Source organism: Plectropomus leopardus, chromosome 3 (genome assembly GCF_008729295.1).
Source record: "Plectropomus leopardus isolate mb chromosome 3, YSFRI_Pleo_2.0, whole genome shotgun sequence".
NCBI classification, from domain to species: domain Eukaryota; kingdom Metazoa; phylum Chordata; class Actinopteri; order Perciformes; family Serranidae; genus Plectropomus; species Plectropomus leopardus.
In genome coordinates, this window is record NC_056465.1 from 11,033,956 (window position 1) to 11,143,358 (window position 109,403).

Sequence of the window (109,403 nt, forward strand, 5' to 3'; positions counted from 1 at the left end):
CACCGGGAGGCACCAGCATGTAATTCACATCCCGCTGTTAGTGTTTGCTATTTCACAGGTGGCAGTAATGTGCCAACAAAGGCAGTAAAGAAGATGATACAAAGACTGCTAGAAGGCAAACACTTATCTGAAGATTGACAAATCAATACCCGGCTCCTTTAGTCCGCATGGAAAAGTTTGCATGTCAAGGTATCTTTGAACAAAATACCGAACCTGAAACTGGTCCCAATGGCTGTGGCATCGGTGTGAGTGGTTAAGTGAGTAGCAGGTGACGCCTTGTATGAATGTGAATGAATGTGTGTGTGAAAAGTGTCGTGTAACAAGCACTTTTAGGGGTCAAAAGACTAGAAAACTGCTATAATGCAAGTCCATTTACCATCAACATTTGCAATGTACATAACAAGCAAAGTTATGTTATGTTTGTGCGGTATTAGCTAACACGTTGAAACCTGGAGCGACATCACTTTTCTTGTGCTGCTTTCAGACGCCTATCACAAATAATTAAACCACTGAATTCTGATGGTGCGATTTCTTGCAAAAAAATGGTGGAAAAGCCAATAAGCAAGCACATTTTAAGAAATTAGTTGATTTAAAAATGTGTGTTTTTAAAGAAAAAGTACATTTATAAATATTGCAGTTACACATTTAGAATTGTGTTACAAAATTATTTTAATTTTTCAAGCACTTTCCCCAGGCCATCTCCTTGTATTTTTAAACAAATTTTCAAGTAGTTTTCTTGTACTTCATACTTATTTCCATACCTGGTTTGGGGGCACCATTCTGACTTCAAAAACACAAACCTGTGGCAATTAAAGTTGCTGAAAATCACCACGGTGTCACACCATCCACTATCCCCTCCACCTCTCGGTGACAAAGTCACCTCATTTACTGCGCCCCTTCAGAAATACTGATATGGCAGGTAATGACACGTGCAATTGTAACATATTCATGGTTTACTCAAACCTACAATGCCACTTTTTTCTTCTGGACACTGGTCTGGTTATGCAGATGATGTATTTTCACAAATTTAAGGGTCGGTTTTCAGGATTGCCCGATTTTGCCAAATTCAACACCCAACCATTATTCATCAGCAGTGAAGCATCCTGCTGATCATCAGGCCACATAGATTATTTAGCACAATAAACACTGAATGGAGCAGACAGCAGATGGTATTGTGAAAGATCACTGGGAAGTAGAGAGTAGATGGACTGCCAGAGCAGGCTGGTTTCCTCTCTTTTACCTCGTGTCCTTCCTCTAATCATCTTTGTCCTCCTCCTGTTTTTCCCTCTCTTCCCTTCACTCCAAGTTTTGTTTAACAGAACTCCATGGAGTGACATCACTTGAGGACATTTATCAAACTTTGAGCAGCTCCCTCTGGAGCATCAAAAGGCTTTTTACACTTTGCATATGCAGTCCCAAAGATGTGTAAATAGACTTTGATGTGTAAAATATGCAGTGTTGGGCAAGTTACTTTCAAAACAAAATATACAACATATTACTAGTTATCTTAATTTGAAAAGTCATGAGCTACATTACAGTATTACTCTCTGTGTAATGTCTTACACTACTTTTGCATTACTTTCACCAAAATGACGTTAGAAGTGTGACTATAGGCACAACAAAAAGTAGGTCTGTCATTGTGTGGCAAGTCAAAACTTCATGTGATCAGATGGATTATGGGTCTCTTTAATGCACAGTGCCTGAAAACACAGTATGATAGTGGGATGACCATGGGAGTCAGCACTGGTCTCGGGGTAAGTCACAGTGCTTTCCTCAGCGCTCTGTGTATTTTTTATTAAAAAAAACATGAATTTTTGTAGAAAAAAAACCTACAGAAAGCATTAACATGCATACGTTACGTTAACATACAACAACATATTTGGACCGTATTGTGTATATTATTCATCTATTACAATGCTTTGGGCTGCATATTCGCATTTGCATTACACTGGCAAAAAAATAAAATAAAATAAAATAAAATAAAAATAACATAGTCGCCATTTAACCTTTTGAAACCTATGCAAATGGGTTTGAATTCTCTCAAAAACATTTGAGAAGGCAACGAGCAACTTAAAAACACATGGCCCAGAAAATAACAAAAAATAGTAAAAAAAAAAAAAAAAAATTACCTGAAATAAAGCATAAGGAACAAGAAACTGACTCGAAAAAGTGCAGAAAACTGAAACATATACTGTATGTGTAATTTCTTCCTCTAACATAACACATTTGAATAGGCTAAACAATTATAATGATTATGAATATAGCTTTCTTGACATTTTCCCTAGTTTTGAATAATACACCCCCAAACACACTCTCCTCCTCCTCCTCCTCCTCCTCCTCTCCATTTACTAATTTCTTGCAATTTGTGGGGCATATTTTACCAATTTGGTCGATGTTTTTTTTTCTCAGTTTTTTTCCGAAAGAAAGCAAACCAATTTGCTCAAGTTTACGGGGTTAAATAGCTTGAGAGAGATGCCTGAACGCAGCACAAAAGCTGATGTCAAACTATGTTTTAAAGAGTTAAAATGGCGCACAAACACATCATGTGGCCAATTAGCATACCGCTACTCTCAGCTACGAGCTAGCCAAAACCATCGCAACTTCTCAACAGCACCTCAATAAACAGGATAAGATTATGCATCAACACGCCATAAAAGCAAACACAGAAATGCTTCAAATATTACCTGTAAACACAGTATGACAGCGGGGTGACGATGGGAATCAGCATTGGTCTCGGGTTACGTCTGGATAACATATAAAGCACGTCAATAATTACGCTAGTTTTCAACGAAAGTGAACTTTTTAGTTACTTAAAGAATAATTGTAGAATGACATACATCCCAACTTGGCTGAAAACAGTTAGCTAAAGTTGTTATGAGTAAATTATACTGAGTAATACAAAGTTTTAACTTTTTAAGTCTTATAAAATCAACAAGAGAACACAACCTACCGCAGTGCACTCCTCAGCGCTCTGTGTAGCTCCCACACCAGCCCGCAGACTATACTGCTTAGCCAGTAGACGGCGCTGTTGCACCACTTTGCTATAAATTAACCATGTATATTCTACACTGTTACAACTGCAGATAATCAAAGCAAAGGAAATCAAGGTTTGTTTGTTTGTTTTTGTTTTTTGGCAGTTCATTAACATATAAATCCAGTAGTGGACGATATTGTAGAGACCAAAGACTTTTTATACATTCTGTAGTACAAACTAATGAAGCCTTTCCTCCAAAACGGAGGTCAGAAACATTTATACATTCACATGCAGCCATGACCACTTTGTCTTAAAATCACCCTATTACATTAACAACAGTGTGATGATATTGAACAGTTAACTAGCTTTGACAAATAGCCTTGGACACAGGGATAGGGAGACACGGAGGATAGAAGTCTGATAAATTATGAGATGGGGATCAGTGGGTTACCTTTGTAATGTGTTATCCCCACCACTGAAAATATGTGGAATTCTCCTTTAATATGGAGGCTGTTGTGCAAGTTGTAAAGCTCTCTGGGGCACATTTAAGAATCTGGGCTATGAAAATTGACTCATCCACATACTCACATGGGCACCATATAGTCGTCCACGTAAACTGGCCATAACACTCATTAACCACAGGCTGTCTTTCACTTGAAACCCCAAACCGCCCCATCTAATTGGCTAATGGTTGGCTCTAAGATGACTCATTCTCTCTTTCTCTCTCCCTCTCTTTCAAATACACACAAACCTTAAACAATGATGCACACAAGTTTGCAATGAATGTTAGCATTTACACAAACACTTTGCTCGCAAGAAAAAAAAAATAGACGGAAAAACAAAGAAAACAAAAGACGTCACAAACGTTAGTGATCTAGCTTGCAATTGTCAACAACTTTGGAGAGTCTGGAGGGCCCAGTCCGAGCCCACTCTCTCCTGTGGATCTGTGTGAGTGTGTCCATGGGCATCCTGTGTGTGTGGGCGGACAGTGAAGCTGAGTTGTCATGTTGGGCAGAACATATCTGCATATTCATAACCGAGCATCTATGCATATAAGCCTGCACGTACACACACTCAGGTGAGCACAGTCGTACAAAATCCCTGCGAGATGTAAACAATATTAAAAAACAGTTATGGCGTCGTGCTGAGGAGAACAGCAGGAGGCAGAACGGACAGCAAGAGAGAGAAAGAGAGAGACAGGTGAGGTAGACAGAGAGAGAGAGAGCAAGAGGAAAGACACAATGGCAGACTAGAATGAGAGAGAGGAAGAGAATGAGTGGTAGGCAGGAGACTCTGTGTGGGTTGACTTTTTCTCTCCCGGGTGCTATGGTAACCTACAGTGCCGCAGCTAATCATAGAGGAGAGGAGAGGAGAGGAGAGGAGAGGAGAGGAGAGGAGAAGAGAAGAGAAGAGAGGAGAGGGGAGGAGAGGAGAGGAGAGGAGAGGAGAGGAGAGGAGAGGAGAGGAGAGGAGAGAATGAGAGGAGGAGAGGAGGAGAGGAGAGGAGAGGAGGAGAGAGGAGAGGAGAGGAGAGGAGAGGAGAGGAGAGGAGAGGAGAGGAGAAGAGAGGAGAGAAGAGGAGAGGAGAGGAGAGGAGGAGAGGAGGAGAGGAGAGGAGAGGAGAGGAGAGGAGAATGAGAATGAGAGGAGGAGAGGAGAGGAGAGGAGAGGAGAGGGAGGAGAGGAGGAGAGGAGAGGAGAGGAGAGAAGGAGAGGAGGAGAGGAGGAGAGGAGAGGAGGAGAGGAGGAGAGGAGAGGAGAGGAGGAGAGGAGAGAAGGAGAGGAGGAGAGGAGAGGAGAGGAGAGGAGGAGAGGAGAGGAGGAGGGAGAGAGAGGAGAGGAGAGGAGGAGGAGGAGGAGAGAAGGAGAGGAGGAGAGGAGAGAGGAGAGGAGAGGAGGAGAGGAGGAGAGGAGAGGAGAGGAGAGGAGAGAAGGAGAGGAGGAGAGGAGAGGAGTGGAAGAAGAGGAAACAAGAGAAGTGAGGAGAAAGAGGAGGGGAAAATGAAGAAGGAGAGAAGGAAACAAGACAGAGGAGGGTAGAGGAGCAAAGAAGAAAGGGAAGGAGAGGAGAAAGGAAGGACAAAAAGAATGAAATGAAACAAAAGGAAATGAAAGAAAAAGGGAGAAAAATCAATGAGAGGAGACGAGGAGGAGAGGAGAGAAGGAGAGGAGGAGAGGAGAGGAGAGGAGAATGAAGCCTGCATGAACAGAAAAAAAGGAGAGAGGAGGAGGAAATGAGAAATGAGAAGAGGAGAAAGAAAATGAAAAGGAGAGTAAAAAGGAGATGTGAGAGAAGGAGGAGGAAGGATGGAAAGGGGAGGAAAAGGAAAGAAATGACAGAGGAGGAGAGGGCTAAGTCAGAGTTTCTGCAGGTGTCATAAATCGTATCTGAAATTAATATGAGGATGATAGATTTTAGATTCAGATTTAGGTTTTAAAAGCCTTAAATATTAAGACATTCATTTTATGACTTGTATAGGGCTCCTGAGATCATTACGAATTCTTTTTTTTTCTGACACTTCAACCGTCCACCACTAAAGGACAAACGCGGCATTTGCTGTGCTTGCTGTGTTAAGGATGGTAATGTCAGCCTGTCAGTCAGCCCAGACTGAAATATCAAGCCAACTTATGGACAAATTGTCATGAAAATTGGTGCAGGGTGTCTGCATCTCTAAATTTGAGCTATTATAAGTGGGTTTTGTGCTTTTGTTGGCAGATATTAGATGCAGAGGCACGCAAACGTCAGGTGGATTTCCGCCCATGCAGCTTTATTTTTAGATTTTCAGTAAAGTGTTTTGATGGCTTGTCCTGGTGTATCTGTATTGATTCTGAACAGACAGTGTTTGATTGTTTTTTACAACAGGAGGAATGAGCATTTAACTAATCATCAATCACAATAAGGAATTTATGTTCAACAACATAAAGTAAGTCTTTTTGTTCCTTTTAATAACAGTCTCCTACTCTTAAATTTCTACTCACTCAGATGTGATCAGACGTTACACACACATTTTAGTAGGTCTGGTGCTTTATGTTTTTTTTTCCGTAAAGCAAACACACAAAAACGTGTTTGTGGGTGGACTTCTGTTTTGTTTGCTGTTGCGACAGCTGATGATATAAACAAAAGAAACTGCCAGGCTGTAAACAGAAGAGGCTTTTGTTCCATGGCCTGTTGTATTATGTACGCCCTGGAGCACAATTTAGCGCAAAATTAATCACAACGTGAGTCAGCCTCGTGGAATAAGGTGAGCACTTTGTCGGCCATCTGCAAACGGCAAAACTGACGTAGATGGAGAGGCGCTTATTATATTATATCCATCCCTTTTTCCAATGTATAATCTAAATCCTACACACTGGACCTTTATCCAATTTGTGGTACCTTCACTCCACTAAGTTTTAAGGGCAAATTCTTACTCCAGTTATCTGACAGCTGTAGTTACTTTTAAAAAATAGTTATAATTTTATAAACAACTCCATATATTTGTCCCCTTTTGTTCCCCCTAGTTTCCCTCTACATCTCTCTGTTTCAACTGTTTGAGGCACAAAGAAAACATTTAAAAAAAAAAACAAAAAAAAACAAAGGCTCAAAATGAAAAAGGTCTGATTTGAGAAAGGTAAATATTATAAATATTAATATTTTTCTTCTTTTATACCACATTAATTATCTCACAACCCTCTCAGATTTATCTTTAGATCAAATTAATGTAACAAAAGTAAAATGTTGGTTACAAATTGATGTATTAACAACTTAATCATTTTTAATACATCATTTTAGGCAGATTTTAGAGGAAATTAGTAACTTTACTTTTGATACTTTCAGTCACCCTTTGAAACACAGAGCAACAAGTAACAGCAACAGTATTTAAACCTTTGAAACCTGAGCAAACTGCCTTTTTTCCCATGTTTTTGAAAGAAGTCAGATCAATGAGCAGCGATGTCCAGCAAACAGCAAGAAATGAATAGATTTAGAAATCATTTTTTATAAAGCTCGGGGAAAATGTCAAACTACAATTATAACTATCTTAATTACATGTTACAAAACGATCATCATTTTTAAAACACTTTTTTAAAGTCTGTTTCCTTTTTTAAGTTTTCTTTTTTCTTTTCTTTCTTTTAAAAAATATAATTTTCAGGTAATTTCCTTGCACATTTTACCAATTTCGTGCTAACGTTTTGCTTATTTCTTCTTTCATTGCTCATTTCCACATTTTTGACAAAATCAAGCTAATTTGGTTGAGTTTCAAAGGGTTAATTTGGCTGATAATACTAGACTGCAGGGCTTTTACTTCAATTTAAGCATTTTTTATGACTATTAGTACTTTTAATTAAGCAAAGGATCTGAATACTTTTTCCACCACAGGAGATACAGTGGCACTTGGTCCTAAATTGGTCTTAGTGGAGGACAACCAAGAGGGAATTTGCTCGAAGAACTGTAGGCCATAATAATTTCTCATATGTGACATTAGAGGATTTTTCTTTAAAACTGTTATCTCTGAAATGTCAGAGCCACACATAAAAAATAAAATAAAATAAAAACCACATTGATTCTCAGTCCTATGAATAAAGTGATCCCTTATCTGGACAACAACACTGATTGTTGTGCAGCTTCAGATAACCAGTGTCTATCAGATTCAGAGACATTGATTATTGGCTGTGAGCTGATCACAAATTAAAAAGCTTTCATCATATTCAAGAGTGGAAAGAGTTCAAAGTTATCTGACTGAGTCACTCTCTCTTAGTCTCTTTACTGTAGTCGTGTCATCATCCCTTTATGCCGTTTTCTTGATTTGTGACTGATAAAGTAAATATCTTTCAGTGCCAGCATCAATATGTCACAAAATCAGTGGAAATGTGGTGAGCTTTGTTTCTCTACTCCATCTTTACCAGTCTTTGTCTCCCCCTCTCTCTCCCTCTTTTTCCTCTCTCTGCCCGTTTCTCACTGTTTCAAAATCCTACTGAGAATGATGCAACCGTACAGTAACTATACAGACAAGCAAACACACACACACATACAGTGACACACACACACAAAGAGTCTTTGAGAAACCAGACCACTTAGGAAATATTTCTTCTACACTTTGTCTGAGTTCATTCACAAACCGAAAACCTGATCTTTCTAACCATTTTTCTCTCTGTATGTCTGTTTTTGAACCTCTCTGTCTGTCTGTAAATGTAGGTCAGGATGCCCCAGTTGTTACCGGACCTACTTTGATTTAATTGGTTTACAGATGTTTTCTGTTATTCTGGCATTAGAGCTCTCTTCGGGGTATACCTTCGCTGGCAGTTTGCCTATGCAACCAATCTCCATAAATGTAAAACGACCATAAATGTTTGTATTGTCCCGCCCTAACAGGTGCAGCAGCAGAGTCAGAGAGATGTGAGTGAAGCTCGAGGCTCAGCTTATGCCTCTAATGTCATTACATCATCTTTACACTAAAATCGTTCAGCATCTGTTTTTTAAAGCACACAAAGCTGCACATCAACACTTACAGCTGTTGGAGGATAATTCTAGAATAAAAATAATTTAACCTGTTTCTCAAGCTGTAACTCTCTCACATAATGAAAACAAAGATGGTAACAGTGGAGACATCTCCTCCCTAAAATTAATGCCCTATGACCAATTGGGCAACTGCCGTGGGGTCCCTGACCACGAGGGCCCCCAAAAATTGTTGCCTTGTTGGTAATGACAACAGTTTTAAGAATATTTCAAGAATCCTTTAAAGTCGTTTGCCCATCTAAATAAGTTCCAAATATATTTCCTAATTCAAACAAAAGGCGCGGTCGTAAATCTAACTTTAAAATGCGAGCACTGTGTTAACGGTTATCACACATTCACTGTGTTCGGCGCTCTGCTGCTCTGTCTACCCAGATTGAGTGTCCAGAGTACACTCACAGTGCAGTGGTCTGGATAACAGAACTGTACATTCCTACAGCGCTCCATATACGGTGCGCTCAGAGTGAGGGTTTCTAAACACACACAAAGATGGCAGCTGGGAGAAATATCTCCTTCTCCAAACTGAGCTTTTTCACAGCAAACATTTTTGACTTGTCATAGCAGGAAAAGCACAAAAGGCAGCAATAACATTAATGAACGCTCAGTTTAAGTTGCCTATTAAGCCATAATAGAAACAGAAAGAGACTCTGAAACTAAAGCAGCTAAGAAGGTTTTCCTACAGAAACATGTCAAAATGTTTTTTATGAAAAAGACCTAACGTGCAGCTGTGGCTCAGGGGTTGAAGTGTGACGTCCACTAATCAAAAAATCAATGGTTTCATCCCTAGCTCCTTTTAGTCTGAACTTGGAAGTATCCGTGGGAAAGTATGATCCTCAGTTGCATGTGAGGTGTGTGAATATCTAAATCGAGTAGCAGGTAGCACCTTTACGGTAGCCTCAGCCACCAGTGTGTGAATAAGTAAACGTGGGTCTGTAGTGTTAAAAGCGCTACAGAAGACTAGGAAGGTGTAAGTACATTTATTAGAAATATTAATTTACATTAATATTACTTTAGGTCATTTGCCATAATACATTGCTTACCTTCCATCTAAAGTGAATAACTTTGTTGGTTTTTGAAAGATCACCAGTATATCTCACACATGAGAAGCACAAACTGTGCCAACACTATTCAGCCAAAAGTGAAAACAGCCGTGTATCATGGGAGTGTGGACACTTCAATTAAAGAAGTATTTCACTGCTGGAAAGATGGCCTTTCAATAAAACTAGGATGTCTAGGAGTGCAAATGCAAATGCTTTTAAAATACAATGACAGGACAAAACAGAGAAAAAGAAGGCTTTTGCTCAAGAGGTAGAAAGCATACAACTACCAGAATGCACTGTGCCTCATCAAACCAATAAACGCTCCCACTGGTGGATGACATAGTGCGTCCCGATTCGTTTGAAAGAAACAATCTCTTCCAAAAACATTTGAGGGAGGAAATATGCAACGTAGTAACACTATCTCGGTTTATATTTTAATCAGCACTGCTTAGTTTTACTGTTTCATGTCAATTTTTTCAGCTGCTGTTTCACCGTGCAGGAAGCAGTATGGCACCCACTTCCTGTTACAGTTAAACAGGACACTAAAATGTGCTTCTCAAAACATTTTGGGCAAGAAATAGGTGGTGCAGTGACCCATTTCTATAATCTTTGCATCTGAGTTGGCAGCTTGGGTGGCAGGCAATATAAAAATGTGGAAGTATAGCTTGTAGTTTGAGCAACAGCCCTGAAAGTCAGTAAAACTACACTAGAGTATCTAGACACTGGTTAGTTTGAGGGAAGTTTACCACAGTTCACCTACATATATAACCCACAGTTTTGATACAAAGCAAGTTGAAAATCAGCAAAGTATCCCCCTAAGTTGTCTTCAGTTCCAGACTCAAATTTCTCCAACTCAAGTAACCTTTCCTTTCTTTCATTTAAATCTAAATCTTCATACTGACAGTTTTCCAAGAGAGAAGGAAACAACAGTATGATTTACACACTGTAATTACTCGGGATTTTGGACATGCTGCACGGTATGATTAATGATTTTTAGTTGCTGGAGAGATGATTCTCATTTGTCGATCTGTGGGATAACATCAGCTGTCAGCTGCAGTCAAAAACATCAACACACTTCTTCCTCAGGCAGATAGACCAAATTAAACTCCCATCGACTAAGTCGTTTAAATATTACAAACTGCTTCAGACTTATAGGAGGATGTTTGGACACAGTTTGGCGTGTCACTATTCCCCACTAGAAATTAACTGAAACTCAATCAGGACATTCAATGAGCAAAATGTTGCCAGGCAACAAATACAGTTGCAGCCTCCATGCTGACTCTTGGATGATATTGCTTAGCAACTACATGTGTTTGTAGGATGTTAAAACTGAACCTCACAGTGCTGCATGAGTGTGTTACAGTTTGGGGCCATCGTGGCCAAATCGCCTTCACAAAGACTGTGTAACCTTGAAAGCAGACAGGATAATCTTCTGGGTATAAATATATATACACACAGACAGTAACAGCAGCCTGACACACAATGAAAACATCCTCCAGACAGGAATCTGCTGAGAGGGAATGCTTATATCTATACCACACTATGGGACAGGTCCCCGACTGGACATCAGTTCAGAACACTATATAGACTATTTTTTCATAGCTGCTTCTTCCAACATTTAGGCTTTTTTGGCTATAACAAATTCAATAAAATCTAAACTTTCTAGATGTCTTGCGCATCGTTTTATACATATGTGGGTGTTTAGTGATGCATCAGCAACTCCCAATGATCCACCTCTCCTGAGCATGGACCAAAAACTGTGTCAGCATCACCCAATACCACTATCACCCTCCTATGATTCAGTCAGCTCCACACTGTCATACGTTTAAAGACACATTATCACATTTTAACTCTTCAATTTGAAAGTCACTTTTCTGCAAGTAGTGTTTAATTCCCCCTTTTACATTCTGGCTAGTTGTTTCCCCTGGCTTCCAGTCTTTATGCTAAGCTATGCTAATTGTCTCCTGGCTGTAGCATCATATTTAGCATGCTGATGGGAAAATTGTATCTTCTTATCTGTTTATTGGAAAGAAGGGATTAGGCTGAACTGCAGGATTAGGAATGCATTATGTCAGTGCAGGCCCTCAAATGTGCGTGTGGTTGTATTTATGTGTGCGATGTGAAAAGTGTGGTTGTATTTATGTGTGCGATGTGAAAAAGGTGGCCTCCCAAATAGTCCTGCTATGAGTGCACTATTAAAACATTATTGATTCAATTTTACAATATCTACATTTAGTTTAAAAAGGACAGATTTCTCCAAACACATTTCCCCCCCTCCCCTGTACACCTGTACTGCTATTAAGATCTTGTTGGAGCAGCAGTTTCACGTAGGAACTATTTTCTTTTTACCGAACTACACCATCAACCGTATCACACAGAAGAAAGCGTGCATCTATTGCTAGCTCACCGAGCACCACTAAGCTAGCTAATGTTACAGCTCAGCTGATTAGGATGTCATTAATCTTGCGTTGTCATGAGCACGCCTCTTGTCTGTGAGTGGACCTATGCTTCCTTCTTCACAGTAATGCTGTTGGTTGTTGTAGAAAGAAAATAGTTCCTATATGAAACCGCTCGCAACAAGGTCTTTGGATTATCTTGAGTAACCGCATCATGATTTCTGGAAATCTGGAGACATTGATGTTTTTTTTTTCATTTTGAGCAACACACACTGAGTGCCATCTAGATTAATAAATAATGGTAAAGGTAAGAGAGAGAGAGAAAATTTATATACGCATATATATTTATATATATATATATATATATATATACGAGGTGAACTGCACATTTCAAACAAGTGTGTCGCTCTACTTTTACAACTGAATTTGGCATCAGTTACAGTTTTGCACCTCCTATTGACAAATTACCGCTGATACACCATCATCCCGTGATCTTACAGGCCGTGCTGAAACACGATTGATTTCAACTAAACCTTTAGCAGTCGGCTCCAGTCAGGATAGATTTGAGGCTTACCAGGACTCAGGGATTTAATCATGTTACTGTACACTTGGTTAGAAGAATCTCTCAGCTGTGGGGCATCCCAGCGAATCCGTAGGCTAAGGTGAATACCATGTACTTGTGAAGTTGTGGGCTCAAATCTGGCTGCTGGTCTGTCTCACCCCCCCTTACCCTCCCTCTTTCTCTCTGTCATCTTCCCTGCCACTGCTTTGCATGCAGTCTAATGAAGCGGCAACGAATCCCAAAGCTTTCTATCTGCAGTAGACAGAGCTGTGAAGATGAGATGTTTCCTCCTACGCAGGCAGGCAGACAGGCAGTAGCTTGAAAGACCCGAACACCTCCAACTGCAGCTACTGTAATGCTATGGAATACCTGATTAACTCTCTCTGATAGCAAACAGGAAGCCTGCAGCCTCCATCGCAGCTGTTAGCTGAGCTGATCTGCAGATTTATACCTGCAGCGAGGTTCTGAATTCATTGTGAGGACTGATATGAGACCTGTAGTCACTGCACAACTTCAAAAACTACTAACTGTAGGAATCCATAGGTTACCTATAGGACATATTCAAAAGGCTGCCATGTTAGTCAGTCTTCTTCCAGTTGACAAGATGGAGCAGAGTTTTATGAGCAGAGTGAGTCAGTTATATCAAGATGGTCAGAAGGAAAATGTCTCCTCTCAGGAGGAGTGTGCGATCATAGGCAGAGGAAGCACACCATCCTCTTCAAAAACCAGTCGAAAACAGATCATTTGAGTTTCTATAAGATGCAATTTTAAAGATTTTTAAGGACTTAGATGACTAAAACAAGGAGCCAGGTTTCATTTCAACACTGAGGAGACACATATGAAATGAGGAGTCCTCGGAAAGAACTTTTCGAGCATCAGACACATAATTTCCCCCATTCTGCTTAATTTTTCTGCACATGAACTAAATATTAATGGGGCCGTGTCCACCACATCCCCCCTAAAATCTACACCTATGGATAAAAACTTTTTTTTTGAAAGCATGCATTTCTGTTTTCATCTGTCTTAAAGCAGCCTTGACTGTACTCAATTATTAAGTACTGTAAGTTTTTTAGAACTAGCCAGGGCCGTATCTAGGAATTTTGAATTCTACGAAGACATAAAAGACATTTTTGATGAGCCAAAAACCAGTCTGTTTGAAAAACCCAACATTTTTATTTTTTATTCTTATTCAACTGGTTTTTCCCCTGTAAATTTTATTCCCCACATTACAGTCAACATGTTGTTTCTAAGCCATTTAAAAATTGCCTTGTAACTTTATACTAAATTCCGTTTTTGTCATTTGTTAAGCTTCCAAATTAAAATCTGTAAAATGTATCAGAAGTATCTGTTAGTGCTTAGCTTTACAGTATCATATTTTAAGAGAAATCATTAGTTTTCTCTAACATGGTAAATGGGCTTCTTAAAGCAGCTCTTTGTTTTTAATGAACTCTGCTTATAATATGCATTAAAACTGTGAGCAGAAGCAATTAAGTTGATAAACTTCACGCTTCACTCATTAAAACGACTTGACTTATTAAGATTGTTTTTGTTTTTAATAGATTATACATGATTCTGTATTTAGAGAGACTGGTAACATTAATATAAAACACCCAAATGTGTCTGCCAGAATGCAATTAACAATTATGGTCTTTATCAATTGACATCAATGAATCAATAGTTTCATCTATAAAATGACAAAAAACAAAGTCAAAAAATGCTCATTAGAATATTCTAGAGCTCAGTGAGACAGATATAACTTGCTTGTTTTATCCGACCGATTGTCATATTTGATAGATAGAAAACGTACTATATTTTGGATTAAATGTCAGTGCCTTCCAAAATATATAAATATTTAATTATTTATTTATTTTTTGCTGCATTTTTGCATTAAAAAAAAGTAAAAAAAACACATCTGCAAGTTTGCATTTTTATTTCCTATCAGTCAGAAAAGAGTATAAGAGAATGTGCTCCCTTGAGGATACTTATAATCAAAGTGTTTTTATTGATTTTCACTCTTGAGGATACTTATCAGCAGAAATATCTATCACTGAATCAAATTTTTAGATGTTGAGTCTTAATAAATTGCCTATTGCAGGTCAGCTTTGCTTTCTGCAGTCAAACTCCAATCTCCCAAACCCAACAGGAGGCCAACATCGGGACAAAAAAAGGACTTCCTTCAGATGGAACTTTTCACACCTGATTAAAAACAGCCTAAAAGTGTTTGAGGCGTCCTCAGGTGGTCGGCAGGAGAGCAGCCGAGCAGAAATCCAAGTCCCCTGATTGTGCACAGCTGTGTCCTGAGGGCACGGAGAAGCCGGCTGTCACCTGACCCCTGAGGTGACTAATGGAGGTTTTAGGGAAACCTGGTGGCACAGAGATCTGGGCGAAGATGCCACTTCACTTACAGCGAACTAAACCGAACTCGTGACCCACCTGCCCACTTTTTAACTCACATATCTGTCACACCAATAAAGCACTGTAAATCAGCGACATATACATACAGACAGATGTATTCCTCCAGACTAGCCTCTATGTGTTTCTGGATTACAGTAGAGAACAGAGACTCCGAATGACTGTAGCAGTGAAGCTTTTCTGGACTAGTGGGACAGCGTGATGCTGCACAGTGCTGATAGAGGAGTATAGATGGAGCGTTATGTAATTAATACTCCTCCTCCTATGCAGATACAGTAAGCAAGCCTAAAAAATCCTGGCCTCAGCTGTAACTGTAGCCCCAAAAATGACTGACACAGCTCATATACAGGGTGTCATTTCAATCACTCTGGCTCCTATATTCCCATATAGACCAGCCGCTCTTGACTCAGCTAAAGCCTTTACTGTAAAACAGGCAGCCAATGTAATATACAGTAAGCCCCTCTACAGCCACGCAGCATGCAGAGAATCTGTCTCACGCACACACACATATGTAACACACAGCCCGAAGAAAACCCCTTTTAACCTGCTGTCCCATAATTCACAGTGCTGGCAAGGACAGGTGACTGGTGAAGCCAAGACAGACAGAAAAGTGGCAAGGGTCTTCTCTTACCAACAAATCCCCTCTTCTTCAGGAATCCTTCCCTCTCCTCTCCCTTCAGCCGGCTTCTTCCAGCGCTCCAGCTTGCATCTTTCCAGTAAATAGAGCAGGAGGAAGACGGCGACAGGACTTTATATAATTAGCATTCCTCTTGCTCTTGTTGGTCTCTCTCTGTCTCTTCCTCTCTTCCAGATTTCTCCACAGTCTCCGGGGGGAAGCGGGAGCATCAGTGATACACTGCCGCGCGCTCCGCTGCAGGAGGCTGAACGTCAATCACACAGGTAACCTAGGGAACCGCTGGTACCGCCCCCCCCCCACCCCCCACCCCCAAGCCGACTCTGATTGGCCGGGTGCTGACGGAGAACCAGAAGTCCTCGCAGATCCACAGATGGTATACCGAGAGCTGTGGTGGGATCATGTACAGAGCCAAACAAACAGTAGTGGATTGCGGTACTTGTGAACTCTCTTTCTCTCCTCTCGGTGCCTCTCTCTCTCTCTCTCTCTGACTTCTACCGCTTTATTTTACAGTTGCTTAGCAACAGACCGGCATGACTGTGTGTTGCAGAGCAGGCGGAGAGATGTGGGAGAGAGAAAGGAGTTCAAGTCCTCAACTCTCTCTGTTTCTCTCTCTCTCTGTCAGAGGTGTGGATGGATGTTGAATATTTCAGCTCTCAGCAGCAGCAGCAGTCTGTCTCAGTATTATGGAGGCTGTTGTTGCTTCAGATCAGCCTGATACAGGCAGTTAAATGAAACACTGAGAGTTAGTTATTGGGGGAAAGTCTTGGAGTAAAAGAGGTGATTAAGAGAAAAGTTAAATGATGAGTGTTATTTGAGATAGAAAGGGAAAATAGTCCCCATTTAATCATTTAAAGTGGTGCTAAAAATCATTCCATCCTGAAAGAGTTTTTAGTGCAAAGTCTGAGAGACTGAATACTCCTTTAAGTCTACAGTCAAAGTCATAGTCCAACCAAAAATCCCTCTGAAACAGCAGGATGGCAAGTGTTTGCAGCTGCTTAAAAGCATCAAAATGTCCATAAGACTTCTCAACCACTACTGCAACTACATCAACTTCTCTGCTTCCCATTTATCAGCTCCCCATGAACAAAACAGTCCTGTTTCTATATATTAAAAGGATATGCCGAAATATTTTCCTTTCAACCCCTATTCACCATCCTGCCAAGCTCTTGTGTAGAGAAATTAATTGGTTGGCACAGATTTTTTTTTTTTTTTTTTTTTTACATCTCTAAACTTTCATCTGAGATGCAAGTAAGAAGTATGAAGTTGCCACAAGCTTCTCTGTAACAATGAAGCTGATTGTACACACTTTTGTCAGCAGGTGGGGCCATTTCCACTGACTATAGTAAGTGAGAGAATTTCAAAAAGTTCAAGAAAGTAAAGCTCTGAAGGTGCAAATTGATGGTTTAATAGCTTTAAAAAAGTTAAACTCACCACATGACTTTCACAGATCTATTCAAAGAAGCTGTATGAAGTGTGTATAGTTTGTTCAACTTCAAACAGATTGATTTTAAGGAGTGTTTGGTTCTGAATATGGACAGTACTACATTTAACATTGAGTTGAGTGTGCCTGCAACAGACCCACATTTTATTCACATAGTATTGCTGCATATCTTCACTTTGCTTACTATTGGAATCAGTGTCACATTGAAATGGTGCAATTTTGGCGAGCTGATTTTGCAGTTTTGTGATGTGTGTGGCTTGAGGGAGTTTGCCTGAGAGATCTGAAAACATTTATAAAGTGTCTCTATGAAGCACTTAGATGTGAGAGAATACTCTCAAAGAAGCTGTCCTCGTAGAGTCCTGTACTGAAAACCTAAACAGCCAGATTTTACACGAGTTTCATCACTGAGGATTTGATGTTTTTGTCATTGGGTCAGATTATGGTCCATGTATTGCACTGAGTGGTGAGAGTAAATGTACCCACTGAGGTCGAGGCCTTTTTACTGTTGATGCTTTGGAGCCAGACTTCTTCTGCACAGCTGCACTCAGTCTCTCAGAGTGCTCACTCGTGGGCGAGAAAACATCAGGCAGTCTGAGAATTTTTTTAAAAAAAAGGTACGTTATGAATATTCAAATGGGTAGATGAAAACATATGGGAAGTGTTAGCTTAATGTGACTGGAGTAGCAAGTGCAGAAACTGAGAGCTTTTTTCTGTTTGCTTCAGAAAAAGGCTCACAGCACGTCACCACCAGTTTTTTGGTGGAAAAACATGATAAAGTAACAGCACTTTCGACACACTTATATACAAAATAAAACTGCAGCACTTAAAAGGAGCTGTATGTGACTTTCAGAGCATATCTGTGATTCAGAGTCTGAAAGGAGATTGTCTGCACACGGTTCGTAACACGGCGGTGGCTGAGCCAGGGGGCAAGCAGCTAACACTGCTAACAGCATGAACAGCTCTAACAAAGGCAGCAGAGCTTATATTGTTAACCTGAGAGGAACCACAGAGTGCTACACTTTTGTGAAAACGCCGTTATGAGTGGTAAATGCTGCATAAGCCCAGTGCAGAGCAACCATGATCAGCTGGTCAGTAAGATACCCACACATGCACTAACACACTAACATGCACTAAAATTCACACATGGCTGGACTAGTGCCGACAACAAACCACAGAGAAGCTCAAATTAGGCTACAACACACACAGAGTTAGCAGTACGTCATTCTCAGCTCAGGACAGCATTACTCCACTACATTATAATAGTAATATAAATGTAGAAATGCTCTTGATGTCATAAACAGAACCTTTAAAATGTGCACGCAGTAACGTCTGTTATGTTTAGAGGAGTTCACCACACTCTTACAAGAGTGACTGGCATGGTGATAGTTACCAATAAACACACATAGTGACGCTGTAGTTAAGGAACAAAACAAACACGTTTTACAAGCTTTACCTGAGCTGACCGTTGAATTTAATTTAGAGTAAGATTTCATGCTTTTTGTCTAGAGGATCCTCTTTGCAGCATTTGTTTTTGTGTACTTCTTTCAAGTGTGTATTTCAGTTCCCACAGTATTTCAGTGTAGGCTTAGGCTATTAATCTAACATTCAACCGAACTCTATTTCACCTATATCAACAATTTTTCACTTTCGATGAACAGCGGCTCTGATACCAGATGGACAGGGAATTGATCTGCGGAGACTGTAACATGGTGTTTTGCTCCACTGGGCTGTTTGAGAAACACAAAGCACTGTTCTGCATTGGGAGCGAGGTAGGACACCTTCAGGTGCAGAAACACAGATGTGGACTCCTCACGAGAGACAAACCTGGATTTGTAAACCCGAAACAGACAAAGACTCCTGATCTTGTGCAGGTGAGTGCCTCACACTGATCTAGTAAGCAAGCTCCAGGCAAGTGGTGAGAAACCAAAAAGAACCACATTTTGCAATCAAATTGGAGGAATTAATTTTCCCTAAAAAAAAAAAGAAAATAAAATCAAAATGCAAATTTAAAAAAGTACATATAAGGTCCTTTTGCCACAGTGCTTGGCCAAAAAAAGCAGTGAAAATTAACATAAAAAATAAGGGGGGAAATGCACATGAGTACTAAGATTATGTACTAGAGTTAACAAGATAAATAGGTGTATTTGCTACACAAAGCCAGATTTTGGTACATTTTTTGCTGTTGCTGCTGCTGGATTGCATATATTGTACAGGTTTAAGTAATAAACTAATTTAAGGAGCATCTCTGTCATTGAGATTAAGAAATGGAAATGGAAATCATGGCAAGTCTGTGTGTGCAGCTGAGAGGTCAACAATCGAACACAACCAGGTGGAGGAGTGTTGATGCCAAACCTAAACCAGCGAGAGCGGAGGAGAAACCAGCAACCAGTCAGACAGAGAGGGCCGCTCTGCAAGACCTCACACATGAGGTAAAACTGAACCTTTTCACCAGCCAACCAGAATTCATCTCTCCTGCAAAACAGCAATGTCATTATCTGAAAACACCAAAACTAAAAACAATTTACACACTGTCAGTTCCCAGTGAGCCATTCTTATTTTACCTCAAATTCACCAGAACCCTGCAGGGATGAAGGGAAACATTTTGTGTTCGCGCGTTCATTTTAATTGTCACTTTACTAAGGACTCCAGTTGCTTTCATGATGTCTTTGATTAAAAATTCATTTTTGAATATCATCATGTCAGTCAAGACAGCATGGAAGAGCAACTTCAAAAGGGGACTAAGTAGGGTATTAATATATTTTAAAGACAAATATACATAAACTCATTCTTATCACTGATGCATTTTAAGCGTTAATACATTATTGTAAAATACAAAACATTTTCTCTCTTCTGACTTTCAGTTTCAAAAGTTGAGGAGGTCCTTTGAAGAAAATCTGCCAAAGTGGACAAAAAGGAGCACAGACACCACTGAGGTAGTCTGTGTTTCTCCTGTCAGTCTATCGAGTCTTTCAGTCTATGGTACTTTGTGAGCACAAGTATATCACGGTGCAGTAAGTTTGTGTATTTCTTCTATATTGCAAAATATCTTAAAGGGACAAGTCAAAAATACATACCTTTCTTCTCACCTGTAGTGCCATTTATCAGTTTATATTAAATATACACATATCTTGTTGTGAGCAGTCTCATGTAGGAACTATTTTCTTTCTAAATTCAACCAACTGTATCACCGTGCAGGAGGATGCATCTATACTCATGGATGAGAGGTTCATGCTCATGACAGTAGGTGGGTTTCCATTACAGATTTGCACAAAAATTAAGTGATGTGTTCGACATGTCGATAAAACACAATTGCGAGATGACTTGTGTTTCCACTAAGTGATGTTAAGCGACTTTTCCTCTCATGATAACATTCCAAGAAGCATGGCGATTGATGTTCAACATTAGCAGGTTTATTTCTATTGTAGCCACTGCACTCGCCGTCATTATTTCCAATCAAATGCGACTTAGGCGTGTTATGCAAGTGGAAATGGAAAGGCAAGCGCCTTATATGTGGGAACTGGATTTCTGGGAAGTGATAGTCCACAATTTCACAGAAGAATTGTGGATTCAAAACTTCAAAATGATCAACTTCTGAAGAGTTATGCGATGCAATAACACCTCGCGAAGCGCCTGCTGCATCACGAGGGAGCCAGTTCCTACCGACAAACCATAACCATAGCATCATGTGACCTATAAAAGCAAAAAAATGTTTCCATTGCAATTTTGCGAAATTCTGCTTTTTCGAATCACCTGAAATACCACCTAAATGAGAGCAAAAAAACTTTTTTGCAATAAATGGGAGTTTTTCAAATTAATAAGGTGTATTTCATATTCGCAGTTTCAATTTGCAAAATGTGAGGGTTAATGGAAACCCGCCTAGTGTGAGATATAAACAATAATGGCGTTCTCCTTGGCTGAGCTGTAACATTAGTTGCCTCAGTGCACACTTCCTTCTGCACAGTGATATGGTCTACCATCTGTGGTGTATCACGAGTAACCAGGTCATGATTTATGAAAAGAGTTACTGCTGTTTAGTTTCTCAAACATTTTTTTTACGCTTGAAGCTGAATGCCATCTAATTCCATTATATTAAAGAGAAGAGATCTCTACAACCGATATCTCCAACACTCAGAAACTCACACCAAAACAATCTTAACTGATAAATAGCACTACAGGTAAGAGGGAAAATAAGCCTTTTTGATTTGGAGGGGAAGTATCCCTTTAAATATTTTTCAATCAGCCAGTGTTGTCAGAATGAGTCACAGGTCGCTCAGTAAAGATCGGTGAAAGACTACAAAAAGAAATGAGTAATCCTGCTATTGGGTATAACATGTTCAAGAACTTATAAAGGTGGACTTTTAGGCAAGTGGGCGTCAGCTGGGTCACAGTGAGAGACTGGAGGAGATGAGGGAAATGGCGACGCTTCATGAGCGCCAGCTGGCCCTGATACGTGCTCACAACCAGCAGCTGGAGCAGCAGAGAGACGGTGAGGAAACAAAGAGAAATTTACACTCACTGTTGATGTCAGAGATTGCTCTCTAAGACAGTGAGTGTGTGTGTGTGTGTGTGTGTGTGTGTGTGTGTGTGTGTATGTGTCAGAGCTGTCCCATCAGGTGAGTGTCCTGTCTGAGCAGAGCAACGTAACTCACCTGGAGAGTCTGCTGTTGGAGCTCAGAGAGCAGGAGGAGAGGAACGAGGAGACGCTGCAACAACTTGCTGAACATCTCCGTGCATTACAGTAAGTGCACACGTGTACTAATGTCAGTGTTTTAAATGTCAAGCATTAACATGTTCTTTTTATTGTCCAATAAAATGTGTAAAATGTTCAGCAGATTGTCCAATTTGTAATCAAACTTGCAACATTTAAGTCTGTAAGCACTGACTGCTGCCAGAGCAGGCACTGATACCACAAAGAGTTTATTCAATGTGCATTTGTCAGGGTAAATTATGTAGCATTCAAAAATAAATTACTGCTTCTGTAGTGTTCTGCCTCTAAGATGAATATTTAGTGAAATATGTTTTTTCCCCAGCTGCTGGATGACTCAGAGCATCAATTATGTATTTCATTATGCCTGGGTAGTTCCTCATTGCAGCATTTGTGGAAGCAGAAATTTAATTTCCTATTGTACGGCGGCTCGTGGCTGTGAAATGTTCCATAGACGCCACAATATGATCTAATTTAAATGATGCACTGTGTTTTTGTTTTCTTCTTAGTGTACAAGAGGTCCCTGTACCTGCTGATGAGCCCGATCCACGGAAAAATAAAAAGATGTATCATGACAATTATGAGCTTATTTCTTCTGCAGACGGCCCTCTCTCTACCCAGATAAAGTACGTACCTACATCCTTAAAGAGACATTTCTTTTTAAAAACAAGCTGAACGCAGATTTGTTAACCCATTTCTCTGGTTGCGTCTTGGAAAAATGTTGTTTACGTGTGAATAGAAATGACTTCTGGTTATGAGGATAAATCAGGTCTCTTTGTTGCAGAGCCCTGTGGCAGGCGTACGTGCAGTCAGGCGGGTCAGATCCAGCCATCGTGGCACAAATGATGGACCTGCAGGCAGAAGCCCAAAGTCTGGAGAAGAAGCAACCAGCGACAGCCGGCAAGGCCAAAAAGAAGAGTGAGCGTCAGAGTGATGAAGAGGAGAAAATATGTAGCGCCTGTCACTGTGTAACTGTCAACACAGCTGTGCTCAGTGGAGCCTTTATAAAGTTTACTCTGCTTCTTTTTTCCACTCTAAAAACTCATTTCCCCCACAAAGTCCATGGTTATTAGATTCTGGTCCAACATTTCTTTTCATGTGATCAGTTAAGGTATGCTGACTGCTAAACACATATTCTGAATTGGAGTTCCTTGCCAATGAGCAACAAAGATTATTCACATTTTTGGTACTCACTTCAGATTTAGGGCATAAAACTGTTGGTAAATTACCTTTCAGTCTTGAGCTGCATCACTTCTTCTTGTGTCCAGAAGTGAAGCCTCCTCCGCGGGTTCCGAGCTGGGAGCTGCTGGCTGTGGAGCAGGAGAACCAGAGACTGGAGGAGGAGATCCTCAGGATCCAGCTGGCCAGGGAGCCATACCATAACTATGACGGTTGGAGAGTCCTCATAAATAAAAGCTCTTTTTCTTCCCTGTGAAAAAAAATACTGTTGTTATCTATATGTAATTTGGTCAAAATAGCTCATACAGTCAAAATTGGATGCCAGGTTAACATAAAAATTATAACCGACCCCCTGACAGTTTAGGTCTGCAGGTACATTTGAGAAATTAGAAATGAAACATCCTCCTCTAGCTTTATACAGCCTCTTAAAGGAATAATTCACCCACAAAACGATCCTTTGTATATCAGTTACTCACCCATTGTTACAAGGTACAAGGTAGATTTACTAGTAAAATTTGTCCTTGCTCCTTCTACATCTTTGGAGTTGAAGGATAAGTTGATTTCATCGAATTTGTAAAGACACCTTTGTTTTTTTGCAAGCCTCCATGACGAACAAGGAATCCAGAAACTCTCAATGTATTTAAGTGAAAGGGGTCAGCGTCTAACTTCAGTAAAACTATCTCGTGCAGTATAATCAGAGTTTTATTCCCCAAACATGCATTTTTGTTAAAACCTAACTGTTTTAAACTCTGTTGATGCATTCCATTGAAATTTCACCTTCAAGCTCGTGCAGCGTTAAAATTAATTTGCTTGCCCAGGTATGCTCTTTGTCCACGTGTGACTGTTTATGAAGAAATGTTTTAAATATGGTTTAAGCAAAAATGCATGTGTTTGGGAAGTAGTGAGCATACGATTGGATAAATGAGACTTATTATATTGAATGAGTTGGGTGACAGTTTTGTCAACTGATTTTTGGATTTAGTTTTGCTTTTGTTTAATGTGGCCCCCATCAATAATTTTCACCATTTTTGGATCCTTCTTTTATTGTGGAGGCATGTGAGAAAAAAAAAACTCCATGAATTAAACTTTACCAAGGGTGAAAAACAGACATACAAATGATCATTTTGGGGTTGAAGTATTACTTTTATATTTAATCCACCTTGTGATACAGCTCTAGGAATTGAATTTGTTGTCCAGGAATAGTGTGATTATTATTGATTATGTAACATGTTGTGCTGCTGACACTGTGTACTGAAACCAAAATTAGGTTGTTTGTGTGTTCTCCAGCAGCAGTGAGGACTGAGCTTGAGCTGATTCAGAGGGAGAACCTCCTGCAGATCGCCAGTTTACAGGCAGAGATGGAGAGAAGCAAAGAAGCTCCGGGGCCCAGGAGACAGCCTCCTCCGCCTCCCCCACTCCCACTCCCACTCCAGCCCAATGCACCTCTTTCACTGGTACATTATTCACAGTTGTAGTCAAAAAATGATATACATGCCTCTCCAAATTAACACAACAGTCGAGGGCAATTCTTACAAATTCTGGTTTTTAGCTCGGAGTAATTTGACAGTGTGTTTGTGACACTGATTCAGATGTTGTACCTGTGTGTGTCCCTCAGCTCCAGGCCAGATCCTTCTCCTCTCCAATGGGAGGACGCATGTTGGACTCTCTTGATTCTCTGGGTCCGGCCCCCTACAACCCTGCGTCAGTTAAATTTTCCACAGTGCATCAAATCTAATTTTAGCTACACACTGAGCTCACATCATGCAGATATTTGTTTGTTCTAATCCTCCAAAATAGCACATACCTTAAAACCTCAATTAAAAGCCTGGCTATTATTTGCCTAAATCACTGAGCTCAACTGGCTTATATTTGGCACAGGCATCTATATGGGCCAGACTTTTAATTCCTTTCACACAAAACTGTTGCTCAGCAGAGATGGGAAATTAAATCAAATTATGTATTCAACCCTTCTGAAATCTAGGCAAATTGGCTTTCTTCCCCCTAAAAAAAACATGGGAAGAAGTTGATGAGCAATAAAAGAAGAAATGAACCGGAAGTTAGCAAGAAATCTGTGAATAGTACAAAAAATTACCTGGAAATTTACAAACCAAACCAAAGAAAAAGAGGAAAAAACATCTACAAAATGAGAAATAATTTTAAAAAATTAGAATTACTCATATTAAATAAATAATTATGAAAAAAGTACACTGGACTTTTTTCCTTCGCTCTTTAAAAAATAGTCTGCTACATCTACTAATCTCTTTTTTTTGTGTTTCTCTTTTTTACTGTGCTGGTAATACTGTCATATTTGGTGCTCAAGGTTTCAGTAAAATTGTCTGAATAAATGAATTGTGGAGAATCTTACCAAGTTAACATTGTGTGTAGCATATCCACATTGATAAAAGCTAATCATCTCCAGCATGTAGCCAACAACCTAGTTTTATACACCCAAAAAATTCTATAAAAATGAACTGCATGGCAACTAAACCGGGCCTATTATTGAGACAGGCCTTCATTTGTCAAAATGTGTCGCCACACCACGCTACTAAGAAGGGACTGGAGGTCTGATTGGGACTAGGTTTTTATTTGAAACTTTACGGTAGTTACATTTAGGTAATAACAAAATGTTTGCAAATCAAATTAAATCATCTACTGATCTTTCAATATTTTAGTCCACTTACCTTTCTCGAAATTATTTCCTCTGGTGCTTCAGAGCTGGTTTCATGGTCTTCTACGACCTGATGCTGGGAGTTGATGTCTCTCAGAGGGCGCTGCGCCTGGTGACGGCTCTCTTCGCAGATGGTCAGGAGGTGGGACCGCCAACTCCGCTGCCCCCAGTTCAGCACCTGCCGGGACTCTCCCCGCCTTACAGCCTTACTCCTAGGAACTATGTCCTCCTGTCGTTCAAACAGCCTGTACCCAGGTAGGAGCAGCACCTAGAGGAGAAGAAGAGTTTGTTTGTTACTGGACATAGTAGTGGAGTGACTTTCTAATAACAAGAGTTCAGAAATGGGCAAAGTAAATAATGGGGAAAGCAGTGTGGCTCAAAATTTCAACTTTGGATAGAACGGAAACGCCCTCTGAAAAGGTTAAAAAATATATATTTAACAGCAAGCCTTTTGTATGCCTCCACACACCAGTCAAGTTGCACTTACAGTTTACATCCATGTCTGTGAAAACAGTCAGTACACTATAATTTTTCCTAAGAAGTGGGAATCAGGCCACCCTTATTTTCACAAAAAAGAAGAAAAAGACAGCATAAACCTTTTCCTCTGTAGGATCCAGCCGTCGCCCTCCCTCTCTCTGGTGGTGGAGGTGCAGGCTGCCAGAGATCAGGATGTTCACGGCCAGGAGGTTTTGAAACCGGCTTCCTGCGGCTGGACACAAATGGAACTCTTTGACCAATACAACCAGGTAGAAAAATACAGTGTATACTGCTGTTTTTATCTTTTCATCATACAGTTATACGGTAAAGGGAGATGACACCAATTTACAGGATGATGCAGCTCAGTTAATGTAATGCAAAAAAAAAAAAAAAAACAACAGCAGTGGGGTCTGAACACTAACTTTACCAAATTTTTACCCATTTCAAGAAGTGATAGCACCGCTAAGCAGAGATTATCATGCAAATCTAAAATCTTCATCTGCTACTTTGCACAGTTTAACCATTATGTCTCACTGACGCATTACTGAATACTCTGGTTTACAGTAAATGTCATAACATTTTAATATTTTCTCTCCACCAACAGCTCCACAGTGGCCACTGGAGGGTGCCAGTGCGCAGTCTGCCCATTAGACCCTCCTTAAGCTTTGCCCAGCTCAACTCTGTACCCCAGGTATGAAGACGCTGAGTGTTATGTACGATAAACACCTGCAAGCAGCAGTTGCTAAACAGTACTGTCCATTTTGAGTCATCCATCAGATGCTCTATTTTATTTTTATATATTTTAGGAAATCTAAGTGGGTGTTTCAGGCTGATGCAGATTTTTAGCAGAGAGTGAGACAAGGCGGTAAATTAAACAGACTCTGCGTGTGTGTGTGTGTGTGTAAACTTAAGGTGGGCGACATGGAGCTGTGTGTACGTTTGGTCAATGGACGAGATGGAGATGTTCAGACTCAGGCAAAGCTCAATCCAACCAGCACCAGCCACTATAAATATCCCACTGTGGTAGGATGTTAAACATGGCCGCAAGAAAAAAAATACAGAAATAAATCACATTTTTGACAGTAATCACTGCAATGGAATTATGTTGTTATAGACAAGGTCATAAGCATAACATGCCCTGTTTTTACCTGATTGTTTTTTGGGGTTTTTTTTTCATAAACGTGCTTGTATGTGCTGCTGTTTGTTTACCTAATGTCTCGATACAGGCGTCCACACATCCTGCAGCCGTCCACAGAAATACAGCTCTGCCAGTTTCAGCTCCACAGCCCACTGGAGTGGATGAACTCTCCTCACTTTTGTCTTTCCCTGATCACCAGGACCCTCCACCCACAGAGACCAAGCAGAGTTTAAAAGGACAGAAAAAGCAGTGCAGAAAACATCTTGCGAATCAGAAAGACATGAACTGTTGTGGAAGTTTAAGTGAGGGTTCCTCGCTCCCCTCATCTTCTAAAGACAATGAATGTATTTGACTTTGCTTTTGTTGCTTTTGAATGTGCAGGTTTACAGGAGACACCTGGTTATGCAAGACACATTTTAAGCATCATTTCCACTGCACAAAAAACCAGCTGACATCTGGCTTTTTAATGCTATGGAAAACAGCACAGTGGGCATTCACATCCGGATCAAATGACTAATGCACCTGCAGCAGCACATTGTTGGTAAAGAGAATAAAGATAATCTTTAAATGTTTTCTGCTCAAACTGTACATTGACAAAAAAAGCTTTAGGTTTGTTACATTTATTTTCTTAGCTGATCAAATCATGATTACTTTCCAACTGTAAATGTTTAGGCTTTAAAAATGTTGAGGAATACAGAAAAATGCTCATCACAAGTTCTCAAAGTCAATGGTGTTTACAAATGTCTTGTCAAGTTAGTCAAAAGTCTAAAACCTTGTCTAGGATAATAGGAAAAATAAAGACCATACAATATGGATCCACTAATCATTGCAGGTCTATACATGCATCTGTGACAGCTAATCCTGTGTTGGAGCATTCATAACACAAACACTTGTAAAAATGAACCAGATAACATAATATTTGTGGCAATATGTCCTAACTCAAATATCTTATGCATTGCAAAAGTATTTAAGCATGTTTCATCCTTCTAAACGGAAATCTGCAGTCAGCATCTCGCTCTTATCCTAGTCAAGATTATGTGATGTTTCAATAAATCGGTGATACAAAGTTACAGCTGCAAATTTTTTTTATTATTATTATTTTTTACTACAAGTTTACAAAAACTGGACAACAAATCTATGAAAATGGATCTTATTTACAGAAACAAAAAAAAGGTGTTGAGGGGCTGGACAGGCATGCTGTGCTGGTTTTGAAGATCAGGAAGGAGACGATGGAGGTCACGCTGAAGACCCGACGGAGGCCGACTGGTTGGCAGGCTGTAAACCAAGAAAAAAAACACAAAAAAAAAAAACACTTCATCACACAAAACTGGAAGAGTTGAAGCACTCTGTCTCAAGAGAAAATCTTTGCGTGGAGAGCCCTCGCCACTGCAGTTTTATCTTTAAATCTAACTTTCACTTACAAAATTGTTACTTTCGTTCCAATTTGCAAACTGCAGAAAGGATAAACATTTATCCAGAGATGTGAACTTTTCAAGTGGAAAAGAAAGTTTTGAAGCTTTACAACAGTATAAATTTCAACCACAGCAACAGCCGATGCTGCAGGTGCTCTGTGAATGAACAATATTTGCTTCTTTACAGATGAAAATGAAAGCCCCTTGAGGTTCAGAGGAAAAACAAATGTGTTAAGGTCTGGTGAACTTATTGTCTGGTCAGCTTGGTGTCTTGTGCCTAAACCTGCAATCAGCCAGACACATTTTAACCCGTGCATCAGGTATATTTCCTCCACGCACGCAGACTGCAACATATCAGCATTTTCAGATTACTTAAGAGTTACCGAAAAAAACAACCAGAACCCAAATTAAGACAGGACTGGAGTTACACCAGACACCATATCCAAGCAGTAACTGCTGTATGTCAGGCTCACCCCGCCATCTAAGCAAGGTGGCGTCATCAAAGCACTCTTTTTCAGGAAACTAATCAGTTCATAAAGACATGAGCCTATCACTCGCCTCCTGTGATTTTCCCTCCTGGACTCCATTGCCGTTGCTGGCACTAGAGTCAGCGCTGCCATTAACTGAGGCTTCCTGTTTCGCTTGTTTAGCATCAGTGTCCTTTACTGGGCTCTCCTCCTCTGGTTTCCTCTGTGTAGAAACATAAAACCGGTCAAAAGGGAAGAGCAAGAGAAGACTAAATCGCCTCTACACACCACTGTAATCAATGCAAACAGCTGTCAAAGTCACACATGAAATTGGTTGCATCATGCACAGCCAATATCAACTCACAGCATGCTGCAGTACCACAACGCAGCCACCTACACACGCCACAACCACAGTAACTGCACGGAAATCACTTCACACAAAAGCCACCACACGCAAGCTTAAGATTGACAGTCACATGAGGCTATGACATCCCAACAACCACAGCAGGCAAGCACAAGGACCTTGCAACATAAAGTGAGCGATACATGGCCAGTTTCAATATACATGTTAGACTCTCAGTGTGGAGTCAGCTGTCAAGTAGGGTTAGGCGGTATCCATTTATACCATCCTGAAATATCACTTCAGTTTAGGTGTGCAGTGCTGTTATATCATTATATACCACACAGGCCAAGTCAAGGTTTTTATTCCATGAATTAAATGGTTGCTTTTTTTTAGAGGGTAGAATAAACAGCGACATCTCACACTGACTGGCCTTTGATCTGTCGCAAGTATGAAATTTTGGCAGCAATTTAGATGAGAAAAAAAGAAAAAAAAAAACAATTGGTGGAAATGGACAAGAGGAGATTACTGGGCCTCACCTTTTTCCTGACGAGGTGGGAAATGTTGGAGACTGCTTTGGAAGACGAGGCGCCGTCCGATGATTTAACTGAGATCTGAAATAAGTTTGATTTGGTTTCCTTAGAGAGGTTTTGGCAGACATTCAGTTGTGTTACTTTTTAAGCAGAGCGTTTAAGATGCTGACACAAAGTCTTTACCTGGCTGGCTGAGTCAAATGCTGAAGACGACGATGGGCCGCCATTTTCACATAGGAATGCTGATGAAGTTGAGGCTCCGCCCTGCAAGACATTAGTCTGTTACGCAAGAGCTGAAGCAACATGATGGAGCGAAGTCTAGATGCACAAAAGCTAAGAAAGCTCGTGGTTTTTTACACTGGAAATTTGACCCGGCCTCGTGAGCCAATGACATACAAAAATGCACTGTACTTAAACAGTGTTCCCACACATTTTCATCCTACATGAAGAAAGACAGAACACTGGGGAGAATTTTTTTTAAAAAACGCACACTGATAAAATAACAAAAACAACCAAATTGTTGTCACACATTGACACATATTAGAGCTACAGGAAAATAAGTTCACGGTTATGTTACACTACTGTATTTTAATTAAATTTAATCACACACACACATACACACACACACACACACACACACACACACACACACACACACACACACACACACACACACACACACACACACACACACACACACACACACACACACACACACACACACACACACACACACACACACACACACACAAAAAATGTCCGTGATTTTTCCAGGCCTGGTAAATGTGACTTTTCCAGGTATTCCATGACCCTGGGAACCATGTTTAAAAAATAGTTCCAGCCCGCCCACTAACTGTATGGTTGTTGTGGTTGTTTTTGTCCTGTGCACTCACTAGTGTCTGCTGGATGGCCTGGGAAGCAGCGCTGGCTGTTCTCTGGCTCTCCTTGGCATCTTCAACCTTTTCCCTGATGTCAGGCAGAAGCTGCTTCAGCTCCTCCATCTCATTCTTCTCTTCTGCTGCGCCGTCTGCCGCGTCTATCACCTCCTGCAACATGGCTATACACAAGACAGTAACCGATTAGAACGGATAACGTGATAAACGGAATCAGTGCAGTTCCTCAGCTGCCATAATTTCAAGTTCAACTTTTGCAGAGAGCGCAGCATTACTATTTTTAGAGTGACTGCACTCAGTCACCTCGTTTAAAAACAAGACGCCACTCATGACAGAAAAGGGCTAAGAGCACAATAACTCTAAAAATGCTCATCTCCAAAGGGGGGAAAAAAACAAAACAGTGCAGTGCACTCTTACCCAGACGTGTCTCGATGACTTTTATGGAGCTGTTGTAGTGCTGGATGGCCTGACTGTACTGATCCATGTAGCACAGTGTAGTGGCCACGTGGTAGTGGGTCTCAGCCAGCAGACGACTGTGGGGAGGCAGGTGCTTCAGCTGCAGGGAAAGACACTCCTGGAAGTCTTCTAGTGCCTGGGGATAGTTACCTGTGGAAGGGAACATGTGACTCAGACTTTGGACAACGGGGTCATGTTTAGTAGTGTCGGGTTTAGTAATGTCGTGTTAGTTATTGTCACTTTAGTGTTACTGACAGCCAGTTTTAAATATGGTCATAACTGAAACTATGCTTGAGCGTCACTGGTCTGTTGAGTTTTTAAACTGGATGTCACCATGTTCTGCTCACACACTACGTGTATCCTACTGACACTGTTTAAGAAAACCAAAAGAAGTGGCAAAACATAAGTACCAACTATTAGAGGGGGGTGACAAAGGCCAATCCATGGTAGAATAATGTCCGTTTTATTCAAAACATTGATAGGGGAGGGGAAACGTGGGTCATCAGGTGAAAGTGACATCCTTTGAATGCTACATGACACACACCTGATTCAGCACCGACTTCTCCGAGTTTCAGATGTGCCTGGGCTGCCATCAGCTGATCATCTTTGCCTTCCTTTCTGTGAGGATGAAAAAGAAATCAGCTGCAGGAAACTTTTACTGCATTTTGCCTCGCATCATCAAGCAGGGCCCTCAATAACATACAATCTGACTTTGTATGAAGTGACCTGATTGACTTGCATGTTTATGAATCCTTTAATCGTCTTAATTTCTTTTAATGCCCTTATTCAATGATTAGCATCATCTTGCATGTTGCTTTACCTTTTGTAGATGACTTTGGCTACCTCCAGCATCTCCCACGCCAACTGCAAATTCCCAACTTCATCCTCTTCCTGAAAAGATGAACACATACATCAAAAATCTAAAAACTCACATTCCTGCCAAAGAGTCTGCCATGTATGGGAACTCACCTTATCTTGTCCATTTTTCTCTCCATCCTCATCGTCGTCATCATCATCATCATCATCTTCCTCGTCTTCATCATCTGTTAAAGCAACAGAAACATGATTACAGAGATGTTTTTTTTGTGGTGTGCTTAAAGAAGAAACTGAAGGCAAACATATTCAATCACCCCTTAGGTGCAGTAAACACTTTACTCCAGTGAGTTTCCCTTCACCTTTTGTAACACCTCTTAATGTGGCCTGTTTTATAGCAAAAATACCAAGATTGTGCTCCACCCTTGAACGCAAAAAAAAAAAAAAAAAAAAAAAAAAAAAGTGCTCTGTATCTTAAGATGTACTGCCCTCTGGTTCCTCCTTGTCCTCTGGCTTTGCCTCAGCCTTCTCACCATTCTGCTCTTTTGAATCTTTTTTCTTCTCTGTTGCATTTTCTTTTTCGGGAGATGCAATAGGACTTCCTGCTGTGCCGTTTACCGGAGCACCCGGGCTCGGGCTCTTCTCAACTCCGTTCACTTTAACTTTGTGGACAGGGGAACTTGTGGGTTTCTCTGATCCATTCGCTTCATGTTTGCCTGGGGACTTGACCACGGCAGTTTCCTCTTTCACCTCACTGTTGCCTTTTCCATCCTCAGAATCCAACTTCGTGCCATTTACCTCCGTCTTTTCCTTCTCTGCCATTGCATCATACACCTGCTTTCGGAGCTCATCTCTAGTTTCTTCTGCACCAGAGTGGCGTGCGAAAAAGTAGGTTTACTTTACATACAGTTTATCTGACAAACACTTGGCAGGAAGCTCACAGCTCATTGAGAGGAACACAGGAACAATTCTATTATCATGCTGCATTTGTAAATTGTTGTTTGGCTTCTTACCACAAACTTGAACATGTTTAACTTTGGTTTCTGTATTTATATAATCAATAAGTTCCATGATAAAAATCAAAGTCTGGTATTTAACAAGAACTGCAATAAACACACAGAAACATGAGATGACCTACCAAACTATAACTTAATGGACTGTTTATATTTTTGGCCTTTTATGGAATAAGAAAGGCACAATTAACAGAAGGGTTATTTTAGACAAACCCATATCCAACCCCACCCCCCACCCCTAAATACTTACCATCAAGATTGTTGGCACTCTCAATATTTGAGCCATTAGGCTGCTCCTCTTCCTCAGATTCTTCTGGGACTCCCTCCAGGGCATTACCAAGGACACCGTTCTCCATCCTAACCAAAACACAGAGAAAAAAAAAAAAAAGGTCAGAAGATTGTCAATCTGAACTCTTTATCAGTTGTCCATCTTGCTTTTGACAGTCAGAGATAGAATTGCACTGAATTCTGGGCTGGCATCATACAATCAAAGTGATGTATTATTAATCAATAGGGATGCACTAAATTGATTTTTTGCAGATTTGCTATATAAAACTCCTCATTTGGCCTATCACCAAAACATCCACTATTACTCACTTAGTTTTTGTGATAAAATCTATTTTGTGGTGTGATTAATATTAGATTATGCATACCCTTATCACAATGTCCCACCAGCAGATAGAGATCAGCATGTTTGCTCAGTCAGATATGTCTTTTTAAAGCCAATACTGATGATTAATATATACTGTATTATCATGCATTCCTATAATCACTTTTAAATTAATTGTGCAGTAGCAACTTCTAGCAACAACATTTACCAACCTGGCAAGCTCCAGTAGGGATTTCCCACACAGGAAAAAGGCTTCACCACATTCTTCTGCAGTATCGCCATACCTTGCAGCCCTGGCAGACAGACAGCAATAGTGTTGAGTGGAGTGAGTTTGGTTGGGAGGGGTGGTGATCAAGGTACAGCTTGCCATTACATAATCAAAATCAACCTACAGCAGTTAGAAGTTGAGGTATGACTGAGGACATTACACATATCAGACTCCATACGAGTTTGAAACAAAGAAGCTGAAACCGTCAGTCTCTATTTCTCACACACATATACAGACTGATGCATCCTCCGTATACAGACAACATGGGTGAATATTACAAATTGCCGACAAAACGATATTGAGCAGCGCTAGCATTTAACCAAGTCCATTTACTCAAGTACTTAGTATGAAATTGAGGTACTTGTACACTGAGTTATTTATTTTTGTGATACTTTTCTCTCCAGATGATTGCATAACAAAAATGTAAGGGTATATAAAAATGTTTTGTTGCAAATTACATTACCAGTTTATACAAGTACTGCTGCAGCAATTAGCTGATTAAGCAGTCAATTCACAGAAAATAATTGTAACCTTGACATCTCTTTTTTCTTTACTAAAAGCCTGACTAGGGACAGGAATTGGAAACTAGCAATAGCTATATTCTCTATATGTGAAACATCGGGTACTACGGCTTGTTTGTAAAAGGCGGAAGTTGTAGTACATTAATTCACACTGTCCCTATGAAATCATATAAAAACTATGTAAAATAAAACAAACTATTTTTTAAAATTGTTTTTCAGTGTTTTGTTTTATTATTTTGAAATTTGGGGTGTTTTTATCCCCACTTTTTATTATAATTTTGATTTTTTTTTTCAATTTCTTCTACTTTGAATAATTGACTGTTTTTTTCTTTTATAATTTTACAGTTTTGGGTGGCAGTTTTATTATAACTTTGAGTACTTCTGGATGGGTTCTTTTTTGTTTTTATTAAGATTTTTCTGCATTAGGAACTTTGCTTCTTTTTTTTTACTTTTAAGTACAATTTCTTTTCTACTTTTACTCTAAGTATCATTTTCAATGCAGGAACTTTACTTGTATCAGTATTTTCAGAGTGGTATTAGTACTTTTACTTTTAGTATTGGATCTGAATACTTCGCTCCTGGTGTGGAGTTGGTCACAGTGTGTTAGCTCTACTCACAGCATGCTACAGGCGTCCTGGAAGACATTGACAGCAGAAACAACATCTCCCATCACTAGATGCCTGTTCCCAGTGCCAATCAGCTTCTTTGCCTCCTCTGCTACGTCAACAGAGCTACGGGGAAAAAACACATGTATCTGAGGTCAATGTTGAATAATAATGTGAACAGATGCGGTGTAGTTTTCTGTGTGGATACTGACCTGTCTGCAGCAGCTGCTGCTGATGAGGAGCACGGCTTCTCCTCCACACTGCAAGAGTCAACAGAGTTCAAACTTAAGTTTAGCCAACACAAGCTACCCGACCGGATTCAGAAGTAAAACCACAATCGACACACCTAACTTTTCTTTAGACTGAGACAGTTTAAACTACGGGTGCAAAGGTTAGCTGCGCATTATTGTTATTAGCACCGTATGGTTGTTAGCAAACTAGCTACCATTAGGGGGTTGTAGTGATGTTTGTTAGCAGCGCTTGCAACCACCCCCAGGTGCAAATCCCCATCTCACTGGATTTAAAGTCACTGTCATTGACTGCAAGTATGTAAAAAAATAGATGTCTAACAACCAGTGACGTTACTAACCTCAAAACGTCGTCTACGTTAGCCGCGTTGCTATCTAACTTAGCTAAAGGCTAGCTAGCTGTGTTTCCCCACCATACAGAGAAATCGAAAGCGCGTCTTACCTTCCAGAGCTTGACGCGGTGGACGTTTCCTCCGGCATTTTCGGGACGGTAAGACACGGTGGAGAGAGACAAAACGGGCGGTCTGGTGTCCAGTGAACAAAGTACAGATATGCCTCCTGTGATAGTCTTTGTTGGCGCGCTTAAATAGAGAAAAAAGGGTTTCTATTTCCGCTTAACTTGGAACGCGGGAGATTGGACTTAAAGGGGCCGCAGCAACTATTACGATGCATTCAGGGCCCGTGGAAAAAATAACATCCCAATAAATTTAAGACATCACATGAAACCACATACTTTAAAGATGCAGTTGTACGAAACACAACAGTATGGTGTCATAAAAAAACAAGTCATTGTGCCGGTGCTATCTGTGTATTAATGATTACACACAAGTCCTAAATACAGAGTGAGAGTTTTGTCTGATTCTCAGTAAATGCAACACCTCACAGCCAGGGGATGGTGAGTTCGAGCCCAGCAGCCGACTGAAGAATCTCCGCGTGGAGTTTACATGTTTTTGCAAACTCCACACAGAGAGGAAAAACACACTTAAAACTGAAAATAAATAAAAATAGAGAGAAAAGACTCAGCAATACTCAGCAATATAAAGCGCGTCTTACCTTCCAGAGCTTGACGCGGTGGACGTTTCCTCCGGCATTTTCGGGACGGTAAGACACGGTGGAGAGAGACAAAACGGGCGGTCTGGTGTCCAGTGAACAAAGTACAGATATGCCTCCTGTGATAGTCTTTGTTGGCGCGCTTAAATAGAGAAAAAAGGGTTTCTATTTCCGCTTAACTTGGAACGCGGGAGATTGGACTTAAAGGGGCCGCAGCAACTATTACGATGCATTCAGGGCCCGTGGAAAAAATAACATCCCAATAAATTTAAGACATCACATGAAACCACATACTTTAAAGATGCAGTTGTACGAAACACAACAGTATGGTGTCATAAAAAAACAAGTCATTGTGCCGGTGCTATCTGTGTATTAATGATTACACACAAGTCCTAAATACAGAGTGAGAGTTTTGTCTGATTCTCAGTAATTGCAACACCTCACAGCCAGGGGATGGTGAGTTCGAGCCCAGCAGCCGACTGAAGAATCTCCGCGTGGAGTTTACATGTTTTTGCAAACTCCACACAGAGAGGAAAAACACACTTAAAACTGAAAATAAATAAAAATAGAGAGAAAAGACTCGCAATACTCAGCAATATATATATATATATATATATATATAGTCTTGATAAAACAAGTCTTGTCGTAATATGGAAATAATATTACCCAAAGCTAAAAAGCTGTAAAGCTGTAAAAAATCACGTGTAAAGTAACTCACGCTGTCAAATAAATGCTGTGAAATAAAATGTACAATATTCCTTCTGAAATGTTGTTGAGAATACGTACAAAGTGGCATGAAAAGAAAACACTCAAGTAAAGCACAAGCACTTAAAATTTGTACTTTGGTACTTGAGTAAATCTGGGCTAATTAGCTACATGCTACAACTGATAATGACTAACTGAATGAACATTTTTCAATATGTATTTGAAAATTAAAACACAAATTTTACCTCAAATTCATCAGAAATGGCGAAGTCGTCCAGAGTTAACCCTCGCTCAGTGGTGCCGCCAAGAAAATCCTGATATTGTCCAGCTATCCTTGCTTTTATTTTTTACTGTTTAAAATTATATATAGTATAAAATTAACAAAACAATAGAAAGACAATGAATGCACTAGAACACAGTAGAAGATGTTGGTCATTTGCGGCCCTCAAAAGACTTTGATGTTCATGATAGACATTGGCTGTCACATGACGGATTTGCTCGATTTACAGGTGACAGGGAGCTGGGAGGCAAGGTTTTTTCTTTGGAATTTCTTATTTCTAGCGACATTAAAACACCAATATGTAACGCTTATTTAGTCTGTGATCAGAATCTGTCGGAGTTTATGATGACTTAGCTTGTTGTCGAGAGAAATGCGTAAGAGGTCGCCTTTGACTTGAGCCCTCACGCGAGGCCAGAACAGTCAGTGAACGCACCACAGATTGTCTACAAAGAGAAAGCGGTGTGTAGCGCCACTTGCTGGTCATTTCCGGACATGTTTTGCCATCCTCAGCCAGAGTAAGACGCCTGAAAAGCAAAAATATAAAAGCTGTATCACGAAATCACAGAATCATCTTGTTTTATATTGAAACTTGATCTGTTCTCATGTTCTTCCCGAAGCCTCGTTGGCGCAGTAGGCAGCGCGTCAGTCTCATAATCTGAAGGTCGTGAGTTCGAGCCTCACACGGGGCACATGTTTTGCATCTTTTACCAATTATGTGCCATTTTGACTGCAAGGTCGCGTTGGGGTGTCGTTGTAGTTTTTATACAAGACGAAAACAGGGAAGCGAAGCACTATGTCCACGGAAATAGCGTTAGCTACAGAAAGAAAATATTTTTTTTTGTCAATTACGCCTCTTGATAGAAATAACGTCGAAGACAAACGCCCTTCTGTCAAAATGTTCACATAAGAAAGGGTAAGCTCCTGAAAATGGCAATAGCATTGATGTTCTGCCTCAGCTAACAGACAAGTTGTAGCAAGTTAGTCAAGCTAGTTTGAGATGAGTGTTGTCGGTTCGAGGCAGCAATACTCTTCCTATAGTACCGTTAATAAGGTAGTAGGAAGCGTGTAACAAAGTACAATATCTCCTCAGGTTCATATAATTATGCGTCAGAACGTTACACACAGAAAATTACATGAATATTGCGGTTATTTTAATCAGTAGCTGTTAAATTGGACTCTGCTGTAGCCCAAAGTGACCAGCTAGTGGCGCCCATGTCCCACTATCAAACAGCATTTCCTTCTGATTCCTCTTCACTCACAGCTATCAGTCAAGCGTAGTGGACCATATCTGCACAAGCAGCTGCTGTTAACTGTTTGTGTGTGAGAGCTATAACGTCAGTAAAAAGATCAATAAATGAATAAACAGATGGCTTATGACAACATAACTTAGTAAAACAGGAGTAAATCGCCCTTAATCCGAATGATTGTTGTGACAGTTCATGCTCTTATTGTGTTATCATTTTCTTAACTGTAATAAGTTATTGTTAACATCACGATAGTTGCTGTCTAGCATACGCACGTTTTTTAAACGACACATTATTCACAAGTATTTTGAGTGCACATGTCAATTAAGTAATTGAGCTGAAGTGAGTGAGAGAGTCAGAGAGGGAGGAGGGCGCTGAGGCTGACACTGAGCTCCAGACAGACTTACTGGCTGCAGATGAAGTTTTCAGTCACACTGCACCGTGGGACTTTTTGTAGGAATTCATATTAACCACCCAGACTCCTCTATCTCCTGACTGACATGTTGCGATGTTCCGTGCAGCCTTACAAAACGTGGACTTGCTTTGGGTGATTTTGTTTTATTTGGTTTTTCTACCGAGGACTGGCTGTAGATCAGCCGATGCAGACAGCTGTCATGAGGTGAAGACAGCCTACATGATGCGCCAAATAGGCCCAGTGGAGCTCGTGCCAGACAGGCCGGGAACAGGTCAGTCAGCCCCTTTGGAAATATCATGGTAGTACTACTGTAGGAGGAACATGAAATATAAAAGAGGTGGAAAGTAACTGAGTACTTTTACTGAAGCTCTGTAATTGAGTATACATTTGTAGCAGTCCTACTCTACTTGAGTATTTCCATTTTGTGCTACTTTATACCTCTACTCCATTACATTTTAAAGGCAAATATTATACTTTTTACTCTACTACAGTTATCTAAAAAAAACTATTTTTTTATTTAAAAAAGTAGAGATTTTAAATGCAAAACACATGATGTGTTCATAATTACAATGCAGTTTTATTAATTTAACTAATTAAGATTAGCTCAACAAGATGTAAATGTTTGCTTATTAATGATGCATCTGTATCAATAATGAAATAAAGTAATATATAATAATAAAACACTGATAGGGCCATTTTGCCACATAATGACTGCTTTTAATTCCCTAATGAATTCATTGCTTAATTACTATAAGAACATTTGACTGATAATACTTGTGTACAATTTTGATTAAAGAACTTGTAGCTCAAGTACTTGTAGCTTAGTATTTTAACAAGATTTCCACTCAAAAATGATATAAATATGCCCTTCTCAACTGGAAATATGTAAGATCCATGCTAAAAAGTATCCTTAAGATCTCAATAGATAAAATATATAATTGAATGTAAACTCAATGTTAAGTACACACTTGCAGATTCACCTAAAAAAGCCGGTCTGAGCTTGGCAACATTCCTGTGCTGAAAATAATTTCAAAGCATCACTTTATTCTTTATATATTCTCCTTTTAATGACTACAATGAAAGTGAACAAACGAATGGTATTGTTAAATCGAACTTTAGTGTAATATTTCTTCTGCTGTGAGATTTTTAATAATCTAAACATTGCTGTGTCTTGCAGCCGACACATGGTTGAAACGCATATCTTTAGAAATGCATGGCTAAATTCTGAATATAAGGGATTATCACTGTGCAGCATAGGCCAACACATCACATAGAGGGAAGCTATTTCCATCAACTTGTCACTGTAATAGTCTGCAGCATGTATACAGAACTCTTGAAAGCATGCTTGGCTATAAGTGGTGGTGTTAAAGAAGCTGTTTTCTAAATGTAAACGCCCATGTGAGCTCATGAGAGTGTCTTTGCATAATATTACAGTCCTGAATACTAAGTTGTTGAATAGGACATCAACATTTTTTTGTAGCTGCACCAAAAAAAGTGGTATTGACAAGTGGTGGACTATAAAGATCTCCTTGTCTTAATTATGCAGCGAGAGAGTGCATGAAAATCAGATGTTAATTGTCTCGCTATAATCAGCAGACATAAGGAAATCTGTGGCAGACATCAGCAGATAACACTCATACAGCTGCAACAGAATGAACGCTGTATACGTTTCCTTCAGGGACTAACAGTCTGCCTGTGGTCGACGACACTTAGGTTGCAGTATCTTATCAGACAAATTAGACGTAAGACAGAGTAGTGTTCCTACAATAGTACTGCTGATGCTGGAAGTGAACTGAACTGAGTGTGCTATGAGCTTGTGACTGTTACCAGCTAGTTAATGATACATGGTGGTCACCCTTGAATTTTCAGGCACAGATGTCTGCTTGTAAAAGATGTTTACACCACTAGAATCTAAAGAAAACATCCCTGTGATCAGATGCATGAATTGACTTGTGAGAGGTGTAATTTAGGTTGTATAATGAGTTGAATGGCAGTACTCTCCTTGAGAGCGGTATCCACACTAGGTGTCGACAGATATTGTTTTTTCAGGGCCGATACTGATTATTTTGAGACCGATAGCTGGTATTTGGAGTGGATGTGCATTTATAATAAAAAAGAAAATCTTTCTGTCAATATTTAGAATTTAGAATATAACAAACTCCAACACAAAACTTTGTTTAAATGCCAAATGTTTAATAAAAACTGAAATGTTCAGCATCATGTGCAGCAAGTTCCTAGCAACTTTTTTTTAAGTCAAAATTAAAAAAAAAAAAAGAAGAAGAAACAAAAATAGCTCCATGCAGTTTTACAAAGTAAAGGTTCCTCCCACGCTGACACTTTCTTTGCACTTTTGAATTGATTGATTTTATCTGTGATCATTAAAATAAAATGCCGATGCAGATAATTGGCAAAATGCCAAATATCGGCCCATATAATTAGACAGGCCGATAATATGTTGATCCCTAATCCACACGAACACTTACTTGTCTTGATTGGATGAATGTACCAGCCTCTGACTATTCAAGCTGAGAAAACAAGGCAAGGATGAGGTCACTCTAACTTACAGAGCTTTCACGACAAAAAAAATCTTAACAAAAGGTCCATTTAGCAGAAATTTCAGAGACAAGAACTGACATTCTTTCGCCCTCATTTACTGTACGACCACCTGTTTTCATGTGGCTGAAAACATGTATCATGTGATAACAACGGACCGAACTCTGTAACACTGAGCAAACTTCATCAGCAGGTGAAGGCCATGTGATGCAGCTGAAAGCTCTGGAAAAAGTGTAATAAGTAGTGTGTTCAGATATTATTTAGTTTACTAAATAGTTTTGAGACAAGAACAGAGGTAATGCAGGTTTTGGAATCATGCTCACTGAGTTACTTTTGGAGTGGTTGTTTCCAGTCAGCCAGTGCTAATATGAATAACTAAAGTTTGACGCAGGTCTGTTGTGTGTGTGTGTGTGTGTGTGTACGTGTGTGTGTGTGTGTGTGTGTGTGTGTGTGTGTGTGTGGGTGTGGGTGTGTGTGGGTCAGACATAGGTGAACGGTCCATTCTTCGCATTTCTCTCTCTTTCCCTTCTTTGATCTCAGTCAGCTACTTTACAGCTTGGCTTACAGCAGTCTACCAGAGTCAGACTGCTTCGCGCCACACACACACACACACACACACACACACACACACACACACACACACACACACACACACGCAGAGTGTTGAAGAGTTGCCCAAGCTGTGCATGTCATCATATCAGGTCCCGACGGCCTCATTGTGGAATTATTTTTGTGGAGTCATAAAGTCTTGTGCTCTGAATGCTTTTAGATTAGCGCTCCCTGCTGGATAAACTCATTTAACAGATTAGCAAGATGGATTCTTCTGGACTAGTGGTAGCAATTGGGATTTTCATGAATCTCAAAACAACCTGTGAGGACAAATCTCCAGCTCTAAATAAGCCCAAAGTGTATTGGTGGAAATCATTTTGAGAACAAATATCAAACATTTATCAGAAATGTCATTTTTTCTATTAATAATGAGAAACTTGATGAGTACGCTTGCAAATATTTAACAAAGGTTAGTGTAAAGGTTGACAGAAACCTATGCATACTTCATGAAATAATTTCCTCCACCCACTAGTCTGTGTTGGATGAGATGTACCCTCTCTGTGACAGTGAGTCCTGAAGCTATTTCTGCTGCCACTGTCTTTCAGATGAGTCTCTGCGAGTGTGCGTCCACCCTGGGCCCAGCTGCTGTACCAGCAAAATGGAGGACAGCTACATGGCGGCTGTTCGCAGCGAGACGCAGCAGAAGATGCGATCTTACAGTTTTGAGCTTAAATACCTGATCGCTGGACACACCAAGGCCTACCAAGGTGAGGGAGGGGAAGGGGTGTTGATGAGAGAATACAATACGCAGATTAATTTATTTCATTTATTATTAAAGAGAAAAAAAGCACATTCTCACTCTCAACTCGTCAAATACTGAGACTTGGTCAGTGACCCTTCATGTGAAATTATGGCACTTTATCCCTCCACCATCAGTTTTGGACGTTGAGGAATGGCTGGCAATTCACACTAGTTACATACATGTCTTTTCAAAATACAGCTCAGTTTGCAATCCTTCCCGCTCTTTATATCACAGCACATGGCGTCAAAAAAAGGCCACACATCAAGGCTGATTTAGTCATTATTTTTTATTTCTGTAAAAATATTTTGTATTTTATTGTATTTGAACAAAAACTCAAATAATTGTCTCTTTTTTTAAAAGAAAAATGATTGATTTGGTTTCAGTTTCTCAGACATCACAATTTGCTTTTTGTTTTAGCAAATTTATCTAACTATGTTTTGGCTTTTGGACTGTTGTAATATTTAGACATCATAGTGGGCTCTGGGAAATTGCAATGGGGACTGTCACTATTTTTTGACATATTTGGGACTAGAAAAACAGAAAAATGATCGGAAAAATATTTAAAGATGAATAAAAAATGGAAATAATCATTAGTTGTATTCCAATAATAAAATTTTGTTTCTGTTTCCAGCTATGCTGCATTATCAGTTTTCCTTATGGATTCGTAAGGATTGACGAGCACTGATGATGTCTGTGGTGCGATTCAAGAGCGTGAATCAAAGTGACTTTAATAGCAGTGGTGATTTTGGTGTTTTAATGTTTCTGTCAAGTGCCTGTAGCCCCCCTGCCATTCTCTTTTTGTGTGTTCATCATGAAATAGCTAGTTTGTGTCAGGGTGGTGGTGTGAGGCCAGTTTATTTTGTGAGGCGCCACAGTGGCTAGCCAAACAAACAACTGATGTGCGATTGAGTCTTTCAGAGAGCAAACTCTCGGAGGGAGCAGCGGAAAACTTTGTTACAACTCTCCGCTCTCTTTCTCTGTCCGTCTGTCTCTGTCGCTGCGATAATCATGTTTTGTTCTTGACCAATGAGAGAGCGAGGGACGGAGAATGTTTACATTCAGTACGTATCCGCAGCAAAGTGTTGTTGCCGTGGGCAACAGCCGGTCCCTAACGGGCTGCTCTGAATAGGAGGAAGAATACTCTGCTTGTCCACTTGTCTCTCAACACTATTCACCAGTCGGTGTGTGTGTGTGTGTGTATGTGTGTGTGTGTGTGTGTGTGTGTGTATGTGTGTGTGTGTGTGTTTGCGTGCATGAATGTGTGTGCATGTCGTGCAGGGATTATGAGACGGGTAGAGCTGATGAAACCCAGCAGACAGACATGGCAAACATGTACCTCTCTGTTTTTTTTCTGTCTCTCTATCTCTCACTCTCTCCTCCCCTGCTACATCTGAATGCACTCAGGCTTCGTTTCAGCTGCTATTTATGCCCAGCGGATGGCTTAACCATCCATGGGTAAAATTAATGCAAAACACCCATACACAAAGACGGGCTGAGCAAGAACTCCAGCAAGTGAGAGAAGACAAGTTGAGAATTTGCTGCTTTTAATTTAAATGTAAAGAGTTTTATTTTAAGTCAGTTCACCCAAATACCATCAAAACATATTTTCTCGTTTACCCCAAGAGTTATCATCCCATGCAGATAGTTTGGTTAACTACAGTTTTTCTCATGCCGTTTTCAGAAGCTGAAAACAGTTCATGTCCCCCACCCCAAAATTTTTTAAATCAATATTATCAATAATAAGTGAAGCAAATGATTTAAAAAAAGATCAGTTTTGAATTTTAGTGAAACAAAAGGTCAAGGTCAATTCCACTTCATTTTACTCCAAATTTTTCCCCTGGTTATCCACACTCAACCTGCAGTGGCTCTGTGCCCTCTCAGGGTGGGTGGGGGTGGGGTGTTGGGGCCCCCCACAGTGTGAGAACCACTAGCTTTGAGGTTCAGTGTATAGAATTTACAGGGGCCCCACGGTCATGAAAAACCTGGAAAAGTCATAGAATTTCACAATCACAATTTCCAGGCAAAGTCAACGCAACGTCGCTGTTTGTGATGTTTTATTTACCATCACTTACGTTTCTTGAGTTTCTCCCTGCATTCCATCTGTCTCTTCATCTTTGCCAACTTACTGAGATTTTGTTGAATAGAGTGAATCTGTGAAAAGCTTTGAAATTTTGCCAATGAAAATGTGTGGGAACCCTGCATTTAAGGAGGATATAGTGTCAGAAATTGAATATAATATTAATAGCTATGTTTTAATTAGTCTATAATCACCTGAAACAAAGACCACAAAGTACACCATGTTGTTTCTACAGTAGCCTGGAACAGACAAACCAAACACTGGTTTTAGATAGGGCTCATTCGCCTTTTTACGGTGGCAGCTGTAGTTTTCCTTCATGCTTGGCACTCGGGAAAAGTTTCAGTTGATTGCAATCGGCAACGCCACCACTAGATGCCCCTGAATCCTTCACACTAGACTTTTAGATATTGTGATAGATACCATTCTCTGAAAATACTGCAGCTACCCAGTACAATGGCAGTATATGGAATTTATAATTCTAAATTAAAAATTGCAGAACAGGAAACACTTTATGCAGAGCCATGAGATTAAAAATGTTAAAAGCATTTATTCAGTCAAGCATCATGCTTTTGACATCACAGGGTGGAAAACATCAATACATGTTTATGGGTTATTTCAGCTGTTCCTTTTATTAAGGTGGAAGATAAAAGTGAAAACCTTTCATAAACAAAGCGCTGGATTCTCAGGAGACCCCACTATTGACAATTTTCACACAAGATATTTCTTTGCAAGAAAGTAGTATCATATAAAACAGGATGTGTACAAGTAAAACAAAAATTCAGCGGCAAGTGAGAAAATGATTTTTTTTGTTTTGGGTGAACCAGCCCTTTAATGAATTATATTAATTTTGCACAGCAGCGTTCTACAACAGCTGAGCCGAATCCCCAAAGCACAGTGATTAAAACCCGCTAGAGAAACTGAGACATGCCCAGAGCGGTTGTAGTCAGGCTCTATTTACACTCTGAGGATTACTTTAGTGTGTGCATGTGTGTGTGTGCGTGTGTGTGTGTGTGTGTGAATATGTGTCTGCATGCTTGCGTGTGTTTCTCCTGGCACTGTAAGACCCTCGTGCCCTCTCTACCACATCGCAGCTGTCTTCCAATCACAGAGGGTAAAGAGCTAATCACATGACCCCAGAATAGTCTTTGCTGTGTCACTCGATGCCGTCTGTATTTGTGTTGCTATTGCCAGGACGTGGGTATGCAAACATATAAAAGTGAGACGTTCTCACTCAGCGCCACCGCTGCTCCTCTGCCTCATCCCCCCGACAACCATCAACGTCACTTTATTTATTTGAACGTATTTGTGTGAAAATGAAGTATAAACTTACAGAACAAAAATAAATATCTTGTTGGTGGTGTATAAGCTCTCCTGGACAGTGATAATGATTTTCTTACAGAGTAAATCTGTGAGTTATTGAATAAATTCCCCAATAAATTACTGTCTGTTGTAGAATCAGGTGGCTGCAGCTGTGATTGTGCAATGCAAAGCTGTTATGACACACACAAACACACAAAGATGCACATTTTCTGATTGACCTGGTGAAAGTCACAGATAAATAGATTCCCCTCACTCTCTTACTCTCAGTTTGTGCGTGTGTGTCAGTGTGTGTCCGGATGCCATCAGATTGACATCATCTTTTCTACTTGGCAAGTTTCAAACATAGACACACACGCACGCACGCACGCACGCACGCGCACACACACACACACACACACACACACACACACACACCGGGCATGCAGCCTCTGTTAAGAGTGCTGTCCACTTTATTAGACCCTGTCGGACAGAGGAAACGCAGCAGATCCTGAGATTGAGCCTCTCATTAACACCTGACTATAGATAACGGGGTAGTGAAAACGAGCTCAAGGATGAATTAAGATGTGTGCAATTTTAGCTCGCATGCAGCAGATAAAGTCAGTCCAAGGTTAGTGAGGCTCTGTGTGACGAGGAACAATAATATATGCACAGATATGAAAAAGCCACATTTTACATGCGGCACTCATACATACCTATGTCAGTTTTACCCTCATTTAGATATTGGAATACATTTATACAGACTTACTGTATTGAAAGGGACAGTCCCCCCCAAATCCAAAATACATATTCTGTAATGCTAATGCTATATATTAATCTTGATCGTTTTGATGTGAGTTGCCAGTTGTTGGACATATCAAGCGTAGAGATGTCTGCTCTCTCCAATATAATGGAAGTAGATGGCATTTGGCTTGTGATGCTCAAAAAAAATTAATTAATTAAAAAACTCAATAGCTATGTTACTCTTTAGATATTATGACCCGGTGACTCAAGATAATCTACAGACCTTGTTGTGAGCAGTTTCATGTAGGAACTATTGTCTTTCCACCGAACTACACCCGCCAACCGCATCACTACACAGAAGGAAGCATGTCCCTGCTCATGGAAAAGAAGCGATGTAAACTTTAGTTGCGTCCTCCTCGGTCAAGCTGTAATATTAGCTAGCACAGGTGAGCCAGCAATGTCAAACTGATAACTAGAGTAGATACTAGATGCATGCTTCCTTCTGTAAAGTTTTATGTAATACACTCGTGGCACTTTTGTCCTTTTTTATGTGTTTATTTTATGAATTTATTCATTACAATGGCTAAAGCATTACTGGTGTACCTATAGTTGCAGCAGGGAACTATTGGTGGTAGAAGCTAATAAACTGGCAGTGAGGGGTTGAAAGTTTGAACCAAAATACTGAACAAAATGAACAAAAATATCTTTATTATTCTTTTTATTGTTTTTAAAGAATGCTATTGCTCATCGTGTTTTTTTCAGCCACACAAGCGGGGTCAGTCAAAGGATGGCAGTGTTGGTCAGTCTGGTCCGTCCACCACTTTGAACTAAACTGAAATTTGCAATTTAATTTCAGGATGCATAGCCATTAAATATGACACAGACATGGTTTGACACAGAATTATCACCAAAGTCATTAGAATTAATCCTCTAATAATTTTGATGATCCCTTGACGTTTTATCCAGGGCCATCAAATGGCCAAATTTTCAGTTTGTCAACTTTAATTTCAGTGTATTTCAATTCCACATCATCCGAAAAGGAGTCAGTAGACTGACCAGAAATGTACTAACTTTTCCAACATTTAAATGAAAAACGTTGCAGATTTTCTCTGGTTCATCCCAGCGTGTGCACACAACCTTGTTCGCCCCCCCCATGCCACAAGTGCTCCAAGTAAAAGTTCTCCGAAGTTCAAGCAAAACGTGTTATCTGAGATGGTGAAAGGCTAAACACTGTTCAGCTACACACACTGAGGACAAATAGCTGGCTAAAAATCAGCAAATTTGTCCTTTAATGATCTTGCTAATATTCTTTTCTTGTTATATTCATGATTAATTATCATAGATGTTTGTCATTAGTGTGCATTGTACAATAAAATGCATGTTTGCCTCCTCTTTCGTTCTAGAGACCTTCGAGTCGCTCGTGTCCTTCACATCTAACCTGACCAGCACTCTGTTTGACAGCGCCTACTCTGCTCTGACATCTGACTGCCGCCCGCTCGTGCTTCAGCTGTTCAGCGACATCAAACGCCACCTTTCAGGAGATTCAAATTCCTCATTGGACAGCACCGTGCGTCGGTTCTACAACGATCTTTTCCCGTTGGTGTACCGCCGCCTGCTGAACCCCGGGATCGGCCACATGTCGCCCAAGTCCCCTCCCTCCCCTAATCATAACGACTGCCTGAGGATGACACGGCAGGATGTCAGCCCGTTCGGACCCCATCCTCGCCTCTTGGTCAGCAGCTTGTCCCGTGCGCTCGGGTCGGGCCGAGCACTGAGCCGACTGCTGATACTGGCTGGAGAGGTGGTGAATGCGACGGAGAAGGCAACGTTATCCAGAGAGTGTGGGCGAGGCTTAGTGAGGATGCAGTACTGCTCCCACTGCAGAGGGATGACACTGATACGGCCCTGCACCGGCCTGTGTGTCAACGTTATGAGAGGATGTCTGGTAAGTGTTTAAATGTGTATACATTCACTGATTGTGTGTATGTGTCGTCTTAAATATGTGTGTGTGGTTTCATTATATTATACTGTATACACTAATACTGATAAATTCATCATATATTCTCCTGGATACTTGTCATTAGAGAATGTTAAGCAAATGTATGCGCTTATGTTCTAGGATTAAGCTGAATGCTCGGATGAAACGAGTATCCGGTACAGATAATGCACTTTTTACAAGTACGAGTATCATCAAAGTAAATTTTGTCAATATTCGTACTTGTGATAATAATGAAAAATCCTCATTTGGGTAGCTGTGATCAGTCTCTTGTGATCAAATTGATCTGAAGCTCAATCCTAAGATTGTTCTTTAAATAGTTTTATAATAAATAATAGATATAGCATCTTCTGATCAACCCATATCAGTTTCAGGTTTAGAATTATAACTTCCATTTCCAGATCAAACCACACTCTGCCCATTTCAAATACGGCTATGGATACAGGTACTGGTGTTGCTCATCTCTAGTGTGATCTGTATTATTGAGTTGTCAGAAATTATAGGCCATTTTGGAAAATGTGCTAATTGTCTTTCTTGCTGAGAGTTTGATGAGAAGGTTGATAAACAGATCATGTCTGTGCCTTAAATATGGAGCAAGTGGCAGGGGGCAATTAGCTTGGCTTAGCATAACAACGGGAGACGGGAGGCAACTGTCCAAAATGAAAAAAATAGCAGCAGCGCTCTTACCAATCACCCCTTTATGTCTTCTATATTTAATCCATACACAAATAGAAATATAAAATGTCAATTTGTGGGTTTTACTGTGAGAAATAAAATAAGCAATTTACCCAAATGTTAAACTATTCCTTTAAATGAACTTGCCCTTCAAGGTGCATTATGTGAGTTCCAGCCAACGAGTCCAACTGCAGTATTTAAATGTCGGTCCATTACTGTGTCCTAACCCCCCCATATAGTCATCAGTCACAAATAAGGCATCTCATAACTGACAGCAGAGCAAGAATACAGCCGCTCAAATAAGGCTGCTGTCTTATGATCTGGCGTTCAGAATGGTGTTTGTGTGTAGTTTACCTGAAGTTTTTCGTGAACTGTAATACTACAGTTTTTTAGTTGTCAATAGTGACACTAAAGGTATGTTTTGATAAATAGCCAATGTTAGATGTTACTTACCAGTCTAAAACAAACATTACGAGTTTAGCATCAAACCACATCTTTTTACTCTCCGAGAGCTGTCTCCAGGGTTGGAAAGCCACACCAATATTTACTCGAGTTTTGCTTCTTATATCGCTTCTTTTCGTAGCCATGGAACATTGCTTCTTTCTGGGAGCTGCTTGTGATAGGGAGAATGGTGCTTCTGCCATCACTGTGTTTCTTACACAGTTAATTCACTGCAGTATCTTCTACGCTGCATCCACTGACTCTATGCTCCAGCAGGCTCAACTTCTTCATCCTCTCCTGCAGCACACTAGAGCCTCAGTGACTCACTATCCCCTCTCAGACCAGGATGTATAATTACAGAAGGGACTGCCCGTCCCTGGCTGCCTAGCAGTGACTATCTCTGCAACGCAATACATAAGCATCTTGGACATAAGGTCAAAGAAGTTCTACTTCTTCTCTTTTTTGAATGTTTTAAACTAAAATATGTCCAGATCTTACATAATGCACCTTTAAACATCCTACCAAATCAGTTATTTTGTATTATATCACAAATGCTTTTGCTTCCTTAAATGTACACTATCCAAGAATTGTTGTTTACTGTTTGCCAACACAACATTCAAACTTGGCCACTCCTCCCTACACAGCCAGACACTGCAAGCTACAGTACTATAGTCAATATATGGATAGCATAGAAAAGCACATTAAGAAGCTAAATAAGCTAACTACCATTACCAACTTAGCCAACACAAAACAGACCAACTTTGCGTTGCTCCTCATCCCCTTCAGTAAAAACAAAAGCCAACTCTGGATTCTGTCTCGCTTTGTCTCGATTCGTCTCATTATTTATGCATTTCTGTTTTTTTTCTGCGCTGTGCTGACGATGTTGCATGTCCCAACATCAGCTGCTGCTGTTATTGGCTGATGGCTACATGCAAAGAAACATCTCTAACACAGCAAAATAAGAAGAAAAATTAGAAGATATAGGCAGAGGGCGGGTTTACTGCAGATACAGGCACACTTCTAGTGTGTCATTAGTGATGTTTGAGCCAGGGATTACTTTTGTTTGAGTCTACACGTTTTTTTAGGAAATATTTGTTATCTCATTTCAGATTTAGAATTCAGCGGACAGTAAACATTGATTTAATGCTTTTCTTTTGAGGTATTTTCTGTGTTTGTGTGTGTGTGTATGTATTGTAGCTGATACTGTTTGAGATGCATGGGAGTCCTCAGAGTATTTGTCTCCTTTTGCCTGTGGAGTAGCAAGTAAAAAAAAAATGCAGTAACGCTCCCATCTCTCACATTTCTGAATCATTCATTCACAGCATTTAATCATCAATAAATCATTCCCACATTAAGTTTTAGACTGACAAATAACAAGAGCATTGCCAAGAGAACTGGCAGTGTCCTCCGTGCATCTTACAGGGCTGCTTCGAAATTTGCTGGACAGCTTTAACGGCGCCCACAATAGAGAGGCTTGGAAGATGGCACTGTTCATCCCGCTTGAGAGTTTCTTGGAAGCAAAGAAAGCGTGGTGGAAAAACAACTCCCATCATGTTTATCCTCTTCAGTAAAGGAAAGGAAAGAAAAACACACTCAGCAAAGTCAAGGAGAGCCAGGGGGAGAAGCAGGAACAGTCTCAGTGACAGAAGGCAACTTGGTTTATGGAAAATACGGCCATGTCAGTCCTGTCATGAGATAGAGACGGGCTCATTTCTATCCATCTGACTGTTTCCTAATGACAGCAAAGTCTCACAATCCATTTGTGTCCGATAGATTGATTTTGAAATATGATATATGTGGCAGCACACTTACTCAATTTACTGTCTTTTCAAAAAACATATGAAATGTAATGTGAAACATGTCCCTGTTCTCTGTCTCCCTGTCTTCTTTCCCCTTTTGTCACCTCTGCACCCTCTTTCTTCTCCTTCTCCTGTTTCTGAATCCACTCTTCCCATCCTCCTCTTTTCTTGTCCACTCTCTCTGTTCTAGGTGGGTGTATCAGAGCTTGGCGCCCCCTGGGGGAGATTGGTGGTGTTGCTCCAGCGGTTAGCTGCCGCCTTAGCTACCAGCAGCAACCACAACAGCATGGAGCTAGCTCTGTTAGCCGTCCGAAATCATGTGAATGATGCCATACTGCACGCTCAGCTGCACGGGCCACGCATCACAGCCACAGTAAGCAGAAGGGATGCTCAGATGTAGGGGGGAAAAGTGGCTACTTGCTCTAAATTGTTGCATGAGATACATTTGGGATTCTGGATATTGATGCCAGTCCGCTGAAAGAGGTTTGAATACTAAAGTAATTGTGCCCCTAAAATGTGCCCCTGCAAAGTGCAATTCCAAAAACGGGATCAGTAACAGATTGCTTAACGATCCGTACTCATATGTCCCAATAATAAAGTCATTTGAATTTTGGACACAGAGTGAGGCCGTGGGTTTTCTTTCAGCCTGGCAGTTGGATCTCCTCACAAAAGCCTTGTACCTAGATGGGCTAAAAACAGCCTCATTCTTCAGAGAATCTGGGGTTCCCCCCAGTCTGTGTGTGTGTCTGTGTGTGTATGTGAGTGTGAATACAGATCCAGTGCCAGACAAAGACTGTGGTTGGCGGGACAACCGATACCCAGAATGCAGCTTGGTTCTGAGTGATGAGAAAGTTTCTGTGGCTAATCTCTGGACAAACAGACTACACACAAACACATGCATGCATGCACACACTGTTGGAGGAGGAAATAGAGTAGCCATCCAATTTTGAGAGAACATTGTGGACTTAGTAGAGTAGATTCCTGAGAGGTAAACAAACATACACAAGCATAATCACACTGCTAATTGTGGCTAATGCGAAAATACCACTTAATTGAATATTTGATCAAGCTTCTTATTCATTAGAAACGTCACTAAAGGCTAACCCCTCACCCTTTGACAGTGTGTATGTGCGGCATTTGCAGCACCTAATAGAGGATTGCATCATGAATTTAACACAGCAGTAATTTCTTTAAACAAGTATGAATACTGCTGAGAAAACTCATTTTACCAGCCACTATAATGTGTCGTGTTACGCTCCACCATGATGTATTTTGAGGTAAATTTTTTACTTGGGTAATATCCAACCGGGGATACACCAGCAGTTTGCAAGGTTTGCATGGGGAGATTGTGGGGCTTAGCTAATATGAAAAAATATATATACATTTTATGTTTATCTTTTAGAGAAAAATAAACACACTAACATCACAATCACCATCACAATAACCGATATACTAACCGCTATGAACAGCTCTCAGCAACCTGAGTCAGTTGTAAAATAACTAATTGATACATGGATACATTGATACATTTTGTAATACATGGATACAAACAACCAATTTCTGCCTCTCCATGTAATAATTCAAATTCAACTGAACATACTGAAAAACTAGAAGGGCCCTCCGAGAGTGCCGACCTCCGCTAAGGCCAATACTCCAGTCGTCTATGATATGCAAATCTGAAAGCACAACCACAGGATATGTCTGAATATATTTCCAAAGCTATATGAATTATGTCAAATGGGAACTTCATGGTAACTTCTATCTGTATGAAGTTTGAGCAGAGGCCACTCCAGAGGATAACTGGTACCCCAGAGTATGGAGTCATTGTATTTCTACAATGTTTTGTCAGTACTGAATTTTTTTATAACCATCTACAGGATTTTCAGATGTAAGGCGTTCATCCTCCCAATGCCATATGCCCCATCTTGCAATGCTAACAAAAGTAAAAAAAAATAATTCTGGGAACTGCCCAGTGAATTGGACCTGTCCCAAAATTGAATGGGTTAATCTTTGGCCCATTCTACTTTCACCAAGTCTCATGAAAATCAAGCAAACCGCACCAAAAACATTACCTCATTGGAACATCAACAATGCTCAGGATCATTAATCGTGTACAAAAAATGTAACAATATCCACTTTTGTACAAATGTCAAATAACATCCAATTTAAAAAATCTTCAAAAGAACACATTTATGACATGATCGGTGGGTGTCCTTGAGCTCATCTGATGTGAGATACTCCATGGACATCACTTAGCGTACCTCTGAAAAGCAGCCAAAACACTACCCTGCAAACTGTCCCCTCCTCAGGTGGAGAAGGTGTGTGGACCCCAGGCAGCTGGTCCCATGACGCCAACTGAAAATCCCACTACCTCGCATATTACAGCCTCTGTGAGCCCGACTACACCAGTAACCTCAGAGAGGTCAAATGTGACATCGCCTCCCTCGGTGGGTCCGGCTGTTCATCAACGTCTGCAGCCGCAAACCCGGAGGTGAGTTACACATCTCTGATGAAATGTATGAGTTCTTGTCAGAGGTCAGAATATCTCTGGGAATGCTAGAATTGAACCACAGAGGGTGAATTAAATTTGGGAAGAGACATAGAGGAGGATCTCTTTACATCTGACCTTCAGTCATAGCAAGAGAAAATCAATTCATTTTTATGTGTGGTTGTGTGTGTTTGTGTGTCCTACCAGGTCATTCTTTCTGAAAGGCTCCAGAGGAGACAAGAGTCGCAGCCTGAAAAAACTGTCCAGGTAAATTCCTCTGCATCACTTGCACTTTGAATTATTACAAAAGGTATTTTTATCCATAATCACAAAGTTAAATGACAGAAATCGCCTGTTAATATTGGTTTGTGTTTTTTGCCTTCAGTCATTTAAGTCATTTGCTCCATTATGTCCATTCAATAGCCCTTGAAGAAGAGCCAGTGTAAAAAGAAACCACATAAGGAAACATTTCCCCTGGACTTAAGATGCATATTTTACAATAATTCAAAAGTCTGTTAGAATAATTCAATGCAAACATTCAGCTATTAAAGTGCAACACAGCTGTTGTCAGTGAACTTTTAATTCTCTGTATCTTTAGTTGTATGTAGGTGATACAGTACCTTTATTATTTTATGTGTCATTCCTCCTAAAAGATATTGCCTAAAGGTGGAACTTTGAGAAAATAAAACCTCAGACCAGACAGCTCATTAAATGAAAAGCTTCATATCAGATTTTCATTATGCAGTCATTACCAAAAGTGCTGTGAGCTTGTTTCTCTTCCCCGTGCTGCTTTCAGTAACCTACCAGAGTCTATCAGAAGGGAATTCACACGGAATTGGACATGACAAGTCTAAATTGAAACAAATACAAACATATGGTACGTCTGTCCCTATCTTAACAACAAGGACCCAAGCATTCAACCGTGTACAACTCTCTCTCCCTCTCTCTCTCTCTCCCTCTCCCCCTCTTTTTTAGGGAGTTTGAGGGCTCGATCCAGCGGTACCAGTGGTTCTTCTCAGAGCTGCCAGAGATGCTTTGTGAAAGCGAGATGGAGGTTGAGCAGCACACATGCTGGAGTGGCCAAGACGTTGTAGAGAGGTGTGTTGGATTACATGATTTACTTTATAACAATGACCAAACACAAACAATGAAGAACAGTAGCTCTGATATAATGTGGTCCTGGCTCAGTGACACGCCCACTTCTATCATTTAATGCTCATACAATTCTATATTGAATAAGTGTTGACAATGCAACCACATTGGAGAGAATGTGATATTTAGTTGTTTGATCTAGATCCAAAATGCTGGAATACAAAGTTAAAGCAAAAAAAAAAAAAAGCAATTGAAGTACATGCAGAGAGAGAAAATGTTGGCTGCGGACTTTGGGCCAGCTTCAGACCTGGCTCAGGCTCAGGATGGAATTCCAGGCCTGCATGTGCAGTACTCAGGAGGCCATGTAAAATCCAGGTTGGTGCTTAGTTAATTTGTCTGTCAGTCACTATATTGCTGCTACAGTATTCAGAATTGCTCTTTGTACTGCCACCTGCCTAGAAACTACAGTATATTTTTGCAGTATTGATGTACAGTAGGGGGTATATTTGTCCTAGTGTGCTGCAGCTTCCAGTCACAACTCTGTAAAGTGACAATCCAGTAGGTGTGTGAGACAGTTGTTTAGTGCCACCTTGGATTTTATGTCCACTGAACTGCTCTTGGCTGGTGTAAATCGTGTTTTCGTTACTTTAGGTAAGCCTGACATCAAAGTGAAATCTCCTGAGTTGTTGTTGAGATGCTCACCTTCCTCTGGTGGGTTTGTATTTTCTACAATTTTATGAAACTTTTAGCATTAAAAACCAGAAATGACTTCTTCACTTGGGCAGTCACCCACGACTGTGTCTAATTTCTATTCAAAATTATATTTAAATTTAAAAAAGGAGACAAAAGTGCAGCATTTGAGGGTATTAGTGCATGTGTGTGTGTGTGTGTGCACGCAGCTCTTATTAGTTGCCAGGGTGGGGGTGACAGGGTTGTGAAGGTTAGAGAGTTCGTTTCCAGACTCTTTCTCATGGTGATTACATTGGCAGCTTAAACTGGTAACAAGACAAATGGGCACACACGCATGCACCAACACACACACATCCAAAGGCGTGCACACAAACGCACTCCAACACATACATTCATACACGCCTACCAGCTAACGCACATCCCAACCCTACCGAACCTTACAGTACACACAAAATATGGAATATTTATGCTCCTCTGACCTCTCACTGCACACAGTCTTATCATGCGCACACGCACGCACACACACACACACACACACACACACACACACACACACACACACACACACACACAGCATCAGTTGCTCAGTGTCTGTGATGGAGATGGTTTTCCATTAATGGTCTGTCAGCCATATGAAACAGACCATGTAGTCTTGCAAGGGCATCCTACACAAACACACACGCACACATACACACACACACACACACACACACACACTCTTTGTCACTATTAGTTCTTCAGTGAAGGTCAGTAAAGCTTGCATTTGATGGTTCTGCCATTTCTTTGCCTCTGATGATATTTTAAGAGAAATAGAGCAGGACCCCCTTTAACCATATTGTTTATTTCAAAAGGATCTATTTAGAAATAAAATATTTCATTGTATATAAAAAACACTCATTACAGTTATATATTTCAAGTTTTACACTAATGTATGTATTTTAGGTCTAAGAAATGCAGAGTACACCCTCGATAATGTCACAGCCATTCTAGTTTAATAGATAAATAAACATCTGAATGTGTGGCTGATGTGACAGCAGAAAATATCAGCATTTAATATAAAATGTTTCAAGCATTTCAGGCATCAAAAGGTATCAATAAACTGTGCCACACAGAAAACTGGAGTCTTTAATGCTGTTTCTCACCAGTGTGATATGAAAGTGTGGTGTGGGAATATGTAAAATCTGCACATTCTGCTTGACAGCTATGCACACGGGGTCTGCTACAGATTATATGCCGTGTTCTGTTGTCACTTTTTTTAAAAATTAGTTTTAAATTAGTTTTCTAATTAAGTTTTCTCTAAATCAGTGCCCATATCCACTTCATCGAACAAAAACTAATTCAGACAGAGAATGTCCAAGGGGCTAAAGTTACACTACACTAGTGGTGGATGAAAAATATATTTAAGTAAAAGTATAGATATCTTACCAGAAAATGACTTTGAGAGAAGTTAAAGTCACCTATTCGAATATTACTCGGGTAAAAGTTTTAAAGTATCTAATATTATGTTTTGAATATATTGAAGTATTGAAAGTAAAAGTGTGTAAATAAGTAAAGTAAATGCTATTAATGAAAAAGAAAAGTCAGAATTTTAAGAATTCTGAAGTTTATTTCTTGTTAACATGTGCACCACTTTAAAATGGAGTATACATTACACTTGACGAAAAACAAGGTATTTTTTCAGCTTCATCCTTTAAAGAACAAAATACAAGTATTATTACTTTTTTAAATTACACCACTGAACTACACAATACCTGAACAAATCAGACTCTAAATTTGATGCTAATGCTATAATGTCTATAATGTGAGCAAGTGCATATTAGCTACATTACCATCTTCATCGAATCCAAACTGAAACAGAAATCAAATTTCTGTTTCATTTTTTTTTTTTTCCCCAACACAGATGTTTTGCAGGAGTATGCAAGCATTCCACCCATCCTCATCTTTCTTCCAACATTAAAGCCATATCTCTCAACACAGGTCCTGTTATTATGTCTTTTTAATTTTCTTCTGTATCTACACTCAGCCATTTTAGCAACGTCCACTGTAGCCCAAAACAGAAGTACCTACTTCCTGTGTAATTTTGTCTGTAGGTGAGTAAGGTGATGGTCCTAAACAGAAACAATACTGTAAGTAAAACATTCAAAATCCTCCCCAGACTTGTGTTGAATCGTGTTTTGGGTTTTATTTAGAGGAACAGGAGAGATGTGACACTCGGCCCATGTTGGAGTTCAGCCAGTCTGTGCCTCTCTGACCTCTTTACATCTTCTTCTCTCTTGCATCTATCCATCCACCCATTCATTCATTAATTCAGCCATCCATTCATCTCTCCATCCTTCTATTCAGGCCTCCATTCATCTCCTCCGCCCTCTGACCCACTTCACTTACAACGTCTGTGTTGGTGAGAATGTGTGCATGTGAGAAAAAGAGAGATAGGCGGCAAAACGCACAGAATGTTGAGAAAGTCTGAGAGTGCATGATAAAGGAGAGGAGGGCATATTATGAGCTCTCTCCTCTCTCATACAGATATGAGAGAGCATGACGGTGAAGATTATTTGACCCCCTGTTTTAGAGGCAGAAGGTATCAGCATACCACCAATAGTGTTGGTGAGGCAGTCATTTCCTTTCAATTCTTGTAGTAATTGCTATCGGAGTGTGGTATGGGGTGTAAGAAAAAAGAAACACAAGGGTGAATGAATCAGTTAGTACTTGTCATTGTGCAAAGGTGTTTTTCATATCTCTTCATGTATTCTATTTTTTTTTGTTGTTGTTGTTGTTGTTATGGTTATCGCTGTTTGTAACTTTTTCCTATGCTGCTGACTTGGCAAGGTCTCCCTAAAAAGAGATAACTGATCGCAACAGGATTTACCTGGTTAAATATGGTTTAAATTCAAATATTTATATAAAAAAATAATGCATTTATGGCAAAACAAATAAAAAAATTAAGATTAAAAAAACCTAAATACCTTTTACTTTTTCATTAGAAAACAAGTAATATTACAACACTTATCAACAACTTTAAGTCAAAGTCTCAGAGCACAACTTCCTGTGAATAACCTTGAACGACTCCAACAATTTGGAGACCCATGAGTAAACACTGGTATTAGCTGCCAACCCAAACTGCAGGTCCAAGGCTGAATATACACTGAGGCAATGGCAGGATGCAGTTGGCAGCAGACTGCCTTCCAATTGCTCCTGACCAATCTACCATATCCACCTACACAGATGGGACACTCAAGTACGCACCGAGCAGAGCACAGAGTGAGATTACTGTCGGTCAGAACGATAAAATTACACCATGCTGCTTGTACAATGTTTTTATTTTGTTAGCAATAGAGCAAACTTTTTTTTTTTTTTTAGAAATTCCTATATAGAAATAATCTCATACCGGTACTTTTGGTGCAAATTCAATTGGACATCAGTGAGTTGTAGTAAGCCATATACAGTGCAATACTCACACTGCATTTCCATCAAAAACTGTATTCTTAGAACCAAAAGTAACCCTTAACAATGTGCATTTCCACTGCAGACAGTATTCTTAAAAGTTGTTTTTACTCCCTGCTCCCTCCAGCTCTTGCTGTATTTCCCCATCACCGCTGATACAGAGTGAAGTCTGCACCTGGTTTATCGTCCACAGAACGCGGCTGCATGCCAACATTTTCATAACAAAAAAAGAACAGCCTGAAGTGAGACTCTTTCTCGTAGGATATGAAGAAATAGCAGGTTTGTGTATCAACTCCTTGTCAAACAAGAACAGGGGTGAAGTGCTCATCTTAAGCATTAAGTAATATGTAAGAAAACGTTCAGTCTCAAAGTTGCCATTGGCTGTTGGCACCCAGAATTAAACTATTTTTTCTCAATGTATAGCAGTTGACTAGTCAAGATGCAGAGGCAGGAAAACATTCTTTCATTTTGTAGCTATAGTTTACTCATTTATGAAAAACTTGCCACGGTATGGACGGTGGTTGCATAAGCTTCAAAACCAGGGACAATTAAGCCTTGAACGTGAGTAACCATTCTCTACTGACCAGTTAACGGACTGCAGTGTTTCTAGCTCAGTCTGTTAGTACCAGATCAGTGTGTTAGGTACCACAACAAAGGGGTGATGAAAAATGGGGTTGGTAAGGAGCGATTCTGTTGGTACCATCCACAACTTCTCACAATGGAAACAAAAATAACCATTCTAATGTGTACCAAACTGAACTCAGCTGAACCGGACTGCTTGGTGGAAACTAGACTGAATATAATCCACACTCGAACAATAAGCGCATCATTGAGACATTACCATCTTTACCTTTATGTTTGCTTTCCCATCATATAATAGACACAAGAGGTCTCAAAATAACTGTTGGTCGTTATATACTTTCTGCAAAATATAAAAATAAATTTAGATCATACAGTGACATTTAAAGTAACAGCTTCACTATGCAGCTTCCTGTCCATCCTTTCTCAGCCATTTCACCCTCAGTAAGGGCTGTCAACTGGTACAAATGAAATCAGGAGTGTGTGATATTCAGCAAAGTGCTGATTATGTCTTTGAACTCTCGATTGACTGTCGTTACAACAAGATAGTGCAACTATGACGCTGTGAGAATATGATGATGAATTGGTGTTGCATAACTGCTGAAATATTACATAAACAGTGACAGCTAAACATTATAAATATAAGTGTTTTACAGCTATTTCCACAGACTAAACTGTACTCTTAATGTGGCCAGTTAGAGCTGTAACAGCTGTTTTTCTCCAGAAGAGGGAAGCATCTTATCACCATTTTAAGTAGTAAGACATTAACTCTGCTACCCCCTCTGAAGACCTGCCACACCCGATATTTTAATGTATTTTATGTGTCTGTTCTTTCAATGGATTGAAATATGTTTTACATTAGCCGTTGATACCTAACAGAATCATGGAAATGCTGTTAAAAGTTAGAGAAAGAATTGTCTGGCTGTGAGAAGGAATGTGATAGGGAAAGTGAGACTAAGTGCAATTTTTCCAAAGCTATCCAAACCACAGCATATCGCTTGCATGTTTTGTACAAGAGGTACAGGTACAAGCCTCAGGTGTCAGTATAATGTGCATTTCTTGTGTGTACAAGTGTGTGTGTGTGTGTGTGTGTGTGTGACAGAGCCATGTAAATGACTCCACAGGAATGCAGCTAGATTTACAATTGAGGTTGTGACTCTTATAATTACACACCTCCCTCGGATCAGATCCCTATCTCAGGTAATTTCATTTTCACCGTGTTTGTGTGAGTGCACGTGTGTGCGTGCACATTTTTGTGCATGCCACAGTCGCTTTAAACGTTACCATTAACAACCCTGTAGCAACCGAGGGTAACAGCCATGCAGCTTTGTCATTAGGGTGCTGGTGATTTATGTCTGTCGCTCCTCCAGATCTTATTAAGTGTCACTCTCTGTGTCGTCTGCCACACACTTTCTGCAATATTATCATCACATCAAACAGACAGAGAATCCAGACAGTCTGTAATCTGGCCAACAGCTCATTCACAGCAATGACAGTTTCCAATACATTCAGCAGGACAGCAGAAATATGGGGTGTGAGAACATGCTTTAGATGAGTAGCTGCTGTTGGATATCTTCTTCTCCACTTGAACACAAAGCACAATTCACAAGTTGTGATTTATGACTGAAACTGACATTGATTTGTACCTTTGCCAAATGGTAATAACAGGTAATTGGAGAGAAATTATCTTCTGTAGCTTCTGTAAGCTCTGCACAGAGTACTCAGCCCTGCATTAGTCATATCTGTGTACAGAAAGATACCAAATTGATGAAAGAGGCAAAAGATCTGATGTCTGTGAGTCCAATCAAGGGCACTGACTCTCACTAAAATTCTGCCAAATCGCTCATTCTGCTTGAACTCTTTCATTTTAACTGAACTTACCAATGCTAAAAGGCAGCCAAGCCAAGATAAATAAAGGCACCACCTCCTCACCTCTAGCCTCAGTAAATCTGATGGCAGTAAAGCATTAAGTGAGAATGATATCGGTTCAGCTTTCAACAGATGTACAGCTGCAGCTGGAAGAGTGTCTCATCCTGCAAATAAATAATAGCCCATACCCAACTCTGGATCCCTGCTCCTTTTTCAGCTTTTAACTGCTAGGCTGTAGATGTTAGACAGCTGATGGGTGAACAAACAGCATGAATCCTTTCTTCTCCGTCCTATCATGCCAGTTATTACAAAGCAGAGCCCATTAACAATTGATCTTACATATTTCACAGTCATAGTCTTGGAAACTGGCTCATGTGGTCCTTCTCCATTTGTGTTAGAGATTGCAGTGACCCTAATAAATATTTCGTTGTCCTACCTGTAACACATCCTGGAATTGCTAATCAGTAACAGATGAAGGCATTCCTCTTGGAGCACTCCACATTAGTTTACTTTTTAGAGTCATAGCCCCACCTCAGATGGTATTTTAGTTGCAAATTATTTCGACAATAGGAGTCCTGTATATGATAGTTTCATCAAAAACTTTTAATACAGTGGATTATTCTTTTACTTTTACAAAAATTGTCCTCGTAAAGAGTCAATATGGATGCCCGGAAATAGTTTTGGAGCTATTAATGTCATTGGTGTCAGTGTGCGAAGGTTTGGATAGTCCAGTCTGAATAGTGTGAATTTAACCCCAGTGCAGTTCACTAGTTATATAAATGACATTTCATCTGTGCTTAATTGTCAAATACATCTTAATGCAGATGATACACTATTATACTGTCTTCCTGATTCTGCTTAAGTAACTACAGAGAAATTACAACTCCTTTTCAAATGACTGCAAGATGTGAATTACCCATAAAGGTACTTAATGCAAATTACAATATTTACGCTGTACTCAGTATCTAGAGATATACAGGTAAGCTCATATGAAAGTAATTTGAACATCTCCGCTGTGACTGGTTTTAATATTGCAAAGGACACAAAATATCAAAACCTTAGTATCTGTCACCATGAGAAATGAACATTTAAATGTCTAAAAATTGTGTTAGTCACCAAAAAAGCATAGTTTCTGTCAGTTAGTTTCCCCAAGTTGTAAAAAAAAGTATTGTTGAAGTTGTTTTCCCCCTCAGTTCCTGAACATGGGGATATAATCTATAGAAATCTTCCTTCGGGTCCTTACACTCTGTGTACCATTAAGCTCTTGGATTCATTACTGGAGATAATTACAATACCCACCACTGCATTTTTCATGATTAGGTCGGTTGGTCTTTCTTTACTGTGAGCCACAATAACCCTTGGTGATTACTTATCTACAAATGTCTTCTTGGAAAATTGCCATCTTGTGTGTATCTTTTAAGGCTCTGGAAGGACTGACTGCTGCATTGTTGTTGCACTGGTTTTATGAAAAGATTTGCAAAGCCACTTAATACACTCCTTTCACTTCAAAGCCACATGTGATAAAGGGCTTATACCTGCCTGTGATGCTTTAATTGATTATGCTAATTATCTTGTTTGCTTTGTATCTTTTGATATCAGTTAGGTTATTTGTCAGTGTAACTGTTAATGTTGTGGGTGTTGTGGTGAAAAGGCACGTACGCTCAGCCAGCCTTGTATAAATAAAGGTCAAATCAATTGCCTGTCACTCGTGGCTTTATTGTTACTAATTAAGACACACATTTCTAGCTTTAATGAACATAAAGGAAAACATGACTATGTGTGAGGTGTTACCAGTCTTGGGAATGTAGCAGATTTTAGATGTGTGGTGTTGACTCTGATCCCCAAAATCTTTGCTGGAGTCTGAGGAATCTCGGGATTTCCCCTTGGGGCACAGTCTGTGGTTTTTAATTGAGCTTTTTTTTCATCCTCCCTCCTCACCCTCCTCTTTCCCTGTCATTTTCCCCCTCCTCTTTCCTCTCATAGTCTGTTCTTTCCATCGCCTTGGATTTTATTAATCAGTTAGTGGGGGGTTTGCTGAACCTTTCATCACGTGTTCAAGCTTAATATCCTGTTAGGACACTCAATCACTCTGTTTTGGGCATGTTGGTACATGCGGCATCATATCCTGTTTTTATCAGCCACGCTGTCTCATCCCAAACACACAATAGAGCACAATTCATTATTTACATTTAGCAGGGATGCACTGTATGCTCATTTGCTCTCCACTGGTTCATCTCTCTAATCAAGCAGTTTCCATGGTGATGCTGTTTGAAATGTTCCTTTTTTTTATATAGCACTTCAGAAGAGTTCCATGAGTTTTGCTCTCTCTCATAACATTAGAGGGTTAGCCAGCTAACTTAATCTTAACCCGGACTTTTTGAGTTCATAAGGCTTTTTGTGTAGTGTGGTTAACTTCCTCCGGAGCATGTTGTGATCAAATGATTTGAGAAAAACATGTCAATGGCCCACACAATACAAAAGAACTCACTGCTCCAGCTTACACGTGTGTTACAGGACCAGTGATGCACAAATAATAAATAGAAAAGCAACGATGCTCAGATATGTGATTCTTTCACAGGATGTCCATCAGTGGTTGCTTCAGTGTTGCCTATTGCACGCTTGTCTAGCACTTCAGAGTATTAGGCAAGCAGAATATCTCAAGTGTAATGATTTGCCCATACAGAGCCTTCATAGCTGCTGTAGTTTCACTATATAGACTACATCATAGCTGAAGATTGCCTCCTCAAATTGTAATTATTTTCTTTTTGAGTAAAGAAACCAGCTGAAGCTTCCCACTATGAGTCCCATTATAAAGTAAATGGAAGACAGTAAACACAGTTACTGTAGAATATATATTAAAGCAGAATATGGCTGATCATGGTCTATGTGACGCTGAACTATAAATCAGAACTTATGTAGCTGATTCCTGCGTGACATCTGTTAACCCACTGTGTCATAAATCCATGTTTGCACACTTGAAAGTAGCTCCCACTCACTTATGTGCACAGTGTTACAGTCAAACAGACCTTCATTGATTTCTTTTTTCCCATGGCCATTATGTTTAATCATTTACAGTGCAGTTTTTCTCCAGTAATCGTCACTGCATCGTGCAGCAGAAATTGTAATAATGCACCTCATCATGTAACATAAGAGCAAAGCTAGTAGCAATTATTTTTTCCCCATACCCACTCCAGGCTACTGGATTTGTTGAAAGTGTCAGATGTATAATGTTTAATTTATCTTGTTTAGTTCAGTCTCTATTGATTATATTCATTATAGTTGTGTGCTGTATACTTTTTCCGCACTCCATGATATTATTTTTGCCTCTCTAATGACCTTATTTTCCCACGAGGATTTGTAGTATTCACTCTCTCTGAAATTAAACATGCAGCTCTTGATCTGTTGATGTTGTGTGCCATTGGCTGCAGATTTAATTTGAACTTGCTCAAAGCTGGATTGGAAAACTTATCTTACTGAGACAGCTCATAAGCACTTCTGTGAGACCTGTTATAATGGATAGCTACTGTCAGGCTCCATGAAGCCAAAACACAAAGAGACTAAGCCAAAGTTGCTTTGGGAGTCAGGCCTCAGGACATGAACACTCTGACTTGAATAAGACGTTAACCAGGATATGACCTTTTATCAGAAAAAGCGCATGCATGAAAGCACCATCTGTGTGAGAATAAAGCAAAGATTCAATAAACTTAATTAAAGACTTGGTGCAAGTTTTTAGTGGGAACTGATTCCAGACCAGCAGGGTTAGCATGGCTCCAGAGGCAGGGGTCTTCATCACTACACCATCTCTTGGCATTAGTCAAGTCGGGTTTTTTATTTGGCTGACATCCACCATGCGTCTGCTCTCTGGTTCCCACAACCCTTTCCCCTTGTTGCCATAGCCAGAGTGTGTTTGTGTTTTCGGGGGTGTGGACTCGGTGGTTACTGAGTTGGTGGCTGATTGTATTAGCTAGCAAAGCTGGCTTGGAACTTGGAGGCTTGGAAAACTATGACTCATGAACTGTTGTTTCTTCTCTTTTGCCTTTTCTCTCATTTCATCTAGATTTTGATCCACCCACTGCAACCCCCCACACAGACAAAATGATGTGATACTTGTTTTTAGCCCACGACAGAGAGAAACATCAATATGCGAGATGGTCAAGGATGAAACTAGAAGATGGTGTTCATTTGCTACATTCAGCAAATCTACCAAATTTGTCATTTAATGAGTTTAGGTTTATATGTGCACAGATATTCCAAAAAAATAGCTATATAGAGCAGGTAAAGTTGAGTAAACCATCCAGAAGAAGCAGTTGGAAGAACATTTTTTACAAAGCTCATAGCTTAAAGATGCGGAAGGGCATTTGGGGAGCGCAGACTTTCCCCAAGGCCAAAGTCCTATCAGGTAGTGTTAACGAAGTAAAAAATAATTTGTGTATTTCCCCGTGATTCAAGTCTGCTCCAGATTTAATGGGTTCTTCCTTGGTCCATGCTACACCCTTCCACTCAGTTTCACGAAAATCGGGCCAGTAGTTTCCCAAGATCCTACTGAAAAAAATAGACAAGCCAACAGACAGACAACAGTCAATTTGCAATAGCTGTGACCTCCATGCTGAAGCCAGTCCCCTGGGCCAAAAACTCGGGCTGCCAAAGGGTGGGGAAATTTTTTTCGTGAGCGAGCAACCAACCGACAGAGAAAACTGCTGTTCAAAGCGAGCAAGAGGAATCGAAAACATGACCTCCTTGGTGGAGGTAATAAACAATCTCACATAGCAGTTAGAGCCACCTGTTGGGAGGTGAAACTTCTGCACCCGTGGAAGCAAAATATGCACACTGTATAGAGGGTGCTTGGAATCTAGTAACAAAGATCAGATTAAATTTACATCATTTAAATCCAACAATAAAATAAGAGAAGCTGTAACAAACGTACAATACACATGATTCAGAGTCTGAGACTGCCTGCACATGGCTTTTAATGTGAAGGTGGCTAAACTCATGACAGTACCATCAGTGCTAATAGTACTAACAACAACAACAGTCCTGACAGAGATAATTGTGTTGGGAATTGTGAGTCGCCATGACTTTAAGCAATAGCCACCGTATGAGCACAGTGCATAGCAGCGGCAGTTAGCCAGCCAGTGGGATAAACTCACAAGGACTCAAATGCACTAACATGCATGTGCGACTGAAGCAGCTACCACATCAAAGAACAGAGAAGTTTGGATTACAACACAGAGGTAGTGTGACTTCATTTTGTGCTCAGGATGCCATTACCTCACAATATATTTACTTAGAAAATACTTGTTTGCTGCTATATCACTCTCTGAATGTCGCATAGAGCTCCTGTAATACCACATAACTCCATATAAAAGACTGCCTTTGAAATTGTACTCAGTAAAAGTCAAGAAGTATAAGTAGTCAAATATAGTTAAAATTTTTAAAATTGAAGAGACATTTTATTCATGGAGGTGAATGAATCATTCAAAAACCTGTTCTTAATAGAAAATCTCCATGACTTCAACAAGGTGATAAAGATTAAGATCAGTGTGCCAGAAGATGAACTCATGTCACCACAGCTGAATGTCTCAAGTGACTCCGCAGCTTGAATACAAGTCTGTGCTCCTTTGTCTCATTTGCCAGGAGTTAACTTATTTTACTGTGTGTGTGTGTGTGTGTGTGTGTGTGTGTGTGTGTGTGTGTGTGTGCGTGTGTGTGCGCACGTGCGTGCGTGCATGTGTGCGTGTGTGTTCTTGCACATGAAGTGAATCACTAGGCTCTGACTGAACCCACTAGTATAGTGACTGTGGGAAAACTGGGGCAGGAGAGCAACACACATACATACACACACACACACACACACATTCAGAACTGGGACAGAAAGTACTTTATGTCTCTCTCTTGTTCTGTCTTTCTGTAGTTATGCAGGTCGTGTGGTTGGCAGCAGTTTAAAAGGCCAGAAGGAAAACCCAGAGATGACCGTCCGTAATACAGATCCTGTCCTGAAGGGGGCGAAGCAGAGGCTGGAACAGCTAACACAGGTACACACGCATGCTCACTTAAAATAAAAGGTGGGTGAGCTAAATGTAGGCTGATTCTCTCAATTTTCTGTATAAAACTCACCTTGTGGTGATTTCTCTTGCTTTCAATGAAGTTTATGTTCATGGGGTAATATTTAGCTTTTTGTGATGCTAACGACAAGGCCTACAGAGAGCAAAATTGATTCGCTGCTCAATCTTTCACAAACACTTTGATCCAGAGCAAGCAATCTTGATATAACCTTGAACCATATGTTCATGTTTCCCAGATTATGTTTTTGATAATTTTAGTGCCCCTATGTATGTATGTATGTGTGTGTATATATATGTACATATATATATATATATATATATATATATACCTTTCTATGTGTATAATATCCTTGCTATAAATAGTTCCCCAGAGGATAGCTCCCATTGTTTTGGTAGGGCCCTCTGACCTTTTACTTTAGCGCCACTGTCAGACAGAAATGTCAGGAAATCTAATGGGCAGATGGTCATGAAATTTGTCCCCAGAGACATTTTCCATTTCAGACACTTGAGCATTTCTCTCTTTATGCAGCATCATCATCAGGCCAAAATGTCAACTTTGCATCAGCATGAAATTTGTAACAAACATCATAATCTTATAGGCATTTCAGCGTGGCATAGACAGCGATGTATTGAGTTTTTATTTCACATAACGCTCTTCCCTCACGTGCTGAAGTCATCGTTTTTTCTCTTTGTCTTTAACCATTCAACAATAACGCAAGATGTGACATATCTTTGCATTGGGCTGGTGAACTAAATCATTCATTGATTCGTCTCTGTGCAGACTCTGCAGTAACCTCTTTTGTAAAATTGCATATTGAAGAACCTAAGTGTTGATTTAGAGGTAGATAAAGTCAGAGACAGATCTCTGTGTGATTTCATAGCTTTTACACATTAGCACTAAAATCTTATGTAGTCACCTTGGCTGTGACACCATGATGTATGAAAGTGGTTAGCATTCTGCAAGAATGTTTTAAACATCCCTTAATGAACAGAATTATTCATATCCAAACCTAAATAATGATGCTATTGTTAGTTTGATCTTTGGCGGTTATTATTGTACTGAAATACTGAGTTCAGCCTCTTGGTGTTTCTCTGAAGTGCGATGTAGTTGTGATGCACAGCTGCTAAAGCTAGCTGCAGGGGTCTGGTTTGTATGTGTGTTTGCGGTGTGTCTTCATCCTCATCTGGCTCTCAATCACTCGTTATCACCTCATGTGTGAACTGCTGCTTAATCCAATAAAGTTAAATGTCAGCAGTCTGAACAGATGCAGATAATAACATGCAATAATAAATGAATTAATTCAACAATTAAGCTGGATTTATGCAGCAATTTGAAAGCTCGGAACAGCATGGTAATACGGTGATGTAATTTGCATGAATGATTCATAAAATCATTGGAATATGATTTCATAAAACGATACATCAAGGTTATCCATAATGATGATTCATTATTTGTGCTAAGGACCATGTGGCTGTGTTTGGAGCACTTTCAAAACAGTCAGACAAGCTAATAGACAAACAGGAGGGCAGACAAGTAAACATACTAACTACATTTACATGCAAAACATTTTTACTTTTTTGCCCTCATTCTGAAAAAGACAATATTCCAAATTAGCCGTTAACATGGGAACTGAATATTCCCATAATATTCTAATATTCCCATTTACATGTCCACGCCATTCATGGCTTTGTTTGACAGGTGTCTAACGTGTCATTTATGACACCAAAATATGGAAAAGTGGAATGGCTAAAGCTGTTTGTGCCATTTTGCTTCTTTGCGGCAAAATTTTCATGGTTTGCCATGAATGGCAGACTTGTTGAACAGTCAAATTGGCTTGATATCCAAGTTTTTAATAATGTTTTAAAGTAGATGTGTTTGCTCTTCCAGACAGAAATATGGGCTTTGGGCATGTAGCTCTACCTCAGCCTTGCAAACAGTTGGCAAGGTGGTTTGTGAACAACACATAGAGCTGACTGTAAACAGGCCATGTGTTACAAACTGCAGCTGAAATCCCAACTGAGACGCAAATTCCAAATGCACTGTCCCAAGTACTGTCTGTCCAAAGAATGTTCCTAAAGCCAGTAATACCATAACATCTCACATGGCTTAATTGAATATAGCTAGATTTGAATTGAGGCCAAATTCAGAATATCCAAAATGACCTGTGTGAAGTTCATAGATCATTCAAAATAATATGCATTTGTTTGCATGTAAATGTATTCTCTGAGAAAAGGGCCAAACAAACAAATGACGATTAGAGCAGCAAAATGTATGTTATTTCACACTAACAGTATTATGTATTTTTGTTATTGTCAAAAATTTCATTGAAAGACCCAAAAAAAATGTTATACTTCACAACATTCTTAGCCAGTCTGTTTTACTTTAATAGTAATACTTGTATTTTAAAATAAGAAAAAGGGCATGAATTTCCTACAGCAACTGGGCAGTGAGATTTTTTTTGTTTTGTTTTTTTTTTAGCAAATTTTAGTCAAACAGGATGCATTTGTTGGGAACCAATTTTTAGCAGCAGATATGGAAAACATGTCACGCAGTACAATGATGTGGATCACTGATGTGATTTTAGTAGTTTTTGGACAACAATGGAGTTATTGGGCACAAAGGACCCACTCTGAGTGCTTTATTCCAAAGTCAAGAGAGGACATTGTAGTTTGTCAAGAAAACCTGATGAATTCTGTTAACCTAAGTGTTAGTGGTGTTTTTTTAATATCCATGAGGTGGAACATGCTATGGTTTATTTTCCTCTTTTTGCTGTTGAGGCTCTTTCTGTGCTCCGTCTAATTTTGGTGGTGAGTCCATTAATCTTGCTGCATTTACATGGAGGAAATGCCAAGTCAGCATCACCCCCCTCTGCCAGATACACATTACACATGCACAGTGCAATCACTTATGTATGTTTTTTAAGGCCCATTAATTCTATGTAAGCCATACATGTCCTGTTATTCCTTGATTTAAAGACTATTGAAGCTTCTGTGCATCTTCCATGCGCACAGACACACACTCAAACACTATGAGGATAGGAAAAGGAAGTTCAATGTTTTTGGACTTGCGGTGCATGCCTGCTGAATTGATGATGGTCATACTAATAGGCCACTGCATGAACCAAAGGAAAAACTCAACTTTAACACAGCTCATCTGCATTGCAAAGTATGTTCAGTGTGCAGTCCTTCCATCTTTTTGATAAATTGAGAGACTACAAGTCTTTGCACTCAAACAAACCCTGGGTGAAAGCACACACTGTGAGCCAGTATTGCTTTTGAACACATTTAGAATCACCTTTGGAAATTCAGGGCCTAGGCTGGGCTTTTTTTCATGCTGTAGCTGCCCCGGTACTTTCTCTGTGGGGGAAGCCATTTATCTGAGGCACACTCATTAATGCACACTATTTGGTAATAACTATTCATGCCTGACATGTGTGCCATTTACGCACACAGCTAGGATTAGAGGAGGAACAAAATACGATACAAGACAAAGAAGAATCCTTGGAATTTTAATTATTTAATCATCAGTGTTTTGGAAGTCTGTCTTTCTGTCTTTCCTTCCCTCTGTCTCTTATCTTTCACTGTCCCAATTTTGTATAATGTGTTAATTAGACCTTTGCAGCTGCGGGTAGTGTTTCACACGGGCTTTGTCCTCTGATGGGATTCAATTAGTGTAGCCACTCGCCTATCCTCGCAATTAAAATTTGTATATAAATGCTCAGCCAATAAGGATGAGCCTAATCAACCCCATGAGGGCTGTCCCTGTAGGAAAAGGGCAGTGGTTTCACCACTCCTTAAGTGACAGCAGAATACAGGATGTAGGGGTTTGGCATGTCTCAAATTCATACTGTAGACAAGCATTCCTGTTTTATACAGGCCTGCAGTTTATATTTTCTTTGTTTAAAAGAAAAGTTGATATTTGGGGAGATTAGATGAGAAGATTTAACTGATCTGTTGTACGAATGGTGTCTTTTAACCACGTGAAGTCATCTAAAAAAAAATACTTCTCTCAAGTGTCCAACCTCATGGCAACACTGAGACTCAACAAAGTTATGTAAGACAAAAAAAAGAAACATTTGCATTCAAAATCTTAGTCTCTTGATGTAATCTGAAATTTTGCAGAACCACTTAAATTCAAATTCAAAGCAGCTTTATTGACATGACCATATTCTAATATAGTATTGCCAAACCATATTCACTATCACATTTTTTTCTGGTGATATGGTTACTTGTTGACTAATGGAAAGCAGCAGTGACTATGTGTACGTGCACAAATTGCCCAGTTTTATGTGCTTATTCAGAAAAAGACAATACTCCTCATAAATTGTTTTCATGTCTAATGAAAACGAATAGTCCACTAACTAAGTGTACCATTTTAGTTGAATAGGATTTTGTGCAAAAACCTATTGATATACAAATCTTTCATATTGTTTTGAAGTAGGCATGTTTCTCTTTCACACCAGAAATGCAGGCTTTTCTTGTGAGCTTGCATCTCTACTTCAGCCTTGCAAACTGTGGCTAGCTGGTTTATGTACAACATATCAATGACAACGCACAGAGCGACTGTAAATGGGCAACAGGCCGTATGTCGCAAATTCCAACTGAGGAACAGATTCAGAATGCGCTGTATCCATGCCCAAAAAAAAAAACGAATATTACCAACATATCGTACACGTCTTAATCAGAAAATGATTCCAAAAAGGCTTGATTCGCAATATCTAAGTGTAACATACTGCTCACAGGACTAGTATCAAATTCAGAATCATTTCATATGCAGAATAATAGTAGAATATTGCATGCAAACTAATCAGTGGCTACAGAGTTTTAGAGGGTTAATCCTGATTTGCTGTAAACAATATTTTTTGCAATATTCTGTAAACACTGTAGTTTATATGTTTCTGATAATCTTTGAGATTTTGTAAAAAAAGTAAAAATACTGCCCACTATTAATCATTTATTTTGAATGGTACCTTGCAGATTTAAGTATGTCTCTTGGATAGCTGGATTTTTTCCCAAATAATATTACTGCTAATTGTCATCCCTCATTATTTTGAATTAATGTTGTCTTTCCTGTCCCTTATTTTGTAATATGCAAACAAAAAAAAGAGACCAAGAGCCCTCACCTTAGCCACTGCGTTTTTCTCCTGTCATTAATTAGATTGGACAGGCTGCTCTGAAGCTGCCACCCTTGAATAATTGACATGTTGCAGGCCTGTTGGTGTCAATGAAGAGTTTCTGTGCTACATGACCCAAATTATGTTTAACTTGTAGCCTTTCCACATGACTAAGAAAACACAGTCCTGGTGGAAACATTGCCGTAATGTGTTTTTGTCCTCCCTCAACCCTCATTTGCAGTCCGATGACATAATGTTGAATCACAGCACAGAGTCTGGTCCGTCTCCATGTCCCTTTGGACATGCTGTCATATATTAACCTTGATTCCCATTATTTCCAGTGGCTGCCCCACACTTACTGTACATGGAGGCCAGATGCCCCTCCTTGTCCAACCTGCATTTATCCATCCTACCTAAAGCATAGGTAGACAATATCATCAAGTGTTATTTTAAGATTGTAAAAAAAAAAAACAATTAGCACAATATATTCTCATGCAACAGTTTGTATGATATCCTGCAAAAATTTACACAAAACACTTCGTATGATATCTTACAAGTTAATGCCCCATGACTGATGACTTTACGTGCTTAGTGTTATGTAATTTCCATTAACTTACAGAGGTAAATAAGGTTAAGCCTCATTCCCACTGCACAGAAAGCTTGCTAACATCTGGCTTTTTAATGCAATGGAAATGCGTACGATCGGCATTCACACCCGGTCAAATGACTCTGCAGTAGACGAGGACTTTTATCGCCTCCTCCGTGTTTGAAAAACCCGCCTGCATGCACTAATTTTGGTGGAAAGGGGTATTGCTATGTTTTATCCTGGTAAAACCATCCTGATAACGTAAGCTCATTCTGTTTTGCACTGTAACAGTATGGAATCACTGCAGCCCCAAATACTTTAAGTGGACAGGAGTTCTCGCCTTAATAGGCAAACTCCAGCCAATCCTGACGTTAGCACTAGCCTGTATTACACAAATACGTTGTCAGTTAGTTGACAGTAACCTAAAACTTTTTTATATCACATAATTTTATTTCATATAATGCACATACAAATGAATATAAATATTATAAATATTTTACATTTATCACTTGTATGTGACGTGTTCCTCCTCAACAACAATCCCCATGAGGTTTTGCAATACACTTAAGTTGTCAGCATACTTTGGCATTTCTCATTTAGCAACCAGCTGCCTCTGGACTGCCGAATTCCAGATGTCCTTGTTGTCTGTCCGAAGCACCCACACAGCCACTGGTGTTCCAAGGTGTGCTTGTGCCACCCAAAGACGCAGCTGACACAACCAGAAATCAAATGATCTGCAACGCAGTGCAACTGTGGTTAAAAGATACATGCTGAGGACATAACTTATGATGATTCAAAGTTCACACAACTCTGGACACTGGTCTTTTGTGGAAAGTCCCTGGGGAAAGTCCTGTGTTTTGTGAACCACCACCCTAACTTGTGTCCTTATGGGGACCACTAAGGACCACTTCCTTCCTAACTTCCATCAGCGCATTGGTCACATAATTGCAGCCTTCCAAAAAACATTGGTTATGCACAGATTACTGGCTCGTGATGTATGAATTCTGTTGCATTGCTTTTAATAGGAAAACATATGAGCATTGCATGAGGACAAGATTAGCGATACCTTGCACTTTTTGGTCATTTACTCAAAATATGAAGCCATAGTCTAAGCTGAAATATCGTGCATGTAATCAAAGCAGGTTATAGCATTGTTTGTTAAACATATGTGTACTGCAGTATATTTATGTGTAAGTCTACTGCTGCACATTTTTTAGGGTTACACTGTAGAACAACTATTTGCCTGCTCAGTCAGCATATGTGTATCACAATTTATAGTAGCAACTTGTACCATATGTTATGTGTTAAGGGATTATATTTGCAATGCAGAGTTAAGCCATCCTTAAGTACTGCAAAGTATAATAGATTCTTGCTGTCAGGCAACAAGCAACTTGGGCAGGGAAAAACTACCATTACCCTGCATTACAATGAAGTTCTAAAAAGAAAGAAAAAAAAGAAATAAACTGAGCAATTATAAAATCCAACACTGTTGATTCTCAGTTTGGTCTTTTTTAGTATTTAATTTGCCAGACAGATTTCGCCATTGTAAGGTAACATAAATCATTGCGATAGATGTTACTATCTTGGTGGCATCAGCTTTGCTGTATACACAGAACTGTTATCTAAAATAAAATAGAATGAAATGTCAGTACCAGATATCTTTTCCTTTATAAAACTGGTGGCTGTTTGCCTTATCTCTGTTTTCTGGAATTTATATATTACCTACCTTGACTCCCTACAATACACATTCATCATACTGTGAACCAATTACATGGCTGTGTATATGTGTGAAAACCTAATAACTCCTGTTTTGGTTGTTTTACAGTTTCTTGCTTGGACAAACCGTTTGTGTTGTCCTTTATGAGTTCATCAAATTCTGCAAACATTGATTGAAACCGTGTCGAATTGATTTAAAAACTGAGTGGGTGTTTTTTTTTTTCCCCAATCCCTCATTAGTTGAACTTTATGAGACATGAGGCTTCCATCCGACAGCACGATTATGTAACATGCCACAGCATCCCCACTGTGACTTAACTGAGCAGTAGGGAATATGGATTCACGCAGAGACAGCATGACCTCAATTACCCTTTAGTGCACTCTCTGACCTGTGTGTGTGTGTGTGTGTGTATTTTCGTTCTTCAGTGTTTTTATACGTGTTTCTATGTTTGTGTAAAGATATTTCTGTAGCCACATGGTGCCTTTAGAGGGAAAAAAACATAACTTTTCTTTTTAAGCCCTGTGTGGCATTTCTCTTAAATGAGTTCTCTGGTATCATGATCATTCAAGTATTGTCAGAGCATCCTATATTGCTGACCTTTGATCCCATGAGGATTTAGGGGAATATAATGGAAGAAATGAAATGTAGTATAACAAGTATGTTTTCTTTAGGGAATAGTCACCTGAAAATAAAGAATTGTTATCATTTCATTTATATCTATATATCTATAGGAAGGGCATCCTCGTCCACGGAGACCCCCGTTTTGCACCATGATGTTTCTGCAGTGACCCTGAACAGACAAACCAAACACTGGCTCTAGATAGGGTCATTCGCATGTTTAGCACCTGCAACAGTAGTTAGCAGCCCTTCAACAACGAAAGCGCCAGAAAAACACACATTTTTTTTAAAAACTGAAAATTGCTTTACATAGTGTTTTCTCCAATTTTATGACCTGGTCTGTTTGTTTTGAAGAGGAGGAGACCTCAGAGGATGATTCGAGCTAAGGGTAAAAAACTCCTGAAAGTCTGGATCTTAAGTTATCATAAAAAATAGGTGAGCACACATTAGCAGGTGCTGGCTTGTGGTCCATCTGCAACAAGCCAAACAGTGTCGGAGAAACACTGATTTGTAACTGCTATATTCGGTGTCTTTACAGATTTAAGTAACCAGTTTTCTTTGTTTTGGAGAAGAAGTGACCTCTGCGGATTATTCCGCTCCCAGTAAAAACCTTCTGAGCACCAAAGTAATTCTAATTGGGATAAGTTTCATCAGATTGCAATCTGCAATCCTCCCAGCTAGATGCCTCTAAATATCCCCTGAATCCTAAACACTGTTCCTTAATTTGTTTGTAATGTTTGTGAATTCAAGCCTTTTTTCCTTTGCACTCACTGTAACCCAGACTCAGGTCAGCTAAATGTAGCTATACCAGCAGCTAAATGCTAACATTAGCATGCTAACATGTTCACAGTGACAAACATGTTTTGTCTGCACCAAATTTCATGGCAATCAGATAGTTGTTAAGAAATTTCAGTTTGGACCAAAGTGGTGTACAAACAGACCAACATTTTATCCATAGAGTCATTTGCATATGTGTGTTTGTTTTATTCAGGAGCTGTTAGTGGACCTCGGCTGGGCGAGCAAAACCAGAGGAAAGGTAGAGGAAGAGGAGGGAGGGAGCGCGCAGACAGAGAGAGGCAGCGGAGATGACTGCGATGATGAAGATGGCTGCGAAGCATCTGGTGGGGAGAACGGTAAGTCTCTCTCACACACACACACACGTAGACAAGCAATGATGCAAAAATTTAGGAACAAACATTAGCAAACATCCAGTACACCCACACATACATGTACACATGTGAATCTGTGCACACTTGCAAGCTTGTCTTTTTCTTGTGCAAATATATGGATTGTGATTCATACATAACACATCAGCATATACAGTATACACACACACACACACACACGCACACACACACACACACACACACACGTGCACACACACACACACACACACACACACACACACGGTTCATTGGCATGGCGGAGGTTTTAAAATGCTGCAGCCTCCACACATCTTGTGCCAGCAGGGAAATGCCCAGAGGGAGGGATAGTACTGAGAGATGGATTCAACTGTCCTCCCTCTCTCTCTCTTTTTATCTCTCTCTCTTGTTTCCTCTCTCTCTTTTTTTCCCATCTCTCTTTCTGCCGGTCTCAGCAGTTTATTTCCTCCTTGGATAAAGGATACACCACAACAACCAGGTCACCCCAAAAACAGAAATAGAAAAATAAACTCTAATTATTCATTTATCTCTTGACTTATTCACCGGGCTCGTGCTTATACATAATACATGGGTGTCACAGGGAGATCTGGGGACCTCAAGGAGCCTTGAGGCAATCCCATAGAGTGAATGTGGTTAAAATGTGCTCTAATTTAAATTGTTGATGAGAAAATGTTGCTCCATGTAGATGTTTATTGACCAAATTTCCACTGTTTAGCTCCTTCTCACCATGAGATTAGGGGAGGATTTAGCCAAAATAACAAGGGGGTTCTTTAAAAATTGTAATATCCTTATTAGTGTGATAAGTCTGTTTTAAGCAGTGCAGTAGTAGTAAAATAGTGGTAGTGGTAGCAGTAAAAAAAAATCAATCCAAATAAGAGCCTTGTAATATGAAAGGGTTTTGAATTATAACCTTTAGGCACCTAAACACTTTTTTAAAAAGTATTTTCTATTTAAATGATAAGACTCTAAAAGTTAAATACTCAAAAATGCAGTAACTTTACACCATTTAGTCAATCAGATCAGACAGTAATTCTTATGAAGCCACGTTCTGATTGGGGTGAGGAAAGTTCGTCACCAGGGTGCATCCGGAGTTTTAAAATTAGCAAGATCGTATTTTTCTGACCTGTAAAACTGTTTGTAAAATTGAATATTTTTTCCCAGTATTTTTAAATGATAGCATTTGTATTTTTTGTCAGTAGTTTTTGACTGATTCTGTTAGTGATTCAGATCGCCACAACAGAAGTACACCTGTGTCCAAAGAACTCATGTTAAAATGAAACTGATGCCATCTGCTATATATGCCCACAAAATGGCAAACCCATCTGTGGTTTCATTTTTTTTGTTAAACAGTCTGTAGCAATATATAGAAACATGTATGTGTGATCTATAAAAACTATAAAAAATACACATAGACTATAGCAAATATTTAATCAAATGAATAATTTCTTATTTTACTTGGTATTCTTGCCATAAACTGTTTTCTAATGTCAATTGTTATAGATACAGTATGTTGATGTTGGCCAATGTCAAGACTCTTTTTGATCATGTGAAGAGATAGTATTATTTACAGTAGCTCATTTAGGCACAAAATCTCGCACAAGGACTCATCATAAGTACCATATGGCACTGATCATTCCAGTGTAGCAGTGTGTTCATGTATGACCCTATCACATAGTTAAACAGCTATTTCAGAGAATTGGTTTAACCCTCTGAAATGTGGGCAAATTTGCTTAATTTCTTTCCAAAACATGGGAAGAAGACAATCAGCAATGAGAGAAGAAATAACCCAAAAATTAGCAAGAAATTAGATATTATGAATTACATAAAAATGTGTTAAAAATACATAAATGAATAAATAAAAAAATACATTAAAAAGAAAAAGAAAGTAAAACAAACAAACAAGGCAAAAATACTTGGAAAAAAATGCCAAAAAATTACAATAATCCAATTAACATATTTTTAAATATGTAATTATGATAACCATGGTTTATCCCTAGCTTTTTAAAAATATATTTTTAAAATCTACTAATTTCTTGCAATTTATGGAACATTAACGACTTTCTCATTGCCTTTTTTTTTTCAATAAGCACACCAATTTAAAGGTTTAACAACTTCTGAGAGGCATCTGAAAGCAGCTCAAAAAAACTGATGTCACGCCAGGTTTCAAAGGGTTAAAGGAGTTAACCATCAGTCTAAGCAGATGGTTTATGCAGATATTTTACATGTTGCAGCAACCTTCTTTTAAACTGCTATTAAACTGTTGGTACATAATATGCGCAAACAGATGCAGTATTTTGGCAAATATTAATGTCATCCCCAACCAGAAGTGTCAAGGACAAACAGTCCTCAACATACAAGCAGCGACACCCTCCTTTGTACGCTATGGAAAGCTTTACTGTCCACGTCTATCTTTAGCTGGAAAAACACATATGTTGATTAACTGGTCAACATACGAGAAGACCCCGGCCACGTTTGTAGTGACGGAACTTTCCATGACACCCAAGTGGTTTGTGGCTGGACTTTCTGTGGTCATACTGGTCATGACACATGTCGGTTATTTCCAGGTCAAACCAACAATGTCATAACAGTGTTTGTTAGTGGTGTTTTCTGTGGTTTCCAGACTACAGTTTACAGATGCTCTAGCTCCAACTGATTGATTGTCACGGTTTAGTAAACCAGGGCTCAGTCTTCTGCATCATCACCTTGTTACACATGATCAGAGGCCGCGTCACCCTCGTGAAACCGACACTCTGATGATGCCATTGGGTGGTCTTTTTTCCCGAGGGCAGGATGTAATAGGGTCAGATGTCATTGTCACATTAGTTATCACTGTACTGTCCTCGTCATTACTGGGGTCAGGAGTGTGTTTTTGTACAGTGACGCAAAGCGCAAGCTTGTTATGATCCTGAACTGTAGGTCAGTGGTTCCCAACCCCCCGGGCCCCCGGGCTGTGGACTGGTATCAAGCCATGGGACAACATTTGCTTCTAGGCCAAGAAGAAGCAGCATGGTTAGACAAAATAATCATTTGTATTGTGGTGCTTGAGTAGCTTGAGTTTCTCTGTGCTGTTTCTTTCTTCATTTCTCTTTGTTTAGCCTACAAGAAGATGCGGTAAAACTAGACTTCGGCCTTTAGTCAGGGTCAGGTTCTGTTATTTTCAAATGTAATTTATTAATAAATAAATTACATCTGAGTCAGTAATGTTTGCTTATATTTTTATCTCAGGTCTCTTTTGCAAAGGAGATATTGATCTCAATGAGTTTTCCTGATTGAAGATATGGCTCTATATGAAGTATGAAATACTGCAAAAATAGAGCTTTCGGGTTGGGTTTCCAGTCGGGTATGGTCAGGCTGATTTGAATCTCAGTTTTAAATGTGTGTAGAACTCTTGTGGTGTGTTTTAACAAGAAAACAAAAAAACAGAATCTCAGAGAGCTTGAGTGTTTCTTTGGAGCAGGTAGAAGTGACAAAGGCCCCAATGCATTTTATAATATCCACAGGCAGCCAGCTAACCCCACCTAGAGCACCAGTGAGTAGGCTGAAGTGGAGCAAATATGGAAAGCATTAGAGTAGATGAGTATCCAAAATAACACCATTTAGTCAAATGGGGGAATTATTTATTGTGCATTTGATAAAAGTAAAACTGCATTTAAGAGCTCATGCTGTAAAACTCTGGTAAGAGTTAACCAGAATTAGGGGAATTATAAACCACAGTATGTCAGCACTAACAACCGGAGATAATAGTCGATAGTTTGGTTCATGCACATAATTCATAGCCAAGATTTAAAAAATATTCACTTTGTTTGTACATCAGTATCACTGTTGAGTTAATAGTTGTGAATGTGTTCATGACAAGATCAAACATTCCTTTTTGGTGTCTTCTTCTCCATCACTCCCTCATTTAACAGCTCTTGATCCATTTATCATACCCTTTAGACTAACCTTGATGTGTCAGATCTGTGGAAGCTCACGCCTCCCGCTGGGCCTGGAACTGGTACATCGGCTATTTACAGAGAAAATTGCTAGTTATGATTTACTGAGCTGGTGGTGGCATGTGGGGATCGTGTCTCTCAAACCACAGTGAATTCCTGGAGAAAAGAAATCACAATAAAGTGTGACAAAAGGGGGATTTTCTGCACGTCTCCCCGCACGTCGGCATCTCTTTGCATATAAACAAGCCTCACACGCACTGAGGCTGAGAGAGTGATGTCGTGTCAACCAGACCACACAAATCACAATGCTTTTTTTTGTACTTGTTATCCCTGTACTGCACATTAAAGCAGGAGTTTAACGTATGTATTGAACACGGTCAAATGAATAAATGCAACACGCTCTGATTTTCGTTTGGACAGATCTATCACTAAATCTGCCAGTCCATGCTCTTTGACTCCCCCTAAAATTAAAATTCTGCAGACAAAACGCTTCCCTCAGTCTGAATCTCTGAAATATGGAGCTTATTATTTCACAGGAAAAGAAGAGCATGGAAAGAAAATTCTGCTCGCGTGAGAACAAGAGTGTTTGTGTGGATGTGGATGTGCATGGACAAATTAATGTTTACGGCCTGTTGTGCTCGTGCGTGGAGTCATGTGCATCACGTGTAAGGTTTAAGTGCGTTTGTGTGTATGCAAGCAGTACATCTGTTAGTGCGATGTCTTTGCATGTAATCCACTATGTTTTTTGGATGGCCCAGTTCTCTGTCTGACTGACTGAAATGGATCCAGTAGCGTGCTGCTTCTTGACTTATAATGTCTTTCTCAATATCAACCCAATGTTGTCTTTTATGCACACATGATTGAGCTTAAGCTCTTTCTCTCTTTCCCTAGACTGCAGATATGAACAGAGATGAAAAATGATGAAGGAAATATTCTCCCCATCCTCTAATTAATTCTCATGACATTTGGGCTTTGTTGAATACTGAATTGGGACAAGAGAAGTGGAGGATGAGAGGTGGAGGTGGGGTGCCAGGCGAAATCTGCCAACGGATGAAGTCAAACCTCAGAACTTCAGCACGTCATTGCCAAGCCTGTGTTTTATTTATGTGGGCCATTTAGCAGTGTGAGGTTATTTTAGTCATGCTGAGACAGTACACAGCCTATTATTATTTGATTCAAGCCCATTTACAAGTTGATCTCAGCCCAGTGAGGGAAAATCACTTGGCAAACTTTATTCGCAGATCAAAAGCAAAGACAAAAAGGCAGGCATCTGAACATATGAGTAGAGAGCTTAAGTTAGCGCTATCTGTGCCATTTTTTTTACAAAGATTTAGTGAAGTCCAGCCAAAAAAGCTGATACTGTGTTTTTTTCTCTGACACAGTAGTCATTTCTGGTTACGGAAGTTTATGGAAAACAGTATATTTAACTCACTCTAAGGTATGTGAATGGTAGAAGATACATTCAAATATACACACAGCTGTAGATCTCACCATTGAGAAGGGTCATGCTAATAAATGCTAAAGTTGCTATGGAGCTCTGCAGTACTGTCAGCAATCAGATACAGCTTTCATAAGAAATATTTCACTGCCGGAAAGATGGTCTTTTCAAAAATCTATGCAATAAAAAGATGCAAATACTTTTGAAATTGGTGCTAAATGACCAGCAAAAGAGGACAGAAAGGGCTGAAGCATTCACTTTTGCTCAAGAGGTAGAAAATCTACAACTACCAGAATGCACTGTACCACACCAGACCAATAAACACTGAACACTAAACCACGGTTGGGTGATGTCATGTGAACTTGTCTATTTGACACAGTGGCAGTTAAACGGTCAGCTAAAACGTGTTTCTGAAAACATTTGAGATGAGAAATAGGCCACACAGTAACTGAATCTTTCTTTTATTTGTGTTGGTTTATATTTGATCAGCACTGCTTGGTTTTACAATTTGATCTGAGTTTTTTCAGTCTCCGTTTTCACTTTGCAGGAAACAGTATGGATCCCACTTCCAGTTCACAAACTCTTGCTATTTCAGCTAAACAGGACACTAAAATATGTTTCTAAAAACATTTTAGGTCCACACTCTCTCTCCAAAGTCGTCACATGGTGCTGCTCTGTCAGGACCTTTTGTGTCTACCTATCACGTTTTAGGTATCCCTCTGCATCAGTTGTTTACGCTCCAGGATGCCGTTACAGTGATGTCAACAAATGCACATAGTGGGATGACGTCTTGGTGGGATGACGCAGCCCGTTACTGTGATGTCTCAGCATGCAGAAAGCATCGTGGTCCTCATGTTTACTCAACAGCGTGTGGACTGTTACGATGGTTTGGATTAAGCAACAGAGTCACAGACAGTCAGGTTTAGGCAAAAGAGGCACAGGGTAAAGTGTGGAAAAAAAGAACCACACACTCATCCACATGAGAAGCCTAGGTTTAACGTTTGATCAGAGTTTTCTCTGAGTTTAGAGCGAGAGAGAGATAGAGAGAGAGGGTGAGTCTGTCTCTACCTCATCTTCTGTATTCTTTCTGTCCACGGTGGTGGCATGGATGGTGGTAATACTAAAATGCAGAAGTACACCTTGAAGTTCGAGCAACCAGCTGTGAACCAGTGAAATCCTGCATTTTGCATCATCTGGAATATCTCCCAAAAACAGTTCACTGTGGCGAAGTATTCCTTTATTGGCTATTTTTTGTTATTAGCTATCTGTTTGAACAGGATGAGAAAATAATCACACAAAAGCATGGAGCAGATGCTACTAAACAGTCTGTTACAGATTTTTTTTATTTCTCTTTTACTACTCTTCTTTCTCCTATAGTCATTTCTCATCCTCCCCTCCCCTCGAATTCACCAAGATTAAACCCATTGATTTTCTCTCCTCAAACCAGCACAATCCCTTCTCCAACTGCCCCTTCTCCGATCTCTCTGTCTCCCCAGATGTATCCAGGTCCTATAATGTCAATAATGTAAATGTAATCACAGCTTCTCTTCTCCTCTCTTCTCTTCTGTGTAACAAATGAAATGCTGTGTCATTATAATTGCTGTGCTTTAAACTGGGATGTGGTGGTGTGTGCAGAGGCGGGGATTCTAAAAACCTCCAGGTGTCAGTGAGTCACATTACAACCACTAATGTCATTATAGTCTGGAAAGCACCGATCCTTTTCCCTTAAAAGAAACCTAAATTCACACATAACTCATCAGTTTGAAGCTGCTTACAAAATCCCCACTATGACCATATGTCTTACAGATTCTTACTGTCCTAAAAAGTAGCTTAAATAAATGATGTTTAAAAAAATTGTAAGCAGGTTTTATTACATAGTTAATATTTTTATTTATATTTTCAGGAGCTTTTTGTATCATTATCGGGTATTTTGTCTGTGTGTAATACAGTATGTAAGAGAATGTGTGAATGTGTACTCGCAAGGGGCACTCAATCCATGTAACCATGGTTACCAGGTGGTCCGTCCTCCCATGGGTCCCAATTTGATGACAATGAAGAAAGAGAAAGAGAGGCAGGGAGAGACAGAGAGAGAGAAAGAGGGGAGGTTTGGCAGATTTTGTGCCGTCTCTCTTGGCCAACTAACATAATGTAAACTTGTTAGCTCCTTTGTGGTGCGTACCTTGGAATCTGGTTAAAGCTTTGATTAATTTGCAGTTAAAATGCTGTCAGTATTTATCCTAATCCTGGACTAAATAATGGACATACAACAGGATATTGCTGAACCATTTTCTGTTTATTGTTTCTGCCTCCTTGTATCTACCCTCCATCATCTCTGCCTTGCTCCTCTGGCCTCTCCCCCACTTCCCTGGGGCCACATTCACAAAGCCTTTAGAAGCCATTTCATCTTAAAGGGAAAGGCCAGTGTTTTCCATGTTACCCCTCTGCCTGAGGACAGTTTGATCTGCATTCATAAGCATCTGTCTAAAGGGAGCCAGAGAGAACAATAAAAAAGTCTGGCGAGGCTCCTAATCTGCACCCGTGACTATAAAAGTTCCCAGAGAGAGCCTTTGGATCGGTTTGATCAGTGCTATAAAATAAGACTGCTTTCTTTGTACATGCATGCACAGAGGAAAATGAGGGTGTAAAACATGCTATGCATGCAATCAGTATCCCACATATCCCCATACAGCAGCTTTACTCCAGAAAGCATTTTCCTCCTCCTGCAGTGCTTTACGCTCACATGTAGAGAACACAAATTATATAGCACCCAATTAGGGATGTTCATTTATAAACATTTTTGTTTTACTATTTCAGTATGTGTGGAAATATTCTATATTTTTCCTATTGACAAAAAAATCCCTTTCCAGAACCAACAATTAATTTATATTATTTCTTCCTTTTCCTCTGCGCCTTCAACGTCCATTGTTATCCAAAAATGATTAAAAACACATCCGTGAGCCACATTGTTGTGGAATGTCCTGTTTTTTAAGATGAATATGGGCACTATAGTTCATTTTGAGTGAATCCCACATACTTGTGAGTGCACCAAAGCTGAGAATTGTTAGAAACAAATGCAATTCCTATTAGGCTTTAGCACTATCATTTTACTTTTCATACCTTCATATCTTCCTGAAATTTCACTAAGGTATACAGTATAAATGTATTAGTCTGCGGCATACCCCACCCACTATGGTACTGAAAATTATACTGCTGGAATTTCTAAATACTTGTATACTATAATACCACCCAAGTCTATTGCCTAGCTGCTTTAGGAATTTTTAGCTTTTTTTTAGTTAAATGTTTAATCGTTTTGAACAAAGGAGGTTGTACTTTAATGACGGGATTCTCAATGGATTGCTGAACCCACAACCCAATCAGCATATTCCAAAATATGTGAAGAGGTAGCACATTCCTAATTTCCAAGTAAAGGAGGACAAAATTCTCACATATAACTTGGAAATTAGGAATGTGCTACCTCTTCAAATTTTTGGGAATATGCTATAATGTAAAATCCTCACCTGTTTTTAAGAGAGGCGGCGTGGTGGTGCAGTGTGCTCTGTGTTAGCTTAGGTTCAAAATCCAAGACTTAGTTTCAGCTTAGGGTAACTGCTGACTCTAAATTGCTCGTAGGTGTGAACATGAGCGCCTGTTTCCATGCGTCACCCCTGTGATTGACTGGCTAACTGTCCAGGGTGTACCCTGCCTCTCACACAATGTCATCTTGGATTGACTCCAGCTATATGCATAGGATGAGCAGTTACACATAATGGATGAATGGATGATTCTTAAGATACACATCTACAGTAACGCATGGGCTTGGAGCTGACAGGATAGGAAAGTCAGAAAGTATTGAACTAATATTGTTTTGTGATCATCCCAAGGGGTTTGTTAGCAACAACAAAAATGCAGAAATATATTCTTCAACTCGCTCCCTCTGACTTTTGTCTCATAATGATGTCAGATTTCCTTGATTGAAGAAAAGGTCGCCAGTGAAGGTCATGGAGGCAGCAATTATCTTTCTACCCAAATGCATTTGGTAAAGCAAATTGACTGCATATTAATTAAATGTTTACATTTATAGATTTTTTTTTCTTTTGGAATTTATAATTTGGCTTGTTTTCAGCTTTAATTGCCTTTCTTCAGCTCTTTGGTTTTATTTTGTTTTTCTTGCCAAAGTCTCACAGCTCGGGGTATATTGACTAAGAGCTGTTACACCCACATAAACACACACACACACACACACACACACACATACAGAAATCAGGGGGAGTGGAGGAGGGAGATGGGGAGGAGCAGATACAGGAGAGAACGATAGGGGGTAACAGTTGGTGCTGAGAGAAAGGGAGTGTGTGAGTGTGTGTGTGTGTGTGTGTGTGTGTGTGTGTGTGTTCAGCGTGTGGCGATGGTTAATAATCAGTAGAGTTAATATGATAGATCCTCGGGGCAGGAGATGCGGCTCATTAAAGAATTACACATTCACTTTGCTCTCGTCGGTTCTCTCATTCAAAGCGACTTAAGGCTCTCTCTTTTGTTCGTCTTACCCAGAGAGAGATAAAGGAGTTGAACTTTACATGAAATGCTGCACATCGGAGAATATCTGCTGAATAATCCGTGCACGCTTGACTCCCTGCACTCAAGCTATCAACCTACCTGTAACCTCTATCAAACATCTCTTATTTTGGCTGTCATGTCCTGTTCTCTCTCCCCTTCCTACCTGTCTATCATCCTGCCTGCCCGTTTCCTGTCTCTCTGTCTGACTCCCCGCTTGTCTCTACACCTGAGTGAGTTTGTTCATGCAGATGTGATAAGGCATCATCTGTTTATTAGTCCTCCTCTCTGCAGTGATGCTGTTATTCCCACACTTGACCTTTTAAAAGAAAGCCCTTGCTTTGTCTTGCTCTCTCTAGCTGCACCTCCAGCCTCACTCATGTATTCAAATGAGCATTTACATGCAGCACACACAGCAGATAACACCCCCACTGGCCTGTGTTGATGTACAACCTTCAACCAGTCGCTTTGCCGCCTTCATCCTTTCATCCACATCCAATCACAGCTAGTCCCTCGCTGTGTTCATGTCTTCAGCTCATTTTTTTCCCCAATGTGTTTCCTCCAGAGGTTTTATTATTCCACTGGAGGCTATGCGTAACCTCGGTGAGTGTGACCTTGGGAAGATGCTTCACTGCAAGTCAGAGCGTTAACTGTTATTATGGTCATTTGACAACAAGCACCAGCCATTAACCTGGATATTACTTTTAGACTTCATTTGGGCCCAATGGATCATGTGAGAGTCAAACTAGATATTGTAATCACAATTAGTCAGTAAATACAAGTTTTAGGGAGAATTGCCAGTTGATTAATTTGATTATGCAGTGAGTCTTTCAGTCCATTCCACCACTTTGGTGTGCTGTATGTATAGCAAGCAGTATTCAAAGTAAAGTAAACAGATCTTTCAGTAACATTAATAAAATCTTCTTTAGGTTAAATTATATTTTAGCCAGTACATTGGTTGGGTTTCCCAGACTGCTACTTTCATATTTCAGGTCAGCAACCCAGTATTGATTTTCATGATAAATAATGCATCACCACCTGCTTGTTTTTCCATCAACCCAAAGTAAATGATGGACATGAGGTGATGCTTGAAGAAACTTATTACATTTTTGCCTGAAGCAAATAAGTTTTACTTTAAAAAAAAAAAACAAAAAAAAAACACGCAAGTGGCATGGTTCAAGGAATGGCAAGGTCAGTCAGTCCACCACTTTGGTCCAGACTGAAATATCTCAACAAATGTGAGATGGATCCACATGAAATGTTTTACACATATCTATAGTTTCGACAAAATGAATCCTAATAACGATCCTCTGACTATTCCCCTCACACAACTATGAGGTTCAGATTTGTAGTTTTGACTTCAGCTTTTGAATGGATTGCCATAAAATTTGGTACACAAATTCATGTACTCCTCAAAATGATTTCTAATAACTGCGGTGCTTCCTTAGAGGTACTACGGAGGATTTTTGAAGAAAAAATGGATAGACTTGTACAAATTAACTCTAAATGACCCATCAGAGGTGTGTGATGGTGTATTCACCTGCTTAACCCCTGTCCTCTTTTATTTTTTTCTTATTATTTTGTTAGTTTTTGGGCTGCTTATGTGTAAGACTTTCTAAAAAGGTAGCAACCAGGTGCCAGAACATAAGCAAAATGTATCCAAAAGGATTCTACGAAAATCACAGACACAGTGCATAAATAGCAATGTAACATGTCAAGCGGCAAAGCTTATTTCAAAATGAGAGATAATCAGGGGTTGGTGTTCTCTTTTCTGGAGAGGATGAAAAGCGAGGTAGAGTTGACCTGTTTTGTGTTTGACAGGATAGACACTGGTGTTATCGACTTTGCTAATTATCATATATCTGACAAACTACACCCACAAATGATGATACATAGTTAAAGTTACCTAGGTAAGGTTAAGGTAAATTAAGTTACGCAGGTTGGGTTTAAACCCTGTATGTTAGTTTTAGGACAAAAAACATGGTGACAACATATGTTAAAATAAATCAAAAGTTCACTTGGTTTGGTGCAGCCACATTCAACACACTAGTGTGGCTGTAGACTTTTAGTCTGGTTTAATGGAATTCCCTGTTTGCTCTGAAACTGTGGTCTGCTTATTGATGTGCAGTGATGAAATGATAGACATATGGGAGTGGAGATTTAGTCATCGTCTTTGTTGCAAAAATCAGTGTAATTAAAACACAAGACAGTACTTGCTTGTACTCATCGTACATAGGCATGATATGTGCAGTCATCACTTGTAACATGTCAGACCAGTAAAAAATGATCTGTCTTCTTTAATGGGCAAACCAGAATCATTCAGTGTTGACTCTCTTCTAGTGTTCTTCGTTTGTGAGGCTCGTTCTTATTAGCAAAACACTTTTTGACACAGAGCCTGTCAAAATAAAATCCTTTGAGTTAATCCAAACATTGAGTGAACTTTGCCGAGTAATCCCTTCAAAATAAATTATTGCATCACTCAGTATAGAACAGTACAAGCTCACAAAAATGCTTCAAAAACATTGTAGCCAAATACCCACAAGAGACACATTTCATGATTTTAGTGTCTATAGATTCTTGACTCAATGAGACAGATGACCAGCAGGCCAATTCTATCATACTCTTTCTTTAAGTCCATAAGTAACAAGATGACAGCAGAGAAGAATATTAAGAGGGGCAGCACAGAGTGCTGGCAGGCTTATTGTATGCTCAAAAAATAGACATTGCTATTGGTGTTGAGATATGTTACCACTATTTATTTACTATGTTGTTCACGGCACATACTGTAGCCCACTCTTATTTCTGTCTGTATTGTCTTTGTCTTTCTTTCCTTCTCAGCTTTTTTTAAAATGTTGCTATCATTTTAGAATTTGATTCTGATAAGTACTTGCTGAGGGTATAATCCTCAGATACCTTTTACCATGCCCTCACTGCTGTGTGTGTGTGTTTGTGTTTGTGTTTGTGTGTGTGTGTGTGTGTGTGTGTGTGTGTGTGTGTGTGTGTGTGTGTGTGTGTGTTTCCTCCCAGGGGAACTGAGGCTGAAGTAATGAAATGCTCATTACTGATTCAGCTGGAAATGCTAGGGATACATTTACACGCCTACACACACATGCATACACACACCAGCTATCCAGACGCTTTTCAAGGTCACCCTGCCTTGTGTCTGTGTGTCTGTATGTGTGTGTGTGTGTGTGTGTGTGTGTGTGTGTGGGAGAGAGAGAGAGAGAGAGAGAGAGAGAGAGAGAGAGAGTGAGAATGAATGTGTGTTGTACATTTACAAATTGAGGAGCAACAAGATTGGGTTTAATTGGAGCCTAAATTGACAGTTCTGTACAATACACCACAGGCATCCAATATTAAACACGATCATTAAACACACACTCACATACACACATACACTCCCACACAGACACGTTCACCTTTGCTGTCCACTCACTTTTCAACTTTCACTCATCAGGTCATGCATCCCTGACATCCTTTTCATCACTCCATCCATATACATACACACACACTTCAACTATGCGAGGTTACCTTCAGAGGCAGGACAAAACTTCCTGGTTTAATGCATTAAAGTGCATTGACTCAGTTCTACTTCACACACAGATGAGTCTGATCAAAGCATAACTAACATGTTTCTGTGACACGCACTGTGTTTATGGACACACATACAGCACATACACACCATTGTCTGCTGTTATTAGAAAGATGCTGTTTTGTCAGCTATGTTTGGTTTCAGACGGCAGACTGGAGGAATGCATGAAAGAGACTTAAACACAGTAATGCTGAGGCTTGGGTTTTGGCTTCTTTGGAATGAGTGTTGCAGTATATTTAGTACAGGTGAGACAGGGATGCTAAAGTGAAAACAACAATTATTAAAGCAGTTGCCACTTTTACTCAGAGATTAACGAAGACCTCTCTTTAAACTGCACCTGCATTTTTACACAGACACAAATGACGGTGGCATAATTCCACTCCAGTGAGTAACTTTTCACTGCATCACAGCATCCCGCAATCAAAAGACTGCGGCACGACAGGCGTGACATTTAACACAACAGTATCTGTCTCTAGTGTGATATATGTTGACAGCGCTTACCAAACAATAACAAAGGCATAACATGTCAATCACAATCATTCATCTTCTCTGTTATATGGCAGCTGATCTTGTCCTCTACTTGGAGGGCAAGGAGCTTCCAAACCTCACTGTGTTCTCAGTTTGTGGACATTTACAGTGGTTGTTCTTTTTTTGAATTAACCGCTAATTGCTAGAGCTGCTTTTTAAATCTCCCGCAGTGGGTTGCACACATAAACACGTTGTCAAAACGTCACACCCATCACAAGGAGTTCTTCTTATGCGCTGTTACTTCTGGTCCCGGTTCAGAGGCGAGACCACTCTGTCCCCCGTTTCCGTGATTGTACGGTCGATACAGAACGGCACAGCGGCATAGCGTCTTGATATTCCTACAGACAGTGTAAATGCGGTTAATGTTTCTCAACCAGAGGTCAGGGGACTCTCTCAAGGACCCCTCTTTAAGAGAGTTCAGGGGTGTCCCTAGAAAAATGGAGAATAGTTCATTTTTTATTTAATTCAAATAGAAATGAACCAAATGTGAGTCGGAGTCATAAGAGTGACTAAATGGTTTTATCACAGTTAGATCAAATACACCAGTTTTAAACTATTCTATTTTTAAATTGGGGATTTATTTATTTTTACCAAAGACATGCAGTTTCTTATCAGCAACTGCTGACTGTCATTTATAGATGAGACTAAGAGATTAACATTCATTTATTTATCCAAATCAATGTTTTATTTAAAAGAATATTGAAGCTTTACCAATTAAACACCTTAAGATATGGATTTTCTTTTTAATGATCTGGGGTTTTTCAGCAGGTATGCATTTGCTTTGTGTAAATTCTAGCGTGGGACTTGAAAGTACTTTTGGTGGAAACAAAATAATTGCTCAAGAAACAAGTCTATTATCTGAATACTTTAAAAGAAAGAAATTTCCTGCAAAAATTGTTTTGTGATTAAATTTGGTGGTTAACATGTTGTTTTAATCCATTTTTTCCCTAGTCATCTGTGGTATTTTCCGCATGACATCGTAACACATAATTAGTTACAGTTTGTGAATATTCATGCCAGACGGAGTCAGTTTTCAATTATTTACAATAGTTGTTGCCAATTATGAGACTCGTCTTTCTCTTTCAATGCTAACAAAAATCTTCACTAAACCCTGAGAAAGCTGTTTATGTGTGTGTTTACATGTGTGTGTGTTAGAGAGGGAGAGAGAGAGAGAGAGATGCACAGAGCGCTTGGCAGCCAGTCTGTTTCCTGTGGGTCACCACAGCTCTGATTTATGGCCCTGCTCCACCTGCTCTCAGCCCTTACCGTCACCCCTGGGCAAACGCTTCGCTTCCCTTCAATTCCTTTTTTATCTTATTATTTCAGAAAAGCATCTCAATTACAATTCATTGTCACATTTATTTGCTCAGTTAGGAGGGCGTGATGTATCACTGTGGCTCTCCTCCTCAGCCATCACTGCACATGGGGACCATTTTTGTTCTTCCATGTAAACTGTCAGTTCAGCTCCTCTGAGGATGCAAACGGTGCATGAATGGAGATGTAAGCTGCTCATGCTGGATGTCAGTGAAGGAGGCTGAAACTTTTGGCTGATCTGCAATAACGCTGACCTAGGATCTGTAATGTACCACTGCAGTTCATTGACAGAATTCTCCAAATGTCACTCCTGCATTCTTATTATCACACACACAGACACACACTCATTACTCATTTCAGTAAAGGTTAAGCAACCCCATGAGTGTGACCAGTCACATCGTTCATCACTCATCTCTGGCGGTGTGTGTGCATGTGTGTGTGTGCACGTATTTGTAGCCAATCTGCCACATGTGACATGTTCTGGATTGTTGCTAAGAGACAAACACGCCGAAGGGCATGTCGGAGAAGACTGCGTGTTGCCACCCGCTTTCAGAACACACACACGAACATGCTCACGCACATGCACATGCACATGCCAAAAAGCCTTTCAAAGTTGGAGAGAAAAGGATTTAAGACATTTAGTCAAAATATGAGCCTCATCATTGTACTTTGTATAACAAACAATATATTGTAAAAGCTGGAATCATTTTATTCATCATTTTATTTCTGATTTTTTATTGCTTAGTTGGAAACAATAATTAGCATATTAATCAGTAATGGAAATAATGATTTATTGCTGCCCTTACTTTGTTTATCTATAACTCCTATGGCACTGTTTTCTACAGTGCATCAACTCAACTTTCAGTGATGCTTAACATTTAGTCAGTGGTGGAAGTATTCAAAACTTCCACTTGAGCATTACCATGGTATGAAATACTGTGTGAGAAGTAAAAGTCCTGCAGTCAAAATTGCGCGTATAATACAATATCATTGACAAAAGGTATTTAAAATATCAAAAGCATAAGTACCCATTTTGCATAAAATGTTTGTGTTCTATAATTGAATTTATTCTTATTTTATTGTTATTATTAATACTTCTGGTTTTTTTTTAGCCAGCTTTGTATTATAACAACTTCCCTGCATCTTACCAGTGCCCAGATCTCCCTGCTTATTTGCCAGCGACTCTTTGGTTGTTGATCGAACTACAAATTGTACTAGCTCATTTTTGTATGTCCACCACCACCATGGACACAAAGAGTACAGAAGTGGATCGAGAGGGCTGCCCCTCTCTTGTTCTCAAATGCAGAGCAAATTAGGCAGTGATGAAAAAATATAAACCAAGATTATCTTACTTAGACTTTTTGTTGAAGACTATCTAACATACATATGTTATATAGTAAACTGTCTCTGTTTACACATTTCATTTTGAGGATTTGGATCTGCAGGTCTTGGGTTTTCAGTGTGTCTTTGTTGCGTCCTGTTTTATTATATGGTATTCTCCTGATGTGTCCTTTTCGTATATGTAAACCAAGTCATCGTGTTTCACCATTTCTTTTGCTTTATGTTTTTTAATTGTCTGTAAATATTACTTTTTTTTGTCTGTCTGCTTTTTTGTATAATCATCTCTCCATTTTATTTTTTACGTTAATTTCAAAATCAGTCAAAATCTGATCAAATTATCCTGGGCTTTCTCTTTACATTCTTCTGTACTTTGCTTGTGGGGGTTTTCTGTTTGTTTTTTCTGGTTTCATGTATTCATTCATGTTTAGTTTATATCATGTTTATTTTTTAAGTCAAGCTCCCCATGTTCAATGTCTTGTGTTACTTCCTGTCTGTTTCCCACCTCTTTGCTGTCACACCTGTCTGATATCAGTCTCGTTTGTGCTTCCCTGACCCCAGAGTCTTCCCTGCACACCTCGTCTGTTTTAGTCGTGTTTGCCCCACTCTGTGCTCTGTACCACGCCCTTGATTGTTAACCAATCCCTGTGTTTCCCTCCTTTTACCTGTGTCCACCTACCCCAGCTGTGTCTTGTTCTTGTAATTTTCTTTGTGTTTATATTTACCTGTGGCTTTCCCTTTGTTACGTGTCAGTTCATTGTCCGTGTTTCCCCAGTGATCAGCAATTCTTGGTTTCTTTAGTTTTCTTTTAGTACATGGTGTTCCAGGAATTAGGTACGTCTTGTTACCCGCATTGCAACTCCTGCTTATTAAACCGTCAAGCTCTTCCTGTTGCCTCTTCCATTAATTCTGCATATTGGTCGAAACCTATTTATCTAGAATTGTGAGAGTGTTTCTTGACTAAAATGTCGTCAAACACATATTTTAGTACACTGTTTAGCTGCAGTATGAGAGTTGGTGAACAGAAAGTGTGCATCATACTTTTCCGAAAAAAGCAGCTGAAACTGAGGTTCTGTTGCTGTGTTGCCTATTTCTCACCTAAAATGTTTTATGAAACATATTTAATCTTACTGTTTAATTGTAATGTGAGATTATTTGTTAACAGATTCAAAAGGTGTATTATATACATTTATATATCAAACATCTGTTTTTAACACACTTTTGAACATTGATTTGATATTATTCTAATCCTCTAAAATGATCATTTTGCTGCCCAATTTACCTTCACATACAGTTTGAGTGCAACTCACCTTGCTTATTCTGATAATGTTAGGCATTGCCTGGTGTTCCTTTTGGAATAATTAAAGGGCCAAAACAATTCAACTTGCTATTTTTTTTCACCTAAACCAGCCAAGAGAAAAAAGACTTTGTTTTGGTTTTGGCATAATTCCAAATTCTCATGAGCAATGATGACTAAAATAACAGATATTGTGCTTAAACTAAAACATGAATTTATCGCACTACAGTTGTTATGGTGCAAAAGCAATAAAAATATGATTCAGTTCTGAACAGGTTCACACCAGATGTGACACAGGGATTTCAGTTCTGATGGGAACAGATGGACACAAAAGAGACCACACACACACACACACACACACACAAACACACACATTTGCACAGTCACGAGCCCAGAGTCCCATATTGCTCCATGCAGCTATTTGTCAAAGAGAACACACAATAAAGGCTAGACTCCTAATTGGTAAATATTCTGCTGAGAGTAAATCATCAACAGACAGACAAAAACAAAAAACACATCATGTGTCTCTTACACAGATATTTTTGGTGTCTTTGTTTTGATTCTTTAGCGTTTTGTGTCTGTGTGTGTGTTTGTGTGTGTGTGTGCTCATGTTTGTGTGTGTATTTATATGGGAGTTTTCCTGATTTCTTCATGTCTGTGTTATTATGAGATATAATATGTGTGTGAGTGTGTGAACATTAACAACTCACCTCATTCCTCAGCAACTGAAAGAGGCTCTTTGTCTATTGTACTGCAGGACAATGTGCATTGTAAGAGACAGAATCAGATTTCTGCCCAAGCAGGTGTGTATGTGTCTGTGTGTGTATATATATGTGTGTGTGCCAGGATAGAGCATGTTGTGACTGAGCGTTTTTTGTGACAGAGCAGGTGAGGATGAGATGTCTCTGGCTGATACGTGTATGTGTGTGTGTGTGTGTGTGTGTGTGTGTGTGTGTGTGTGTGTGTGTGTGTTTGTGTGTGTGTGTACATGTGTGTGTGTGTGTGTGTGTGTTAGCCGGCGGCACAGTCTGTCTCCCTCCTGTCCTAATCCACTCATTTACCTGAGTTCCTCCCATGAGGCCATGAGGTGCTGGAGTACTGCCAACACACACACACCTACATACACGCATATGAAAGTGTTACAGCAGCTGGCAAAGTCCAGCCGTATGCCCATTAAATGAAGCAGCGTGTCACACATCTGTCTTTCTGTATATGTGTGTGTTTATGTGTTTATGTGTGTAAGGTAAGGTCACATTTGTGCAAAGATGCGGGTGGGTGGGGTGGAATTCATAAATCTTCCAGGTCTAAACAACAACAAAAACATCCATAAATAATGCAAGATTTTGTGCAATCATGAGACTTAAAAACAGAACCAGAAATGACTTCCACAAGTATCACGCCGAGAATTTATGGGCTTATTTATTTATGGAGATATTCTGAAAACTAGATTTTTCAAAAAAAAAAAAAAAAGATTGCAAAAGCTTGAACTTAATTGGGTTCATTCATTTGATCTTTTCAGACACTGAAACTCAGTCAAATCAAATGTCATTGCTTGTTAAACTAGATTAATGAAGCACTGTATTTCCCACGTTCATGTGAAAAAAGGCATACTTTATTTTTTGTAATGTATCTTTATTTGTAGAGTATTCGGAGAAAAGAAACACTAATAAAATAGAACAGAATAAGTTCTAAGTTATTTAAAAGAAAAAGAAGTCAAGTAAAATAAGACTTTAAAAAAGGGAACAAGTGTACATACTACTACATGCTGCTATAATTCACATAACCTGTAGAGATGGACGACGTGTCTCTGCTTCCCATCATTGTACAAAAATGAAGCCAAAATATCCGGGATACAGCCGCTGCTATCTGGTGCTGGTGACGTCATTTGGAGCCAGAGTTTGCGCAGTAACCTCTGCGTTATCAAGTTCCTCCCCATACATCCGTTTGACCAATCACAACAGCTCCACTGAACACGAGCACACCGACTGGCACAATTAGATGTCACTCATGTTGTCTGATCCCAATTTTGTAGCATCAAATAACTAAACCAAATAAAAGAAACAGCCAGCACCACGATGCTGAGAACTACCTTGAATGACAGAAAGCATGTTTAGGAAAAATGTATTTAAGGGTGTACTTTAATTTTTGGTCCATGTCCCATCATACAGTGGCCAACCACCAGGGGCCATCAAGAGAGCGTGAAAACTAGTTAGTAAGTAAGCAGAAAAGTTGAAATCAACAGCTAAAAGTAATTAATATACATATATATTAATAGAAAATGTTGTAATAGATTGAATGCAAACTTGGTCAAACCTACATTATTAGGAAAAAAGTAAATAATATCCATTTTGAATCTGTTTAAATCAACATGTGGAACAGGACAGGTGGTGTTAGTAATGTGGGACCACTGCTATACTTAATGTACTTATGTTTTTATGCACTAAACACTATACTCTATGCTATACTGTTTTTGCTTCTGTCTTCCTCAGGCGATGAGACAGATGATTCGTCCAGCGGTCATAGACCAACAACAAAGGACATGGCTCCTCCTTCTCCTCGTCGCCCTGTCCCTCCTCATCACCTCTCACCTCCACAAGTAAGTCAGGGCCGTTCCGTCTTTCACATCCATTCCCTTCTTTCTCTATACATCTATTCTTCTTGTCATATAGTGTCGTATCTTATAACATATTCTCTGTCAGGTTGCCGTTCGAGGCGCGGCCCACACATTGTCTGTTGGACCTTTGACCCTGGCAACCCTCCTGCTCCTGCTGCTGTCACCATGGGAACACCGCTGATCAGCGAGAGACGGTGTGACAGAGACAAAAAGACTGAGAGACAACCACACGTGTTTGGTGGTGAAGTTGAGCATTTGTAAGCACAGATCAGCCACTCTGATTGTTTTTGTTGTGGGTGGGTGAAGCTGTGGGTTCATCACAGTTGCAGGTGCACAGTATGCATTTTTATGTTACCTGTACTGACCTCTACATGTGTTTGTTTGTGTATTTAACTTTGATAGGATAGATTGCACAGCACTACTGACTTTTTTTTTTTGAAGAGAGATGTAAATACAAATATATATATTATATATTTATATGAAGAATTTCTATAGATAACAATGGCTTGATGTGTAAATAGAGATCAATATAGAGAAGAGCAGATTGGACGGTAAGGGATATTTTGTTTGGTTTGACCTTTACATTATGTATCCCCCCACGCATACTGAGATCCATGACAGCTATAGTTCAAGCTGAAGGCGTTCACTGTAGCAGCAGGGTGCTGAAAGCGACGGCACTGAAGAGAATTCAGCACTCGATAGGCAAAACACCCAATTACGTGATACTTCACACCATTTACAGATGGCCGTGCAGCATAATGAATAATTTGACAGTTTGGCCTGTAAGCTTGTGCAGACCGAAGCCCATCCGGCACTTTTTTTCCCCACACACAAACATGCTTTTTTTTTCATGCAAGCTGGCTGATTTTTTTCTTTTTTTTTTGCAAGTATGCTGAGAGTTTCAACAAAGTAACGCTCAAATGTTTTTATTTCTCCAAGAATGACTCTTTAAAACCAGACATCTCCCAAGAAAATTGGTCCTCCGGTAGCTGTCATTTCTACGTATATATATATATATAGTACCTCTTACATTCTCCGGTAGTTGTGGTAAAAATGTGTAAAGACCATTTTCTTATCAATCTGTACAGTGTGCTGTTGTCGAAGCACCACAAGGAAGGATGTAACAGCTTTCATTTCAACTTCAATTTCACTTGTAAGCTGCCATCCTTGACACAAAGCTCTGTTAAAAATAAGAACTCCCTACACAACAAAAAGCACCTACAACAAGAAAAGAATAAATATGGCCCGCGTGTAAGAGCAAGACGACACAACTGTCTGCCTGAACAATGATTCATTTGACATCTCATTTTCATTATGCAAACACTGAACTGTCACAGTGATTATAAATGCTGCCAGGTCTCCAGATGTATTCATTAAAATTGCAATAATGAGGTAAAATTCAAGACATCCAACATAATACTTAATATTTAGGGATTTTTATGATCCATGTGTATCCAGTGGAGACAAGAGTATCAAGAGAGTGATCAGAGCACAGCTGAGCCCGGATTCAAACATGTGAATTAAATGTAATTCATGTTAATTAGGACTATCAACTCCTCCCAGCTTTCTCTCGAGTCTCAAAACCCCCCAAACTGCAACAGCAGGACAGACAACTGGAATACTGATGAATACATTTAAATGGAGCAAATGAAGCAGCTGAAGGACACTGTGCGCAAGATTCGTCATTTTGTCCCAGAAAGTCTTTGGAAAATCACAAATTCCCCGTCTACTTTCATCTCCTGAGATTTTTTTCATGAAGGAATGTGACTGACAGTTGAGACACCTTAAAAAAATACCATTAAGAGCCGCCGTGTGTGAGATATCTGGGCAGTGAGCCCAAATACCGTGTCAGCTAGCGGGATGCTTTTACAGCGTAATCTGTCAAACAAGTGTGGTATTATTTGATTACAATTTTAAACGATATACCTAAATGAGATGAGATTTTGGATTGGAGCCAACCCGTCCATCTTTTGCAGCTCTCGCTAGGCGACCTACATAAACAAAACATCAACACACACCAGTGCACATACAGATAAGTGGATGTATAAAACGGATGGATACGCACTGATTGAATCTAAACACCAGGATTGGCTATTGATGGCACTTTTGAAGCTTTGAAAATGTAAAAAAATATATATGTTTTTAAACTTGCAAAACAAAAAGTTTGAGTATTACAGCTCTCTCTCGGGCAATAGTTTGAATTAAGTCATCTGGGAAATGAAAGTGCGCCATCACTCTGTGGATGGTTACCTTCATCCATGAGCTACAAACTGCTGTCTGTGGACTGCAGCTTGAAATGTTACGAAATGTGTCAATCTTGTTAATGCATACTTGTATATGATACCAAGTTTCCAATATCAAGGATAGAAATTATTCTGTTGTTCCTTTAGTGCTGTGTTTTCGTAATGGTTCTCAGCATGTGCGTTTAGGCACACTGGTCTGCCATGGAGGAATCTGTGCTGTGTGTCACTGTCAAACAAAAAAATTAAATGTACTTCATCATCGTTTAACAGCTCTTTTTGTTTAGAAATTCTAATGTTGTTGTAGCGGTATGCAGGAATACACACAGTATGCAACAAAAAAGCCCTTAGCTACAGTAGTATGGTTTCTCCCTTCACACTTTGGAAAACCACCGTGCTGATTTAATCAACTAAACCAGTGACTCTCTAAATAAAGCTACTGTAACACACTGTGTCCTGCTGCTCTGTTGTGTCATTAATCTACAGCTTAATATCCTCAGTAATAAAGTGTTTTTAAATACATATTGTAATTTGTCCTTTTTTTATTGTCTAACAGACTCGGTGTATGCTCCTGGTGGTAATTTGAGCCCCCAGAAAAGAAGTATTAAAGCCAAAACAAGATCTTTTCCTTACTATAACCAAGTGGTTTTTGTGCCTAAACACAACCACATAGCCACAGTGTTGTTGAAACGTAAATATACAATATATGCAATATATGCTTGCAGAAAAGTACAATGGTAACATTTTCTGACAATGGGGTTACTGTTATTGTTTGTTATTGTTATTGCCAAGCACTTTTATTCTGCAGATAAAAAAAATATGGTTGTGGAATTTCTGCCATCTGTCTTAATATAAACCAAAAACTTCATTTAGAATTATTTCATTTTGTCTGCAATGTATTCTACATCATATCTGGGTTTCTAAAATGGGTTTAAGCAGAGAGCAATTTGGTGCCATTAGAGCCTTACGTGTACATATATATGGGAACGCAGCTGCAGCTCTTTGGCCTCTGGCCCTTTGAGAGATTACTGTGATTGGATTGGCATGGTCAGGAAGTTGGCACAGATCGCTCAGTTGGCACAGAAAACTGCCAGGGGATGATGGGAAATAAAGACATCATTGAATGCAAATTGCCACAGAGAGGAAGATGCAGAATGAGAGAGCACGCAGGAGAAAGACTGTGAGAAGGTGCAGTGCTGCCATTACTCATCCTGATGCTGGCACAATTAAGTCCCAGCCATACGTTCTGTCTCAGTAAGAATGTTGTTTCACGATGTCTTTAAATGCGATATTTTGATAACTTTTATTCACTGCTGTTGTTTTATTATTTTTTATTCATGAGAAAAGTCTGTTTTACCTGGATGCTGCTTTGATTAACTGTCCAGAAGCAAACTTCTGATGCACCGCATCCAAACAGGGCAAAGGGCCAGTACACTCTGATCATTCGTGAGCATGCAGTCAGAGCCCAGAGACAGAAAAGTAGGCAGCAGGCAGGATAAAAGGTGAACAAGGTGAAACCAGGATGAATCAGAGTTCAAGACAGACAGAAAGGGCAAGACAGGAGATTTGCAGGATGTTGTTTCAACAGGCTGGTGAGGTCTTTCTGCTGCACAATATCCTTCTTCTGTGCCAGCACTAATGAAATCACAGCTCTGATTATTTTAACCCTGTCCAAGGGTTATAGTCGAGGTTTGCGCTATTTAAATAATATTTATGTTCCTATCCCCGCCAATGTTTGCAGCCTTCGAGACACACATTATATCAGATTACTCACTGTGTACATGTTGTGGCTTCATATGGATTTATAACTGTTTTGGCAATAAAAACATGACTAGAGGCTTTCTGACTATAAAGAGTCATGTTGGTTATCACCCAGGAAGCACACCTGCCTGTCTTATTGACGCAAGAATTATGATTTGAATAATTTATAAGGCTGTGACACAATCAAAGAGGTCAAATAAGGAAATGCATGACCTGCACTGGCTAGCATTTATTTGGAAATTTGGAAAACAAGTTTTATTGACACCTCTGAATTTAAACTTGAAGAAAATCTCTTTTCCTTCTCAACAGCAAGCAAGTACCTGGTGCAGAAGAAGCTGAACTGACAAACATTGGATCTTTTAAACTCTCTCATCCCTCCGGTGTTCAAATCTTTCAGATCATTGCAAATGTTACTAGTTCATTGTTTTTCAATGCTTCTGGCTGTAGAAAAGATCTCTGAACATCATTGACTGCACAGGGAATGTGTATGGCCGTGATGCGGCACTAGTCCCAGTTTGGATTGGGTGTTGAGGACTCATTTAACCCTGAAAGCTGATCAACTTCACAGTGGTTGGCAGCCTCGTTATCCACAGTCCATGCCAACAGAGAAAAGCTCTGCTGAAGCAGTCAGAGATTAAGTGTCTCGCTGATGGGCACTTTAATATCAGTTTCTGTGTGAAAGGCGAGCGCTGAATCATCTAACTCACCTTAGCACATGCATATTATCCCAGTCATCCCTTCGAGGCGTTAAACCACTAATTGTTTCTGGTAAATCTGAAATTACTTTTTTTTTTTTTTTGCAAAGTACACTGTAAAATCTGACAAGTTGATCTTACTTTAAATAGTCTAGGAAACCCTTGAAAAAGAAAATTAAATATAACTATGAATCTCAATTTATGTTTACTTTAAATCTAATTAAAAAGTTTACTCAAAATTTTAGCTGCATTTACTTAATTTTGTGAAGTTGCTGCAAGTTACAAATGAAAGTGGAATTACCTTATTCTTTTTAAGTGTTGACAACTTTGGTAAATCAAGTTAGTCTGACTTAACTTGGTTATTACAAAGATGATTTTGCCAATTATGAAGTTAGGAGATCAGCGATTTCTGTTTTGTCATGTTTAGGAATATACAAATGTGATTGACTAGCTGATATATAGCATGGTAAACTTGGTACACCTGGTTTACTTAAGTTAAATAAGACATTCCTATCTGTTCTCTCACTACGTGACTTTGGCCTTTAGCATTAACTTCGATCTGTTTCAGGTTGAAGCAGGTTCATAGTGACCTGGATGCCAGCCAGTCACTCTCTCTCATGCCATTATGTCAGTGTTTATTGGCTATGGCTCTGAAATCTTATCTTAAATGACAGATAGTTTGGATCTAGTGTGGCAGGTAAGCTATATTAAAGTTCCATCATCAATGATTTATTGTCTGTAGTGTGTGTACAGTATGTCAAGGATGTTAGCATGTTGGCATGCTTTGTGATCGACATATAAAGATTACATGCTGTGTCTGCAACAGCCCACCGATGTTTATCATTTCATGGTTTAGTCCTGCTACTGTAGATGCTACCAAGAGTGACTGACATGCGTCAAGAGTGCCATTGGTTTAAAATCTGCTGAGAGGGAAACATCTGTCATTATGGTTTACAGACTTGAAGGGAGACTGAGTAGAACAGAAAGATACTACACTGACACACTACAGGTTGTAGCAGGCTTTAAGCTGCCTTGTCTTTCATTATTTTTCTCCATGACATCTTCATGGTCTGATGCATCTCAAAAATGCACTTGGAAGTACAAGGCACCAAGATGTATCCGCAAGATACTAAAAGACAAAGTGTGTGTATAGAAAGGAATATGCAAAGACTGGCAGACAAGGGAAATATTGCACAATGGTGAGTATTCAAGTATAAAACTTACTACTCTGCAGTGTCTGGAGATATGATATGATACAGTATAGTTAATATGGGCAGATATGGTAATAAGTGCTCTGTGAAGTGGTTCCCAAAATTTATATCATGACCCAGTAAAAAAGTCAAAAAGTCAAAAAAAAATTCAGTAATCTTATCATATAATCAGTTTATTGTACTAACCAAAACAAATGCTTGAATATTTGTAGGTGGCCAGGTGCCCCCTGGCAAAATAATATTGGGAACAACTTAGGGCGATATACTCCCAGTATATGTATAAAGCTTTTTATGGCAGAACATTCAGATTGGGATAAAATATATAAAAACATGACCAAGATTGTATTTAAAGGGATACCTAACCCTCCAAATGACCAATGGTATATCAATTACTCTCCCTGTGTTATGTTTAATCTCTGAAGAAAACATTGTTTTTGTTGCATGCCTTCACAGTAATGGCAGAATCCAAAGAATGAGAAAATTCTTGATGAATTAGTGTCGCAGGAGGCCACATTTAACAACAGCAAAACTATATCCAAAAAATTGTCGACAAACTCCCACACAATTTATGAAATATAATCCCAATCTCATTTATTTGGTCCCCTTTCCAACGGGGAAACTGAACTGAAAATGAAACTCATCAACACTCTCTTCAAAACGGACTCCATTGACAAAAATGATAATTTATCTAGCTAAACGCAAAAGCAACATGTCCACTGCTACCTGGATCACTTTGTTAGTAGGTGTTATTGTGTGACTTAAGTGAATCTAAGCCAACCCTTTAAAACACCAAAGTCACACAATAATACTAACAAACTAATTGACTGAGGCAGCAGGAGAGCAGCAACTCTCATGTTCAGTGAGGTAAAATTACTTTTTGTCAATGGAGTCTGGTTTTAAAGAGAACATCAGTAAGTTTGATTTTTAATTCATAAACGGGTTTTTAAATTGTAGTTTGGATATGTAGTTTTGCTGTTGTCAAATAAACAACAGTCAAACATTGACTTCAATTTATCAAGAGTTTTCTCAATTCTTCAATTTTCAATTTTTTCTCAACAAAAAAAGAAAAACAGAACATGAAGTTTTCTTCATGAATTTAACACAATGTAGAGTGTGAAGTGTTCTTTTAAATGAAATCCGGATCTAGACTAAACTAATGAAACTTTTTTCTGACGCTGCTTGACTAGCCACATACGTATATGTCTTCAGAAAAGATTGCAGCGGTTCAAAACATAATAGAGACTCAGTTTCAGGGGAAAATTCTTGCTAGGTCTGAGTACAACAGGTTCATAATTTGTCATTTGGTCAAAGCAGGCTTTTTACCTATCTGACAACATTTAGACATTGCTGGCTCGGTGGCCTTGGCCAACACTGAAATCCTGCACAAATGTGGCACCAAAAAGAAAGCTGACACCACTCTTGTACCTGTTCACAGACAATATCCACATTGTTGCATGGATTAATGACCTGAATATTTGTCTGATATCAGTTAAAACAAGTTTCCACCCGTGATTTAATCTTACACCTTCAATATCTGTTGACATGTAGCTCAATTATCTTTTCCTTTAATTCATGGGGTATTATATAGATGGTTTTTTTTTCTCTCCATGGTGAACACAGTTTTAAATAAAGATCAGAATATCTGGCTGCATCTATGAATTTCCAAAAGCTGTTATTTGACATGTTACTCATCACTTTCTCTCTCTGTGAACTGATATAAAACATCTTCCTCCCTGAGGGCTGAAGTGGCTGGTTTATGCCAATCTCTTCTAACACATTAATCCTAATGGCACTTATACTGCCAAGGCGATAAATCACTGGCTGGATTAACACTTGCCCTGACATTGCACTATAGGTGTGTATAGAGCTAAGCATGTGTGGGATTATGTGAAAGTGGAGCTCTAATTTCTCTTCTTTGAATGAGCTGGCCCGTGCAGGTGTGTTCTTCAGCTGACCTTAAGGTGTGGCTGAACCTGTTGTTCTAAAATTAGATGTTCCAGCGAAAAACAAATAATGAATTTGACCCTGGAAGTTGTCCTCAAACAGCAAACAAAGTGGTTGTTAACTAATTCATGATAGAAAATTGGGCAAAAATATGTTAGGTTAGTGATAAATACTCTGTGTTCAGGCAGAGTTTAATACCTGATTTAATGGTGGGCTTTTTCTTTGTTATGTTCACTGTATAATGACCACCTGAACTAAATACCAGGTAAACGAAGAGCTGCCATGTGCCAGTTAAGTTCACCATAACCCTTTTTCACGTCACAGTAAGCAAAGCACAGGTGAAATTAATAAAATCAGTGATGTTTGAATTCTATTTAGCTATTTCTATTTCAGAATGTTGATGTTTTACACGCTGGCCCACAGTCACACTGTCAGGCACACTTGAATCGGCGCAATTGCTGTTTTTACCAATAACACCTGTGGAAAAAGTCTTATTGACCAATGTGCAGGTTATTTCAGGAGACTGGGGGCTGCAAAGGACATATAAATCATGCCTACCACGCACTAGAAGACTTTAAAAAGACTGACATCTGACACTGTGTCACATAAGGACAATTTTTTTAAAACACTGTCTTTTCAAAACCAGGACTGTTGATATCTCTGTCCACCTTTTCCTTCTCTACTCTATTTTAGTATAAATAGGAGGAAACTTCAAGGAGGTTTTCTTGTTCAGTTCCACCAGTTCTCCACCAGTTTCTCCTCCTTCTCCACAGTCCAAAAGGACTGAGACTTGTTCATGTTCTTGGACACATGGACTCCCCTCCATGTTTACTGTGTACCCGGTTTGGTGCTTCTTGTTTGGTGCTGGAGAGAGCGCACCTTGTGGTTGATGACAATAGTCATTGAACTTTAGTATTTGCATGATCCAAGACTAAAAACGTATGTAGGATAAAATTAAACATGCTTAATTGTAGTGCAACGTCATGATAAGAAAAAGACACTCGGACTGAGTTTTCTGACACAACTCAAGACAAATTCTCAGGATTTTATTCCGACATTGGATATTTGTCTGCAGTGAAATTGCGTAAGACCGCAAGGGTTTTGCGAAACTTTATTGGGTTCAGTATACCTTACATCACCAGAACTACTTCTGATCAAAGAATGTTGACATCTTAATATATTTTTTTTTTTATTTCTTCATTGTCAAGTCAAAAGAAGTGAGATAACAGGAAATAAGGGAAGAGACAGATAGAAATGACTCGTAAAAAAGAGCAGTAGTCAAACCTAGGACCTTGTTCAGCATGTTGTTCTAAAACCACCGGTGTTAATGCTCTGCTGTAATGTCTACCACTTTTGTTTTGGCAAAGCTGCAGCGATTCGCTCCCATCAAGCCAAAACAGCATTAGTGATGTCCAGCGCTGAGGTTGGCCATTAAGGCCTGGCATGCATTCAAGTTCATCCCAAAGGTGCTGGACAGGGTTGAGGTCAGGGATCTCGGTAAAGTTCTTCCACATTAAACAGGGTAAAAAAATTGTCTTTATGGACCTGGCTGTGTGCACGGAGGCAGTGTTGTGTTGAAACAAAGAAGAAAAGTCCCCAAACTGTTGTCACAAAGTTGGAAGCACACTGTTTCATTCAAAAATCAAACTGTGCTCAGAGTTTCTGACGAGAATATTGTGACAAAGAATAGAGGCAGAAGTACATCATGCTGTGTTCTGCTAATGTACGACATGTATTCTTATTAATTAACTCTGAACCTGACCTGTGTATCATTAACAGTACTCACAAACTGTTACCTTCACGCTCCTCTGCCACATCCAATTTAAAAGTAATTAGAGCGCATTTAAACCCTTTGTGGATTTAATGTCACCTACAATTTGATTTAATATCAGCTGCTTTTTTGAGTCAGGGCTGCCAGTGACCTTTCCCATCAGCCTCTGGACCCAGCACTGCTGTAGGGGAGGATGTAGGAAGATTGTAGAGCGTCTGACAGCTCATTGGTCATGTCCACCAACCCTGCCAAATTGAGCCAGAGGAAAGCACTGGATCCCTACCAGCTCACTGACCTCCCTGCAGGGCTACATAGTGTGTCTGTGAGTTTCTGTGTGTTCGTAGGAGTCAAGTTTGTGTTTCAGTTTTCTTTCTTTTAAATTTCACATATTTACTTGCAGAGCAACATGTACCATTGAACCTCAAATCCTGTCCTTGGTATCATCGTTTGTGTCTGTGGTGTAAGATTCAACTGATGTTCCAACACCGCAGGCTGAGTGAACGCTGTGTGGTAGAAGAATAATTCAGTCAGGTCCCTTTAGCTTTCAAACTCCCACCCTAGAATCAGTGAACATCTTTCAAGCCACTTCTCAGAACACACCCTTGAAAAAATACTTGTATTAATGTTACCCATAAAGTAATTTCTTCTACATTTATTGTATTTGCTGTCATGCTTTTCATCATATTTTTATAGTATAAAATACTCTCTTCTTGTATTTGATTTTATTTAGCTGCACTGCTGAAAAAAATTTCCACGCAAAACACTATGTAACATTATTTTTTCTTTTAACTTTCTGAACACAACGTGCTGCATTTAGAAAACACTGAACAGAAATTTAAGCGCAACACTTTTGTTTTTTCTACAGTTTTCCCAGATTAAAGACCTTAGCCTTTTTTCACGCACTCAGTAGATATATTTTGTTCAAGTTTTTGTCACAAATGTGTACAAATCTGTTTTAGTGAGCATTTCCCCTTGTCCAAGATAATCCATCCAACATGACAGGTGTGGCATATTGTGATGGTGATTAACAGCATCCTTAGTACACAGGTGTGTTTTAGGATGATCGCAAGTAAAAGGCCACTCTAAAGTGTGCGGTTTTGTCTTCCCACACAATGTCACTGATGTCTCAAGTTTTGAGGGAGATGTTGAGGGAGCCACAAGAGTTGCTGCCCCTGACCATTTCACTACCATAAGACATTCACAATGTTGTTTCCCTCAGTTTGACAGTACATCTAACCCATTTCACAAATGCACAAAGTGGTTATGACAAACTGCTGCCAGGTCAAGACTGGTGAGGACAATGAGCATGCGGATGAGCTTCCTTGTGACACTTTCTGTTTGTGCAGAAACTCTTCAACTGTGCAAAGCAATTGTTCCAACAGCTGTTCGGATGGCTGCTCTCAGACGATCTTGCAGGTGAAGACGCTGCATTTGGACATCCTAAGCTGGTGAGGCTGCATGTGGTCTGCAGTTGTGACGCTGGTTGGATGTACTGCCAAATAAATGGAAACGACATTGGAGATGTCTTATAGCAGTAAAATGAACATTCAGTTTACAAGCAACAGCTCTGGTGAACATTCCTGCAGTGAGCATGCTAATGGCACGCTCCCTCAAAATTTAGTGTCATTGTATTGTTTGATCAGCCCAAGGCACAGGAGTAGTAATCAGGCTGTTTAACCCTTTGAAACCTAGATCAGCATCACTTTTTGGCTGCTCTTAGACACCTTTCACAACATTTAACCCTTTGAAAACTGAGCAAATTGGTTCTTGTTCTTTTAAGAACATGGTAAAAAAGCAATGAGCCACTTGGTAAGAAATGTTCCACCAAATGCAAGA

General features: G+C 39.6%; 3 protein-coding genes and 1 non-coding gene across 8 annotated transcripts; 3 read left to right on the forward strand and 1 right to left on the reverse strand.

Annotated features, from left to right (window-relative positions):
• Positions 1-18,626: 18,626 nt before the first annotated feature.
• On the forward strand, positions 18,627-27,472 carry ccdc17 (coiled-coil domain containing 17). The gene is made up of 15 exons (XM_042513429.1): positions 18,627-18,824; positions 19,254-19,382; positions 19,815-19,886; positions 21,316-21,439; positions 21,553-21,691; positions 22,168-22,284; positions 22,443-22,576; positions 22,927-23,049; positions 24,125-24,291; positions 24,453-24,538; positions 25,551-25,760; positions 26,116-26,251; positions 26,587-26,673; positions 26,895-27,005; positions 27,209-27,472. The coding sequence occupies exons 1-15, from the start codon at positions 18,627-18,629 to the stop codon at positions 27,470-27,472; spliced, it is 2,097 nt and encodes a 698-aa protein (XP_042369363.1).
• A 715-nt stretch (positions 27,473-28,187) lies between these two features.
• LOC121941310 (nuclear autoantigenic sperm protein (histone-binding)) lies at positions 28,188-36,551 on the reverse strand. Of its 5 annotated transcripts, none has more exons than XM_042484079.1 (15): positions 36,353-36,551; positions 35,264-35,311; positions 35,064-35,177; positions 33,870-33,950; positions 33,298-33,404; positions 32,523-32,897; positions 32,191-32,264; positions 32,042-32,112; positions 31,766-31,839; positions 31,183-31,371; positions 30,766-30,929; positions 30,056-30,136; positions 29,879-29,953; positions 29,091-29,222; positions 28,188-28,395 (listed from the first exon to the last, which is right to left on the reverse strand). In XM_042484079.1, exons 1-15 carry the CDS (start codon positions 36,388-36,390, stop codon positions 28,357-28,359), a joined length of 1,662 nt encoding a protein of 553 aa, XP_042340013.1. In that variant the 5' UTR covers positions 36,391-36,551; the 3' UTR covers positions 28,188-28,356. The 5 variants fall into 5 exon arrangements, with proteins under 5 accessions (XP_042340013.1, XP_042340014.1, XP_042340012.1 ...); XM_042484080.1 differs by lacking the exon at positions 36,353-36,551 and adding an exon at positions 35,742-35,941 and having other exon boundaries at positions 32,523-32,894; XM_042484078.1 differs by lacking the exon at positions 36,353-36,551 and adding an exon at positions 35,742-35,940.
• Positions 36,552-37,950: 1,399 nt separating this feature from the next.
• trnam-cau lies at positions 37,951-38,023 on the forward strand. The gene has a single exon. It is a non-coding gene; the product is annotated as a tRNA-Met (tRNA).
• A 992-nt stretch (positions 38,024-39,015) lies between these two features.
• On the forward strand, positions 39,016-98,325 carry LOC121941282 (glypican-5-like). The gene is made up of 11 exons (XM_042484040.1): positions 39,016-39,264; positions 42,701-42,862; positions 48,418-48,959; positions 52,116-52,298; positions 54,235-54,416; positions 54,621-54,680; positions 55,389-55,511; positions 67,996-68,116; positions 77,173-77,314; positions 97,821-97,927; positions 98,031-98,325. The coding sequence occupies exons 1-11, from the start codon at positions 39,087-39,089 to the stop codon at positions 98,124-98,126; spliced, it is 1,896 nt and encodes a 631-aa protein (XP_042339974.1). The 5' UTR covers positions 39,016-39,086; the 3' UTR covers positions 98,127-98,325.
• Positions 98,326-109,403: the final 11,078 nt, after the last annotated feature.

What these genes read in the sequence shown, in the direction of transcription:
- ccdc17 (XM_042513429.1), top strand. Translation starts at nt 18,627, where the DNA reads ATGGACAGGGAATTGATCTGCGGAGACTGTAACATGGTGTTTTGCTCC. An exon ending in GAACATCTCCGTGCATTACA is followed by an intron (nt 21,692 to 22,167) that starts GTAAGTGCACAC and finishes TTTTCTTCTTAG; the next exon opens with TGTACAAGAGGTCCCTGTAC. An exon ending in CCAATGCACCTCTTTCACTG is followed by an intron (nt 24,292 to 24,452) that starts GTACATTATTCA and finishes TGTGTCCCTCAG; the next exon opens with CTCCAGGCCAGATCCTTCTC.
- LOC121941310 (XM_042484079.1), bottom strand. Translation starts at nt 36,390, where the DNA reads ATGCCGGAGGAAACGTCCACCGCGTCAAGCTCTGGAAG. An exon ending in ACCGCGTCAAGCTCTGGAAG is followed by an intron (nt 35,312 to 36,352) that starts GTAAGACGCGCT and finishes TGACTCTTGCAG; the next exon opens with TGTGGAGGAGAAGCCGTGCT. An exon ending in GAGTGCCAACAATCTTGATG is followed by an intron (nt 32,898 to 33,297) that starts GTAAGTATTTAG and finishes ACTCTGGTGCAG; the next exon opens with AAGAAACTAGAGATGAGCTC.
- LOC121941282 (XM_042484040.1), top strand. Translation starts at nt 39,087, where the DNA reads ATGTTCCGTGCAGCCTTACAAAACGTGGACTTGCTTTGGGTGATTTTG. An exon ending in ACACACCAAGGCCTACCAAG is followed by an intron (nt 42,863 to 48,417) that starts GTGAGGGAGGGG and finishes CTTTCGTTCTAG; the next exon opens with AGACCTTCGAGTCGCTCGTG. An exon ending in ACGTTATGAGAGGATGTCTG is followed by an intron (nt 48,960 to 52,115) that starts GTAAGTGTTTAA and finishes TCTCTGTTCTAG; the next exon opens with GTGGGTGTATCAGAGCTTGG.